This window comes from Phragmites australis, chromosome 4, assembly GCF_958298935.1.
Source record: "Phragmites australis chromosome 4, lpPhrAust1.1, whole genome shotgun sequence".
In the NCBI taxonomy this organism is placed as follows: domain Eukaryota; kingdom Viridiplantae; phylum Streptophyta; class Magnoliopsida; order Poales; family Poaceae; genus Phragmites; species Phragmites australis.
In genome coordinates, this window is record NC_084924.1 from 4,139,281 (window position 1) to 4,279,143 (window position 139,863).

Consider the following 139,863-nt stretch of genomic DNA (forward strand, 5'->3'; position numbering starts at 1 on the left):
CAAACCGACAGTGATAATATTTATCAATGCCGGTTCAATATTAAACCGATAGAGCAATAATTGACAAAGATAGATCAACAGTGGTAGTCAAATTATCACTGATAGTTCAAAAAAGATGTGCCTAAAAAGACATACCTCTAATAATTAACAATGATAAATATTTAGCTCAATTGGTTTATATTTGGAACCCCCACCTCATTAATCAAACTATCTCGTCTCCCTCAAACTGGTTCATTAATCAAATCGACATTGATCACTAATTGAGAAAAGAACATAGGTGATGAGTGGGTGACGGTCTCTGTCACCCGAAATGCATCACTGATGTATAAGTGACGGGTAAGAACTCATCACCAATAATATCATAAGTGATGGATCGTAACTATGATCTATCACTGAAGTGCGTCTCACATGTGCTAGTGAGGAAGACATAAGTGACAGGTAAAGAGGTTGCCTGTCAGTTATATTAAGACACAAGTGACGGTTAACCTCTTCACACATCACTTATAACAATACATAAGTGACGGTTAACCTCTTTACCCGGTACCCGCCACTTATGTGTAGCTTACCCTGCAGGATTGTCATATTTTCTAGGTGCATCTTGTAGCATAGTCAGAATTTGACAGTCGTTTTCTCCCTGCAAACAACATCAATGTATCCAAATCTATATTGACAAACATACCTATATAAGAACTCACTTCATCATATAATTACAAATATTACAAAGTTCGAATCAATTCATCACAGAATAACAAATGTTACAAAGTTCCAATCAATTTATATTACATAAGACCTCAGAGCCTAGGGTTTTTATAGTGTAACTCGCCATGTGGGTTAATGACTTCAGATATTATGAACTCGATGATCCGTTGTCGAATCTTGAGGAGTGCATTGTCGTCGAAAAAATAAGCTAAAAAATTATGTATAATTTGACGCATAACGAATCTCATATTATCATGGAATTAAACTAATTACTGAAATTAGTTACGAATAATTTTGTATTGAACTTACATCGAAGGATTTTATATCGTTTGCTCGGATCATGAGGAGCATGTTTCACGTAACATAGAATCTGTAGGCGTTGACCGATGGTTGTTGGTGACACTATTGATAAGAAAATTTACTGTTAGATCAAAAGAAAAAATAATAACAGAGAGTATTTGGTAATATATTTGGTAGAATTTATTGTGAACTTCATCTTGTGTGTCAGTCTGCAGTCGTCTTTCACATTGTAGTTAGGATAAGCTTGAATGTACTTACCAAAAGCCTTGCATAAAAAGAGATAGATTAGAGAATATTTGAATGTTAGAAAAGTTAAATATGTAAACTAAGTCAGATAAAACTAATATTTGAATGTTAAAAGTTAGATTATTATAATTCTTTTATAAATAGAACCCATCTCCCTTAGCTACCCCATCTCATTTCGCTATCCCGAAGCTGCTCCTGAGGGGTAATGGCGGTCAAAATAGAGCGGTGGTCGCCGTCTTCACTGCGACCGCCTCTACCCCTTGTGTCTAGCTTTAACGTGTCTCCTCATCTCCTCTCTCCGTCTCCCATTTGTTGAGCCCGCTGTTTGTCGAGCTCTGAGCTCCCGTAGCTAGCTCGCGTTCGTCGAGCCTGCCATCGCTTGAGCCAATGCGCGGCCGCATGCCTTGCCCTGTATCCTCATCTCCTCTTCCTGTCTCCACTACACGCGAATATTGTGTGAAAATGATTGTGTCAATAGGTAGATAAAAAGGAATGACAAAAGACACATTCGCTTCAAGCTAAATTTGAGTGTTAAAGATGGTGCTTTTGCCATTTCTTTAGATCTATCTATTGTCACTTGGCTAGCGTAAGATAACGGATGGCACAGTGCTCTTGTGTGAGGAGTTATTTGACTTGGAATATCAGAAGAGCTCCTGGTATAGTAGCTTCATAACATCCATTCTTATTTGTAGATTTAGATATAAAATACTCTGCCTCGAACATTTCAGTATGGGGATTTCTGTCTTAAGTTTTAGATCAAATTTAAGATAGATCTCAATGCTAAATAGTTCACGATAGAGCATTTTTGTACATATAAAATGATTATCATTGCCAGTTTAAGGTATGAACCAGTAATAATAACTGAGTTATACTGTCGGTTCATTTTATGAGCCGACAGTGATACTTACTATCACTCCCGGTTCATAAACCGATAGTAATAATCATGGATTATCACTGCTACTAATTCACTACTGGTTTAAAAACTGATAGTGATGTCAATTTTGAACCGACAGTGCTGACCTTTTCTATAATAGTGTCAGCCCAGCGGTGGTGGTGGACGCAGGGGCCGAACAGCAAGGATGCCACCAACCACGGGTGGTGGTGGACGCAGGGGTCGAATAGCAGGGATGCCACCAACCACAGGTGGTGGAGGAACACTGAATTGAAAGTGTTGTGCGAGGGTGATCATAGACGGGCTGGCAATATGGGGTTACTGTGTCGGTGTGGTGCTGGATGCAAGGGCGGGACAATAGGGATGTCGCCGACCGCGCGTGGTGGAGGAACACCAAATTGAAAGGGTCGGCGTGAAGATGATCATAGACGGGCTGGCAACATAAGGAAACTGTGGCGGGGGTGGTGGGCACAAATCGGTTGCGAGAGCACCGTCGAAGGAGGAGAGGCCGATGGGGCGAGGGAGTGAGTTGCCGGCACAAGAAGGAAAAAGAGTAGCAATGAGCATATTGGAGGAAGAAGAAAGGAGGAGGACAATCGACTCAAGCTTTGCTAACTTACATAATATTGTGTAAAATATGTGAATGTAGTTATGTGAGCTTGCTTGCCTCACATTCCTAATATATTGTTGATAGGCCCGGTCCTGATATTTTGGTGGCTCGAGGTGAAACTAAAAACGGGATCCTTATTGAATTGAAACATCAAAAAATTAATTACTATATAAATTATAAAGATAATTTTTGGTATATTAAAAACTATTTTTTGATAAACACTTTAAATACATAAAAAAACAATGCTCACCTCAAGTATTTTCTATAGATCATCTTTAACAATTTTTTTTCTAATATTTTTAGATGTGAGTCATTGATGATGGTATTAACATCAATTTCATCTAGTAATTTCTTTTCAATGCATAAAGTTACCAAACCATTTAACCAATGTGCTTTGGATAAACTAAACATTTTTTATCATGTATCTCTTTGTTGCTCAATTTTCTAGAATAATAAGCATACAAAAATATCTTAAGTTACCATATAAAGGGAATTCAATATTTTATTCTCTGATAGGTCCCATACTGCAAATCATGTCGAACGAAGCAGACATGACTATTAAAAAAATTAGTGTTCAAAAATCAAATAACATATTACTTCAATGTTTTCTACAATTCTACCATAAAATAGAGTAACAGATCTAGCTTTTTAGAAGCAATGACTGACTGAGGAGAGTCTGTAACTATGCCTTCCTAGAACATCACTTTTATCCAGAGAAAAAAAGGATCATCCTGCTAATCGTTTTTTCTACAAGAATCATCATATTTCTTTTCACTTGCTGATTCAGTTCTCTGGTGAAGCTAATACTTTTTCTGTAGTTTAATTAGCTCATTTCCCTAAAGGTTCTCCGAGTCTAAAACAATCATAATATCAGCATAAAGAAGATCAAATTGCTTGGTAATTAGTGATACATCTATCTTCTTTTTATTGGAGAGCTATATAACAGTATGTAGATTAAAACTTCTAGTACAACAGTGTACTGGTAATGTATTATAGATGATCTAAATTATTGAAACATGCACGCATCTAAGAAATTGTATGTATTAGTTAGGGACACTTGTAATTTATTTTTGGATTCCCAGATAAAGCCGTTGTAAAACCCTGGAGCATAAAGGAGGTGAGGGCCGTAGCTGAGAGCGTGTCAAGAAAGTCGAGCAGATGCTCCACATAGATGGTATAGAGCTATGCATATACACTTGTATGAGAGGGGCCATAGGTTTTAGATACCCAAGGTGGCTGCCCCGCTTACCCCCTCCAGGATCGACCTTGATTGTTGACAATGGGTACTAGTCTTAAGAGTGGATGGGGCACCATCTTTTCAAACCAGGTAGTGAACGATCACTCAGCAATGGTACCGTTGACCAAAAATAAGTACTTATCTATTATGAAAATAGAACCCGTGTCTTCAACATGATAAAACGATGCCCTCCCCCTAAACATTTCTCATAGCTCGAAGGACGTCAAAGAAAAAGGTCCACTGGTTTAAAACGTCCCTTATCCTTTTCTGTAGATCCTATTCATTCCGAGCAACCTCCCCCCTAAGTATAAGAAATGCGAGCAATATTGTTAAGTTAAAAATATCCCCCGTGAACTAAATAGCTCGATCAAGTGGTCATTCAACAGCAGGGGCACCATATGCGCAGCACGTGACGAACGGAAACCGATAGACATGCGTATGTCCCGACGTATCGATCGTCGGAGGCCGATGGGGGCTGCGGCCGCGGGCGTTTTGCGCCCGTCGTCCCCGGCCAGCCATCACCCCATCCCCCACCCGTACGCGCGCCTGCCCGGGCGCCGTGCCGTGTTACACGTCGCGAGCGACGACGACAGGCAGCGCGATCGTGGACGTCGCGGGCGGGCACGCCGGCGAATCACCGATCGAACCGGCAGGGGAGGAGAGGGACCATGCATGCGTGCTGCATCAAGCCGAGCGGTAGCAGCTAGCCGCGCGACGCGGGCAAGCTAAATTATTACGGCCGCGTTGGCGTTTGCGTTTGCGTTTGCGTTTGCTATATGCGCCTGCGCGCATGCATGCATGCACGCAAGCCGCTTTCGGGGAGATTCGCGGTGGTGGCTATCCAACAAACGCCCGCAACGGCAAGGCCCGCGCGGCCGCGCCGTTTTGCCCATGTCCCCCTCTGCTTGCCGGTTTCCCCTCCGCTTCTCGACGTACTCCCTCTTCTGTGTTCCTCTGCCGTTGGTGTCAGCAACGCAACACAGGTTTTGCTTGTGCTAACTAGCTGTGTGGCAGCCTTGCTGACCCGCCGATGAATTACTCAGGTGTGTTTAGTTGGAGAATAAGTTTAAATGAGATAGAATTATTCATGTTTTGTTGATAGAATGATTTAATTTTATTTGGTAGTATGGGTAGAGTGATTTAGTTTTTTTAGTTGAATGGATAGAACTTGGATGTGGTTAGCCAAACTTTTATATAACCCGACTATCATATATTTAGTTTTTTATAAAATAATCACGCGATATCTTATTTTCTTGATTTAATTACAATAAATACAATGGTACAATTAGATCACAAATCAGATAAATTATTTAGAAGGTAACATCATTTAAAGCATGCTAACAAAAAATATATTTACTATAACCGACCAGAATATACCATATCAGCACAAATAAAACTCATCTAAAACAAGGTTAACTCTGTTTAGCAATTTTTCGCGAATAGATTCGTCCAACCTATAAGAGAATATTTCTCGAGGGTAACCACTCTATTCATGTCTACTCTTGAATCAAACAACTTTAAAAACTTGATCGACATATCTCATCTAGAGATATCCCTCGAAATAAACACAACGTTAATCATCATTTTGATTCAAAGTTGGCCAGCGATTTCTATAATTATATCTTGAAAGGCTGGTCACGCTACCACTGATTTTGTTTTATACTTTGGCATTCAAGCGATTCTCCTGTAGTCCACTAGAACATGTCCCCTTGCACCTGAAAAATTACTAGGGATAGGGGTGAACATTAGATATATCTACACATGAGATATTTTGAAAATTTCTACAATTATATCCCTACATAGGGATAGGGAATGAACATGAGATATCTCCACCGATTTCTATAATTATATCTTGAAAATCCCGATGAATTAACATGAGATATCTCACATTCTCTTAGCCATGAATTGAATTATTGAATTCGATCCAAACCCCCCTCCCCCTCTATATTTTGGTATGAAAGAAAAAGAAAAGGAAAAATAAGAAGAGAGAACCCATACTTGATAGTCCTGCATCTGCCACTGCGCCAGTTGATAAGCAAGAGGTCTTGGGATCCATTCCCAGCCGAGCATGTGAAATAATTAATAAATGAGATCAAGAACTGCCCATTATATATATTTTTTCCTGGAGTGATATGAGAGAGATGAATGAAACCGTGCTATTTGTTGCACCATTGCTTAATTTAGAGCCACATATGGAATCACTCGATCGAATCGGAGCAACCACACGAGCGAAGAACAAGCCACTGCCACTCGGCAGATGACCTGCATGCATTCGTATCGTACGTACGTCGGTACGTGCCGGGGACCGGAGGACGACCCGGGATCGAAGGCCAATAGCTCGCTCGTACAGCAAGCTGCGTCTCGAGCATGAAAAAATGCAGGCAGAATCCTCCGGAAGCTGGATGATGAACAGACTATGGAACAGGAATGCAGACGGCGAGTGAGATTATAGGACCGAGAAGGGTCTGGAGGACGAGTGAATAGACGATTTAATAAAAAAATTTAATAACTTTATTTTTTTATCACCTAATATACTTAAAAATTAATAACGAAAATAAAATCAGAGAAAATTAAGTTGTTAAAAAATATTAAAAACACATGCTCTTGTGGATGTATATAAACCATAAGTTCCATTAAAACTCAACTTAGGTAAGAAACCATTGAAGCAAAGAAAAAATCATTTGTTAAAGAAATTCTTCAAGCTGATGATCTAAAGACAGATGAATTTAAGATTTACTTGTATATATATGTATATAAATTTTATGCATGTAGCAATAAGAAGAACAACTTTACAAGCATATAGTATACCAATACGCTTTCATAAGTATATACAAAGCATTTACAAATGCTAAAGACATCAAATGGATATAAATAGTAAAATATAGAGCTTACAAGCGTACAAAGGCTCAAAAAGATATAATATCACAAGAACATAAAGCTAGACAAGCTAAATAAAAGAATTATTAACACATTTAAATTCACATAGTTGAATCATATTAAAAGTGACCACCACATAAATATCCACTCGTGCCAAGGCAATAGAGCATTAAAAACTAGCTAACTTTAATCTCAAACTATACAAACAAGAAAAGATATAATATTAAGATATATTTCTTTATTTTTCTTTTTATCCTCAAGTTTCCTTTTATCCAAGTCGAACAACCCAACCCTTCGAACCATCTACAGCTCCAGGTTCGCGTGACTGTGTACGGTAAATACCTAAGTCTTCAAGACAACCGTATTAGATTATATTTTAGCACAAGAAACTTGATTTCTCAATATTATTCAAATCTGCACAAATTATCAAGTTTTCATATGATCAAGTAAAGTAGTGCCTTTGCGACACAAGGAACATATGTTCTCCTAAGGTTCTATCATGAACTGAACATTTGAAAAAGACAGAAAATATAGTATAATGTTCCCAATCCACTATCTTAAACTAAGAAGACTGAACAAGATATTTATTAAACTAGCCTTAACATAAGCATTAACTAAGCCAAAATATTTGCGAACATGGTGATAAAAAATGTAACATTTCATAGTCTACATTATTCATAAACTGTTAAATTTTATCTTTAGAAAAGCTAGATTACTTAAAATATTTTTTGTCAAAGCATCAAGATGAGCCTAAGATTAAAAACTTGCTCTGCACAGCTACTTAACTTAGTCCAAATTCAAGTCTAGAAACAGAAAAAACTAAAATCATACAAATTAAGCTCAACTACTATGATTACCTTACAAGATGATATGCAACACAAATGTAACAAAAGTAAGATAAAATAGGTATAAGTGTAACTCCACATCACACAATGTCATAGGGATGGCACACTCTAAGCTCTCTCCTCAAATAGACAAATCTTGTTACATCTAGAGGCTTAGTGAAAATATCGGCAAGCTGGTGTTGGATATCAATGTATCTTACGTCAATGTCTTTCTTCTCATTGTGGTCTCTTAAGAAGTGGAATCTCACATCTATACATTTGGTTTTGGAGTTTTGGATTGAGTTATTTGCTAAGCTGATGACACTAATATTGTCACATAAAAGTGACACTCTTGAAATCTAACCAAAATTTCTCAAGGTAGCAACCATCTATAAAATATGAGAACAATAGATAACTGCAGCAACATATTCAGCTTCAACAGTTGACTGCGTAACACTAGACTGTTTGCGAGAAGACTAACACACAAGAGAGGTACCCAAGAAATGATAAGTACCGGAGGTACACTTCCTATCAATTCTGCAACCAGCAAATCCACATCCGAAATACAACGAAGAGAGAGAGAGAGAGAGAGAGAGAGAGAGAGAGAGAGAGAGAGAGAGAGAGAGAGAGACCTGGAGGTTCCGACTTCTCCTTTGGGTGACCTCTCTCGGTTTATTTTATATCTCAACTTGGAGTCTCCGGGTCTACCTAGATACTCCAAGTTATCTTGTCTTTTTCCCCCAACCCGAAGAGTTACCCCTTCACTGCATCTATTCATCTCTTCTCTCATCCTCTCACCTTGGAAGAGCCAACTCCGGTGGTTTCAAGGATTCACCATGGGATTTCCAAGTTTTTCATCAAGTGATCTCTTCTTGTGGTCGTATTCTCTGGCCCTCCCTCCGAATCGACTTTGGGATCGTTGTTGGAACTCAAGATATACCTAATGACCATTCATCCTGATTTCTCAATGCTTACCTTAAGAGTCAATTCCCTTCGGTGAATGTGTACATTATCCCTCCTAGAATCATATATCTTAAGGGTTTGCAAGTGCATTGGATAAATCCCTAAAACCCTAAGTTTTTGCCTGGGATCGGGCAACCTGGATAGTCCGGGTTGTCCAAAACCTATCCATCTACTTTTGTTCTTCCTTTTCAATTCTTTCTCAATCTTTCTCGTATCTCAAGAATATCATCCTTGTCCATCTCAGGGTAGTTCAAGATGAATTGTGAGATGGATTTTGGTCAAGCTTATCAAAGGAGGACAAATGCTCATTTTGATCCTTAAGCACAAAGCGACGTACCATCACAGCTATCTGCTTCAGAGGGTAGCAGGAGCGGGAGTGGCAGTGGTGGTGGCTATGATCATGTCCGCAGGGTCGCTAGAAAGGTGTGGGCTTCACATTCAAGTAGCATTCGCATTGATGATACAGTTCAAACCGCAAACGTGCCTCGTGGTTCCGCTTTGCCACCAAGAGGAGGAAGGGAAGCAACAGGGAGAGACAAAGAAAAGGCAGTTGCACCGAGTTCAAAGGCACAAGATGATGACATAGAAGAGGATGAAGAACAAGAAGAAGAAGAAAGAAATATTTTAGCACCGTTAAAGCTTCACAGACCCTACCATGCATCTGTGCATTCAAGTTAGTTGGGCAGAAAAGTGGTAGACTATATGAAAAAGTCCGGCAAGTGCAAGAAGGAAAGATCTGAAGATCCTTTTGAGTATGAGAAAAAATGTGGCGGATCATCAGTTTTGGAATGATTTCCAAGCTGGTTTCTATGAAACCGTGATTCTCAAGAAGAAGAAAATGGTCACTCCTATGCAATAGATCAATTGGGACTATATGACTAACAAAAATGATCCTACCTTCAATGAGGTTATAGCATCTTGTGAGGACAAAAGAATCAAGAATATCATGGGTTTGAAATGCGATTGGAGTGATGAGGTTATAGTCCAATTTTATGCCACACTCTACTATGATCATAAAGAAAATCAAACAATGCATTGGATGATCGAAGGAGAAAGGTACAAGATCAACTATCGGTCTTTTGCTCGCTTGTTTGGATCTGATATCCGTGACACTAGGAAGACCAAGATCCATGTTGAGAAACGACCCTCCTTTGAAGAAATAGACTTCATGTATGATGATCATGGTGAAGTGACGTATGAAACAACTAAAGGCACGAGGCCATTTTACAAGTATCTCAATTCTTTGTTCTGCGACACTCTAGCTCCCAAAAGTGGTGATTCCACAAATGTTCAAGGGAACTCAAGAAATTTTCTTGCTATGATGTCTAATGAGAGTGATACTTTTAGTGTCGTGGATTTTCTTTGGGAAGAGATACATACTACATCCCACACACCTAGCAAAAATTGTGCCTACGCTCCCTATATTATGTTTATGATCGAGAAAATCATAAAGAAGGATTTCTTCAAAGAAGTAAAGCATGCGCCTTATAGGGTAAGCTTAGTAAGCTCAAGATCAACTTCTTCTATGCCACCTTCCCCTCCAAGGACAACACCTAGCGTAGCACAAAGAGCAGCACCGAGGTGAAGTTCTTCCTCTCGTGACTCACATTCCTTTATCAAGAGTGCTCTTAAGGCTGTTTTCAATATTTGTACCCATAATGCCGTGAAGATAAAGGAGCACAAAGATAAGACCAACTTGAGATTGAGAAAGATTGAGAAGAGGCAAAAAGCAATTCATACTCATTTGCGAATTGAGCCTCCATTTTCTTTGGTTGCCTCCGAAGAAGAAGTGAGTGAGCCCGAAGCTTTTGAGAACCTTTGGGCTTGGTATGATGATGCTCAAACTACTGTAAGGGGTGTCGAAACATCTCATGCTTAAGACATTGAGGAGGAAGAGACCGAGGAAGAAGAGAATTTGGGTGGTGCCGAGGAAAGCTCTCAAGATGATGATGATGATGCTAGCGACAATGGAGATGGAGATGAGGAATACGTGGGCAGTGACTAGATCTCTCTCTTTTAGCTTCTCTTTTTTTTTTGATGACTTGATGCCAAAGGGGGAGAGAATGTATCGTTTCTTTCTAGCTGTCTGTTCTGCCTGAATCCGGAGTCTCCGAGTTCACCTGGATTATCCGGGTTCTGGGCGATGCCCTATCTCCTTCACCAGTTCAAAATCTTTATCTTTTGATATTGGACATGTAAGACTTAATGTAATATATGATGAAGTATGTGTGATGTGCTTGATGTCGATTTTTAAATTTGCAAGAACTTAAGTATGTTAGTGTGAGATCTTCATGATATTCTATGATGTAATGTTTGCTTATCTCTTTCTTTATGTGATATATTATGTCATATGCATCACGTTTATCATGTTCATTCACACTCTCTACACATCATAGATACTAAGATATATAGAGAGAGCTCTCACAAAAAATTCTTTTAAATATGCGCATTTGATGTCAAAATCACACTTCAATCAATGCACATATTTAAGAGGAGCTCACCATATATCTTAGAATTCAGAATCTTTAACTCAATTATCTTTTGTAAGCATTAATCGTGTTATCATCAATTACCAAAAAGAGAGAGATTGAAAATGCATCTAGGTCCCTATGTTGATTTTGGATAATTGATGATAAATGATTAAGAGACTAATGAGTTTAATAAGATTATGAACAAGTATTAGTCCCACTGAAGATGTTAAAAAGTGTTGGCATCCTAAAAAAGAAAAGAGAAGCGGCATGTAGTTACTCAATAGATTTAAATTCATTTTATTTTTGAATTTGAGTTTAGGTGTGTCATACTATTAAGAGGGATACATGTAGATAGACTTAAATATGACTCAGTGCTCAAAGTACCCTTGTTGAGTTAAGAGACATAATCACCCACGAACACTGGAAAGTTCTAAGTGTTGTTTGTACCCGGATGTTTCGGGCTGACCCGGATACTCTGGGTTGCCGCGAGTATCCGAGTTTAGCTCCAGCTTGGGGTGCTTGGTTTTGGTTTTTATGAGAACCCAGATGCTCCAGGTTGACCTAGATGTTTCGGGTTACCGGAGTCTCCGGACTTTGCTTTGAGCAGTGGTGCTCGGTTAATGCTTAAATGTTTTATCCGGAGTCTTCGGGTTAAACCCGGATACTCTGGGTCAGTACAAAAAATACTATAACGGCTAATTTTTGGAGGGGAGGGTATAAATACTCCCTCACCCCTCCATTTATTTGCTGTTGTTGCTGAACCAACTCGAGACACATTCATAGTCATTCAATAGCCTCTCCCACTCCTCTAGTGCATCAAATCTTGCAAACTTTTTTAGAGTTGGATTGGAAAAGTAAGATTGAGTGCTAGTGAGCATAACTCCATCATTTGAGCACTTAAGTTCATCATCAAGCCGTCGATTCACGTTTGTTACTCTTAGAGCTTGAAGCTCCTAGATGGCTAGGCATTACCCAAAGAGCACCCAAGCTTGTAGAGTGCTTTGAAAAGTTTGTAAAGGTCATTCTCGCCTCCGCAAGGGAAGATGAAGCTTTGAGTAAGCTCAAGCTTGACTTTCATGGTTGCTTGGTGAGGATAATGGTTGAAAGAGACCGGATTCTTTGTGAGCACCTCAACGGAGACATAGGATCTGAACTTCAGAAAATAAATTCTTGGCTCATTTGTGTTCTTGTTTCTATTCTTGTTCTAGTTGATTTTTAGGGAAATTTATCCAATCTTTGTGTTTGAGAGTTTGTGACTGCAAGTGGTTGGTGGAAAAATCTTTAGACAACCTTTGGAACATGTGGTAACCCTTAGAATCAACTAAACTTGCATAGGGTTACTTAGATTTTAATTTCGAGTTCCAGCCGGACTATCCGGGTTTAGCTCGGAACCTCCGTACCCCAGAAGTTCCAGATTGACCCCGAGTATTCAGATTCTATTAATCCACTATGGAGTTTTATTTTTTGGGTATCGCCTATTCACTGCCTGCCCCTCTAGGTGTCATCGAGTATATTCAATTGGTATCAGAGCCTAATTTCCTACAAGATTTCACTGTTTGGAGAATTGAAGATGTCGACATCCGAGAAGAAGCGTCCAAAAGGTCTGGGAAGCCCAAAGAGTCCAAAAGATGATGCTTCGAAGTCGTGCGGCAGTAAAGGCATGGGTGTTGTAATCGAATTCAATTATAATAAATTGAATGCTTCTAACTCTTATATTTCCGTGTCATCCGTGCGTGCGCCATATTTTGATGGCACGCATTATGCCGCTTGGAAGATTGTATGTACAGGTTGTGAGCTACCGAATGAAGAAAAAGAGTTCACTCCCGGACAAAAGCAAAACCTCTACCGCAATGCACAAGCCGCAAGTGTATTAATTTGGTTCTCTCTGGTTTGTCAATATTCATGATGTCTTTCTTTGAAATTCCACAAGACATTCTCAAAAGACTAGATTATTTACGATCCAGATTCTTTTGGTAATACGATAGTAACAAAAGAAAATATAGACTTGTCAAGTGGAAAATCTTATGTCAACCTAGATCCTCAGCAAATGGTTATTTAAGCTTCTGAGAGAGGATGGGGTATTGCAACAGTTGCTTAAAAACAAATAGCTTGTGAGTAAACCTCTCACATAGGTCGAAGTAAAGCTCTCACATAGGGATAATGAAAGTTAAACAGGAATTTCTTAAAAGGGGCACATTCAATATACAGGATGACCACCCAGATAAGATTTTGGGAAGATAGGTGGCTAGGTAATACATCTCTTAGCCAACAATATCTATGGCTCTTTGGCATTGTGAGGCATAGAAATGCTATGGTGGCAAAGGTGATGAGTACTATACCTCTTAATATATCATTCCCTAGACCAATTATTGAAGATAGATTAACAGCTTCGCATAATTTAGGGCTCGAGCTAGTTAACATACAATTGACACAAAAAAAAGAGATACTTTTAGATGGAACCTTGATAAAAGTAGATATTTTACTGTCCAGTCCATGTATAGGCATATGGCAAATAGAGACATTTCTTTCTCCAATAATTTTTTATGGCGACTACCTTTTAAGATAAAGATCTTCATGTGGTATGTATGACGCTGGATCATATTGACTAAAGATAATTTAACAAAACACAACTAGAATGGAAATCTTAAGTGTAGCTTTTGTAATCAAAATAAAAGTTTACATCACTTGTTCTTTGGTTGTCACTTTGCTAAATCAATTTGGCATATTACTAAAATTGCCCTTGGGATTGACACATCAAGAAACATCAGCCAGATGCTGGACGGATGGGTTAGAGGTGTTGGGCAAATTAATAAGAACAAGAACTTTGTCAGTGTAGCAGTCTTATGTTGGGATATTTGGCTATGTCGTAATGAGATTACGTTTGAGAAAAAAAAAACCAATCACAACTTTTATGCAGCGTTTTTCAGGGCACATATTGACTAAGGCACTAGAGTCTGTTGCAGAAGGAGGAGGACAGGGGTGTCATCTATAAGGCATGCGAAGTTTTGGAGATCATAACAATGGATATCTTCGCTAAGAATATGTGACGCTTTAGTAATAGACTTGTTGATAGTTGATTGGTTTTTATAGAGTTTGTGAACTATATTTTGATCACAATCCGAATGTTTAAAGTCTACAACACTTCTATAATAAGGAATCAGACTATGTGCACCAAGTAATACATAAGCTAGAAACTCTTTTCCATTATTAAAAAATCTGCTCATCATGTCAGCATTTTCAGTGAGTGCCAGAAAGAAGCCCTTTTGCAAGTCGACAAATGCAAGAAAAAGATTGTTAAACCACTAGTTCTGAAGTTATTTACCTCTTTGCGAATATGTACTGAAGAAATGGATCCCACCGTTAAAATTCACGGACAAATGTCAAAACCAGATAGATAGGCGAAAACAAGTACTACAGTTGGCTTCCAAGAACCTGCTGGATACTGCAAAAGCTTAAGCTGAAAGAGGACATCTTCATATAGTTCCCATCCATTCAACTTGAATACTACCGCTTAACGGTACGCAGCTCTGAGTACATATGGTACCTAAACGAGTTTCCTGTGTTACATATGTAGACTCCTAGTTACTACAGAAGTTTAGATGTCAAAGAATGACTGCATACACTACTGACACTTATATACAGATATGCAGTAATATACAACTCAAGTTATATGTACATCATCAGTTTTATCAGTACAACTCCTTAGAAGATTTTGGTAATTCTAAACTCCATCATAAGTAGGCGGTTGTCCTGCCCTAGAAGTTGGCACAAGAGTACTAGCTGGCACTTCTGGTATCCTATTGTGCTGTGCAGCTTGTGCTATTTGAGGTCCATAAGCATGGGGTCCTGGTACCTGCAAAACGTTTTGACATTTTAGCTATGAACAGATGAAAGAAGGTCTAAAATTCGGAACATCTTAGATATCATAGTATGATAATACCTGTGGTGCCGCTGTTTGCCCACCATCTGGGTGAAGGAAGTGATTGCTTGCCTCGCTGAGGTGAATATTTTGCATCCGGTTCGCAGCATTCAGTGGATTCATAGCTGGAGACGGGTTCAAAGGGATGTGATTTGGCTGGGGATGGTTCATGTGTGGTACTCTTGGCATCTGACTTAGGCCTTGTGCTGCCGGGATGCAAGCTGAATTCATGCCCAGAGCCATTGGTGGCATGAATTGGTGAGCACCAGGAAACATCATTGGCGCCATCCCGGAAGTCATCCACATGATCTGAGGTATAATTCCTAGTCTCAGTTGGTACCAGCAAATGATCTCATATCAGGTCATGTAAGTTCAGGTAAGAGTAATTGCAAACCTGAATCTGCATTTGGAGAGACTTCAGATACTCTATTGTCTCATCTAATATCGATGCTTTGTCAGTCTGAAAAAATTATTAGAGTAAACCAAAAGGATTGAAGAAAATCAAGGGAAACATACTGACAACGATCAGTTAAATGCGACTTCATTCAACAGAATTTTTCAGTCCAGGGACTTGTGCCTTCTCAGAAAAGAGGCATGATGTTGTTTCTTACCTTGTTGCAGTGCGGTATCAGCTCCTGCAACGCGCGCATCTTTTCATTGATCCGGTCCCTTCTTCTCTATATCAGCAACAATCAATAATGCTGTAAGAACAGTTTACCCACAATCTGTCTTTCTGAAAATAGGCTTAGCTAGTGTAATCTGATCTCACCCTCTCTGAGAGATTATGAACTTCAGCTGTGCGAGTCCTGCGCTTCGACCCATATCTCCTCGATGATTTGGTCTCCTCTGTTGCTTCACACTCAGCATCCTGCAATTTCCTCATCAATTCCATTCCACTCAAGCATCCCTTTTTCCTAGTTCTTACCCATTACAAGTTACAGCCAAAGAACATGAACAAATTAGACCAAGAAACACCTCACTCTGACTACCCGAGTCGTCTCTGCACCTCCCTTTCCTCTTGTGGACATGGACGCTGTCACTCGGCAACCCGGATCCCCCAAAGTTGCTCCCGGACCTGCCGGACGACGACGTGCCGGTGCCGGTGCCGGTGCCAGCCCCGCGCGGCGCCTCCGACGGCAATGCCGCGTCCTCCCCACTGCCCCCCACTGGCATTCTGGTCACCTGGTTGCTGCCGCAGAAGGTCGAGCAGATATCGCCGGCCCAGCTCGACTCGACGCCGCTCCCCATCGGCGGCCTCGCCAGGTGCGCCAACGCCGTCGGGGGCTGTGAGCTAGGGCCTGGGAACGTGTCCCCGTGGTGCGGGCTGGGGTTGGCGATGCTGCTGTACCACAGCTGCGTGTACAGGTTCTTCTCCAGCGCGTCGTCAAGGGTGTCCGGGAACCACGCGGCGGTCTCCTCGCCGGTGAGGCCGCTGCTGCTCGGGCGGTCGGAGGGCGCCGGCCTCTGGTGCGCCTGGGGCTGCGCGACGATACTCCCGTTGTGCCATAGCAGCTCCACGAGATCGTCGTCCGTGCTGCGGACGCCATTGGAGCATGCGCAAATCAGTATCCAGAAATCAACGGAACGAAGAAGGATTTTTTTTTGGGTGAAATGGAATCTTTACACGATGGGCTTCTTTTGATTCGCCGCCGATCTCCCATTGCCGTCCATGTCCTCACGACTCTTGGTCCTGGAGAAAGAAGATGAACATCTCACAGTCCATCCATCAATCATCATCTGTAGGAGTAAAAGAAATGAAGCGGGGAAAAACAAAAAGAAGACGCGACCGAAAGCGTACTTCCTAATCGAAAGTTGCCGGGGAGGATCAAGAACGGCGAGAACAGCAAACGTCAGCAAACTTAACCAAAACTGGAAACTTCGCCATCGCAGCAGAGCGCCAACAGAAGAAGAAAGAAAAGAGACAAGAAAGGGGAGGAGAAGTTGAGCTAGGCTAAGCTACCTTTCTCTACCTAGCTTAGAATCTCAGATTGCAACAGGCAAAGGAGAGAATCCTTTACTAGTACTACTGATGAGTAATGAGTACCGACTACTGGGCTGGTGAACTGACCTCTTACCTGAATACTACTACTGCACTCGATGACTCGAGCAACCCTGCGAGAACTGCAAAGCGTTCGTTCTCTCCGGGCAAACAGCAGCAAACGCAGAAACCTCCAACACCGAAGCACAGCAATACAGCATGAGCATCACGAGGATAAAGCTAGCTGCGCAGCCGCAGCTGTCCCGTACAAGTCTAGTTCCTTCAGAAAGAACAGACTACAGAGCCCGTGGGCAATTTTATCCTGGATTTTTCCCGGGAAATATTGGGGGAATGGAAGGGGAGGCCAAATAAATTTGCGATTTTTGCAGCGGTGGTTTCGATGGAGGAAAAGGATAAGGGTTGGCATCGTTGTCGGATCCCCTTGGCATGGGATAAATGTCGGCCCTCGAAATTGGCAGCTTGGAGGAATGGATGCATCGCTCGCTCTGCTGCAGCTGCTAGCTGCTTCGGATCGCGTAAACTAATCATTCTTCTCTGCAACCGATGCTTTATGCATGCACAGGGATTTTTTTCTTTTCGAAACCAAGATTGCACTGGGAATTAAGTGAAGCTTCTCTGTTAATATCTTTTCACGTAAATATAAGAGTGATTTCATGAAGTGGAAGAGCTGACTGGAGAGGAGTGAAGACTGAAGTGATCTGCATGGAGCGAGTAGGATGTAGGTGTGCTCTTTTCTTTCAGGGAAGCATTAGAGTAATCTTTTTGGATGGCTCATTAGTGATATGAGCGACTCTGCAATAAGTTTTCTAGGGTGATTGGGTCGTTCTTCGAATTCTTAGAAGAATCAAAGAAGAATATTTTCTTTGAAAAAAAGTAGGATGTGGCATTTAGTGCCTGATGGGTACCTTGCCCAAGGGGAATTTCCCAGAGCTAATTCTTCCATCTGCAATTCAGAATATCTTATCACATTAAACTGAATTGTTAACAGTGACTCTGATAGTTGCAATGATTAGCGAACAAAAAACGTGTGATCCAACTTAATTAGACTTATCCGTGAGTTTCTTGGAGCTGTTTAAATCAAGAAACTCTTCACGATCATGCATACTGGTTTGTGAGGACATAAAAACATTGCAAAACATCCCAATAGCATAGCCTAATTACAGAAACAACTAAATCGATGAATTAATAGTTTTCTACTCAACCATGCAATTTACTCCTTTCACTAGAGCAACATAAATATCTCTTTCAAACGGGCCAAAATGTTTTTTTCTTCTAAAAATAAAATGCCATGTGCGCTACTTGCAGCTGAGAGAATAAATTGAAAGGGAAATGTTCCATCCGACATCCAAACTGCCGAAATCGACTGCGGAACCTGGGTGAGAGCTAGCTACCCATCCAGTTTATCTCGATCATTCTATTCTGACGTTTTCCTCTCTTTTTCCTTTCCGCTGTCGTCTTATGATAAAAAAAACGTTTTTGCAGCTAGTTGTGATCTTGTGCCAGGTGAGCCTGAGCCAATGAGAGCTTGGATTTGGATTACAGATGCATATGGGGCCGGGTCCTCTCATCCTCAAAGAAGATTGTGCTTTGCCCTCCCCTTGTCTGGACAAAGAACTACTTGCCGACAGCAACGGGCAACGGCGCTTTTTTTTTTTTTTTTTTTTTTTGCAAAGGGATGGAATTATATATTAGCAAAGTAGCACAGTACATCCCAGTTTGCACCAAAGACCTAAAAAAGAAAAATTATATTGAAGTCCTTGAGGGTCATTTTCAACCACAAGCTATGTTTCTCCGATCGCCGCCGCCGTAGACAAACGCCGATATCAAAGCCAGATCCACTGTCGCCTGGATAAAAGGCTTCAAATCTTGGAAACTACCGCATCATCCAACACCCCAGCTCCACTAGCACGGCTAATTGGTGGCTGAAAAAAAATGGCCTCATCCCAGGATTCTTCCTCCCCACCCGATTTTTATCATTGGATCAGTGCCCAGATTTGTGCTGGTGGTTAGGCTTTTTCAAAATGCAGTTGTTAGAGTCTAAAAAACACCCGAGTTTTTTAATACTACCAACACATGCAAATTCTATATGGATTACAGTTAGTTTATATTAAAGTTATAGTTAGTTTATATAAAAGTTACCGTCATCCCTTTGGTGTAAATTTCAAGTAACGTGGGTGTAAATCAAAATCTAATAACTACAACTATTTTAATATATGTTACAGAAAACTATAGCTCTTGGTGCTCTTTAAAAAACTTACAACTATTTTAACAAATATTGAAAAAAAAACTATAACTTTCTCATCATAGTATCACATATCATACTCTATAGCATGTAATATGAGAATTAACCGCGAGTTCAACTGTTGACAAATGATGATATGTGAGCACATTGTGAGAAAGTTATAGTTTTTTACTCATTAATTTTTATTACTATTATCGTCACATGTAAGTCCAAGCCGTAGATCCTAGATCTAGTGGTGAGAGAGTTCCGGTGAGATCCACCCCTAAAACATCCTAGTGAGATATAGACTGTCACAGCCTAATTTATGCATTTCATGGCATTCCACATGTACAAGCGTCAGGAACATTATATTTAAATTTTTGAGCAATTGTTTGAATGCATTTGAATTTGGATTCAAAATGTTGAATTAAAAGGCAACTGATGCACTATGAATTAAAAGACAAAAGTTACTGTACAATTTAGGTTTGAAAATAATTTAAGAAATTATTCCATTAATTAATTTGAATATTAGTAAAATTTTCTAGGGAATTAACTTGAAGCCAAAAAATTCAAGCAATGTTTTAAAGCTGTAAATTTAGAATAATTTTATTTCAAAATTGAATCTAGATTTTTGAGTTAAACCAATTAAAATAGATTCATTATGAATTCTAGTATCACCAGAAAAATCGGCATAGTTGTTTAAGCATTCTAGATGGTCCCAATTAAACAGAGAAAGTGAGAGAGGAGAGATTGAAGTCTGGTCACTATTCTCACGGGACCCACTGTCGGTCTCTCTCATTTTTCTCTTTCTTCCTCCTCCCGACCGAGCGCAGGACAGCGCCGCCATGCGGTCGAGCTCACCTGCGCACGCCCCGATGCCGTCCAACACCATCTGACGCCGTGAGCCGCTCCTCCCTCTGCCTAGCGCCGTGGCCGTCGATTCCGTCGCCTCCCTCCGTCTCTCTGCTCTCTCTCTCTCTCTCAACCAAACAGAGCGACAACTCTCCCTCCTCCTTGCTTGTTGCCGCCTTGATCCACCGGAGAAGGTCGCCGTGACCTCCATCCGCCGCTCCCATCCTCCATTCCCCTTCTCGTGGTCGAGATCGACCGCGGGCGCCGCCTTCTTCCTCTACTCCGCCGGCCACCACCCCGCCATCGATTTCTCGGTTCCGACGCCTCCCCGAGCTAGCTAAGCCTCTGGTGAGCACCTCCGCAAACCGGTGAGCCCCGTGCGCCCCTTCTCTCTCTCTCTCTCTCTCTCTCTCTCACAGCCGCCTTCGTCGTCACCGACGGAGCAGTCGCGCCACCGCTGCACAAGCTTGCCGCCGGCGTAGCTCCGGTGGTCTCCATTGTGTGTGTAACACCCTGGATGAACCCCTATTTCGCACTGGTGCTAGTGGTGCTGGCCGTTTGGTCGAGGCGTCGCAGGACTTACCGCCGGTGAGCTGGCCGACCGCCAATTTAGAGCTGGGACTTTAGGGCGTGTTTTTTCAGCTCAAGCACGGTACGGTTCGGTCTAGCCTAATCATGGCATGGCCCGAGAACAGATGGACCGGATCAGTCCAGCACGATTATTGGGTCGGGTCGGGCATTGGTATAAAACACGATGAGCGGCCCGACCGACAAAAAAAATGGATCATGCTTGAGTTAGTCCGGCACGAAAAAATAGACCGTGCTTGAGCCGGTCCGACACGAAAGTAGCCCGACTACTAAATTTGCGCTCCTGAACCGTTTTACTCAACCCAGCCTCAGTCACAGCCCTTCCGACCTCACCCGTCCTCCTCCTTATCCTCATTCCTTCCTCACCCACCGCGACATAAAAAAAAAGTTATTTTTAAGGGGACACAAAAAGAGAGTCGTTGTGATTTTAATAGCCTTATAATTTACACTAAGTGAAACATCTGGAAAGAGAAAAACAAGAAGAGTTTTTTAAGGGAAAACAAAATCAAGTGTGATGTGGCGAACATGTAATTGAATATACCAATCAAAGAAGACCAGCCTTGCTCTTGGTGAGTTAGATTAAGCAGTCACTCTCTCTCTCTCTCTTTTTAGGTAGTAGCTTTTTTTCTTTGTTGTAGCGTGAATGCTTTACCCTCGGGCAGTTGTTTAGTAAAACTTTTTATTCTCCTCCTAATCGATCGATAGAGCTCCTACCTCTTTAAGAAGGGAAAAAAACAACTCTCTGATTTTACGCTAATGTTTTTTTTCGACGAGTACGCTAATACTTTTCTGGAGAGATTGTGCCATCTCTTTTTCCAAGGTTCTCTTTTGCGGGATTTTACCAAGGTTAATTGGTGGTACCATACTGTGGTATATTAGCTGTTGGCTATTGGAGAGAGTATCGTAGAAAATTTTGGCATTAGGGATGGTGATAGGTCAGGTCAGGTATGAGTGAAATAAAACCATATCTGATCCAAAATCCGTTAGCATTAGCCTGATTTGAATCCGAGATGGTAAACGGTCAAAAACTGACATCCGAACCCGCACTCGTCGAACATTCTTGCAACCGATTACTCAAACTAGAATGAAATGAACAGGAACAATACAGATATGTTGATTAGTATGAGAATACTAATGTGCCTTTTGTTGTTGTTCCAACAAAAATCAAAGGTTCAGTGCCGTCACTAATTTTCTCATACTAATTTCAGCATACTAATTACAGCAATAACAAATGAACAACAACATAAAGCTGGTAACCAGCTATGTTCCAACACAAATAGACAGTAACAATACTGATATGTTCCAACCGCTGAACAACAACATCTCCAGATATTCCAAATTCGAACACAAATCATGAGCAATCTCTGATGAAAAAGCTGGTGTTGTATCTTCTGTTCAAGCTACTCAAAATTTTGTTTCTCTATCAAATAAACCTGATCTGGGATCTTGTGATACTACAGTAGATAATTTCTATGTAAGTAAAGAAAACTTTAAAATGTTAACCTCAAATCTGGATGATAGATGATTTAGAACAAGCAGATTATTTGCCTTAGTTATTTTGTCCCTCAGTTGCTTGGGCATATTGTCTTACAGCAAACCATTGACCAAAACTATCGAGACGATGGACAAAAAGATAGAGTAGATCAATACAGACCTATCCACTTAAGCTTCCTCTTGGAAACAAGATGGAAGCAGACCTACCCCTTTTATTGATCTAATAAACAAACGGTAAGACTTAAACCAGAATGATACGCAAGTACTAGCAAATGAAATTATAAAATTATGCGTAAGTACTAGCAGAATGATGCTTATGAGAAAACGAGTTGAAATGTTACATGGTTTATATGTGACGAGTAATTGATAAGGTTATGGATTTAGTTTGTTGATTTATATGATTGCATAAGTATGTTTATGTACTGTAATTATGATTATGACTAACTAAAATTGTAGAGAAGATAGAGTTGGTGTTTTTATCTCCGAGTCCATCAAAATTGTACACACCAGATAATTCGGCGCTGAAAATTTTATACACGCCAGATGATCCGACACCTAGAAAGACTACATGATGGAGTATTTCAACTCAAAAGCAAAAAATAAAGTACACGCCGAATGATCTGACGATGGGCATAGTGAACACCAGAGCATTTCTTGCAGAGAGGTTGCAAATCGGCTCTAGTGGACCTACATGTGTCCGATGGTCCGATGATGAAAGATGCGAACGCCGGAGAATACACCGGATCATTTGTTGTAGATAGATTGGAAAAAGATTGCCTGGTGGAGATGAACACACCGGATGGTCCGACGTTGAGCAGTTGTGTACGCCAGACTATTTCTTACAGAGAGGATTCCAGATAGCCAGTCTGGCGAGTTGAACACGTCGAATGGTCCGATGCTTAGGGGGTATGGACGATGGATCATCTGGCGTTCACGGTTTCTCTGAGATGTGCATTGATTGAGAATTTTGATTATGGACTAATCTATAATGGAGTTGGAGATATGTGTTTGTTTATCTCGTGTTGTGCATGTGACAGATGCAACTCGCGACCGATGATGGGATGATCGGGCCAAGCAGGGTGCTTGGTGCCGATCAATCAAGGAGGTTGGATGGATCCTAGGTGTACACATAGAGGTCAAGCAAAGCATATGAAGATAGATGAAAATAGAGAGTTAACAAAATCAAACGAAGGGGATGCCGGTGCAAGTGACAAGGTGGTCTAAGGGATCGAGAATGTGAGAGACTTGTGGGCAGTTAAGATCGCATGACGGAGTACACGTATCAATATCGGGATACTTGCTTGGGGTTAGAACAAGTGGTAGTAGTCACTCTTTGAGAAGCGTGCAAGATGGTTTCGCGGTTTAGCCTCAAAACTATGGAAGAATAGAGTGCACGTGGCATCATAGTGAAGCTTACGTTGAGGTGAAACTAAGTCGTGAAGGCGCCACAACCGTTCGATAAATGAAGCGAAAAATTGACTAAAATGTCCTGATGGTAGGTAGAAAGTCATTATATGAAATGAGTATTATGAAAATAAGGAAGCTTAAGGGTTAATTAACCTATCTAGATCTATAAATAGATGGGTAGGACTGTGTGGAAGGTTTGAGCCAGCTATTTGAGTCTTGAGAGATAGATTTTAGAGGAGAGTAGCCTTTGTCATATGTGAGAGATTTTTTTAAGAAAAATATCTTGTAATCTACTAAAATAAAGGTTGTTCTTCGCAAGAAATGAAGAGATTGTTTCTTTTGATGCTTGTGTTTATCTCCATCTAGCTTCTTTCTATTGGCTCTTTTATTTTGTTGCGAGTTATTATCTTTTCTCTTGAGTTTTTGTTTCGGTTGTTGAACTAAAAGATTTTCATATTAGGAACTGTTCTTCTTGTTGCTAGAAGCATAAAATTCGTATACATTGATATATAATTATGTCTTGAATTCTCTTGTCTCTGAATCATCAACTTGAAGAATCTCTTCTACCAGTGATCTTATCTTTAATTTGAAGATTTATTTTCTCAAGTTACAATATTTTTATGGTGATGACTAATGGATTGAGTTATATTAGAACCTGGGATTCAAATACAACCATGAGAGCTATGATTTTCTTTATATTCTTTATTGTAACTTGTTTTTTCTTCAGATTTTGCTTTCGTTTAAATTTTTAAGATGAGTTGGATGAAACGAAAGAGAAAACTATCCAATTCGAAAGAATTTGGTAAGATCATCGTCTATCTACCCTTTCTAATCATCATTTTTGGTCCTACAGCTTATATGGATATTCCTGGTTTCTCCAAAAGAAGAATCAAGGGTGGTACCTAGTACATGGCTGCATGCTAAAAAATCATATGAAAGCTCACACATCTGAAGTGAAGAAGCTCAGATCTGGGGTTGGAAGAGGTTGCGCATGCGCTCACCGGTGAGAGTGCGAGAGGTGGGGGCGGCGCGGACGGCGAGGCTAGACCCCGTCTTGCGTGTGTGACTGTGGCGGCGAACGGGAGAGGAGAACCGGAGTCAGGACTCGGGACGAGTTTGGTTTCCTGCGCGAGTCCATGCGCTGCGTCGACGGCCTCTGAACCGTGACCGGACCATGCGCTGCGTCGGGGGCTCCATCAGGTTCGTCTGCATCGACCGCTCCACTGGGCGTAGACAGCATGGCGACGTGAAGGGTGACCGTGTGGACTCTGGACCTGTCTAACAAGCAGTGGACGAAAGACAAGGAGTTACGAGCGAGAGAACTCCGGAGGCGGAGTGCCCCGTCCTGATGTCGGATGGTACCCTCTGCCTCCTGCTGCCTAACCTGCGCAAGAGGAGGGAAGGAGTCCATGGAGGATTACATCTGCTACCTTGACGTGCACAGCATGAGCCTCTGGTGGTCCGCACGACTCGATGACTGCAGTTACACTGAGCCTGCAATCTTGCCTTCAATTTCTTCACGATGCTCGTTCTTACCTGCAACATGACGCAGGAAGTGAAATCCTACGGCTGGTCAGGTTGTTATATAGTTCTATTACTACACTGCTTCATCAAACTATCCGGTTTATGTATACTTCCTGAATTTGTGAATTACTACTACTCTTGTCTTGTTTACAGGTCTCTAGCAGCAGAGGAGGAGTCAGGGCCCGGCGACCCTGGGTTGTAGCTTCAGAAAGTCAGCACTCCACGCAACATGGGCCTTCAGCAAGTCAGCACTCCCGATTCATTGGTGGCTTCTACTGGGCCGTTTGCGTTGTTGCTAGAGATATAAATAGTTGAATGAGTGGACAGAAATTCAGAGTTATTTTATTTTATATTTTCTAATATAAATAATTAAATAAAGATTTGTAAAAATAGATGTCTATTCTCTTCTCGTGGGATGTTTAGCCCTTATCACCCACTGAGAGGGTGATAAACAATCCGTCTATGCCAGCATGACAGCACTGACCCTTTTACCACTCTCTTATGAGACGGGTAGACCCTTATAATCCTCTCAAAGTGCTCGGTGGCTCTAATTTCCCTCCTATCTTCTCTTTCTATCTTCTTTGTTCAAAATAGTAGTCTTCTATTTATTTCAAAAATTCTAAACATTTTGGTACAGGTTTAATAATCCATGTGCAATTCAATTTAATTAGATTCACCTAAAAATACTATGTAAAATTTTAACTAAAATTCTCAAGAAAGCTACTTTTATAACTTCTAATAATTATTAGGGTCTCAAATAAATTTTCAAAAATATGGTTAAAATTAATAATATTCTTCTTATATTATGGAATAATTTCTAAAATTATTTTCAGCCCTAGACTATATAGTGAAAAAGTGATTTTATTAGTAATGCTCTATTTATATGTATTTTTTATTGATGGTGAAAAATATAGCATTACAAAGAAACTCACTTTTTCAGTATATAACCTAGGACTAGAAATAACTTTAGAAATGGGTCAATCACATATAAGAATATTAGTGATTTTTTCTAGATTTTTAGAAATTTATTTGAGACCTTAACAATTGTTAGAAGTTATAAAAATAACTATTTATTTGGAGAATTTTAGTTTAAATTTTACATAGTTTTTTTATGAATCCAATTAAATGGATTAAGCATGGATTATGAAACACTTAAAAAAATTCTAAGATCTTTTAGATAACATAAGACCACTATTTTAAACAGAGAAGATACGAGAAAAACTGGAGCCGTCAAGCACTATTCACAGAGAGCTAACTAGGGCTAACTGCCCTTTGAGGGGTTGTAAGGGTTTATGAGAGTACGGTAAGGGTCAGAATTGCCATGGTGGCATAGGCGGACTACTTACCGTCCTCTCTGGATGGTAAGAGCCTAACCACCAGAGGGCAATAGACTCCTATTTTTGTAAATCTTTCAATTCGATGTGTATTTATTTAATTATTTATGTTAGAAAATATAAAAAAAACTCTAGATATTCATACAACATGGGCCTGCAGCGATGTGACCATTGGACTCGATGTCTTGCTCGGCCTCCATATCAGCAAACACCAACTAGATGAAGGTGTATAGGGCAGATAGTGACCAGGGCGTATATCATAGCTTTGAGGGTCATGAGGTCCCGATCGAGGCCTCTAGGGGGTGAGGGCGACATGTTGAGGGGATCGAGGGGCCACGCGGCCTAGTCGTCTTGTGCCATCCCTGTAGCTGGCCCTCACCGTTGATCCGCTGTTTGCCCGTGCTGGTGCTCCCAGTCTACGAGGTGGGCCCATGCCATTGTGCGGAGAGACGGCGTCGGCTCTTCTACGGTGAGCCGACAACCGAGGTGGCTCACCAATAGTAAGGCTTATGGTGGATGTGGTGGAGGATCAAGGCGTTGCATCCAACGCTATCGCAGATGCTGGGGTAAAATTGCATAAGCAAAGCGGGTGCGCCATTGCAAGCTACTGCAGCGCAGAGGTGAGGATTTTTAGATTTCCTCCTCTCTGTTTTGTCCTCAACAAAAATACTGTAAAAATGATGAACTCAACCAAGGGGATAAAAAAAATATAAACATCTACTAGTAGTCAACATTTTGTCCAGGCTATTGAAATTTTCTGGCTTCGCATTGCTCTAGCTAAACATCATATAACTGAAACTATCATGTGCTGCTACAACAGGAGTGGACGATCGTCGAGTGCCTAAATAGGAAGGCATATGGTTGCAGGGAGCACGGCTAGAAGGTGCTGGACGGCCTCACTGGATCTCACCTCCGCCTTATAGGTACATCCAAGCAAACAACAACGAGCTTCGAGGCATCCAAGCGGAGTTTGACAAGGACATCGACGAACCACTCATCATCGTTGGCATCAAAATTACCTTCACAGCTGGTTTTAGAGCTGTTAGTGGATAATAAGCATTGATAATCAGGGACTATCACTATCGGCGTGGAGAACCAGCAATAACAGATGTTTTCACTGCCAGCAGTGTTTTGCCTCTTTGGCCTCCCTCCCCTCTCCTCCCTCTCTCTCTCCTCGATCTCTCCATCTTTGTCCCTCTTAATACATGCATACAATGAGATATATATTTAATGTGAATTAATAATAAAGATGCATTCATTAATACATAATAATTCATATCATACAATAAAGATGCTGGGCATCGATAAACACATATATACATAATAGTTCTTACAGGTCACCCCACAAAAAGTCGATTGAGTTGAGCATATCCCTCTACCTTTCCAACGATGAGGATCGTGTCTCCACACAGACGGCTGATGGCGTGTGTATGTCTGGGGACACCGAGGGGCCGATGGTGGTGGAGTGAAGTACCCGACCACACCTGATCAACCACAACATCGACTATGCTCCAGGTTCGCGTGACATGTCAAAGACATCGAAGTCGGACGCCTGAACGCTACTATGGTTTGAGCCGGCCTCCTCCGCAACGCATTGATGGGCCACCCTCTCATGCTCAACCACAACACATTGACAGGCCACCCTCTCATCCTCCTCCTCCTAGGCATGCTTACGGGGCACTGCTTCCTGCTCCTCCGCAATGTACAGCTGACGGGCCAATCTCTCATCCTCCTCCTCCTAGGCACGCTTATGGGACGCTGCTTCTTTCTCTTCCTTCGCATTATCGTTGAAAGGCCTTATCCAATGGTACAAACTCCAAAAAATGGTCGAAGGCCACAATAAGATCCTCTGGACAAGGTGCACTGACAGTAGGTGCACTTATACCACGGCTTCTTCGAGACAATGGCTGCAGAGGTGGACTTCTTCTAAGAGATGGCTGAGGAGAGGGAGATCTTCGAGACGATGGTGGTCCGGGGTGTCACGAAGAGTAAAGGTTCTCGGTATATGTCCCTGGTGAAAACACTATGTAGGGCTTCTCTCATGTGATGAATATGTGCTCGTTCTATCCTATAGTGCTCACCCCCTACTTTGCGGGGTAGTCCATCTCAACATGATGGTACTAGTCAACTACCTCATCTACTTCGACCATGACGTAGCCCTCCGGTATCGGACATCAATGAAAATGTTTATGGGAGCCGCAGGGATAAGCCACGCCAGAAGTCACCTTGATGGTAATGTTTCTAGCACCAATGTGTAGTTTACAGGGTCTAGCACCGATATGTAGTTTATTCAATTTTCTAATTCAATAAAAACTTAAAATAAATATGTTCGTACCTAAGTTTCTATATCGGGGCTGGCTCTTAATTTCATCAATAAATATTTTAAATCATTAAAATTTAAAAAAAATACGCTCATAACTATAACTAATATAAATAATGTAATATGAAAATAGCAATATGCTAGTGCTATTGCTAATTCATAAAAAAATCAAAAATAGTAATACATAGAAATAGTGCTTGTGCTATTGCTAATTAATTAAAAATAAAAAATCAATATGCTCAATAATAAAGACATCTTCCACCATAAGCTACCAATTGAAGCTTCCATAACATAAGTAAGGTATAATTGCATCTAAAATAAATTCATATATAGTAATTAATACAATTTAGCTACTTTGTCTTAACAATTCGCCTTTCATTATGATCACGACGTGTATATGGAGGTTCGTTGGTGTCTTCTATGGGACTTAGGTCGATATCCTCTCTGAAAGGAGGTAGCGTATCAAATTGATTATAGTCTTCCTCGTCAACGATATTCTCCAATCTGATAATCTTTCTTTTTCCTTGAAAAATCATGTGGCGCTCCTCCTTGTTAGCCATATCTGATGAGTTTTTGTTGGTGTCATCCTAGAAATTTTCTTTATTATTCAACCCTTATATATATGATATATATATAGTAATAACTTATCAAAATTAAACAGCACATTCACTCTCAATATCAACCTCATGACACCTCGTGGCATCGTTCTCTAAAGAGCGATAAAGTGCATTAAAATGAGAAGAATAAAATGTCATGAGATGTGATCCAAACAATATGAAATATGGTAGATATGTAGTGCATGAGGTTATGAATGCAGTAGAGGAAGAATAATATGAATTGGAGTTCATTTACCCACTTAATTAACCAAATTACATGCTTGTTGTTTTTAAATCCAAAATCATATGAGGTAGTTCAAACAAACTCACATGAGGAAAGTACTCAACATGACAAAAGATATTTTACTGTGTAAGGTATATATAGAGAAGACCTAAAAAAATTAGTTCCACATTTTATGATTTTTATTAATTTATGTAGAAATTAATCAAGTTTAAAAGGCTTAATCAAGATTAACAAAGAATTAGTTCTAAACAAGCATTTCATGCTTGAAATATTTTTTTCATATACAGAGCATGACAAAATAAGATTAATAAAGTTGGATTGACCAATTTTGGATATTTCAAGATTTAATTATGGATTAACAAGTTATAGCATATTTAATGAAATAGATGTATTTCAGTGGATATTTCATGCATGCATGTATTTTGACCATGTAGATCATGATAAAACAAAACTAGCAAACTTGGGTTCATATTTTTTTGAGCTCTAGATTTTTTTTATACAAATTATAGATTATTTTAGCCAATTTATCAATACAACTAATATTTCTTTTGGTGTTTTCTAGATTTTCCAACTTTGACCGGTTGTCGGCAGCAAACGGTGGTGGAGCTTGGTCTGGGAGGGGTACCAAAATGCTCAATGCACTGTGGTGAACTCATTTGAGGGGTCAGCGGCGGCATGTACTGTGGCAAGCACGGCCGACAGTGAGCATAACGGGCGGTGGAGCTAGGCCGACGGTGGTGGCGCGCTGCAGAGGGAGAGAGTGGAAGGGAAGGGAGCGGCGAGGTTCCCTGCACCGCAGTGAAGCTCATTGTGCGTTCGTCTCGGGCAGAGGCAGCTCATGGTCCGAAGCTCGTTGGCGAGGTGGGCGATCTTACGGTGGCGACCGGCGGAGCACTGGACCGATGACGGGCTACGATCAAACTAGCACACGCAAAAGATTCGGTATGGTACTGTGAAGCTCACTAAGTAATGGAATTGGACGGAGAGGTATCAGAAGCAGTGATGCGTTCGTGAGGGCGACGAAGTTCGCCGAGGACGGTACTATTCTTGGGCTTGGGGGAGGGCCACTGTTTTATACTGTACACATCATTGCTCACTCATCCCACCAGCTCGCGGTGATGTCTAGCTATCACTGCGAGTCGATAGCTTAAGGCGGTAGTGATTAGGCGACTGGGCATCACTGCCAGCTCAAGCCATTGGCTGGTAGTGATTCCCCTTATCACTGCCGGTTCATAAGCTACGATGACTGGTTCTTCCCGCGTGGCTTACGAACCGGCAGTGATGTCCCATCACTGTTGGCCCATAAGGAACTGACAGTGGTGAGCCGGCATATAAGCCCAGTTCTGTAGTAGTGCATCCAGATCGACAAGGACCAAGGGTTCTATGCCGAGGCCTACGTCGAGGCCACGAACGGGCACTTCATCTTCCTCACTGTGCTCTTCTGCCTCAGGAACCATCGCGAGTTCCAATACTACCTGGTCTATGATGCCATCGCTGCGTCGCTCTCCATGATCCCCTATCTTCCAAAGGAGTTCTCGGTCACTTACACGCTTAGGCCTCTCCACGTGCCCTATGGTGGCGGCGGCTACGAACTGGTCCTCTTGGCTTGCAAGTCGGTGCCCCTGCCGCCGAAACGAGGGTACCTGTGCTACGATGATGCTCTCTATGTGTGGACACTGGCTGCAACCGTAGAGGAGCTGGGCAACATCGATTCGTGGTAGATGCTAATATATTACAATATATGGGCTTTGTCCATTATATTTTAGAATAATTCCAAATAACTTTTAAAGTTCCAACATATGAAGAGATGGTGTAGTGTGTTGCCCACTAACATATATAGAGCAAAGAAGATTATTTATCCATTAGGATTAGATGTGTAAAGAATACACGCAACTTCAAACCATTGTATCCTCTATAATAAGAATAGGTAGACATGGTGGTATGCTCAGTGTGCAAAGCATCTCAATACAAGAAAAATGATGAATCTAATGATTGTGTGGTGCTAAAGAAAAGAACTCCCACTAAGGTGATGTGGTATATGCTCGTAATTCCTCACTTGCAACATTTGTTCATGAACCCAAGGGACTCTGAATTGTTGTGGTGGTATTCCGATAAGTACAGGAAAGATGGAATGTTGTGACACTCTGCCAATGGTATCCAGTAGAGAAAAGCTCAATAGGATCTATGAAGGCTTTGGTATCCACAGCGGCTACCTCTATTCCTTGTGCCCGGCTTCAACACGTCCTCGTTGTTTGCCCAACCATAGCCACCTCGTTGTCCCCTGAGCTTCGAGCCATAGCCATATCGTTTCGCTCTCCACATCGAGCTTCAACTCGTCCTCCGCGCCGAACTTCAAGCTACCGCACTGTCTCCCGAGCAACCCGTGTGGCCATGTGTCATCCCCGTCTCCTCATCTCTTCTCCCATGGTCACCTCATCTCCGCTCCCCATCTCTTGAGAAACCAAGTGGAGAAGTGTCTTGGTTTGCATGTGATGAGGTATTGACAATAGTTGATGTGTCTTGAACTTGGTTAGCATGTGTTTGTTGATGCTTGTTCTTATTCATGTCTAACTCGAGTTAGCGGTGTGTGAAATTGACGAATTCTTCTCTGTATGCACAAAAGTTACACACACCAGAAGTTCAGTGTTCACTGGAAGTTCTGGTGTGAGCAGTGTATACTCGCCGGACTATTTCTTGCAGAGAGCAATTTTTTGGGTGAAATTGAAGATTAATGCACCGGAAGGTCCTGTGAGTGTGGTGGCTACATCGGAGGGTATCACCGAAGCATTTTCAGTGCTGAAGCAAAAATGAAAGCAAACACCGGATGGTCCGGTGATGGATTTTGAGAACGTCGGAGTATTTTCTGCAGAGAGGAGATTTTTGGCGCCAAGTTTGATTATGTACGCTGGATAGTCCGGTACTGAGATTGTGAACAATGGAGAATGCACCAGACCTTTTATTACAGAGAGGTTGCAGAAGGGTGGTTCGGTGGATTAGCACACACCGGATTATCCGATGATGGACATGAGATCACCGAAAGCTTTCACCGAACCTTTTCTTGGAGAGAGCAAATTTTCCTAGAACAAATAGTGTTACACTCACCGGATGGTCTGGTGCTCGGGAGCATAACACACCGGAATATCCGGTGTTTATATTTTTTGCAGGATGTACTCTGAGTTGAAGTTTTTAGTTTAATGCTAACCTGTAGATGTTTTGGATTGTGAGAAATGTGTTTGCTTGTTTCAAGGTGTGCAGGTGATGGATGCAACTTGACAATTGATGACAAGTGATCGAGGCTAAGCGGGTGCTTGGTGCCGGATGATCAAAGAGGGCCGGACGGAATCAAGGGTGACTCTAACTGTACATATGAAGGTCAAGCAAAACATGAAACAGAGGATGAAGATGGCGTGTTGATAAAGTCAAGCGAAGGGGATGCCGTTACAAGTGACAAGATGGCCTGAGGGATCAGAAGCGTGAGAGACTTGCCGGTGGTCAAGATCGCAAGACGGAGGACACACGTCATCATCGGAGTGCTAGCTTCAGGTGAAAGTAAGTGACGGCTAGTTACGCTTTGAGAAGCGTACTAGGGTTTCACGATTTGGCCTCAAAACTATGGTAAGACTAGAGGAGTACGTGACACCATCGTGAATCTTGCGTTGAGGTGAAGCTAAGTCGGAAGGATGCCATAACCATCGGATGAATGGAGAAGAAAATAGACTAAAATACCCTCGATGGTAGGTAGAAGTGTACTACATGAGATGAGTATTTTAGAAAAAGCTAGGAGGCCTATAAATAGAAAGGTAGGGCTATAGTAGATGGTAAACTAGCCATTTGAGCCCATTATGCCACCCATATGAGAGCATTGTACTAGGGTTTTAGTGGAGAGGAGGACAAGTGCTTAGCTTATGTAATAGGTGATAGTTTTGAGACAAAAATCTTTGTAATCCGCCTAAAATAGAGCTGATCTCTTTGAGTAATGAAGTTTATTTTTTTCATATTCTTGAATTTCCTTCCTTCTAGTTTCGCTCTCTTGGTTCCCTTGCCTTGTGTGCAAGTTTTTCCTTTCCGATTTTGATTTTTGTTTTTGTTTTTAGGCTGAAATTTTATCACCTTGTGAGATTATTCTTCTAGTTGCTAGAGGCATAAAATTCATATACACACACTTATGTGATGGGGTCTTTAATTACTTTGCCTCTAGACAATCAATTTAAAGAGTTTTGTTGCTTGGTGTTCATCTTTTCTTGTTTCTTTGCTAGTTGTGATATTTTGAGTGCTAAGACACATAAATTGATCTTAAATGGTACCTATGGTTCATATACCATCCGTGGTGTTGTATTGCCTCAATTTTCTCTTGTTAAAACTTCTCTTGATTTTTTTCTTTCGCCTGAGTTTTGAGGTGCGTTGGGTGATCCAAATAGGAGAAGGCCATCGATTTTGCAAGAAATTTATTGAGGCGTCTATTCACCCCCTCTAGTCATCAATCTCATTCCTACAATTGGTATCAGAGCCGGTTTAATCACTTATTGAGCTTAACCAGCTTTATGATCTGTAAGCGACATAGAGAGAAGTGGGAAGATTTTGATGTTTGATGGTCGCGATTTTTCGTATTGAAAGGTGTGTATGGAGGCTTATCTTCTAAGCCAAGGAAGTGCAATATAGGAAGTAGTTGATTCCAACTACGAGATCCCTGCTGCTCGCATAACTCAGGTTCAAATCAAACAGTATGAGACCAACAATAAGGTCAGAAATATTTTGTTCACTAGCCTGAGTCTGGAATGAGTTTGACAGGGTCCAGCACCTCCGTACTACCTGAGAGATCTGAAATACTCTGAGTGTCTTTCATAAATGTACTAATCAGATTAAGGCCAAATGACAAAGCACATACAACTAAGAATACCAAATATTTGTTGTAAAGCTCCGAAGAGTCTTTGGATGCGATGTTTGCTTGTTTTGATGGGATTGTTAGCAATCTTCGATCAACTGGTGTTTTGCCCTATTATAACCACGACATAACGATCAAGCTTCTTTATGCTCTTGACCGTAGCATATGGGAAATGAAGATCTCGAGCATTGAAGAGTCTCCAAGTTACGACACGTTGACTTATGATGAGCTCTTCAGTAAGCTCAAATCCACCGAGATAGCCAAGGCGGCTCAGATTGGTCTCAAAAATCCACTGTCTCAGAACATAGCATTAGTTTCTGAACCTGGTGGTAGCAATCAGTCTGCAGCTGGCTTTTCTTGTCCTAACACTTCATCGAGTGGATTTGCTTTGTCTTCCTTGGTTTCAGTCACAGAGGAGCAGGTGAACACGCTGGATAATGAGGACCTCGCGCTGATCGTTAAGAAGTTAACCCGCTTCTATAGCAATCATCTAGACCAGAGGAGGGGTGGTTCTCATGCCTATTTTGAGTGTGGTGACACTACCCACTTCAAGGCAGACTGCCCCAAGCTCAAGAAGAAGAAGGACGACGACCGTGACTACAACAAGCACACGAAGAAAAACAAGAAGCCCTTCTTCAAGAAGAACCGCAATAAGATGGCTAAGAAGACGGCCAAGACAACTTCTAGGGCATTAGTGGCTGCTCTCAGTGACACTGACACTTCTTCAAGCGATGAGGAGAGCTCGAAGGAGGATGAATCACAAGCAAAGAACAAGAAGAAGGCCAAATAATTCACTGGCCTCTACTTCATGACGGACGACAACAATGACCCCAAGCTAGATCCTTTCGAGGTATTGCCTTCCTACAAATTTGTGTTTTTACCATTCATTTAGATATACCTATTGCTACAGTCATCTTCACATAAGATTCGCGCACGCAGTAGAGACGTCTATCTAAATCTACATTAATTTAGGTTTACTATTGTCACTATGAATGTAGATTTAGATAAAGGTATAAAATACTCTACCAGAAATATTTTGGCATGAGGTCTTCTGTCTCAAATTTGAGTTTCTCGAACTTGAGAAAGATCCCCATGCTGAAGAGTTCCTGGTAGAGTATTTTTGCAAATGCGAAAGGATTATCACTGTCGATTCAAGATTTGAACAGACAATAATAATTGGGTTATCACTGCCGGTTGAAGACATAAACCGACGGTGATCATTGGGTTATCACTGCCGGTTGAAGACATGAACCGATAGTCAGGGTCGTCTCTAGGAATTTGAGGCCCCAGTGCGAAATGCAAAATAGGGTCCTAAAATTAGAAAATTCATATAACCAAAGCATATTTTCACTTAATTATATAACTTCAAGACATGTTATTTGTTACAATACTTAGTAATGTATCAAATATTAATGCTAAACAGTAAACTGACCTTATGTTCTACTGAAAAGCATAATCCTTTTAGTATTTCTTGAAATAAAATCTTCAATTATATCTTCATACTTAATCTTCTCCAAGATATCATTTTCAAGTACTATTGTCGCTAATTCATTGAGTCTTTCTTGTGTCATAGTAGAACGTAAGTAGGACTTCAACAACTTGAGTTTAGAAAAGCTCTTTTCCGCAAATGCAACAGTCACGGGAATGGTTAACAAAATTCTATATGCAATAACGGCATTAGGGAAACAACCTAGATGTTTCAAATACTTCACAATATCAAGAGGGCCCATAGATTCCTTAATAAGATCCTGGATGAACTTTAACTCCACTTACAATTCTTTTCCGTCAATATCTGAATGTTCTCCACTCTTAAGTGCAACCTCAAGATTAACAGAAGAAGAAAACAAACTCTTATCATCCAAGGAGCGCAACTTATCTGAATTAAACAAGAAACCAAAAGTATTTTCGTACCCCTGATATTGCTTAAATCTCCTAGTAAGTAAAGCTATAGCTTCATCAACAACAGCTATAAAATAATTGACCCTAAATGACTCCTATGCAGATTGTGAAGCAATAGATGCATCATTAGTGCTCTCATCAAATTGTATTTTTCTTTTGATTTTACGCTTGGTGCGGAATTCTGGAGCAATATCCATCTCAAGTGCAATTTCTTTTGCAGCTTCTAATGTATTTGAAAAGCCAGTTTCTCTATACTTATTGAAAAAGGAAATCAGCCCCTGTACTTTCGCAATTGCAATATCAATAAGCATATCCTTTTCTTGTAGTTGCTTACTGACCAAATTAATAGCAGATATTATTTCATACCAGATAATTATTGCCACTAAAAATTCAAAGTCACCAAGTTCATTATCCGCCAAGGATTTAGCTTCACTACTTGTCAATGGATCATTATCACTTTCAGCCACTTGTAGTAAAGCCTCCCTTATTTCCTGAATCTGAAACCTTATAGCCTTAACACTATCAACACGACTCTCCCAACGAGTAGATGATAATGACTTGAGAGTCAATCATGTTATGTTATCTTTAAGAATTTACCATTTCTTAGTAGAATTAGCAAATGTTGTATAGATACGTTGTATAACTCCAAAAAAATCTTTTGCATTACCACAAGACTTTGCCATATCACATAATGTTAAATTCAGACTATGACAACCACAAGCTGAATAAAAAGCTCTAGGATTTATATCCAATAGTTTCTTTTGTACCCCTTAATGTTTTCCTTTCATATTTGACCCATTATCATATCCCTGTCCTCTCACATTGTCTACATCAAGGTCAAGATTCTTCAATTCATTTTGTAGAACATCAAACAATCATTGCCCAGCTGTATCATTTACATCAAAAAAAAAAGGATTCTTCAATGCAAATAGAACCTGAAGATGCATCAACATACCTTATGATCAAAGACATCTGTTCTTAGTGGCTTGCATCAGGAGTACAGTAAAGGATAACTGAGAAGTACTTTGCTTCTTTCACCTTTCCAATGATTTCAGACCTGATTGCTGCAACTATCAAATTTATTAACTCATTCTGGATGCCAGGACCAAGATAATGAATATGAATTTTATCATTCGTGATGCGTTGAACATGCTATTGGATAACTGGATAAAATTCAGCCAACATTTGAACCAATCCTAAGAAATTACCATTGCTGTCTTGGTACAACCTGCTATTACTGCCACGAAATGCTAGATTATGTTCTGCAAGAAATTTTACAATCAAGATAATTCTAAACAAAACTTTTCTCCGATGGTCCCTTTCTTTTTGAAGTTTTCACTGAGCAACTTTATCAATTGTTTGATTCTTTTGCAACCTGAGACGCAAGTCATACCAAGTAGCCATATTCATAACATGTTCTGCACTAGTTTCATGCACTTTAAGTCTAGTGCCAAGATGATGCCAGTCATTGAAACCCTCATTTGCTAACTGACATTTCCCATGCCCCTTTCTCAATAATTTTCAACAAAAACAAAATACTCTGTCAAGCTCTTTGCTGTATACAAGCCATTCTCTGTCACACTTTTCTCCATTTGAGAGAACTCTAGTGTATGATACTACAGAAAACCTTTTAGAGAATTTGTCTTTAGGACCTTTTTCAATAGACAAGTCTCTTTTAGGACCCTTTTGCACCAAAATATCAATCATTTTAGGATCAAGTGCATCCCAAGTTCTTGGATCAAATATATCAGGCTGAAAAGAAGTATTGATGTCATTGTTAGTTTCAGTACTTGGTGATCTATCTAAGCTGAGATCAACTCCATCAGTATGTCCACTAACTTCATCGGCAATATTAGCATCATCACCTTGACCAATTTCTGCAGTGTGAGTCTCAACTTCTACTGCAATGTTAGCATCATCACTATGACCCCCATCAACATTAGCAGCTGGAGTTTGATTTTCAGAATTAAATTGAGATTCTTTCACAACAAATATATCAAGAGCACCCTTTTGAGATTGAGCTGCTGCTTCTAGTCTTTGTTTCTTCTTACGCTTTTCATAACCAGAATCATACTTCCTATTTCTAGAAGACATGATGAGGATTGAGGAAATAAACGTCTTCCTGTTTTATAAATCAAAACAACACTAATGATTTAAACAGTACATGAATTCTACGCTTAGCAAGATAAGAAAAATATCAAAAGAAAAGAAGATCGAACCTACGTGGAACGTGCCGTCCAGCACTAGTTCGTCCGCCGGCGCACCGAAGTGGACAGTGGTCGCTGCCGTTCTCGTCTGTGAATCCAAGGGAATTTTTTAAACATGCATTGATGCATACCAATTGCACAGCCAAGATCGAATTTATTTAAACATGCAAAGATGCATTCCAATTATGTGAATCCAACAGACGTCTCGATTGTGCATGTGATTCCGTGAATCCAAGGGATCTGGGCATCTAGCGATCTGCGTCGCGTACTCGGCTACTCGCGTTACGTACTCGCGTCGGTGACTCGGCGTCGGCACTCGGCAGACGGCAGGTGCGGCTGCGGCACTACGGCGACAAGGCACTAGGGCCTCGACGGCTCGACCTGGGAGACAGACGAATATGAACAGCCGAACAGACGAGAAAAACACGATGGAAATTAACACGGTTACACGAAGTCACGAACAACCGAACAGGCCACAAGCGCCAGTCGGAAGTGGATAGGCTTTTCTTTTTTCTCATCTGTACGACAACCCAATTATTTGGGGATGCGCCAGTCGGAAGCAGATGCGCCGGCCGAATAGGATTTGGGGGCCCTGTGCGACAGCCCACCTTGCCCCTGCTACTCAACGGGCCTACCGATAGTGATATTGGGTATCACTGCCGGTTCCTAAGCCGACAGTGATAATACTTGATTATCACTACCGGTTCAAAAACAGGTAATGATATCAATTTTGAACCAGTAGTGATGAGGTTTTCTGTAGTGACAGTGTTCTGTGAGTGCTATGTTTACCATCATATGCGTGTAATGAAGGTTAAACTCAAAGAACTCATTGAGATTTGTCACTCTACAAATATGATACTAGTTTTACCTTTTCATGTTCATTTGATTGTTACATATATTTTTTTCCTTCTATGGTGCAAGACCATTCCTGATCAAAGAGCGCTTCGCGAGTCTGAGCTCTAAAAAATCGGAGGCAAGTCGTGCTACTTCTTAACGAGGGAGGTCATCAACCCGATATAAGAGTTTTATGATAAGGATAAGTAGATCAACGACTTGTGGCACGATTCTTTTTTTACTTGTGATAAACTTGTGACTTTATTCAATTTTTTTTGTTGAAGTTGTTCCTCGTACTTGTGATGACTTGTGGTTAAATGTGACAGTGGATAAATGTGTGGTTAAATATCATGGACTTATAGTTGTATGGTAGCTAGTTAACTTGTGATTGTATGCCTTATACGTGACTTGCGGTTATATTATCATGTCAATGTGGTGCCTGTGATGAATGTGTGTGTTTCAGAGGGCATGTTTAGCAATTCCCGAGACTAGCCTAAATTGCAAATAGTAATGGTTGCTGCTTAAAATAATACAATATGTTTTATACACATAACTGGCTGTAAAAATAAGCCATAAAGCAGTTGGTTCTAGATTAGAATCAAATGTGATAATATCATTACTACAATACTCAACTGTGATAATAGTGGATTATCACAACCACTTGGTTACGGACAGATAAAAAATCAAGTGTGATAGCGGATCCGAACCGACTGTAACAGCCCTCAGTGTACTGGTGCTAGATTATCTTCTTTGGTATTTTTTTGCTCATATATTGCCCATAGTCGTCTATATAGTTCCTTCTTTTAGTTAATTTGTTTTTCTTGGTTGTTTCATTGTCCCGGTAGCCTCTTTCTGGTTTGGCCTTTTTTGGATTTCATGGCCATGCTAGGTTATTTGTTTTCTCACGCCAACATATGTGCCCGATTTTTGTACCTTGCTCTGCTACATGCTAGTTTCCTAATGTTTTCTTGTGTGCAAGGTTCAAACTGATTGCTTCGTTCGGAAGTTTCGCTGTATGAGAAGAATTTCTGTAAGCTGTAAGCACATTTACATCTCATGACATGGCAGAAGTTTCGCTTAAGGAGAAAACGTACACGATGGCATAAATGAATACACATCACGTTAGCATATAACTAGTAATAATAACAATATATAGTACCATACATGTATTACATTGGAGCGGCAGCCCTTGTATCCATAATAAAGAATTACTCACACTGGCATACATCGAACAGTCGAACACCGCCTACACGTACCCTACAGCATACACACATATATATAGAGAGAGAGAGAGAGCGGACATGTAATAATGCCTCTATGAAATACAACACACACACATATATAAAATGGACAGGACGTCTCAGCGACCAGCCATGTCGGTATTTGCACGTCTAGGCCGATGGAGGCGGTGCAAGGAATGACGGCACAGGCTCGTTTACGCTGGGAACGAACGGCAACGGTGGCAGTGGCATCTAATTAAGGCACCGCGGACGGCAACGGCGGCAGCGGCACCTTCGGCACGCCTGGCACTTCAGGCACCGGCGGCTGCGGCACCTTCGGCACTTCAGGCACCTTCGGCACGCCAGGCACTTCAGGCACTGGCGGCAGCGGCACCTTCGGCACTTCAGGCAGCGGCACGCCAGGCACTTCAGGCAGCGGCGGCAGCGGCACGCCAGGCACACCTGGCACTTCAGGCACTGGCAGTTCGGCGAGGAGGCGCGCCGCGTGGCACGTATTGCCGCCTCCGAGGAGCATGGCGGCCATGACGAGCGCCAGGGTCAGGAAGCTCGAGGTGGAAGCCATGTCGGCGAGTGCGCGAGAAGCTAAGCTGCTAGTGGCTGCGGTAACGCTTCTATCGTGAGGCAAAGAGGGGAGGCGTGCATGGCAATTTATAGCACGCCGTGTGAGTTGCACACCACGGGGCAATGGCATTGTTTGCTGGCCACCCGATGCCAGCATGGGTCGGATTTGTCGCATGTAGCAATATTGGTGAACGAGAGACAATAGCATGTACGACTCGCTTTTTTTCGTAACCCCTGCACACACTGCAGGGTTGATTAGATTGAAAAATTTATGCACCGGTGCTGTAGACATCACTCCTATAGCATTATTTAGATGATCACTATATATATTTTCCAATGTAAATTTTAAAACAGTATATATTATCTAAATAAAAAATTATCTTATGTATTTATTATTTAACATATATAATTAACGTTAAGTAGATAGTGACTATATAGCTCGCCTTGTCGTACGTTTGAGAGATTTTGATGGCTCGTTTCCCTCCTTGAGGCTGCACCCTCTCCGTCGTGTAGAGGAGCCTGCACTTTTTCTCATTTTTTTTCGTGTCCATCCATCCGAGACACGGGGATTTTGTGGTGGGTGGGTGGGCAGTCGGTGCCTCGGCGAGGCCGGCTGTGGGTGGATCGAATAGCGAGCGATTCGGGCCTTGTCTTGCCTCCGGATAGGCTTTCCAAAGGCTTCGTTGGGCCACGTCAGAACGTGGTGTTTTGTTTAGATTAGAGCTCCTTTACGGTGGAAAGTAATACCCACAGCTGAAAGTATCATAGATAAAATCTAAGCGTATGTTAGATTGGGTATTTTGGTAATTATTTTCTTAAATGATTAAATTACGATGCACTACCCTTTAGGCTAATCTTGTTATTTTGGTAACCCGGAATCACCGATCGATTTATTTCCCTCTCCACCTCTCGATCCTACGCGCCTTCATTTGCCTGCAGCCGCCGTGATCGAGCTCCGCTGTCCCCTCCCTGTCTTGAGGCGCGACCGAGGAAGTTTGCCGGCGCAACTGCACGGATTCCGTTCCCCTTGCACACGCACGGCCATCGCCCGGCCGTGGGAGACGAGTGATGAGCCATCCACCCGCTGGAGATGGGCGCCATCACAAAGCCCCTCCGCTCATCTGCTTCAAATGGCCATGGAACTCTAGCCCTAACCCATTGCCAAATCCCAGCCCTAGCCCCTGCGGCGACCTCAAGCTCCCCTGGCTCTTCAAGTCCGTCCGCACCCTCGCACAGGCCTCCTCATCGTCGGCGATCTCCCCGCTCCCCCCTCTGTCGGAGGTGGAGAAAGGGGACGGAAGCGGCACACCGACGGCGCGACGGTGGAGGTAGACTGAGGGGACGCGGAGCAGCGGGCCCTGGCAGCAGCGCTGTTGAGCGGGAGGCCCGCCACGGTGCTGGAGTTCTACTCGCTGTGGTGCCGCTTGTGCGCATCGCTGCAGGGCCTCGTGCGGGAGCTTGAGGACGGCACTGGTGGTTTGGCCAGCTTCGTGCTCGCCGACGCTGAGGACGACCGGCGGCTCCCCGAGGGCCTCCTATTGCCGATTGTTTTGTTTAGCCAATTCTGTAGAATTTATACTGTGGATTTGGATGCTATGTTTCAGCACAGGAATAGCTTTACATTTGTAGATTAATCTCATTAGTCTCTTCTATTTAACTTAAGCTGTTCTTATTTATTGTACCTTGATTTGTGCAAAATAAGTAGATTCTATGATAAATAAGTGTAATCTTTCACTAGAGGATTGCAATTCAGGTTCGGTAGCCTTGAAAAATTATGTAGGTTATTACCATTTGGGCAAAAAGTTTCATTCATCTGACTTTGCCTGTTGAAAATCGCTGCTTTAGGGCCGATGTCATCACAGCCATAGTAGTAGACATACTCTATCATGATTTTATCAGGATCTGGAAATGAAGGTGAGAAATAATTTGAATTCACAAAAATACCCTCAGGCAAAAAGATAAAGACTGTAGAAAACGCTACCCGATCCGCTGCACAAAACCGAAAAGGAGAACATATCATGAACTTGATTCTGATTACATGGGGTATTAAACTATTAATTATCAGGACCATGACATGAAAGCCAATAATCAACGGAGCCGAAACAATAGAAAAAAGAAAGGAAGAAAAAACACCAAAGAAGCCCGATCCTGTTCCAAAATCGTTTAAATTCTAGCTTCGCCCCCTGTCTGCATAGTATCCTCGTGACGACTGAACAAAATTCAGAATGCACAACCGCGACACTTTATTCAATATTCAATTTGTTGATATCACCAAACAAAACCGGCAGATACAAATGTCGCAGAAAAGCAGGTAATCGGAAGCATAACATCTCTCATCTCTGGCCGAGCACCTGCTGCTTGTTGAGCTTGACGAGCTCGAGCACCTTGTCGGGCGCGTACACGTTGGTGGCCACGCTCTCCCAGGCTCCCAGCGAGCGCACCGTGCCGCCCACGCTGCCAGCCTCAGGCACTCCTCCCCCACGCTTGATCCAGCACGCGGAGCACGCCCACCATCTCCGCCCGCGCCTCTGCTTCCACCTCCTCGCCGTCCCGCCGCATCCACAGCCGCTTCGCGCAGACATGGACCCGGTCTGCATACTCCGCCCAGAACCGCGCCCGGCCCCGCGCGTAGGGGTCGGCGGGGAGGAGGCACGGCGCCTGGCCCTGGAAGGCGTCGTCGAGGCACTGCACGATGGCGAGGGACTCGCAGAAGGGGCGGCCGGCGTGGAGGAGGACGGAGACCTTACCGTGGACGGGGTTGGAACGGAGAAGGAGGTCGCTCTTGGCGGCGAGGTCCTGCTCGGCGCGCTCGTAGGCGAGGCCCTTCTCCGCCAGCGCGATGCGCATGCGTTGCGCGAACGGGCTGCCGAACACGTCCAGCAGCACCAGGTCGCTGTCGCTGCCGCTACCAGTGGCCGTGCCGTCATCGTTGACTCAGGCCATGGATATGTGCATGGTGGTGCTCCGGTACTGGACCAAACGTGGAGAGGAGAGGCCAGGGCTTGTTGTTTTGTTGGGGAGGGGAGACCGGAGAGGCCGAGGGAGCTGGCTGGCGGCGGGAAGCAAAACGCCACAGTCGTACGAGCTTCCACGCACAACGAAGAACCACGATCAAGAACCCTACCGCACAATAAACCAATCTATGAATAAAAAAATAATTTAAAATTACGATTATTACTTCGGCCTATTTAAATTCAATTATTTATAAATTTATCACTCATTCTATTTCTAATAATAATCACGTGATACCCATGATACCTATAGATGATACCATGATACAGGAGACGATGAGAAGTATCATTAGATTGATCTAAACCGTCAGATAAGAAATTAGATGATCCATATTAATTGTTATCCACCGTAAAAATTCTCTTAGATTAAGGAACCTAAAGTTTTATAATAGAATTTAGGTCTATTTTGATCTTTAAAGATCTAGTCTCTTTAAAATAGGTCTTTCTCTCTTGGAAATTGATTCTATCTTTAGAGATTTTTAACATTATATATACGGGGCAACACCCATAATTGTAAATACAGATGAATAAAGAATAAGCAGTTTTCTCTTACATTGTGTCTCCTTTTATAATTATTTTCTCAAAGGATCGCTGAACTACACATGATAGCAGCGATTTCTCAACACGTTATCAGCACAAAACTCTATCGGAGACCACGAATCTATTCATAAGGATCGAAAGGTACGATACCGTCCGTGTTTTCTCGATGCTACTGTTTTCACGACTAAAATAAATATGTGAATTGTATTGCACGTATCACATGAACAATACGCATGAACAGTAGCCCCGTATCAATGAACACTAGCAAACCAGATCTATAACATCATGTAACAGTCATGGGGGGGCCTACAGCCGCACCTCACCGCTAGTCTAGAACCGATGACCACCCCTCCAACTCGTCACCGCCTGGGAAACCGATGGTCGCCTTTCTCAGTAAAGATCCAAAAGAAGAAAACAAAAAGGGAAGTAGGGCACGACACCTCGCCAACATGAAAGCTGGGGGTTCTTTTCCCGACCTAGGCTCGTCGCATAGTCCCACACCGCCAGCCAAATTCGGCGGCCAAGCACGGTATTTGATAGCTCAAAGGTCACCGCCACACATCGAGAAAAAAAAGGGGGAGAAGTGTCGCGCCGGTCGCCTGCTTGATGCGTGCCCGATCGCGCCAGAAGCACATTCACACCGGAACCACAAGATGACGCATCGCCTTCGAGAACGAGCTGCCCAATGCGGCACCGGTGAGCCACCACTCCGCTGCCTTGAAGTCACCGCGCAGCCGAACCGCCGCCTGCACGTATACACCATCCGAAACAGTGTTACAACACCACTGCGCTCTAGATCCGGTGACCCCCCGCACTGCCAGTCATCGCACTGCCTGAAGCGGTCACCACCTCGCTGCCGTGCCCAGCCACCCGCTCTAGCCACCACCATGTGCCACTACCCGAAGCAGCTCTGCATCGTGCACCACCCGCCGTACGCGCCATCTGAAGTGCGCTGTCACTATCGCTTGAAGCCAACCACCACCTGTCGCTGCCCAGACCATGCACCACTGCAGCCCTGTGATCTACACCAGTGCCGCCCCGCACTGGCCCTCGCAAGCGCCTCCTCGCACCGACCACCGGTGCCACCTCGCACCGACCACCATGCTGCCCCGCACCGTGCGTCGCCGGCCGTCGTTTGGACTGCATCGGGGGCAGCTAGGGTTTCCAAACCCTAGCTACCCCATATAAGCTGGGTGCATGGGCCAGGCCGGCCCAGATGTAAGAAGGTCACCCCATGGGTGAAAAACCGGGGAAATAAAAGGAAAAAGAAAAGAAAAATCCAAAATTTTGCATTTAGCACTCTGGTTTCCTTTTAATTGAACAGTCCCTGTCTTTTGTATTTAGCTCTAATTTTTGCATATTAGACCCTATGGTTTTTTGGAAATTACACAAATCCTGGAATTTTGCGTATAAACCCTCTGATTGTATGGAAAATCCCAAGAATACTTTTTCTTGCAGAAAAGCACCTCTTGAATTTGAATTTGTATCTGTTTTAGCAATTATGCAATATTCATTTCTTTATTATTGTTACTGTTTAAATATGTTATTAAATATGTAGATGGCTGGCATCACGAACAAGGAATTCGTTGAGTTGAGTGTTATGGCCGTAACTATCTCACTTGAGCATCGGATGTCCGGATTATACTGGGAGCGAGAAGATTCCGCGCTGCAATTGACCTAGGAACAAGTAGTGTAATGGTTCTCATGGAGGATGAGAATGATCGGGTACTTTATTTTCTCTACCACCATATCTCTCCCACTTTGAAGGATGAGTACATGACAATGACCAGCGCTAAGGCACTATGGGATGAACTGCAGGAGTGTTTTAAGTGTCTTAAATACACCATCAAGCTTCTCGCAGAGCAAGAATGGGTCCAGCTCCGTTTCTGTGACTTCAAGCATATAAGAGATTACAACTCTGTGCTGCACCGCATTTACACATAACTGTGTCTCTGTGGGAAAGAAATCACAAAAGAGGAGAAAATTGAGAAGACTCTCTCCACTTTCCACCCGAATGCAGCAGAATCCGCACACAATCACCGTCAATCAAATTACAAGAAGTATTCTGAATTGATTGATGTGTTGCAACTCCATAAAGTTTATGACGAAGTCATAAACAAGAACTTCTTATCCCAGCCGCAAGGAAAGAGTAGTGGCCTAGAAGTCAATCACAACTCTTTTAAAGCATGCAAGAATCACAATAAAAAATGGGGGAATGGAGGAAAAAAGTGGTGGCAGACAAAGTCAAACCTGGTGATGATAATGGCAACACAAAGAAATAAGTCAAGTCATGTGGTGAGCAGAACCAGACATTCTATAAGTGCGGTATTTAGGGCCATTGATCCGAATCTGCAAAACAACAAAGCATGTTGTGGAAGCATAAAAAAAGAAAAATGAGCAGCCAAAAGGACGCCTCAGTATTGCAATGGGGATGGAACTGGACAAAGCAACAATATTTGAGAGGGAAGTATCTCACATGGAAGTTGATGACGCTCCCACATTGGCAGTGAAAGATCTCCCAATGAAGCATGTGGAGGCCACTACTTTGCCCTCCCTCACTGCTATAAAATATGCCATGAAGGATGAAGCAGAAAAGCCATTGAATATGAAGTGGTTGGATATTTTGCAGACTCTATCTAGAATTAGAGCAATTAGTCACTTACTTAGTTGCTAAATTTAGGAGGATTGGATGAATAAATGTAAGCTCTAAAAGAGCAATCCTAGCTGTAAACAATATTTTTTTTATAGTTAATGAAGTATTTAGTTTTGTTGCTACTTCCTCGCATGTGAATGATTGAATGCTTTATTTATAGAATATGTGTAGCGCTCTCATGAACGAAGTGTGTGTAACACCCTAAAATTTTGGGAAAAGTTGGAAGTCGTCGTTTCTGGTTTCCGGTGTTGAATCGCTCTCACTAGAAAAGAAAAGAGAAGGAATTGAAGAAAAATAGCAGCAGTAAATTTCATTTAAAAAAATATAACCTGGGAGTGGGCTGAGCCAACTTGGGCTTGCGTTGAAAACATGTGATTACTGTTCATCCAAGGAGTTTTTGAGTCTTGGCACGCGACTACTCTATGTACTGTAGCAAAAATATTAAAAACTATTTTCGCATCTTGGGCCCATGAAAATTGAGCAAAAAATATTAACAAAATAGTTTTCAGGTCCTGATCCTACGAAAATTAGTTTTCGCATCATGGTCCCGCGAAAATTACTATTTTCGCATCCTGGTGGAGCGAAAACCCCTTTTTCGCGGGATCAGGATGTGAATATGTATTATTTTTGTAATTTTGTGATTTTATGTAATATTTTTGGAATTACTGTAGACAACTATAATATTTTAAAAAAATCAAAAGTTACCCATTGACTCCATTATCAAATAGCAAGGGTGGCAGCGAAGGAAGGTGAATTAGTGTAGCCAAAATGGTCCTATTAGATTATAATTGTGATTTTAGTGATTAATAACAATTTGGGGCTAACATGTTTATTAAGAATATATGTTAGTAGTTCTCATGGTTGCAGTACATCAAGAAGCCACCGAAATCGGAACAAAGTTTGATTAAATTGGAAAAGTCTCAGGGAATTTGTTCTCACTGGAAGGTCTTGCGCACATGAGTTCAACATGCCAAAGCATTTTGTCTAGATGCAGTTTTGCCTCACCGGATGGTCCGACGTTCAAATGGGCAGAAGCACAAAAAGCTTTTCCAGACGAAGGCGGAGGAAGATGACCTCACCAGATGGTTCGGTGCTCAAGTTGTACTCACCGGAGTATTGCGCCGAAGTATTTCCTGCAGAGAAGGTTGCAGCCGGTTGAAGAATGAAGATCAACTCACCGGATAGTTTGTTGATCATAAAGATAGTTACACCGGAGTATTTCTAGCGAAAAGAAGAGAAGGTTCAACTCCATTCACATCGGATGAATGCACTAGAGCATTTTACATACAAAGCCTGCAAATGCTCGGATAGCTAAAAATAACTCACTGAAAGGTCCGGTGTTGGATTTGAAGGTATGCCGGATAGTTCGGTGTTCATAATGGATTTGAGTAGATTCCAAGGGCTAGTTTCTGAGGATGTACTCACCGGATGATCCAGTGTTAGTACTCCTGTTGTCACCGGATCATTCAGTGTTAACAACTTTTCTGAGACGTTAGGTTAACAATTAGTGTGCGAGTTTGAGGTTATAAATACACCTCCACTCAGTTATTTGAAGGAGTGGTATGCTGTTGGAGTCTACATGAAGCTTATACACACCTGAGAAGGCATCCAAGCCACCAAAGTACTTAGAGTGATCATCCAAGGTGATTAAGCACAAATTTAGATAGTGTTTAGTACTTATAGGCCTAGAATGAGTTGTAGCTTGGTGTTGCAGCTTGAAGAAGGAATAAAGAAGTGATCCTAACTTGTACCAAGAGGTATACCGACACCTTAGAGTCTTTGTGACTCGTCGGTAAGCTTATTGACCCTCCAACTTGGTGTCGAGTAGCGGCAAGACGACTGTGCAGGGATGTGGAGAACCTTACCTTTGTGGCTCAACTTTGAAGTGATCATGACGGCAAATGATTGGAATAGAGGCTAGCGGTGAGACATTGCCTTCGCAGCTTGGTGGCTCATTTGGCTTCAAACCTTGCCTTGGTGGCTTGATAGCTCAAGAGTCATGATCAGGTGTCGATCAGGAGCATATCCTTAGTGGAGCTCCAACATGGACTAAGGGTGGTGTTTATGCCATCTATACCATAAGATAAAAAATCCCTTGTGCCGAGTTTGCTCACTCTATCTTATTTATGTTTCCGTATTTACATACTTGAAATCTACCTTTGTGCATTTATTTTACTAGAGTAGTTTGCTAGGATTAGTTATAAATTGCAAAAATCTTTTGAGCGGTAGAGTAGACACACTAGATAAATCTAAAACACATTTAGATAGAATTTGATATGAGTTTATCTTGTGAAGCTTTTGGAGCCAATTAGGTTTTAAGTATCCTAATTCACCCTCACCTCCCTCATAGGACGTCACCAATCCTCTCTACAAGTGGTATCAGAGTCCGGGCTCATACCTTTCACAAGGACACATCATTCAAGTAGCATTTAAGACTCCGTCTCATTTTGATCGGTTTGGCTTCACCGCCTAGTGATTTGTGACATTTGGGGTTGGGATGGATACCCATAGTGCCCTACTTTTTTATGGTACAAATTTCTCCTGTTGGAAAATTTTGATGTCTTTTTATTTACAAGCAAGGGTCTGGATGTTTGGAGAGTCACTGAGGAAGGGATGAGATAATGCATCGCCAATAAGGAGAGAAAATTAGATGCATTGGGGAAATATATCCTTTCATGATCTTTAAATATTGATGTATTTAATTATGTTTATTCTCTCACCAATGCACATGATATTTGGACTAGTCTCATTGAAATTTATGAAGGCACAAAAGATGTGCACAATGAGAAATATCATGTGCTAGTTACTAAGCTCAATGACATCAAATAACTACCCCATAAAAATACTAATAACATATACTCACGTTTGAATATTCTTGTCAACAAGATCAATGAATTAGGTTTGACGTAAATTGAAGATGATCAAGTGGTGAGAAAAATATTTCAAGCTCTTCTTCCAAAGTACAAGTTGATAGTCTCCATCATTTACGACAACAACGACATCAAGAAGATAACTTTAAATCAAGTGTTCGACAAGATTACTATCCAAGAGATGACCATGAACATGGGCATAGAAGTTTCTTCTTCAGTCGAAGCCAAAAATCTTGCTCTCACAAGCAAGCAAGTATCATGCCAACACATAAAGGCAAAAATGATGAGGCAAGAGTAAGAGTCAAGCTCAAGCGAAGATTATTGAAATGAAGATGAAGATGAAGAAGGCAATAAAGAGGATGAGTAAAACACCTCGAGCCATGAAAAGATGGATCCCGAAGTTACCAAACTCATCTCTCAAGTGGAGAAGAACATAAAAAAGATCAATATCAAGATTGATCACCAAATCTCTATAAAATACTTGATCAAAACAATTGATCACATCAAGAAAGAGAAGAAGACCAAGAGCAAGAGAGAGATAAGGGAAAGAGTCAAAGCATTTGCAAGCATGAAAACATGAGTGAGTGAAGATAAAGATTCAAGCTCAAGTGATGAGAGCTTCACCACCCACTTCTTCAAGAGAATCTATTTCTCTAGGTCGTCATCACACAAATCATCATTTCATAAGTATCTTATAACCAAAGATATGGGTAATGATATAAGTGATGATGAATTCGATAAGGATTTTCCATCTTAAGAAGAACTCATTCATTTGATCAATGAGCAACAAAGGGCCCTTAAGAAACAATCAAAGGAGCTTAAGAAATTAAATGCATATAATGACATTCATGCTATCTTTGTTTCTAATTATAAATAATCATTGAGCAAATTTAATTTGCTAAACAAGAAGCATGATGAGCTTAAGGCTAAATTTGAGCGCAATGAATCTCAAACTAAGATCCATTTTAAGCAATCTACCTTTCTATTTAATTTTAATCATAAGGTAGATGCTTCTACTTCTTATGATAATTTAATTGATATATCGTGTTACCCCTTTGCAATGAGAAATACATTGAAAATATTTTTGTAGAACAATCTAATGACCTTATTGCATAAGAAAATAATAAGCTCAAGTAAGAAGTGGAGAAGTTCAAGAAGGACTTGGTAAGTCTAAAGGGCAAAGAACATGTCCAACATCCTCAAGATATATGTGCAACTATTGTGGACAAGTTTGCAGAGGGATTCACCGTGATATGCTTCAAATACCATCAAGAAAGTCACAAGTCCTTCCAATGTAAGTAAATCAAGAAGAAGACCAAGGAGAAGAAGAAGGTAACGAACATATCCAACAAGACCTTCAACTTCTACACTAAGCCCAACTACAAAATCAAGACCAAGATCAACCACTACAAGTTCAAGAAGAAGGACAATGACAAGGTGGTTACACATATAGTTGGAAGAAAGGACCGGGGTAGAACCAATCCATTTGGGTGTCCAAGAAATTCATCACTAATATAAAGGGGCTCAAATCGGTTTGGGTTCCAAAGAAGACTTGAAACCCGAGACAGCTATTGAGATTTGGAGACTTAGCTCATAAGTTGAAGTAAAGATTGAAGCAAAAGTAGCCAAGTATACAAGATTAGACGCTTCAATGAAGATTATGATAATCATATACTTAAATCTCTATCCAAATGTAAAAGAGGTAAATGTTAGCTAGATCTTTGTTCATGCATTTTGTTTTGTATCTAGATTATTTTTCTTGACTAGGATTGCATATGCATATTTTAATTTGTTGTAATGCCTAGTATATATCCTTTTTTATATGGTAGGTTGATTGTGTTTCTCTTATTCTTATGAGCAACCTACATGGTTAATTAGTTGTAGGTTCCTTTCATGATACCAGTTTTACAATTGGTATTTTTCATGTGTTATGATCCAATCTATAGGGTACCCTTCCTATCGTTATTAATAATAATTGCATATGTCTCGCAAGTATTTAATACTTATATGTACACATTTAGAGAGAATATATTATATGGATTGTGATTATGAGACTAACATGTATTGCTAGATGTATCTTTTGTAGTCTTATAGAGAAAGAAACAAGTCCACAGAGGTATGCAATGCTTAAAGGCTTCAGTTAGTATATTATCAATTCATTTCTATATTTAAGCTACTTCCATGCATTATATGACTTAAATTTCCTACCTCTATTATCTAGATGTGCATATATTGCTACATTACTACAAGTGAAATTCACAAGTGAGTCTCATCATATGTATGTACACATATAGAGGGAGTTTAAATTATATTATATGAGCTTTATAAATTATGATCCGCATGCTTTCATTTCAATTGGTACCATAGTCTTTTAATTGTATCATCACAAGTGGTATCTTTTCAATTGGTATTATTTCTATGAATCATAATTTATGATACTCTCTCACATGTACTCTACCGCTCTTCCTCAAGTTCAACATGTGTTTGTAGCTCTTATTGAGATTGTTGATAAAAGGGAAGGAGTTTGATGACCAAAGCAAGAGGCATGTCTAGTAGAGAATAAGCAAGATGCCAATGTTGATAAAGGGGGACTCATCTACAATTGGTATAAAAAACATGTAATGAAGAAGCTCTTACATGAGTCGATTAAGAGAGATAGTGGCAATAGAGAAAAGAGAGCCACAACAAAAGGGGAACTGAGTGGCAAGAACATGCATCCAAGTAATGTGGTAAAGCTTCATTCTCTTTACAATTAGTATCATTTATTATTTTTCACTTACTTTGTTTGTGTTCTTATCAATCACAAAAAAGAGTGAGATTGTAGCGAAAATGACCTTATTAGGCTATTATTGTGATTTTGATGATTAATGAAAATATAATCATTGTGACTAACATGTTCGTCAAGAATATATGTTAGTAGATCTCACAGATGCAGTACTTCAAGAAGCCACCGAAACTGTTACAAAGTTTGATTGAATTGAAAAAGTCTCAAGGAATTTGTTCTCACCAAAGGTTCGGCGCAGAGGAGTTCAACATGCGGAGCATTTTCTCCAGAAGCAGTTTTGCCTCACCAAATGGTCCGGTGTTCAAATGGGTAGAAGCACTGGAGCATTTCCAGACAAAGGTGGATGAAGATGACATCACCGGATGGTCCAGTGCTCGAGTTGTACTCACCAGAGTATTTCTTTCAGAGAATGTTGCAGTCAGTTAAAGAATGAAGATTAACTAACCGAATAGTTCGGTAATCACAGAGATAGTTGCACCAGAGTATTTTCAGGGAAAAAGAAGAGAAGGTTCAACTCACCGGATAGTTCGGTGTGAATGAAATGAACACCGAATGAATGCACCAGAGTATTTTACACAGAGAGGCTGCAAAGGCTCTGATGGCTAAAGATAACTCACCGGAAGGTCCGGTGTTGGATTTGAAGGTATGCTAGATAGTCCGGTGTTCACAATGGATTTAAGTGGGTTCAAGCGGCTAGTTTCTGATGATGTACTTACCGGATGATCCAATGTTAGTATTTCTTTTGTCACTGGACCATCTGGTGTTAACAGTATTTCTGAGCCGTTGGGTTAACGGCTAGTGCGTGAGTTTGATGCTATAAATACCACTTTACTCAGTCATTTGAATGGGTGGCATGTTGCTGGAGTCTAGAGGAATCTTATACGCACTTGAGAAGATATTCAAGCCACGAAAGTGCTTAAAGTGATCATCCAAGATAATTAAGCACAAGATTAGAGAGTGTTTAGTATTTATAGGCCTAGAGTGGGTTGTAGTTAGGTGTTACAGTTTGAAGAAGGGATTAAGGAGTGATCCTAACTTGTACCAAGAGGTACGCTGATACCTTGGAGTTTTGGTGATTCGTCGGCAAATTTATTGACCCTCCAACTTGATATGAAGCGATGGCAAGGCAATTGTGCAGGGACGTGAAGACCCTTGCCTTTGTGGCTCAAACTCCGAAGTGATCACAATAGCAAGTGACTGAAAGAGAGGCTAGTGGTAAGATCTTGCCTTGGTGGCTCAAGAGTCGTGACCGGGTACCGATCGGGAATATATCCTTGATGGAGCTCAAACGGGAGCATATCCGCATTTATACCATCGATACTACAAGATAAAAATTTCTTGTGCCGAGTTTACTCTCTCTATCTTATTTACATTTTTGTATTTATATATTTACAATCTATCTTTACGCATTTATCTTACTAGATTGGTTTGTTAAAATTAGCTATAGATTGCAAAACTCTTTTGAGTGGTAAAGTAGACACACTAGATAAACCTAGATCGTATTTAGATAAAATTTAATTTAGCTTTATCTTGTGAAGCTTTTAAAACCAATTAGATTTTAAATATCCTAATTCATCTCACTCTTAGGATGTCACTGATAACCTCTACAACTAGCTAGCACGAATATTAGAGAGATTTAAACCTAAAAGTATCAACTTTTTTTTTAAAAAAGTTAGACAGCTTGCAATTAGACGCCCTTACTCAATATGATTTCCATCTTGTTTTCGACCTGGCGATCGGTAAACTTAGATTTAGTTGGAGCATCAACTTTGTTCAAGTATACAATTTGGTACGTTAGCCACCATAAGATATTAATAAAAGAGAATCAAGCCTTGATTTTGATGATTAGTGGAGACGGGCGCACCTCGCATTCACCATGGATTAAACCAAATTTGCCTTTTGTGTATTTTGTTAAAATGGAATTTTTTAAGTGGTAGATAGTATATCTGTTGATAACAAGACATCCGTGATGATTTTATTAATCTTTAAATTCTACATCTTTAATCTTTAGTAGACAATATGTAAATACTATATTTTATAGTAAGAATGTGTGCGTGTGTCAATATATTTGAATAGACCACACTTCTCTCTTGTCATGCTTAGTACCAACACTTATTTTTTTCAAAGAAAATAATATGAGTGATGTAGATATTTCCTTACAAGCTGACCCATCCACTAGGAATGTGTTTGATTAAAAAGAGATGGTACATTGTATACCATAGCTAAGTAGAAGTAGATTGAGAAGTCGTATAATTCTTTAAAAAATAATATTTAGTTAACTGTATGAGTAAATATAATAGTAGATACAATAAACATGTGAAGTTGTTTAGTTGTCTATATGAGCGTATGTAATAACTATATGATTTGAGATTGAAGAGTAAATCATACTGACACTGTAACTCATATAGCTTGTATCTATCTAATTTAAATAATTTTTATAGACTGTAGTATTTAACATACAGACAACTAAATAGACTTTTATATAAAAATGCATGAGTAGATATAGGTTTATCTGACGAGGCGCACACGTCGATTCGATTCGCGGAGCAGTGGGCCCCACCTTCCCAGTGGCTCACGTACGGGGGGCAGCAGCACAACGGCAGCATTGGTATTTGGTAGCAACATCAAGCGGGGTCGTGGTGTGGGCGCACCGAGTCAGTGAGCGACCAGTCGAATCACATGCCCCTCCCCTCCACCATCTCCCCGAATCAATTGCTAGTACGATTTCTTCCCCCAAACTAACCACCAGCGTTTTTCATTTCACACTGCTCGAGCTCGCTCTCGCGATCGTCTCCAGGGCGCCGGCCTTCGTGCCCCGCTGCTCTATCCCCGGTATACTCTCTTCTCTTAGCGCGACTCTTAGGCTCCTCAACTTTGCCGGCCTGTTAGTTTTGTGTGACGATGTGGAATCTTAACGCTTTTGGTTATTGGTCTTCTTTTCTTCAAAGATACTTAGGAGTTGGGGCGTTGCTGTATGATGAAAAGGAAGACCATTTTTTAGGTCACAGAACCGTGGATATGGGATGGTTTGCTTCTGCGACATTTTCTTGTCGCTCTTTTTGGGGGGGCATTTCAGGTTGTTTTAGGAATGATGCGATGAATATTTGGGGTTGGGGTTCTTGAAGCAAGGGAGGGAGATGTTAGCAGAGGACTTCTGGGTATGATTCTCTCCTGTTTGGAGAGATAGATCTGTCTAGTTTCTTGGTGAAAAACCAAATCGGTCAGTGTGGGGTCTTGAAGTGCTCTGATGATTGAAGGACGCAGTTTCGGTCAATGTTTGTCTAGTGGGGTTTTACTGTTAGAGATTCTTGTACTTTTGGAGTTTGGAGGTTATATTGCAGGAATTTCCTAAATTTTGCGGTGAGAAGCATTGGTAGACGCCCGCACACATCATCCCTACTCTTCAAGTTTGACATCACCAAAGCTTTCGACTTAGTCTGTTGGGAGTACCTCCTTTCTTTGCTACAACACCACGGATTCCCTGCTCGTTGGATTACTTTGCTACTTACAATCTCCTCCTCTAGGATCCTGATAAATGGAATTCCCAATGCTCCAATTCGGCATGGACGGGGCCTCAAGCAGGGTGACCCCCTCTCTCCACTGCTCTTCGTCCTGGCAATAGACCCACTAAGGTGTGAGGTTTCAGCTCTAGCCGCAATTCTCAACCATTCCGGCGATGCAACTGGTCCGAACAAATTTCCAAAAATCGGTGGTCGTACGGATCAAATGCACAGGCTTCGAATTAGATGAAATCTTAACAGAGCTACCAGCTATGCGCTCAAGCTTCCCCATCAAGTACCTCGGCCTACCGCTCAATGCCTGGCGTTTGCAGAGGCCCAATTTCCAACCGTTAATAGACAAAGCACTTGCCACCTTTGCAGGGTAGAAAGGGAAGAACATTGCTCCCAGTGGACGGCTCACCTTAGTGAAATTTGTACTTACAGCCCAACCGATCTACTTCCTCACCACCCTAAAAGCTCCAAAATACACCCTCAAAGTCATTGACTGTAAGCGAATGCAATTCCCATGGTCAGAAACCGAGGCCCTAACAGGAGGAAAGTGCAAAGTAAATTTTTTTAGCGGAAGATAAGTGCAAGGTAAATTGGAGGCAAGTTTACAAGCCAACAAATAAAAGGGGATTAGGCATCCTTAACCTTGAAAGCTTTGCGAGAGCCATTAGACTACGGTGGTTGTGGCAAGAATGGAAGACACATCACATGCCTTGGGAACGGTCTAACATGCCGTGTAATGACATATCGTGTAATGAAATGGATAGGCTACTATTTGTAGCGTGCACCAAGATCATTGTTGGCAACGGAGAAGATATATCTTTCTGGCATTCTGTCTGGCTACAGAGACGTCCGAAGGACCTGGCTCCACATGTCTTTTAAACATCCTCTTCGATGTGTCGAACACTACGTGAGGCCATCACAGGCGGCTCTTGGATGCAGGATCTTGCGTATGTGCCAAGCATCACAACACAATGGATTGTCAAATTCATACAGCTTTGGACCACAATCCAAGAGGTGCAGTTACAACATGACACAAGAGATGAGATCACCTGGAAATCGATAAGAGTACGGTGAGTCTGTGACTACTCAACATCTTTGGCATACAAAGCACAATTCCTGGGTTCTTTGGATACAAATTTTCAATCCATAATCTGGAAAACCCTGGGCTCCATTAGAATGCAAATTATTTGCCTGGTTTGCAAACCAAAATAGATTATGGATGTCAGATAGGCTGGCAGCAAGAACTTGGCCACACAATCTGCATTGCCTGTTGTGCAGAAAGGAGCCTGAGACTGGTCATCACCTGTTCATATAATGTATTCACCAAGAGGGTATGGTCGTTTATTGCGGTCTGGGTGTCACAGCCATCACTGAAGCCAGTTAGTTGGCCACAAATGCACTCCATTCATCAATGGTGGACGGTCTTGGCAAACAGCCCAAACACCCCAAGAAGGGGGTTGAAGTCACTCATCATTCTCGCCTGCTGGGAGATTTGGAAGGAGCGCAGTGCCATGACTTTCAATAAAGTGGAACAACCAACACAACTCGTTGCCAAACGCATCCAAGACGAGGTGAGCTGTTGGGATCTTGTAGAAGCACGGCACTTAGGTCGCCTTATGCAGGGAGAATAGAGCTTGTAGTGCCCTTTTCTTTTTTTTCGTTCTGTTCTGTAAACCTTCTACCCATCGGGTACTCCTTATTAATATAATTCGGTGGCTCTCCTGCCAATTCGTTCAATATATTGCTCGAAAGGAATTTGCTAAATTACGTGCTTCAGTGGATGATCCAGGTGTATGGATGTACATTTAGAATTCAGAAAGGAGGATAACTGTTCCAATTGATCATTTGTGATTTATGGGAACTGCTAGCCAGAAATGTCCAAATATCTAGTTCCAATTAATTCTGCCAACCAAACACATTGGTTTAACTTTTCCTGAAATTCAAATATTTGATCGTGTTTCACTGGTCTTTATTCCCATATGCATTGTACGGCTATAGTCTGCTTTCTCTTTTTCATTCATGTTTAGGATACGATGGATGATATTGTGTAACTTACCTTATCCTCTCCAGTGAGCTCAAAATTCATAGAAGATGTCGGAACGTTCTGAGAATGTTACTGAAAAGCTAATGGGGAGCATCATTGATACCATTGCTGAGAACCTTCCTAAGCAGAAGTCTGGGAAATTTGATCCAGGTTCAGTCTCTGACAAAGTGAGGAACAAGCTGTTTGGTCGTCAGAATTCCATGCATCGAGTTTTGGGTGGTGGAAAATGTAAGTGATCTGCTTATCCGTATATTTCAGTTTGACTGCGTGGGCATGTGTGAAGTTTTCTGTTTGTGATTGTAGCTGCTGATGTGCTGTTATGGAGGAATAAGAAGATATCATCGAGCGTTCTGGCTCTTGCAACAACTATTTGGGTTTTCTTTGAGTGGATTGACTACCACTTTCTGACAATTGTTTCATTTGCCCTTGTTCTTGGAATGGTTGTCCAGTTTGTTTGGTCCAACTTCTCGAGCATGTTAAGCGGGTATGGAATTTATAAAGCATCTGAACAGTGTGTTCTTTAACAAAACAATGAAAATGCCTTTTCTACTTGCAGATCTCCTTCTAAAGTGCCCCGTGTTGAGTTGCCGGATGAACTATTTGTGAACATTGCTGTGGCAATTGGAGCCCAAGTAAACAAGTTCCTGAGTTTCCTTCAAGATTTGTCATGTGAAAGAAACTTGAAGCATTTTGTAGTGGTATGTGGAACTTTTCTGGGTTCATGTATTCAAATAAATATGAGCAATACATTATAATATTAAAGAATTCCAGTCTTCCATATGTAAGCATCACTATTCTATTTGTCCATTTCAAACAGACATTTTAATGCCACTCTATGTTCTCTTCAGGCAATTGCTGGATTGTGGGCTGTTGCGGTGATTGGGAGCTGGTGCAATTTCCTGACTGTCATTTACATTGGTAAGAGGATGCATTCTTCTCAGCCATAGTCTCGCATTTTTGCCACTTAGAAACAACACCCTGTTGGTATTTTCTGAATACATGTATTTCATCTTATGTAGTACTGACAAAGATATTTGATTAACTGGAACAGGATTTGTTTGTGCCCACACACTTCCTGTGCTCTATGAGAAGTATGAAGATCAAGTCGACGATTTCCTCTACAGCCTTCTTGGTCTCCTGCGAGATCAGTATCAGAAACTCGACCAAGGTGTCTTAAGCAAGATACCGAAAGGGAACATGAAGGCTAAGAAGAGCGAGTAGTTTAGCAACTGGATTCTCATGAATAGTCGGTGAACTATTGTTGTGCCCTGTTGTGCATTGTTGACTTGTAGTTTCAATTGTTACCTGAAAACTATTTGCCTTTCTGAACGCGGCCGCTAGTTCATTGTCCACCAGGTTCGAACTTTTAAGCTGCAATGCATGTCGTCTATTGTTCATATTGACTCATTTACTTTCTTGCTCCATTTACTTGTGGGATACTGGCATACTGGTCAACTAATGAAGTCTGTCCATGCTTCTCTCTCTCTCTCTCTCTCTCTCTCTCTCTCTCTCTCTCTCTCTCTCTCTCTGCAAGGATAAGTTATGACATATAACTGATATAATATCACAATTGATTTGATCTCAACAAATCCACCCTATGTTTTCACAAAGGAAAAGCCTTGCTTCTGTGGCCATCAAGAACTACTGACTGCAACATGTCCAGACCAATGCTGTGAGGTGAAAAAAAAAACTGGTAGAAAAATGCAGATTAAGAACCAATGGTAGGTTTGGATGTCAAGCTACTAGGCATGAATCAGTTTCATCTTTCTGAGAGTTGATCTGCATAATTCAGATTTCTAAATGTTCAACCAAGTAGTTTAAACTTAGGTAATAGATACAACACGCCTACAACATGCATCATCAGGAGCAGCAGAACTTGTAGTGTCAGTCATTACTTGAAACTGCAATGCTTGCAGTCTATTGTTCATACTCTAAGACTCAGAATAGTATCTTGCTCAATTTGCTAACTGGATACTGTTAAATGTCTCAAGTGCGAACATAAAACATTTTCGAAAGCTGGAAGTTTGCTAGAGCTATTTCTTTTCAAGAAACTGTACCTTTTCAACTTCAGTCCGCAAGGATTAGTTCTGACATATAACCGAAGCTTCACATTTCACTACCGATTTGAACTCAACAATCCACGTCCACCCTATATTTTCAGGAGGAAAAAATATTGCTCCTGTGACTGATGGGAACTACGGACTGCAAGTCTGCAAGCATGTCCAGACCAATGCTCCATACACTGAAACTTGTCATAGTTTCTGAAAGAAAATCTGGTAGAAAAATGCAGGTAATTGATAAACCGATAACTGATCAGCTTCATACTTGTTTGCTGCTAAATGGTAAACCCAAGTTGTTGAAGTCTAGGTGATAGATAAAGTAAGTATTACACGCCTCCCACATGCAGCTGAAATGATCAGATCATTCAGAAATCAGAATGCAGGTCACCTTGATCCAACCTAACTCCACTGCAACCAAGCTATAATTCTTGCATTGCTCGTGCGTCTCCTCACCAGCTACATCACCTCCACGGCTCCACAGCCAAGAAGACAAGAATAAGCACTGCACGAAGCAACAAGGCCATGGAGCAGAAGCTGTCCGTCGTCCTCGCCCTCCTGGCCCTCTTCCTTTGCGCCGGCCCCGGCCACGCCATGCGCCTTCACGACGTCAACGGCGGTCGGGAGTTCGCCTTCGGCGCCAAGGCGGCCGCAGAGACCGAGCCGCTGGACCCGTCCTTCGGCAACGACTACGAGAACGAGATCAGCCACGTCGAGTTCGAGCCGGACCTCGGCAGCACGCCGTACGCCGTGGCCGCGGCGCCCCTCGCCTCCGCCGCCACGGCCACCGCAACCGCCGCAGGGGAGACGGCCCCGGAGCCAGTGACGGCGCGGAACGCCGCAGCCGGCAGCCGCAGAATGAAGTGGTGGCTGCCGCCGTCGACGATGCCGTCGTTCCCGCTGTTCCCGAACCCCGTTGGCATGCCTGGCATCCCGGGGCTCCCGCTGCCCGGCACGGCGTTCCACCCCATCGGCGGCTGGGGCACGCCGGCGCCGCCTGGCCAGGCACAGCCGTCCCCTCCTGCCTCCACCGCCGGCGTCGGCGCCAACGACCCGAACACGAACGGAGGCATCAACTGACCGCGCGGGAGGATGTGAGACTTGCGACCTTGCATGCATGCTACCGTGTCAGACTTTACTTTGCCTTCTACTCCTTTTCTTTTTTTATGAACTTTATGTTGCGTGTTCACTAAAAAAGTTTGGTTTGGAACGTGATATATTGCATTGTTACATGGTTTCCTAAGCACGAGTTTTACGCACGATTAAAATTTCGTTGAAATTTGCTGAAATTTCATGAATTTCGGAGATGAACAAAATATCTAATTTTGAAAATTTCTTTTACTGATATGTGAGACTTGGATAGTAGATGACGAAAAAGGACTAAAATTTTAATAAAGTTTTATGAATTTCGATCTTTTCACCGTGAAAAAAATATAAACGAAATTGAAATCGCTTGCAGAACTCGAGCACCTGACATACTTTTGCTGCTACGTAAATATAGTTTCAAACTCTAATGCACTTATGGTATGGACAAAGAAACAACTACTTTCCTGATGCAGTTGGTATGCACAGTTTTTGTATGCTACTAGATTTTAGAGATTAATCACTGATCAAGATTGGCGAAGCTGAGCGAGTGGATTTTGTAACAGGGAAAAAAACGAAGAGGGTAGAAAGTAGAACCCATCAGATAAGTTTGGGCCCGGTCTCTACCCTAGGCCCATGGAGCCCACACGAAACCGCCCCTCGGATTAGGGTTTCGGCCCAGTCCTTTTCCAGATCGGAGACCTCTAACCAGAGCCCTAATCCGCATCAAACTTCGCGTACCAGCAGATCTCAGCCGTCCATCCTCGCATACGGGTTAGGGTTTTCTCTATGACCTAGGAGCATAGCTCTATAAATAAGAAGCGAGAGCCGTCGCCGCCACCCACCCGCCCGACCTCGAATAGACAAGTCCGCCGCCGCAAAGCCGAGACCGAGAGCGCAAGTTCCATCTCCGCCGCCGCGATGAGGGCCAAGGTTTGTCTCGATCGCCTCTCCTCGCCTCCGTGACGATCCAGCTGCGCGATTGACCTGTGGTTACGTGATGCTATGTAGTAGAGCTGCAGATCTGAGTAGTTTTCGACGCGTCGATTAGAGTACTCGTGATTGCGATTCTTGATATTTTTTAAGGCAACTTGTTGAGCTTTTTTGTTCTCTGTGACGACGAAACACAGATGACGAGTCCGATCCAATCCATTCCATTAAACCATGGGGACAATCGAGGCATTTGTCTGAGAGAACACGAATTAGTTTTTTCTTTTTTCGTTTAGTTGCCCTGAGATAATATGATTTCATGTAGTAGAACTGCAGAACTAGCACTGTGCCAACTTTTTGGTAGTGTTCGGGGCTCTGATTTGAGTATTCGTGATTGCAATTCTTGGGGTTTTTTGTGGCGACTGGTTGTGCTTTGTTGTTCTCCGTGATGACGAAACACAGATGACGAGTCCGATCTAATCCATTCCTTTAACCATGGGGACAATCGAGGCATTTGTCTGAGAGAACACGAAATATTATTTCTTCGTTTTGTGTTTGTCCACTTCCAATTTTTTTGGTGGGATTGTTTCGATGTTACTGGCATAATGAGGAAAACCTAGTTTTTTCCGATCCATGTGATGAGAAATACCTCCTACTCATTCTGAATGCCAAAACACTGCATATTATCCCTGTTCCGTACATAGCTTAAATGTGTCTATTTCTTTGATGGTTCGTTAGTGAGTTTCTTTACATGATATGGGCTGAGATCACGTCCTGTTTACCCCATTGGTATCTGATTATTTGACAAGTCTGGAAGGTTGGGATATGACGAACTTGTGGTCCGTGTTTCTGATTATCATGATGAACGAAACACACTAACAATTCTGATCCCAAACAATCCGCAGAGATTTTGCTCATTGTTCCGTTTGATGTTTATTTGATGAAACTGTTTAATGATTGTGAAACCTGAATGCATCTTGTTTATGATACTTGCAGTGGAAGAAGAAGAGAATGAGGAGGCTCAAGAGGAAGCGCCGAAAGATGAGGCAGAGATCCAAGTAGGTGGCCTATGAGGAAGGGAATCATGTTCTGTTCTGCATCATGGCGTAGGCACTTCGGGATGATTTCTGATGTGCTTGACTTGATCTGTAGGATATGTGAACCTTCTTGAGTTTAATTGAATTTTAGCTCTTAAGATTTACGCAGTTATATGAGATTTCTGGTACTGTGTTTCTTCTCGCTTGCGGATTGATGATTGTTGATCTTGCTTGTTGATTTATGATGTTGATCGTGGTAATTGTGTTTTGATGTGCGGTCGAACTGATTGCTTGATGCGGGTTGAATCTTAGAATCTACCGGCTGATCTAGCTATGGTGTGATGATGGCCAAGACCAGAATTGAATGTGGACTGTTAATTGTGTTGTGCTTCATCATTCAGTGAGCTAATGGTAGCCATGGGCACTGATGAATGAAATAAAACCTGTGTCGATCTCACTGTGCTTGTTTAGAAGCAGAAGGTTCGTAATAACCATGAGAGCTAATAGTAGGTCGCGAGCAACCAGAATGACAAGGTTCATAGCTAAAACGCTCCATGCAAAAGACAGCAAGCGCAGAATTGCGCCCCTGCCGCGCTAAATAGGCCGATGCTCTTCTTGAGGCGTTGGCGCTTGGTTCCGGTGCGCGGCGACCGGGCCAGCGCTCCACCACAGCCGTGCTGTTGCCCAGGAGCTCGTTCTCCACGAGCAGCGGAGGACGTGCAGCGCTAGCCAGTCAACGAGCCTAACTGCCTGAGCATTATGCTCGGATCTGCGGCATGCATCCTCAGATGTGACCCGTCCATCTCGCCAAAACATTTCAGTGTCATGTCGGTCCATGTCTTCATGTAGTCTGTGCACGCCGTGTCGTCCGCCACCTGCTCCATTTCTCTCTGCTGCTTGACGTGTTGCGCGGAGCGCGCCCGCCTCTGTCCATCAGGCTCTGGATCGCGCGACGGCAGGACGAGTGCACCTTGTCAATCTTTGAGAGCAAAGGGTGATTTTTGAACAGCCCACTCCTCAACGCGCGCTTCGTCGTACGCCTCCTTGCCGATGCTGTACTCGAGCTGGAGCTTTGGCGAATCGGCGGAGGGATCGTCCTGGAGTCGTTGTACGAGGCCGCGATGGCTGTGCCCTTGGCATCGGTGTCGTCGGCCGCGTTGGTCCCTGATCGAAGCCTCTTGGGCATGTTTGAAGCTATGGCGGGGTGGTGGAGTGTGCCACGCCGTGTGGCTGCTCGTCCGTGCTGTGAGCGTGAGAAGCTTGAACCGGCCGCTTGTTAGACGAGGCGCGAGGCGGGTAAGTATTTCTGCGCGGAGGCGAAGCGGAATTGTGCGCGTGGGGCAGTGGCGGATCCAGAAGAATTGGAAAGGATACGTCTATTCTAGCCCCAGTGGGTTGGGGCGGGCCGACGGCCGGCAGAGGCACAGAGCACAGGTCACGTGGCGACATAGCCTCATGGGAGGAGCAGCGCGGGTGGCAGGGCGCAAGCACTGGGGAGCCGAGAGCAGCCCGGCGCCTCGGTTACTGAACAATGAATGAAGGAGGCCAAGTTCCCCGACGCGCTCGACCTCGCGCCGGGCGTCACTGACGCCAAGGGCCCGCGGCGATGCGGGTGTGCCTGCAGACCTACTGCTCCCTCAACGGCCACGCGCATGCACCGGCAGTGCCACTCTTGTGCTTCTTGCGTTGCAACGGCGGCTCATCAAGACGTAGCAGACGTGGTGGCTAGGGCGACCAGGGACTCAGCCAATTGGCCGTGAGGCGAGGGGCTTGGAGTTAGGTGTGTCCCGCTCTATCAAGTAGTGAACTTAGAACAAAAATAAACGTGTATCTTACTTAATATGCTAGGAGTCTGAGTGTTTCATTTATTAGATTAAGAATATCATATAGGTTGGTACATATGATAGATCAGTGAAAAACAAAAATTTAGCTGATACGCTATACATTCTATTATCATGATGTGTGGGTCTGACTCTGGACTCACATAATGACTACTAGATCCGTACTGATATGGAGAGTCGTAACAGTGATGCTAAGTAAGGATAGGCGTAGAGGATTTATGAATTTAATCAACTAAATAGTTATTTTAATTAGATACTTACGAATTGTTGCATGCCCATCCCTAGTGCTGGAGATTTGTGTGTGAGGCAGCTCGTTCCGTCTCGCGACGCAGTATTTGGGATTGGCCAATTCACACGGTGTAAAAAGAAAGAAAAAAAAGTTGTCAAAGGATGTCGTTTGATGAAAATATGTACACGCAGCATTACAAACCACGGCCATTTCATGAAAAGATCTCTTAGGAATTGTGTCACCTGCCCAATTGGAGCGATGGTTTGGTTTCTATCACAGCTTGAACTAGTGGCGCATCCTGAGCTGAAACAGATGAGGTGTCCACGGGGGGACAAAAGGCTGGTGTCGCACCTCCACCACTCCCTTATCCGCTGGGCCATGCATGCTTTTGTTCGCAACCGTGTAGCCGCGCAGGAGAAACAAGCTGAGCCAGCCTCCGTCCATCCATGGAGTCAATGGCCAGGGCAGGCGTAAGCTCGTCGGCGCAGCTCCGCCCGTGCTGCCCACGCCTGCGCCGCAGCCGCAACCGAAGCATCCCGCGCCACCCCTCGAGCCGTCATGGACGACGGGCAGTCGCATGCTCGGCGGCTGGCGCCGACGTGGTCGACCTCTTCGACGCCGCCAAGCTCACGGTAACGAAACCTCGTCGGCTCAACGTACGTTGGTTCGTGAAACGGTGTGTGTTTCTCACGAGTTTTTTTCGTTGCCTGGCTTCAGGTGGACAGGTTCGTGAAGAGCGGCATGGTGGTCGGGCTAGGCTCCGGCCCGGCGTCCGGCCTGGCGATCCAGTACCTCGGCACGCGCCTTCGCCGAGGGTCTCTGACCGGCATCGTCGGAATAACCTCGTAAGTTCCGAATTCTGATGACTCCAAGTTCAGTTCAATGGATCACATGTTCATGTGCAGTCTTCTCTCCTTCGTCTCCGATGGCGCACTAGCTAGTTAACTGTCACTACTCACTACTTTTGGATTTCGTTTCTATCTATGAATTTCGTTACTCATCAGACACTTGAATCACTTGCATCTAATCGGTTCTTGGGGTTGACCAGCCAGGTCCGTGTTCAGTGCAAGTGAGGCAGACAAAGCAGGGATACCGGTTAGCAGCTACCAGGAAGGCACACAAGTTAGTATGCACAATGCTGTAACCGTCAATTGTACACCTCGTAGGCAGGACGAACAATTGCTGAAACCGTGCTCACTGACGTATAGATTGACGTTGCTTTCACTGATGCTGATGTAATTGAAGAGGGCACGCTGGCTGCAGTCATCGGCCGGCGAAAGATCGAGAGCGGAGAGCCCTCTTTCATGGAGGAGAAGGTAAGCAAAGAAGAACTGGACGCGGTGTGCACATGAATTGGATGTGTAAATACAAATTCATAGCCAGCCATCATGACATCGTTTGCATTTTCTTATTGAGCATCATTCGTACATTTAGATCAGCAACCCTGTTTTCACCTGTTTATATAGGCAATGGCTAAATCAGCTGACAAACTTGCCTTCATCACCGGGAATGACAAATATGTGAAAGGTGTCGAGGGTTCCATTCCAGTCCTGGTTAAAAGTGTAAGCAATCTTCTGTTGCTTCAGAGCAGATCGTTTTATTCAATGTTCATAAAGAGAGGAACAGATCATTTCAGGGAAACTGGATAGACACCGCTGAAGAGATCGATGATTTGTTCCTAGGGGATGCAGAGGTGCGCTCGTCGATACTTACTTCCTGTTAAATTTTGATAACTTGAACAGCTGTTGAATCTCTGAATCTGGATCCTTCATGTTAACCACCACTATGTGTAATTTTTGTGATGAAGGTTTGGAGGAGGCCATCGTTTGGAACTGCCGGTCCACTGGGGGGTGACCACCCATTGGTTACAAAGGAGGGCCATCACATACTCGATGTTATTTTCACAACTCCGATCCCGAATCTCGGTACGCCGATAGAAGATTATTGCAATAGGGAAGCTGAACTCAACTTGGTCATCCAGTTACCATTTCTTGTGTAAAACTTTAGCTGGTTGGTTTGCTATTTCACAGGTCAGGTAGCAGAGGGCCTGGACAAAATTGCTGGCGTTGTGGATCATGGGATTATTGCTGGCATTAGGTAATTTGTCAACATAAGCAGACACTTTAAAGTTTCTTTTTGGACCAAGGAAGCAAACATCTGACGTCCAAATTATTCAGATATTCGTATAATAAATTGTTACATGCTACCGTGCAGATCATATGCTGTCATTTCATCAAAGGGGGAGGTGCAGGTCTTGGACGAGGAATCCTCGGTGATACTGTAGTGGATAAATCCTTTGATTTGCTGCGCAGCGGCACCGTTTTAATTTTCTCCGCATCTCGAAACATAAATCTACAGCAATTTGTCTGAAAATGTCATGAGTTCATCGTGTGATAGTATGTTCTGTTTTTTCCTTTTTTTGAACCACCGGACATTCCAGTCAGACATGAATGCATGACAATATCTTTCAGTTCAAATTATCGACATGAATGCATGACAACCAAAACGCATAGTTAAAAAAAAAAATTCAAATTATCGTCAGTTTTGATGAAACAAAGATGGGGAGTGCCATACAATTTTCATTCACCATGAAGGCAGGGATTGTAAGAACGCCCAGATCAACCGCAGGACATCACTTCCGGCCAGTCAGTGTTCTTCCACGCGGATGCTCGACGACTCGCTCTTGCTTGGAATGAGAGTGTTGGAATATCTAGGGGATGTTTGGGTTGAAGCCTCACCATGCCACACTTCCAGTTAGCCATGTCACACTAGTTTAGTCTACCATTTATTTTACTTCCAAACTTTAAGATGCCCCAAGAAGTTAGGCACCTGTTAAAGAAATTTTTGCCGTAGTTGCGGTGCTGAAATCTGGCACCACCGATTGGCCACGTACGAGCACGGAGGGAAGAAACACGCTAGCATCACCATCCTGAAAAATATTGATGTGAAGCGGAGCAGAGTAGCGGGAAATATACAGCATCCACTCACACTCTCCCCCAAATCCAGCTCTAGATCTGCTCCTCTATCAGCACCATGCTCGGATAGTGCTCGTAGTGCATAGCCATCCGCCCCTGTCCCCCCAACCAAGTAATGTGCATACATTCTCTTTGATGATTCTTTCTCCATTTCCCCTTCTAATCACCATGGCCATGTGGACATGGGTTTTTCCATGTGATCGTCGTCATTATTCCATCTAATTTCTATCTCGTGCTCTCCAAATCGTTGTGGATCTAAGGTAAAATCCATTCTGTTACTTAGATGGACCAAAGGAGGTACATACACTTGTAATATTTCTTCAATTACTATTACCACTACTACATGTCGAGGAAAAGTTTGCTTTGATGTTGTTGTTTTATGTCTAGCTAGTTACTCGTATTTGATTAATATGCGAAAGAGAAAGCGAAAAGGTTTAGCATATGGTCCCTTGCTGGATAGAGGTGTGTCATGAGAGACACGGCTAAATCGTATGTATAATTGTACTGAAGCCCATTGCATTTCCGAGCTACGCATGCGGAAAGCCGTTTTTCAAAGGCATTGTGGTCATCTTAGATCATGGGGTCTTTTGAGTGACACTTTGCATGTTACAGTGGAAGAAAAAATTGCAATGTTCATGTATGTAGTGAGATAAAAATGGTCTAATAGAGCTGTTGGTTTTGAGTTTATTCGATTGGGTGAGACTGTTAGTAGATATATCAGTGATGTTCTAGCTGCACTCGGTATACTGGCTAAAGAACTCATATACATCAAAACCACTGAAACACATGTAAAGATCACAAGCAGCACTAGAAGATTCCACCCTTACTTTGAGGTAAACTCACCATATTCCTTGTGCTAGGCTTTCAAGCATATGCGTGGATGCATGCTCATCTAATTGAAACAACATTTATGTTCTCTTAGGAATGCATAGGAACCTTGGGTGGTACTTATATACCAGCATATGTCCCTGTACATATGCAAGACAGGTTTATGGGTAGAAAATTCATTCCAACTCAAAATGTTCTTGCAGCTATTGATTTTGACTTGCGATTCATATACGTCCTTGTTAAGTGGGAGGGATCAGACCATGATTCACATGTGCTCCAAGACGCCTTAAGTCGTCCCAATAGTCTAAAAATACTAGAAGGTATGACCTCAAGTTGTTGTGATAACAATAAACATCACATTAGTTGACCACTAATCTTAGGGGGCATGTTCATATTGTAGGAAATTTTTTCCTAGCTCATGCTAGATATGTAGCAAGACCTAGGATACTACTACTATACCACGTTGTTTGTTATCACCTTAAAGAATATAAAGATGCTAGAGAACCAAAATATTACAATGAGTTGTTCAATCATCGACACTCCTCACTTAGGACAACAGTTGAACGAGCATTTGGCACCCTGAAGAATAGGTTTAATATCCTAACAAGTCAACCAAATTTCCCTTTGAAAATACAAGTGAAGATTGTAGTTGCATGCTGTGCGCTTCACAATTGGATATTAGAGAATGGTGATGATGAGTATGTCTATGATGATTCATCTTGGTATAGAGACCTGCTAAGGAGTAATAGGGTCTATCGTGACATACCGCATGAGAACCAGGCCTGGATACTTAAAAGAGACCAGCTAGCACAAACTATGTGGGAAAATAAAGTTAGAGCATGTACGTCAGAGACTAATCAAGAATGGGGAATGCCAACATTGTTAGTTAGTCAATACATTTTGCTTATGTACTTATGTGGTAAAATTGGGTCTTGCCCTCGTGACATTATGGGATCGATCTATATAAAACATTTTATTTAATTGGTGTTGTTTGCTCATGCCATTGATGTCTATTTTTCCCGTAAATTACTCTAATTATGTGACATTCTAATGTTTCTTTCACTTCTCTTTAACTGAACTAGTAATGAGAAAGTATAGTGAAAATGGTCCTATTATGTCATGATTATGATTTTGATGATTAATAACAATATAGTTAATAAGACTAACATGTTTATCAAGAATATATATTAGTAGGTCTCATGGATGTAATACATGAAGAAGCCACCGCAACCGGGACAAAGTTTGATCAAATTGAAGAAGTCCCAGGAAGATTTGCCTCACTGGATGGCCCGGTGCTATGGATATTGAGCTCACCAGAGTATATTTGACAAAGGGGGAGAGAGACCTGAAGACCTCACCGGAAGGTCCGGTGATTAGCAAGTGTGCTCACCAGAGCAATTCTTCCAGAGAAGGGTGTCATGTTGAAGAATAAAGGCTAAGCCTCATCGGATAGTCTGATGATCAAAACATGGCAACACCTGAGTGTTTCTGTCTAGAAAGCAGAATGAAACAACCCACCGGATAGTCCGGTGCTCAGAGGAAGATACATAACGGAACATTTCCACCAGAGAAGGTTGCAGCCGTGGAAGATCGAAGATCAACATACCGGAAGGTCTGGTGATGAAGCAAGGCTACACCAGAAATACAATGAACAGTGGACAGTGCAAAGAGGCAGAACGAAGTTCAAGACATCGGATAGTCCGGTGATGAAGTGATGTGCATCGGACGCTTTCACCGGAGAAATTTACACAGAGAAGAAGGAAAGGCTCAGATGGCTCAGGATAACTCACCGGATAGTCTGATGATGGAGATGAAGTATACACTAGAGTGTCTGGTGTTCACAGAGGCTTGAGTGGAGGTTCCAATGGCTAGTTTGTGAGAGTGTACTCATTAGATGATCCGGTGTTAGTACTATTATTCTCACCAGATCATCCGGTGTTAACAACTTTTCTAAGCCGTTGGGTTAACGGCTAGTGCGCGGGTTTAAGGCTATAAATACCCCCCACTCAGTCATTTGAAGGTGTGGCATGCTGCTGAAGTCTAGAAGAAGCTCATACACACTTGAGAAGACATCCAAGGCACCAAAGTGCTTATAAGCCTAGAGTGAGTTGTAACCAAGTGCTGCAGCTTGAAGAAGGGATCAAGGAGTGTCCTAGCTTGTACCGAGTAGTACGTCGGTGTCTTGGAGTCTTGGTGATTCGTCGGCATCTTGGACCTTGATGGCTCAAGCTTGTTGACCCTCCGACTTGGTGTGGAGCGGCAACGAGAAGCGTGTACAGGGACGTGGAGACCCTTGCCTTGGTGGCTCAAGCTCCGAAGTGATCATGGTGGCAAGAAATCGAAAGAGAGGCTAGTTGTGAGACCTTGCCTTGGTGGCTTGGTGGCTCATCCGGGTGGAGACCTTGTCTTTATAACTTGATGGCTCAAGAGCCGTGATCGAGTGCTGACTAGAAGCATATTCTTTGTGAAGCTCCAACGTGGATTAGGGATGGCATTCATGCCATCGATACCATGAAATAAAAATCTTTTGTGCCGAGTTTGCTCTCTCTACCTTATTTACGTTTTCGCATTTACATTCTTATAATTTACCTTCTTAGATAGGTTGTAAGCATTTTGATTGGTAGAGTAGACATACTAGATAAACCTAAAGTACATTTAGAGAGAAATTGATATATGTTCATCTTGTGTAGTTTTTGGAACCGAATAGATTCTAAGTGTCCTAATTCACCCCGCTCTTAGAACATCACCGATCCCTTCAGAAAGGTAAAAGAAAAGGTGGAAGGTGAGGGGTCTACTCGTGAGAGATCCATCACTTGGGAGGATGAACAAACTAAGTTCATGCTTGACTGGTATATTGAGTACAAGAATGATCAGCATGCAGGTTTTGTTTGGAAAAAGCAATACCATATGAAGTGTGGTGAAACCTTAAACAAAGAGTTTGCTATGGGGTAATACTTATCCAAGGTTGCCGTCACTACAGGCACTATAAAGAGAACTGGAAAATAGTTGAGACGGCTTTAAACAAGAGTGTTAATGGTTTTGATGCCATTAAGTGCAAGCTAACTATATTTGAGTTAAAAAAGCCCAACTCAAAATATGTATATACAATTTTTGTTTATAAAGCAGTAAGTACATATGGAGACCTAACTCATTGGTATATTTGCATGCAGGACAGGGATATACGTTTGCTTGGTAAGCCCATAAAATTCTTCCATGAGATGTCAGGTGCTTGCTTGGTAAGCTCGTAAAATTCTTCCATGAGATGTCAGAGCTTTTCTCAGGCAACAATGCTGATGATTCCCTTGCTATGAACCAAAATACATGCTTGGATAATGGTAGTAAATCTGAAGATAATGACTCAGAAGATATGAATGACATGCCTAGATATATACCATCTATCAACCTCTTTGGTAATGACTCTAACGCATTAGCATCACCTACAACTTCTAAAATAACACCCAATACTATAGGAAGTGCAAATAATAGTTTTGTTAGCATACCTCAATCTGGCATGAACCGTCGGAGAGGTAAAAAGTCTCCAACTAAGATGCAACCAAAGCCTAAGAGCTGTTTCACTGATGCCACTAAAGAAATCTGCACCACAATAAAGTAAATTGTGAAGGCTCTTGTTACCGCTCCTCCTGCACCCTAAATGTTGCAACCTGGTGATACTTATGCACCATTCTAAAAGAGGATAGAGGCACTGAACATGGCCACCAATGATAAGATCAATATTGATCATTACTTAACGTTTCCTGTGAATGAAGGTTTGCACGGTTTCCTAGCTGCAGCTAGTGACATAACTTTGGAGACCTAGGTGTACTAATTCTTATGTGGCTGGGATGACAGCCATTGATAAGTTGCGTTGCATGCTCTTAGGTATTTTGCTGACCTTCTTTTGCTATTCACAAAGTGGATATACTAATTAGCTTATGCCAGAACCTTGTAAATTTATAATCTCGATAGCAAACAATCTAGTACTAATATGTCCACATCCACTCTTATGATCAATGTAAGAGCAGCTAGCTACATCATGCTACTGCTATGTAAAGTATCCTAATGGCTATCAAGCTCTCGTTATCATGCTATCGATATATATATAATGTGTTTTTTATTGAGTGAACCTGATTACTTGCAACTGTATCTACACATATGTTGATTATTATTTTGTAAAGAGAAATCATTGTTACACATATTGAATTGATGGAGATTGATATGTTTGAGGTTCAGTTTGGTAACCTCACTACTTAATACCTAGGGGTGATTGTATCTAAGTTTGATCACAAACCAAAAAATGGCCTTAAACTTTTACCAAACATGTGGCAAGTCTTGTGGTAATAATCCAAACACTGGTCTTATTCAATTTGCCACAAGTTAGATAATTCTTGGTAACCAATCAAACAACCTAAATTCTCCAGCAAGTTAGGCATGCCACCATTGTGGCTCATGCCTAACCTTAACTTTGGCATGCTTAGTTACTCAGTTGATCTCATGCACCCGTGTTGAACTGAGTTCTCTGATGATATCACACATACTGTTCCCAATCCGGCAACAGATAACGCGGTCCTGATTTGGCACTGCTCCTCCTAATTTGGCGTCGATTCTTTCCATCTGTCAACTACCTTAGTTAGGCAAATCTCTACTACATAAAACACAAGTTATTCCTGCGTCAGCTTTTCCGCTGCTCTCCTCCCATCTAATAAACCCCTAATTCTAATAATTTACCTACTTTTGCCATCCACCCTCGTTCTTCAACCTCTCTACCTTGTTACTAGCTACGGATATGAGATATATTTTACTAATAAAAAATGAAAAAATTAGGAAGAAAATTAGCGGATAATCTTCTCTTTTTTGATCCCATCTAAAATCACACTATGACATCGCTCTCAATGTATTCGTTTAACAGTGCTCCCATGACGTATCCACATCTCCTACCTTGAATTTATGATTAATGTTACCACGCCTAATATTTATATTTTCGTTGCAACGTACGGACACTTAGCTAGTTTTATAATCTAATTATTGGTTACCATGTATAGCTCGCAGGTTACCATGTATAGCTCGCAGCTGATCTCCCTGCACATGCCCCTGTAACTATATAAGCACCAAGTGTGCGATGAAATAGATCATGCCGTGATCTACCAAATTCTCCTACTCTTTCAGAGAGGACAGAGCTTCTTGAAGAAATTTGAAGGCAAGATGGCAGGCTCAGTGCAACTGCAGTCATCGAGGCTCATGCTGTGCACGTCAAGGTAGCAGATGTAATCCTCCATGGGATCCTGCCTCCTCTTGCGCAGGTTAGGCAGCAGGAGGCAGAGGGTACCATCCGGCATCAGGACGGGGCACTTGGGCGCCGTCGGCGGCAACCCGGCCCTCTTGAAGCCATTCCCTCCTTGTCTTTCGTCCACTGCTTGTTAGACAGGTCCAGAGTGCACACGGTCACCTTCACCTCGCCATGTTGCCCTTGCCCAGAGGAGCGATCGATGCAGACGAACCTGATGGAGAACCCGACGCAGCGCATGGTCCGGTCACGGTTCAGAGCCCCCATGCCCTCTAGGTTGGCCTTCCCCCACCTCAATTCAGACGGGATCCCTGGGGGCAGAGGGATGAACTCGAAATCCACGACGGAGCCATCGGCGGTGGGCAGGTCGCAGTACACGAGTCCTTGTGAGAGATCGACGAAGAAAGTCTTGCCATGGAAGAAGAACATCACTTCCGCTGAGAAGGGCTCTTGGATCCGTTCCGGGAAGCACCGCCCCTGCACCCGCCACGGGTCGTCACACACCGGCGCCTCCGACCTCGCCGCCGGTGTCCACACGTAGAGAATGTCCTCGTAGGTGCGGTCGCCTCGTCCAGGCGGCTGGGGCACAAACTTACGCTCCAGGACGACCAGTCCGTAGCCGCCGCCGCACGGTGAGGGGCGCCTGCGAACAAGAGGACGGGTAGAAGTCTGTTGGTCGTGGGCAGGGGATCATGGCGAGCGACGTGTCGATGGCGTCGTAGACAATGTAGTAAACGAGCTCGTGGAAGTGCCGGAGGATGAGGTTCTCGTCCGTGGTCTCGACGGCGCCCTTGGCGTACGAAACTCGTCGCCGTCGATCTGGATGGGGGCTCCGGCGTCGCCCTCGCCGAACTCCGCCTGGATGCCGCGAACCGCCTGGTCGCTCGCGCGGATGTAAACGGCGGAGGTGAAATCATACGGGTGGGCGGCGAGGCGGACGTAGGGCGTGAGGCCGTCGACCACCGGCTGTTCGTGCTCCCCGCAGCCGTAGGCGTTCTTGCTCGCGCTCGACGGGAGACTCGCGCACGTCTACGCGGTCGCCCAGCACGACCCAGGGAGGCAGAGGCTTGCCGGCGGCCATGGATGAGGTACGCGCGCGCGGTGGTGGCGGAGACGTCGGAGGGGAATGGAGAAGGGGCGCGCGAGATCGGTTGGTGTGCCCTGCGTGGAGGCTGGAGGGGATACACGGCAGATCAAGAGTCGGGTAGGTTTCAAGTTCCGATCTCCGGGTGACCTACATATGCTCGGTGGAGAGGAAAGGTAGAGGAGGGAAGAACCAACCAAACCTCCAGCTTCAGCAAACATGGCGTTGAAGATGATGCTCGGAAGAATCCAGTCGGTCGGTGGCCTTTCCGGCAGGCTATTGAGCCGCGGCGAGGGGCTCCGCCACCGTCCTCTTTCACCGGCGAGCAATCGATGGCTCTGCAGCAACGCGATCATCAAAACAGACACCGGAGTCAAGGTTCGATGCCTACCTCTTCCTAGTATACAAAGTTTGTGTTTTGAACAAATAGAGGGGTGTTATTCAGGTTACCATGCACAAATCAAGTCAATTCCAGAATCATAAAAATGGCTTTAGTTACATGTACCAGAGCTAACTAGTTCATTAACGGAGTGCAGCTTTATACTAGTTGTGCATACCTCTGCACAATAAATGCATTCAAATATTTTCCAGTGGATGATTTCTTTCGTGCTGAGTTCAATCAATCATGTACTCATGTATCTTTTCTTTCCTCCTCACATTGAGAAAGCATGTAGTCATGAATCTTTTCAATGGCTTCTGCTGAAGAGTTCTCTGTTTTTTGATGGACGCTGCATGCAATGGACGTGCAGGACCAGGAGCCACATCTCGACAGGTTTTCAGATCCCCGGGTTGCTCATGAAGATCGCCAGTTCCTTCAGTTCTTGGATAGGATGCTGGATGCCACAAGGAATCCTCAAAGTCTTGCAGAGATGCAGCGTGGGCGGCTTCCAAATGGGCTGAAAATTTTGGACGATGACATATGAGTCAAATTCTCTCCACGGAAATACAGGAGTTAAATAAACGTGACAGTATATGTTGTATAAAGTGACCTCATGTGTCATGTGATTAACAATTTACAGCTTGAGTGTGTGAGACTGCTATTGTTTAGGTTCATATTATGGATCAGAACATCGGCTATTATTAGATATATTACTTGACGTGCTTTCAAATATCAATGGTGATCATCTAACACTACATACAAATTGATTAATAAAGTGCAGACTTACATTAGCTCAAATGATCTAACCGACTCAATAGCTCGTAGAAGCACAAGAAAGGAATATTATCTGCCTCCATCGTTGTACCCACACTTACGTCTTTGCAACATGCTTGCAAGTTGCAACTGAAGCAGTCAATACCATAATCACAGCCTCACAGGACGACATCTGAACATGTCAAGCTTCTCCTTGAAAATTTCAATATCAAACAACGATTTTCCACAGATTTCCCCTTGGTTTTCTACGTCTTGCCATACTTGAGAGTCGGCATGTATCCCTACAGGCTGCAGTATGTATGTTGCTTCAGATAACGAGGAAGAGTTGAGTGGAGGAAAAAAAATTGTGCAATAGAAAATAAAGTACTGTAAAAGTTCAAGAAAAGAAAGCATACAAGCTAAACTGGCAGAACTTACACAGAAAGTTGTCACCATTGAAAAGAATCAGGAGCAGCATTGCTGTTGAAAGGTAAGAATATGATTTTGAGATTAGCAAAGCAGAAGCACCTTATTCAAGAGAAGACTAAGTATTTTCATAAGGTTAAACAAAGAAGGAAGGAGCATAACGAATCGAACAATTTTTGGAGTTATCAAAGCTGACCTGTATGCTGTTGTCTGGGTGCATGGGGTGACAAAGATCTGGTCTCGGAATGTAGCCTTCCTCTCTTAGTTCTTGAAGAAGGCTCTTCAAGGACATGTAGATATCTTCAGATTCAGGGTGGCTTTTATCTGCTGCAACAAATAAATGGCTGCTGTTATTTACATCTACCCAGCTGTATCCAGGTATCTTCTGGACTTTATTATCCTTCATCAATCTTCTAACTTTTGATACACTATCCCATCGTCCAGCAACTGCATTGATATTGGACATGAGGACATAATAACCAGAATTATCGGGATCTAACTTGAATAATTCTTGGGAAGCAATGTCCGCAAGTTCAACATTGCGATGCACATGGCAAGCATGGAGAAGGGCACCCCAAATGCCAGCATCCGGTTTGAAAGGCATATCAGCAATAAATTGTACAGCTTTATCTAACTTCCCTGAACGACTGTATAGGCCAACCATACAAGCAAAATGCTCTATTCGTGGTGCAATCTGATATTCCTTAGTCATGCATTGAAAAAGTTGGAGTCCTTCTTCAACCTGCCCAGCATGAGCACGAGCAGATATCAAAGCAAGGAATGTTACATGATCTGGCTTGAATCCTTCCTCCTGCATACGACGTAACAAGCTCACCGATTCTTTAACAAGACCATGAGCCCCATAGGCAGAAATTATACTATTCCATGACACTTCATTCTTATCAGGCATGAATTTGAAAACACGAAGAGCCAACTCCAAGTTCCCACATTTTCCGTACATGTCTATCAGACCACTTTCAGTGAATATGTCTGCCCTTATAGGACCCTTTATGATAACACCATGAATCTCCTTTCCATAATATATAGCTGGTAAACTCGCGCATGCTGATAGGGCAGAAGATATGGTTACACTATTGTACTTTATTCCTTCCATACTCATTTGACGGAAAAGGTCTAGAGCTTCTTCTGGTTCTCCATTCTGTGAAAAGCTTGAAATCATTGAGTTCCACGTCACCTCATCCTTTGCAGACATCTTGGAAAAGATATAATGGCTCAGGTCAAGTCTGCCACATTTTGCATACATGTCCATTAGTGCACTCTCCACATAACATTTTCCTTCATAAGCATTTCTTAGAACATAACCATGGATCTCCTGACCAAGCTTCATAGCGGCCATGCTAGCACATACAGGCAACATGCTAGCTACAGTAACAGCATTTGGTTTGATGCACTGTTCTAACAAGTACTGAAACATTTGCACTGCCTCTTCACTCATCATATTAAGGACGTAACCTGATATCATTGTACTGCCAATAACCACATCAATGGCCCTAGCAGCATCATACACATTCTGTGCCATCCTCACATCCCTGCACTTGAAATATATGTCCACCAAAGCACTCACCAAGAATACATCCATGTGCACACAGTTCCTGACAATATAACCATGTATCTCCTTCCCCTGCTTGAAACCATTCAAGTCAGTCAAAGCTGGTAACAAGCTCACCAGTGTAACTGAATCTGGTCGAACACCACTCCTTTGCATATCACAGAACAACCCCAATGCCTCGTCGAGAAGCCCATTCTGAACACAACCTGAGATCATCCCATTCCAGGTTACCAAGTCATCTCGTGGCATCAGGTCGAACAACCTCCATGCATCATCCAAGCATCGGCATTTGGCATACATTGACAGCAATGTGTTAGCCACTGCCACCTCTGGCTCTAACCCACACTTCATCGCCAGAGAGTGGAGCTGCAACCCAGACAGTAAGTCAGCCTCCGCAGCACAAACCGATAGAAAGCATGCCAGTGTTGCGAAATTGGGCTTGCAACCGGACGCCCTCATGTCGCGGAACAGCCCCACCGCGCTGGCTACGTCTCCGCCCTTAATGCACCCGTCCATCATCACGTTCCACAGGACGCAGTCCCGCTCTGCCATTCCGTCGAACATTTCCCGGGCGTTCCTCAGGAGGCTAGCGTCAGCGTACATCTTGATGAGCGCGCTCCCAACGTACACGTCGCGGCCGAGCCCGATCCCCCGCGCCGCGCTGTGCGATGCACGAGGCGGCCGAGGGCGACCGCGCCGAGCGCGGCGCAGGACTTGACCACGTAGGGGAGGGTGTGCCCGTCCGGGCGCGGCGCGGCGGGGTGGCTCCACATCTTGAGGTAGAAGAGGACGGCGAGGCCGTGGTGTCCAGCCGCGGTGAACCCGCGGATGAGCCAGTTCCAGGGCAGCGCGGAGGCGGCGGCGCCGCGAGGGAGCGAGGAGAACACGGAGACAGCGTCGCGGAACCGGCGCGCGAGGACGTACATGCCGAGGAGCCGGGTCTGGAGCGCTGGGTGGGCGGCGAGGAGGCCGGAGGCGACGGCTCGCGCGTGGATTTGGAGGCCCAGAGAGAGGTGGGACGCAGAGATGCAGCCGCGGAGGATCGCGAGCAGGCGATCCGCGGTGGGGGCGCTCGTTACGGCGGCCGCGGTGGAGAACATCGTTGAGACGCATGGCCGCGGCGGAGGTTTGAGGCGGCAGTGAGCGAGGCGCATGGCGAAGCCGAGGCGGTGAACTGCTCGAGAGCCGTCGAGCGTGCGCGCCGTGCGGCGGTCTGATTTCGAGGCTCCAATTCTCGCACGTGCGTTTTAAAACCCCTCACGCGCCGCTCACGTGTCATCCATCTATCTACTCCATCTCGCCGCGCTCCCTCCCTCGTCTCTGACAACCGTACGCCCCCGCCGTCTTCTTCCCGCGCCACTCGTGGCTCGCCCACCCGCTCCACCACCTCGCGCCCATGGTGACGGTGTCACGCGCGCTCGGCTCCGCGTTCACCGGCTTCACGCGGACCCCCGCCGCGGCGCCGACCGGGACGACCTTGCCCTCCCCGTGTGGCTCGTCGGCGCTCCTCTGGCACTGGCGTTGGAGCCAGGGTAGCCGCGCCCGGCGCTTCTCGTCCGGCCGCGCCGCGCGGATTAGCATGAGCCTCCGCGCCGGCATCGTCGGCCTGCCGAACGTCGGCAAGTCCACCCTCTTCAACGCCATTGTGAGTAACTAAGCTTGTTCGTTTCGTTGCTTCCTGCGAAGTTCGTTTTGTCAACAGCTCGTATTAGCCGGAAACAGATCGAGGGGAGAGAAAGGGGTGCCGATTCTTTCTATTTATATATGTTCTTCCGGATTCATGCATTGGTTTTGTAGAGGACGAAGCCTGTATGTTGCGTATATGTGGGCACATGCCAAATGTTCGACGTTTTGCCCCATAGATATGCCTTTGTCAAAAGGCTGATACAGGGTTTTTTTTACCAGTAAGGCCTCGTTTGGAAACCTCAATCCCCGTCGGGATCCCCGCCAGTTCCCCGTGGTGCAAACCCGTGCGGCATTTTTCCACAGGCCATTCGAGCGCACCGTTTGAAAGCCAAGCAGGAGGGGAATTCACGCCCCAGACCTCCTCATTTCCACAGGAAATCTCCCACGCCAGCCTACGTCGGGAAACTTTCCCCTTCCCACGCCTTCGTCTTCCCTGCTCGCAACGTAAGTCATGACTCACGACGACTGCACCTCCCTCCCCTCATAGTGGCGGGCTTCCCCACTTCCTTTGCGAGCTCCGCTCCTGTGCTCTCTGCAAAAAGAGCTACAGCGCCCGTGCCCTACGCGAAGAGAGCCACACCGCCCGTGCCCTCCTCCACCGTGCAGTGTCCTCAAATCTAGCTAGCTCCACCGCTGTCTCGTTGTTCCCGAAGCGAGTGCGGCCCTTGTCCCTTCCAGATTGGGCTGCAGTTTGGAGAAGGGTGAGTCAAGCACCGCCCCGGGGACACTCGGCCCCTACCGCACGGCGTCGTGCCTAATGACAACGTGCTCACGTGCAGTGCCCTGACGGCACGCAATGGCAGAGCGCTGCTACAGATGTGCAGGAGGAGATGGTGACGCCGCTGATGGGCACGACCGGATGTGTCCTAATGCTGCCGCAACGAATGAGACGATGCCAGTGGAGGTGCCTAATGCGTCCGAGCAAGCCTCGACGGCGACCTTTGGTGATGCTCCACACGTTGGTGTCGACGCATGCGCGGCAGACCTCCGCGGAGGAGTCGCCGATGCAGACACCGCGAACGAAGGCGCTGCCACGGGACATGGCCAAGAAGCTCTTCGGCGCGGCGACGGAGTGGAGCAAGCCGAGGAGCTCACAACTTAGTCTGCACTGCTGTTCTTGGACACCACCACGGTCGAACAGAAAGAAACAGCGGCTCATTACTCGAATTGCTCCCAAATGAACAAAGGGATTACCTTCTCTGGTGATTAATTTTCCAGGGATTCATGGTGGCCACTGAAAATCCCGGCAGGGGATGCTCCCCTGTGGATTTCTGCTGGTAGCTTGCAAAGAAGGCCTAAATAAAATTTACTGGATGTCACCGGTAAACATGATTTATCAGATATACCAGATAAAATTCAAATAAATTTAAACAAAATTTAAATAAAATTCAAACAAAATACCGGTAAACATGGTAATTTTTTTCTACTGGGGTCCACCGGTAAACCGGATATATCGGATATACCGGGCTGAAATTTTTTCCCCTGATATAGTAGGCATCTTTAATTAGTACGAGTGAAGAGGCTTCATGAAATTTGCCCTTTTTTCGTGTTGTTTTGCTGGCTGTACAAGTTTTGTTCTTGACTTCTTGCAGTAAAATGTTTCGTATGGAGAAATACTTTGTGATATACATAGGACAGGTTATTCCCTGTAATAATGGAATGTTAATTATGTTCTGAATGTTTTTAGGTTGAAAATGGGAAGGCACAAGCTGCAAATTTTCCCTTTTGCACCATAAACCCGAATGTTGGCATTGTGGCTATCCCTGATCTTCGCTTGCATGTGCTCTCAAAATTAAGCAAGTCACAGCAGACGGTCCCAACATCCATAGAGCTAGTGGACATTGCTGGTCTCGTCAAAGGAGCAAGCAAAGGAGAGGTACTGCTTTCATTATTGTCTTCGATACTGGCCTAATTTGATATGTTTTCCGACTAGTTTATACATGAAGGTATTAATTTCATTGTTGGCATCAGGGACTAGGAAACCAATTTCTTTCAAACATCCGTGAAGTAGATTCCATACTTCAGGTCAGTCTCTTGTTGTCCTTTTATACGGTTATGCCCTCATATATTTGACAAGTTCGGTAAATGATATTTTTGGCCTTCCTGATTCCAGTGTTTATCAATTATTGCATGCAGTTCTATTTTACAGAGAATAAACTAGTAAAATTATCTGGCAGATGCTTTTTTTCGTCCAATTTGGCTGATGTATGATGTGTGAACATCTCATTGCAGCCACTTTATTTCCGAGCAGCAGCTTACTGCTGGCACTCATCCATATTTTTTCTCCCTACTTTTTTTGTTTGTTGAGATTGCAAAATGTAATAGAGTTGTACTCATACATGTTCATTTTGACTGGATTCTCAGGTTGTGCGATGCTTCGAGGATGATGATATTGTTCATGTGAATGGTAAGGTTGATCCCAAGTCAGACATTGATGTCATTAACCTAGAGCTGATATTTTCTGATCTTGAACAGGTAATTTTGGTGACACAATCTCCATTTACTTGCTTAGTAAGGCTAATCTATAATATGAACAGTTGCTGACAATTTTGTTATAACTACAGATAGAGAAGAGGTTAGATAAGCTCAAGAAGAGCAAAACTAAAGATGCACAAGTAAAAGTGAAGGTAAGGTAAACAAAGTCATTCATTTTGATGACATTCTCATACTATGTTCTAATTGTTTGCATTACTTAGGAGCAAGCAGAGAGGTCAGGATTGGAAAAAATTCAGCAGGTGCTTATGGATGGAAAGCCTGCAAGATCTGTTGATTTGGCTGACCATGAGAAAGAAGCTATACAGCATCTTTATCTGCTAACAATGAAACCTGTCATTTACGTTGCTAATGTAACAGAATCTGATCTTGCTGAACCAGATAGCAATCCTCATGTCAAAGAGGTGGCTAAAGCAGCATCAGACTTGCAGTCTGGTATGGTTATAATATCAGCTCAGGTTTGTTGTATGTATCTGAACTAATCAAAGGTTTTGGAGATATGCATGTGAAATACTTCATCTTCACCTAAAGGATATTGCCTGTCTATATCTGTGCTAACGAAATTATGGATGCATAACAGGTTGAAGCTGAACTCGCTGAGCTACCATTGGAAGAGAGAGTAGAATACTTGAAATCTCTTGGTGTTACTGAAAGTGGACTTGGCAATTTGGTAAAAGCAACATATAACCTTTTGGGATTGAGAACTTATTTCACGACTGGAGACAAGGTGAATCTTTTGCGGTGCTAAATGTTATTTACTTCAGCTGTTAATACAAACTTCTAATTGCGTCTTGTTTTATCAGGAAACAAAAGCTTGGACTATTCTTTCAGGTTTCATTCTTCTTCCTCTCAGTGCTTTCTCGTAATAATTTCTATTAATGTATGTATTATTCTAACAATGTCATCTTACATTTAGGCATGACTGCACCTCAAGCGGCGGGAGTTATTCATAGTGACTTTCAAAAAGGATTCATTAGAGCTGAAACTGTAAGTTGTATACATAATTATAAAGGTTCAATAACTGAATTTCGTTTTGCACGTTTGGATCTATTGCAGTTAGAGTTGGAGATACTTTACTTCTTTGGAATTTGGATATATTTTTGCCTGCATTTTTCATGTTAATATTTACTAATTTTACCATGATTGCTACCGTACTTCAGGTTTCCTATGATAATTTTGTTGCCGCTGGTTCTCTTGGAGCAGCAAGGGAGAAAGGACTGGTAAACATATTTGCATAGCTATTCATCTGTTTTTTTATTCATCGAAAAAAAAGAGTCCAGTTGAACATATGTTTGTTACTTGTTATCTCTGTCACTGCAGCTGAGGTTGGAAGGGAAGGATTATATTGTGCAGGAAGGAGATGTCATGCTTTTCAGATTCAACGTGTGAGAACTGAGAACAATATTAGCACAAAACTTCAATATACCGGAAATTATTGTACAAGGCAAAGTAAAACTTGTCTAGAGTTTGAGATTTTTTGTCCTCGTGCTACCAACTGTTCATGTACTCGGCATTATTCCTTTCCAAGGGAAATACCATGATTCAATGTCCAAGTTACATTATTCAAAAAAAAATCAAGAATACCATGCAAGAGTTTCTCGATGCAACTTTTCATAGAATCTTATATGTTTTATTACTAAATTTCTCAATACGCTGAGGTCGAATGTTGTAAAGTTCAGGATAACATTATTTTGTTCAAATTATGCTTGTAATTATGGGGCAGTATATACCACCTTACATGAGATGACAATATATTCATGGGATTAGATTGTAGAAACGTTTTTTCTTTGTGAAATCGTGTATCTTCAAGGCCTTTCATGAAAATAGTCATGCCAAAAGAGGCGAACGCCGCAAACCCTATATATGGGCAAAGGTGTTAGGTGTCAGGTGTTGCACCCCCCCCCCCCCGGCTCGCGCGCAAGCAGCTCGTACTTCGCCGCCGTCGCCGGAGAGATGGATTCCCGTGGCTTCGATTCCGCCGGCCGCGTCTTCTCCAGCGCCATCGAGATGTGGGCGGAAGAGCTAGGCCCCACCGCCACCGCCACCGCCTCCTCCGCCGCGGAAGCGGAAGCCGCCCCGGCCGCCGCAGACAACGGGGGCGCCGGCGAGGAGGCGGGCGGAGACGGGAAGCGCAAGGAGTGGTACTCCAAGGCAATCGCCTACTGGCAAGTAAAGAGCGTTCACTCGGCCCCTCTCCCCTGCTAAACCCTAAAACCCCAATCCGAATGCGCACTCCTCGCTTCGAATTTAGCTTAGAGGTTTCTCGAATGGGTGCCGTAGGGTGTGGAGGCGTCGACCGAGGGAGTCCTGGGAGGGTACGGGTGCGTGAACGACGCGGACGTCAAGGGCAGCGACGCCTTCCTGCGCCCTCTCCTCGCCGAGCGGTTCGGCACCGGAAAGCGCCGTCTCGTTGCGCTTGGTGAGTTGATTACTGCCAGGAGCTTTTAGCTAGTTCATTAGAGCTTATTTCTGTATGCCTGTGTGGATTTTCTCGTGGCACTTTCTCTTCCTTCTTTTGTGCTTCATAGTGTTCAAATTATGGTATCGTTCTGTGCTATGTGCGATGTTCTAAAGCATTGTTTCTGAAATTGTGGCAGACTGTGGTTCGGGCATTGGGCGGGTTACGAAGAATCTTCTTCTCAGGCATTTCAACGAGGTATGCAACTAATGCTCTTCCACATGAGCTTATGCTTTAATCCTGAATATGACTCCATACCCATGCACTACAGTTTCTAATAGTTATAAGCATACTATGATGCCGGCAGGAAATGACATACTTTCATTCTTCTACTGTATACACCGTTTAATTTGTTGTGATTTCATGTTTTATCTGTGATACTTGTGTTGTGTCTTATTCGTATGTTTCACTCCTTAGTTTTGAAACCTGAAATTTGGTTATTCAGGTTGATCTTGTTGAGCCAGTATCTCATTTTCTAGAAGCGGCACGGGAAAATCTTACTGGATGTATGGACCAAGGAGAAGATTCGCACAAGGCTACCAACTTTTACTGTGTGCCTCTTCAGGTTGGTAGCCATAGATCATTATCTCTGGTCCAATATTCTCTGAACAATTTTTTTTCCACTTCTTGCATATTATTTAGTTCACTTCTTGCTTCAGGACTTCGCTCCCGAGGAAGGAAGGTATGATGTGATATGGGTCCAGTGGTGCATAGGACAACTTCCTGATGATGATTTCATTTCATTTTTTAATCGTGCCAAGGTGACTTTCTTAATTTATATTCAATCTTATGCTGATTTTTTGTTGGGTAATATTGAAATATTTGTTTGGGTAATATTTGTTTGTGAAAATTCTAACACTTGCATTGGCATGCTAATACTATCATTTTAGTTTTTAGTGAATGGAAAATAATCTCTTTTCTTTTCCATGGAAATAATTGCTTGCAGATGAACTTCTTATGCACTAGTAGAAAGATCGTCATTGTGTATCTTTAAGCAATTACCTGTCCAAATGTTGTATCGATAGTTGGATATCAGTCTTTGTTCTAAGACAACCCCGTTTGCCTATATAAGCCATGTTATTCAAACCATGCTATTTTACTAAAGGCCTAATTGCAGTTCCATTGAATGAAGCCTTCAAAATGTTCATGTTTATGCGCTTATTAGTAGAGCTAACATCTGAATCATTTCATGTATATCAATGGCCTAGTATCAATTCAGTCTAAATTTCTAATCAGACATACACTTGTAATGTTGGTTCCAGGTTGGTCTCAAACCTGATGGATTTTTTGTTCTGAAAGAGAACATTGCAAAAAACGGTGAGTCTGCTGTGTCAAATGGTCTGTCTGATTACTGCAGTATACTTCTCTAGAGAAAATTGCTATGGTTTACTCATTTGGAAATTGCTATAACGCACTTGTCTCAAATGTGACACTTGTTTTGAGAAGAGGACCATATGCTTGATGTTGCTCTGACAAAATGCCATGTGTGGTTCTTCAGGATTTGTGTTAGACAAGGAGGATAACAGTGTCACTAGATCCGATCCATACTTCAGGGAGCTATTTAAAAAGTGTGGATTATATATATACAGTGTCAAGGTAAACGCTCGAAATTACAAATGTTATCTAGTTACAATCTTTACCTTTCCCATCACCCATTTAATCTTGCAATTGAAACAGGACCAGAAGGAACTCCCAAAAGAACTATTTGCTGTCAAAATGTATGCTTTGGTGAGCAGTCAACCAAAAATTCCCAATAATGGGAAGAGAAGGCGGCCTAAAAATTCGCCTCGTGTTATCCGCACTTGAAAAATTCCTGTATTAGGTGGGCTGTTGGGCCAACTTATTTGTCTGGTCATTATTATTACTGGCTTGTATCAAGTTCCTAGGACAGCCTTTTGTAACCTCAGTTTAGTTTCATGTACATTTTATCTTGAGATGTCGCAGAGGGCATCTGGTGATAAGAAAACACCCATTAACAGCTGAGATTGGTATCTACAGTGTTACTGGATTACTGCAAACTGCACACGAGCTGCTTCTTCAGGTTTTCTAGGTTCCAATTGTCCAAATTTTATACTATGCAAATCTTGATCTTGCCTTGTTCTTATGGTCTTGAGGAGTTGGTATTGACAGGTTGCAAAACTTGAAGCAGGCATAGGTAGTAGCGTAGTAATGGTTTTGGTTGCAAATCTGGTATTTAACCTGTTGTAAAATTTGTGATTTTCACGATTTGGGACAGCATTGAAGCACCTGTAAAAATGTAGTATGATCAGTTAATAGAATGCCAAACAACCTGATGTTTGCTACATGGAAATGATTGGGTTTTTATTTGTTCTCAGATGCTGCCTATTAAGCTGTGCAAGTTTATCACATGCACAGCTAATAGAAGCACCTATTTGAAGATTGAAGCGAAGTTTATGGGCACTCTTCTAAGTCCGTAGACTGGCCAGACACCCAGAATATCCATCAGATATGTCCCCATTCCCCCAACTGTAATGCTTCTTTATCATTTCTCTTATGATTTCATCACATCTTGCTGTCAGACAACTCATGATGGGGACCCAGAGAAAAACAAGAGAATCTGGCATCTGCAAGTATCTGATGCTCCAATTTGAGAATCACAGTATCACGAATAACTCATTGGCTGGAGACAGAATGTCAAGGCAATGAAAGATCTCCACATCAGAATAGACATCAGTACACCACAGGGACTCGAATGGAATGGACAGAACCAGCATTGCGCCTAACCTCAATATATTACAAATCCACTAGAACCAAACGGAACCTAAAACTATTCATGCAAAGAAAATGTTATGTTCGTCAGTTCTTTCCGGTTGTTGACGGAGGCAATGTCCCGAAAACAATGTCCCAGAATGATGAGGTGATGCCAAAGCCCTTGTCTTGGATTCTGAAGTGGTGGTTGAGGTGATATCGCTGCATAACGGGAAGAGTTGCGCGGAATCAAAACCATGGTCATTTGCATGGAACAGCTAGGTTATTATAACTTTGTAAGTGTGATTTAGTCTTCACCTTGAGATGCTTCGCTGGGTCTTTGGATGGTTGTCCATGGTGCAGGTAGTAGTGAGTGCAATCATACATCACATATCCCAACAGGCCACCGCTAAATAATGCAGGAGTGGTAGATGGAGTTGCAAAGAGCGCCACCAGGTTCCAGAACTGAAAAGTGAAACAAACAGCCACTTAAATTAAATTGGTTGTGTTTCTTCTGAACGGTCAGAAGTTACATTCTCATCAAATTATTCTAAGTTTAGTGTTACTACTTCTGTTGCATGAATGACAGTTTTGGAGCTATACCGGGAAACACAAAATAGCTGTTGCAGCAGGAGGAAATACAAGCCTGAGCGAGTCCATAGGATGCTTATGGTGGCATCCGTGAAGAAGGTAATGTGCGGTGTTTGACCTACAAAATTGCATCAATAACAATTAAATGAGCAAAAGAAAGACCTAATGAGACATTTCCAACTTAAGGTTGAAATGTTCTCACCAGTAGGTTTTAGTCTCAATGTGGAATAGGAAGCGGTGCAAAGTATATTCAAGCAGTGTCCAAATAAATATTCCAAATAGAGCCATCAGAGCTACTTCTTGAATGGTATGACCCATCAAAATAGACTTCACGAACAACCAGCAAACAACAGGCAGCCAAATGGTTGGCACAGCCCACCACTTTGTGCGTGTCAAGAACTGAAGATAGAAAATGTTTGTTCACACAGTTCATTTTCCAAAATCCTCAGTATATCAATATGATGGAATGCATTACCTCCAAAATGTCATTTCCAAAAAAACGTGCACCCTCCTTGCTCACGATAGGTTTGTGAACCCATTCCTGATAACGTTCCTCGAGATGACCAACCTTTATCCACAAAATAAAGAACAAAACCACAAGAAGGCTACTTTAGCAGTGAAGCAACTGGACCAGTTCTAGTCTCCGAATTTTACAACATCAGATTCTTTCATAAGTTACAGCAAAAGAATGCCGACCACAACTATTGGGGAAAAAAAGAGACACAGAACAATTCAACATTTGAGCTGGTTGCCAGAAACTCAGAATTGTACTAAACAATCTCAAAAGCAACGAAAAATTGTAAACTGCGCATGACAATTTCACGAGTTACTTAGCGAAGCTATGATTTCCAAGAACACCACCCAGAACAATTATCACAAAGAACCAAATGGTAGCAAATGATACCTGGAAAACAAGCGGCTTGTTCAGATCAACGGTGAACTCCTGGACAACCATCTTCCCCAGTCAGAGCTGAACCAAAGAATTACACAATACATGCGAAAATGAACAATCAAAAAGCAAAGACAGGATTCAAAAGCTACAATTTCCTACAAGGCTACAACGCAAATGCAAGCCTAACATGTCAAGACAGGTGGTTACCGAAACCAATTAAGAATGACAATGGAAAGTCGTGCCACTAGTAAGCATCAGGCCTAAACACCAAAGAGGATATCATAAGTACCACCTTTTCCCCTTTCCCACGACAACGTTTATCTGCCTGAGCAATCACCAACATGTGACTCCAGCACACAGCAGGCAATCTTTATCTCCCTACTTATCAGTACACAGTGATTGCTCATACGAATTCAGCAACCAGCACTGCGGTGTCACATGAGTGCCTACCTTGTTTACACGAATCTGACAAGAATCACACCGCCGTAACAAATGCGGCCCGGCAATTTCACCCTAGATACAACGTTCTCGTCTCAACAAGGATTGAATCCTGAAGAAACCATGGGCCAATCCTTACGATCCCAAATCTCCCCTAATATCATACATAAACTGAACAGCGTGTACCTAGAACCAATGCACCCACCAAGGGCTACCAAGAAAGAGCGCGAAACAGCACGAGACCAGATGTGATCCGGAGAAGGGACCGAATGGAGTCCGTGTAACTCACCAGTGAGCCAATGGCGGCCTCTTCCCCGGAGCCGGAGCCCTCGCCCCGGGCGGCGAGAGCCGAGAGAGAAAGGAAGAAGGGACGAGCCGGATGACGCGAGGGGTGGGGACGGAATAAGAGAGGAAGGTGGGGGCTATCTCGTAAAAATGTTTCCGCCTCCTCCCTCTCGCACTCTCCCCACGGGATCCCACACCTGTGTGCTGAGCTGTGAGGGTTTGCAAATAGCGAACTATTGCGGGGGGTGCTTCTATAATTGGCGATGCGCCAAGGGCTCTCGCTCTCTCAAATAGGGGGCGCTTTGATGGGGTGGGGCCCGCGTGCCAGCTTGGCGATGGCCTGTACCGTGCTGTGAATTTGTGACGCATGGGACAGTGCATAGCGAGCTATTGCATATGCAAACAAAACAAAACACGGAGAGTGCGCGAAGTCTTCCACCGTTTGTATATAGCATTGACACGTCTAAGTTTTTTTTTTCTGGCAAAGCTGATGTAGCATCACCAAACAGCAAATAGGCATCTAACTTCTATTTTATTGACATCAATTATTTACGGAGAATTTTCAAAGGAATTGATAGTATTTATATTGATTAATATGAAATTCCTACGATCCGGACAGCCCTGGGATGATACGATTCAGTAGACCTTTTCGAGCTGCTTTTCTGTTCTGTTTTCGCTTCACTGTATGTTTGTTTCTCTTTTGTATTTGTTTTTTTTTTTCGAAGAAGCAGCTCTCCTACCAGGTCGTCAAAAGATTTTTTCGAGCGGCTTGCTATTGACAAGGTGAATGTGCGACACACGTGGATCGGCACGTGAACAGGCATAAGAAATCCGTTGTCCATCGTCAGCTACCCAAAGCCTCAGGCCCCGTTTGGATTGGATTATTTTCAAAGGAATACTTCCTGTGTTTTGCTGACGTCGTAGCCGTTTGGAACGCAGGAAACGGCGAGAAAAATTCCTCATGAAAGGTAGGATTGCATGTACCTCATTTCTGTTTCCTACAAAAGTATAGGCAATTCTACCGTTCCTGAGGAATTTTTCTCGCCGTTTCTTGCGTTCCAAACGGCTGCGACGTCAGTAAAACATAGGAAGGTCATTCCTTTAAAATTCCTTGAAAATACTCCAATCCAAACGAGTCTCCAAGGCTGCTTGATGGGTAGGCCGCATGAGCGCTTGACCGGCAGATCCGATCTGGTCTGACCTGCTCAGGTTCTTGAGGAATGGATGCAACAAACCTACCAGAGTTTGCGCTGCACTGCTGACTGCTGCTGCAGCACAAGCGAGACCTGTATGCATCAGCCTGCAGCCCTACATGGAACGATCTGTGAAGGCTTGCGGGCATCAACCAAATGCAACACCAGCTCCTGGAATGGTGGGCATTCTTGAGCCGGCCACACACAGGAAACACGACAGAAGCCATTGACAAAGCTTCACAAAGATGAAAAATCACTGCAACCGATACTCATCAGAACTTACAGGTGACCAGCTCAAGGAGAGCACCCAACAGAGCAAAGCCATATGCTACTGGACCAAGGATGCGAAACAAAACGGACGTCAGCCTACTAGGCAGCAAATTACAGGGACTGGCCGCAGACGCACAGACGCAACCTCAACAATGACAATGTAACCCATCCATCATCAGGCAAGCCACGGAAAGCACAGCGACACAAACTCATTCACAGGGACACAGCCTGGGCGGCCTTGGAAAGGGAACGAGGGGGTGCTCATCGCTATTCGGCCACGGCCTCCTCTTCCTCGTCGTACTCGTCTTCGTCTTCGGCGGTTGCGTCCTGGTATTGCTGGTACTCCGCGACCAGGTCGTTCATGTTGCTCTCGGCCTCGGTGAACTCCATCTCGTCCATACCTTCCCCGGTGTACCAGTGCAAGAAAGCCTTTCGCCTGAACATGGCGGTGAACTGCTCGCTGACCCTGCGGAACATCTCCTGGATGGAGGTGGAGTTCCCGACGAAGGTCCCCGCCATCTTCAGCCCCTTGGGTGGGATGTCACACACGCTGGACTTGACGTTGTTGGGGATCCACTCGACGAAGTACGAGGAGTTCTTGTTCTGGACGTTGAGCATCTGCTCGTCCACTTCCTTGGTGCTCATCTTCCCACGGAACATGGCTGAAGCTGTAAGGTAGCGGCCGTGGCGGGGGTCAGCAGCACACATCATGTTCTTGGCATCCCACATCTGCTGAGTCAGCTCAGGGACAGTGAGGGCACGGTACTGCTGCGATCCACGTGAGGTCAGCGGCGCAAAGCCAACCATGAAGAAATGGAGACGAGGGAACGGGATGAGATTCACAGCAAGCTTGCGCAGATCAGAGTTGAGCTGACCAGGGAACCTCAGGCAGCATGTGACACCACTCATGGTAGCAGAGATGAGATGGTTCAAATCACCAACTGCATTGTAAGAACCGACCTAATCAGTGCCTACTTCTAACTGACAAATTACAGCATATTAAAATTCAGAAGTACCATGGATAATGAATAAAGAATTAGTGAGGATTAACTTACAGGTAGGGGTAGCAAGCTTTAGTGTGCGGAAGCATATGTCATACAGAGCTTCATTGTCAAGCACCATACATTCATCAGCATTCTCAACAAGCTGGTGAACAGAAAGTGTAGCATTGTACGGCTCCACAACAGTATCTGAAACTTTTGGTGATGGGAAGACAGAGAAGGTCAACATCATTCTATCAGGGTACTCCTCCCTAATCTTAGAAATAAGAAGGGTTCCCATGCCAGATCCAGTGCCTCCTCCCAAAGAATGGCAAACTTGGAATCCTGTATGTAAAGCAAATGAGTCATTCTATTATCCACAAACACAAACAGTATTGCAGCATGCAAATGTAAAAAGCAGCCTTGGAGTAAAAAGGTTCAAAAGATGCAGCAGCACTTGAAGGTCTCAAAGAGCTAGAAGTAATCATCAATCATGTTACAACAATTGAGTGATACTTGAACTAATACAACTTCGATAACATTCTGCCACCATGCTTTGGTAGCCCATGAACCCATCTTGGCATGCTACCAAAATATTTCACTAGGGCAAGCCATATTTTGTAGTATAACAAACAAAAATCATAGGGATAATAAAAGACATTTAAGTTAAGCACTTCTTTATTCACCATGAAGACAAGGAATCCATTCTGTCCGGTGTTGACCAAGGAATCCAGTCCAGCTATGACACAATATTTAATTTAGTTTTTAATAGAAAACAGGTCACTAACAGTTGCAGAGTGCCAGAGTGGATCTCCATGCTAACACATCCGACACTGTGGTTACAGTAATAAAATATCCATCCTGCCGACCGTTGATGTTGGTCCAGCTACTTAGCCCAGAAAAGGCTATAGGAGTTTAACCACAACATGCATCAACAGGAAGTCAAGAACATCTCATGGAGCTTAACATTTTGACAAGCACACTTCTAAAATGTTCCATCGAGAAAGTGCCAATATAGTCGCAAATAGACCATACAAGAACACATTAACTTCTATAGCTATGATTCCCGTTCAAACGATCTGAGCCAAACTGTACGAACGCTTGTTGAGTAACAGAAATGACCAATCATCAATTCATCATGCTAGGTAGAAAACTAACCGTATCCACAACAACCAGCAGTTAATTTCAATTCATGCACCGCTATAACGACCTCCCTAGAGACTACAGGCTTTACAATAACACAACACCACTGAGCGAATCGATCAGATCATTCGATCAGCGCATCAACACTCGGGGCAGAAATTACCACATATGACCAACTATGCAAAAAAACGCACCTCCCTGAGATGCGAAATCGAGGTCGATTTTAATTTCATTGTCACCACCAACAACCCCAGATCTAGACTGGATCTAACTCCCCCATGGGCGGTCGCACCCGGATTTAACCCTAACTCCTTAACCCCTAAGGAAAAATCCAACAAAACGATACAGCGCGAGAGATGGGACGAGATGAAATACCCTGGAGACAGTCGCAGTTCTCGGCCTCCTTGCGGACGACGTCGAGGACGGAGTCGATGAGCTCGGCGCCCTCGGTGTAGTGTCCCTTGGCCCAGTTGTTTCCTGCGCCGGACTGGCCGAAGACGAAGTTGTCTGGGCGGAAGATCTGGCCGAATGGCCCCGACCGCACGGAGTCCATGGTCCCGGGCTCGAGGTCCATGAGCACGGCGCGCGGAACGAACCGGCCGCCGCTGGCCTCGTTGTAGTAGACGTTGATGCGCTCGAGCTGGAGGTCGGAGTCCCCCGCGTACCGCCCCGTGGCGTCGATGCCGTGCTCGTCGCAGATCACCTCCCAGAACTTGGCCCCGATCTGGTTCCCGCACTGCCCGCCCTGGATGTGGAGGATCTCCCTCATTGCTGACGCTGCCTCGCCGGAGCAGCTGGGGTCGGAGACGGGGGGGGGGGGGAGCGGACGGGTCGGGTGCGTGCGCTGGCCTGTGCTGTGGGTGAGGGCTGGATTTGAAATAGTGCTTTATGCTGTTGGCGTTGGGGTCCGAGGGGGGGTGGTCCCACCCGGTCGGTGGAAATGGGTGTGACTGCGGTGGGGGATGCGGCGAGGGGCCAAGGGGCGGAGGGTGGGGAGCAGACGTGTGGTGGCGGTGGGGTTGCCTTACGGTTGATCTCCACCGTGATTCTATGATCGGACGGCTGGTAGGTCTTTTTCGCCCGTTTGTTGATGTTCTTTTTACGGAAGTTTCTGGATGTCGTTTCGCCCGTTTATTGATGTTGCTACTGATGGCGATATGGGGGTCCAGGCTGGCCTAACAGGAAGTGGGAGATGGGCGTGGGCTCATGTGGCAGTCTGGCGTCACCGAACGTCGGGCCCACTCGCAGTGAGATAAGCTTGCCTGAGCTGCGTCTGTGCGGCGCTGGGACTGGACTAAACCACTGGTGTCCGCTTTATTGCAAGTAGAAAGTACCCTAGATAGAAAATAGAGAATGATTGTTTTCTTAATTTAATTTAATAAATTATCTATATATATGATGGATATAATAAAAGGGTCTGAAATCCCTTAACTAAAAGATATATCTCTTAGGTGAAGATATCTATTTGCTAATTGATCACTAGCTGTAATTAAATTTTAACACCCCCTCTTGATTAATTGTCTTTTGTAATCATCATGTGATTATCGTATGGAAAACTCCTTATGGGAAAAATCTTAGGAGAAACTAAAGTATTAATATACCATTAAAAATCTTTTAAAATCTAATGAAAAAAATGTAAGGAGAAAATGATATGACATATATTGATAATTGTCTTATTGTAAGCTTATATGAGAAACTTAGGTAGTAAAAACTCATTAGTTAGCTTAGAGAATAATAATTATAAACAATAATTCCTTGAATACTTTTTTTTGAATGCGGAAGTTGGTAAGGACTTAGTGAATAAATATAAGAGATTATCACATGATTTAGTTTGCAAGATTTCTATCTCATTATTTTACAATTCATAAGGATATAACAATTTATGGACAATATGTTTGGTTATATTATTCTTTATGTAATATGTTTGTATTTAAGCAATGAATGAAGAATTATCTTCATAGATAATGGTTGGTGATTCAATAGAATCAATATCACATAATTATTGTATGCGGTTTATTATTCTTGAAGTCATACACATGTATATGATGTTTTAGAATGATAGGTGCAATTAGTCACTGGAATCTGTTTCGATGACTCTTGTGAGAATGTTACATCACCATAAAATCAGTCTATGATATGATGTTATGGGGATCTGCTATATAGTCAGTATGAATATCCCAATATCTTGTTTTTCTGATAGAAAAATCAAGATTTTTGATGCTATAAAGATATCTTTGGATATCTTCTTTGACTCCCTCCTAATAGTGTTGTTAGAGATACGCTATTTAAGCTAGTAAGTTATATGCAAATGCAATATCATGTCTATTGCAGTTTGCAAGATATATGAGCGCTTTGATGATACTAAGATATAGAATTTTATGTTCAATATCTTTTCATCGTCAACCTAATGTATGAATTGATCTTGATTTATATTTAGGGATTAAATGATCATAAGTATTTTGATGGATATGATTGTTTAATATTATTTGGATATTAGTAGACTGATGGATAAATATTCCTAAAGAAACATGCTCAAGTTGTAGACTTAAGCGAAATTTGGTTTTAACCAAATCATTCATCTCAAATTCCGTGATAAGATGATTACATATTTTGTCATGTGTGGTTTAAAGATGATATAAAATTCAATTGGGATTTCATTATGAATACATATATGCAATTGTTATAGTTAGAGTAACCCTTTTATAGAAGGAACTCATTTAGTCAGATGTACTATAATCAACTTAATTGTTTGAAGTTATAGAGTGACTCTAAGTTGTACACAATATATATTGTGATTTATATTTAGATTTAGAATACGAAGTCCATTAGGGACTTGTATGTCCAAATCTATCAAATTCATTTGATTTGCCAATGCTATTGAATATGAGAACATAAACTTTACACATACCATAGGTATGTAGCATCGTAATTGATGCTGGATCTCTGCGTGAACTCTTGTGCTACAAGTCTTGCTATTTCAACACCTTATGGAATAAAAATACATTTTGCTTCCGTAGGGAAGACATTGTATTGTTGAGCGAAAGCAATTCTCCTTAATTACCACCTTTGGTTTGATCAAGTTGAGTGATGAAGCACTCTGCCTAGGACTTTTAGTTTGAATCCAATCGAAGGTGTATGGCTGTCGGAGGGTGAACTCCTGTCGCAGGGATCCTGTGGACCCCTTTTTAGAGATTCAGCCGGGGGGATGATCCTGAATATGTTCGCCTGAGAAATAAATAGGTATGAATGCGATGGCCGACGATGCGGAATGATCTAATGCGGAAAGGAGTAAATGCATTGGAGTTTAGACAGGTTCGGGCCGCACGTGGACGTAACACCCTACTCCTGTATGGATACTATAAATGCCCTGAGGAAGTCCCTCAAGGATGTTGCTGGTTACAAGAATGTTGGTCTATCTTAGAGCCTGGGGATCTTTGTTCTTCGTTCTGTCTCGTGTTGCTCACTTCTCAGCCGTGGTTTCTCTTGTGCTGTGTTCTTGTCTGTGTTTATGTGTCCTCTCTTTTTTCCACCCTTTCTTCCTTCTGTGCCGCCGGCTGCTTTAAATACCCGCCGGCAGCAACGTGCCTCGAACGGAAGGGGGGCACGAGTTCTGAGACACCATAAATGGAAAGGGCGTCATCATTTCCTCTGGACGAAGTGACCGGGGGTGGAAAATGCGTCGCACGCCCGGTCATCCGTCACCATAAATGCCCTGGCAACAGGCGCCGTGGAGAGGGCCCACCGGGCAGCCGCAGAGCGACCCGGCGTGCCCGCCCTGTCTTGTTCCCCTGCCACAGCAGCGTGGCAGACGGAACGCCTCGGCCCTTACGACGTTATCCCAAGACGGGCCGGATGGCACGGGACGAGATCCGTGCAATTAATAACCCCACGTCTCTCTGCCAGAACGTGGCAGGAACTGACGCTGAGCGCGGCGGGAGCAGTTGGAGGTGACAGGCCACGCACGCTCTTTAAATGCGGCCTTGGGCCTTTGACTGGCTAACACCTCATCGGTGGGCCCCTCGGGGGCCACTGACAGGGGCTCCCTGGGTCGTCGGGGTACCGAGTGGTCGGGGGTACTGTTCACCTTCCCGAGCACTCTCTCCCGAGAATGCCCTTTCTTGTCCTCGGGGAACCGAGTGCTCGGGGGTACTGTTCACCTCCCCGAGCACCCTCTCCCGGGCACACTTGTACGGATCCTCGGGGAACCGAGAGCTCGGGGGCTGCCACACGCGGCCCCGAGCACTCTCTCCCGGAACTTCCTTCAGTGGGTCCTCGGGATACTTACGTGCCCAGGGGCTACCGCTAGCGGCCCCGGGCACGTTTCTCCCGGTACTTAGCTCTCCTGATCGTCGGGGGACTAGGGTGCTCGGAGGTCACCGTACACCTTCCCGAGCACTTTCTTCCCGGTACTTAGATTTCGTGGATTATCGGGGAACTGGGGTACTCGGGGGCCACCGACTGTGGCCCTGAGCGCCCTCTCCCGGGACTCGATCTTTTTCACCTTGCGGGAGAGACTCCGCGGAATGGCGCCATGTGGCGGATTGCTGGCCTGGCCTCGGGATTCGGGGACCCCCGGTTCCTGATACATCGACAATGGCTATTTTGAGGATAAATATATGTTGACAATTTGTAGTCTTTGGTATTGATTGATTCTATGAAATCAATATAGTTTGTGAAAATATTATCCTGTTTGACTCCGTGTATTTTCCAAAACAAAAGAGTTAGGGTGTTCCCATGACTCAGCACCTGAATTTGTGTACACATTTATGCTAGGTGTTTAGATAGTGAATATACATAAGGTGTCTATCAACTTGATGTTGATTTGTATTTACTATCTTAGAGGATGTTTTCCCCCTATTTTCGAAAATGCTTACAAGATGTTGTATCCCTTGTGACCATACCCCCTTTCCTTATTTTGGTTTGAGAGTTGAGTGATTTTGTTGGGTACATCTACTCTTTTTGGTATATTAATAGTGGGAATCAGATTTGATGATATCTTTATGATGAGTAAATGCATTTGGCATATTATTTACAAGATTTTGCAAATACTAGATATTTTGAATAAGGATTCAGATCTAAGGTACGTGGATATGAGGACGGAATATGAATGTGTGTGACATTCTCTTTTGATTCCTAGCATTTTTTTTGGTATTAATCTCCCCCTAATGTTGTAAATTATCCTTAAAAAAATTATGAGCATACGGGTAATAAAATATGTTCCCTGTGAGGGACTCAAGGTATTATATAATTGGCTGATAATTATATCTCATATGGATCCCCAATGTCATTTGATGTATGTTATATATGGTGATATTGATACGTGCAGAATGTAACCGATTCACAGATGAAAAATACTTGGCTGAGGCTAAATTTTCGCATATTAACTGCAACGGAGGGAGCTATATGATTGCAGTTAGATGAATTTGGTTTAATAACATGGTGTGTAAAGCCGCATGTCACCAACAAGATGTTAGCAAATTACAATTCTATGGTTAATCATGGAAATAATTTGATTCTCTATATGAGAGATTTAGCTAGACCATTATGAATGTGCACATATGATATTTAATTTAGTAATGCTCAAAGCCAAATAATAACTGAATGCACGTTAAGGAACGGCATTATCCATGTGAATGGATTTGATCCTGCATCCAAAATAATTTGCTCTAATTTTAATTATTTGAGCAATAAGTCTAATAAAAGTGTGATGCCTTATATATAAGGGACATATATGAGATTGTTTAAGATGCATCAATCAATATTATGAGTAACAAGATGGTCTATAAAATTGCTGAATAGAGTCGCGTGTATGTTCTTAAATGTGTTCAAGAAAATTGGTGGCACATTATGAATTTTAAGGTAAGAGAGTCTTAAAATTAAATTCCTTATGACATATACGGTGCATACAAATATGAAGATTTTGGAAATTGATATAGTGACCAATAGAATTGTTAATATTTTTTCTTATCATCTCTAAGGTAGAGTGACCAAGGCAATCATGCCAAGTCTTGATTTGATCAAGATAGAAAATTATTTTGTACGTAATATGTGATATGGGTTTAATGTATGTGTAGTACAATCTAGATAGTGTATAGGAAAGCTTGCCATATCTGTTGATTAAGAGGAGAAATTTCTCTTTTGTTGTTATAACAAGGCTTGATATGGAAACCATTTTGACGGATATCTCTATAACTTAATAGGGTACAGATTGAATCATGATACAATAGAGAATCATCGATTATGACTTGAGTACCTATAGGGAGAGTAATTATGGCCTAACCAGAGACAACAATCAGCATCGTGTCCAGTGATTGTCAAAATATTTCTTATCTCTTAGTAAGAGTATGGAAATATTTTTGGTTCGCTGTAATATAGAGTTTGTGATGCAATTGTCAACAAGTCACATTTCCTCCTCTATCAGATTGATTCATGTAAAAATCTATATATAGAAATGAAGAATTTAATATAAAATTCTTTATTAGATATATAGAATACATACAAACTTTATTTAGTATCATAAGTATTATTACAATATTTAATCGACATAGATAACATGATATATAAGGAATTGAGAGGCAAGTTAAGACCTCCAAACATGTCATGCAAAGCAAATTTGACAAACATATTTTTCATGTTCATAGGATCTTCTGGTGTTGTAGAAGAGTCTCGTTGTTACTTGGTTCTTGTAAACTTGTTGTGAACAACTAGCCTCCTTGGTGAAGTCAGTTTAAAGATTGAAGTGTGCTTCAAATCTTTGCACTTGAGCATGTCGGTTATGTCCCACAGATTGTAAATACATATTAATTAAATATCTCGAGGTGCGGCAGTTCTTTATGATGTGCTTATAGCATCCATACTTTCGGCAAATAATAGATTGTCACGTTTGGGTTTAGGAATGCCTCTGTCCTGATCCGGTGCATAGGGCTTCTGCTTTTTGTTGCATTTGTGTTTACCATTGAAGTTCTTTAGATGGCATCTAAAAAGGGTTATCAAACTTGTTGTTATTCTGAATATTAGCATGTACTTTAGGTGAAGGAGCGGTTGCTGACTGGACATTGATGATGATTCCTTAGAAGGAGTTCATCATGCTTTTCAATCTGAAGTAATACATAAATTAAGTCAGAATAAACATGGTATTATCTTATATGGTATTGTTGCTGTAAGATCCTATTTCCGAAAAACATAGTAGATAAATTGTTCTCTATCTTTTTTCCGCATCTGAAGGTTCCTTTCGCAAAAAATATAATTTTGAACATATTTTATGAACAATATGGTTGTAATCTCTGATGGATTCGAAATCCTGGAGTCAGAGGTGTGACCATTCATAACTTACATTAGGCATAATGACCACCTTCTGCTATCTATATTTTGAGAGGTAGTCATAAAGTGCTCGGATTCTCTCCATCAGATACTCAGATTTGATATATGAATGGATATGATGTCTTATTATGTATAAAGCTTCATATTTTACTTGATCTAGTAGCGTTGGATCTCCCTCATAGGGAGGTTGGAGTGCCGCTACTATTCTGCGGGACACAAGACTGACCTTAACATCCATTACCCATGTTGGATAATTGTGACCATCAAGCGCGAGTTCATCGAACTCTTTGCCGATTATTGTATCCTATATGAATTTGACCATAGATTTGATTACTTTACTATAGATAAATAAAAAAATCATCATAGTAATATTGTAATAATAATAATGCAAAATATGTAAAGTCAAGTTAAGACTTGAATTACATAGTGTAGACCTCAAATTATGTAGCTAACACGTTGAAGATAATCACCAAATATGGTGTAGATCTCGTAGTAGTAGGAGACATAATTTGACATTTGTCAATAGATGCCTATGTTCCTATTACCTTATGTAATGCTAAGTGTAATATTTAGAAGAACACGTTGAAGGTAATCTGTCAATATCTAACTATGGGTATACACGCATAAGGAGTATACCATATATGGACGGGGTATGCCGTGTGCATACTTGACAACTCCGGATATTACGGAACTGAATCTGTGGTACCTGATATTCCCGATATCTAGAAAGTATATACTAGAAAGGTCTCGATTGCTTACCCAACCTAAGCAGACTAGTATCCATAACAGATTTATCTACTTAGACGACAAGGACTCCATATCAATTACGGATAGATACGAGGCGGTACATCACCCCTATATAAGGCAGGGACCCAGATTCCCCAGGGGTTATCTTTTTCTGGCTACTCAAGGAAAGCATCAGGACCTTGACACTGAAGGAACTCGGTGACTATAGCCCTAGGTTAGACTAGATCCGATCTACACCTTGTAATAGGTTAGCCACATTATTTGTACTCGAGTGAATACATATACATAATCATCCACATAGGACGTAGGGTATTACACCAGCCGGAGGCCCGAACCTGTATACATCAGGTGTGCCTCGCTTCATGTTCGATCTCTGATTTGTGAAGGTAACCCTGTTATTTTTTGGATACATTGTCAGGAACTAATTCTCGACAGTTGGCACGCCAGGTAGGGGTCTTCTATTTTTTAGCATCGACTATGTCTCGAGTACACATCGACACCAAATTCTTCGACGACGACTTCTACGACCACTTCAGGTCAACAACGATCACCCTCAAATAGCCCCTAGCCAGATTAGAGATCACATTCGGAACTATGATCTTTCGCTAGGAACATAAAGGTGGACTGATTTGCACAAGTATTATCGAGTCCAGACTATTGGACGCATACCGCGAGGTGGGATGTCTCGAGTGGGATCCCAAGGAGCCCAATGTTCTCCTGTGTATGGACACCAACAACGATGAGGGTGGTGACGATGACTCTGCCGCCAGCTACAGCGGTCGAATAGATCAATTCGTGTTCATGGCCAAGGGAGCTGATATTCCACTTTGCTGACCCAATAGCGGTAGTCCAAATGTCGTGATAAACAATGGCACAAAAATTCCCAAGGATCCAGCTACGGTAGTTGCCTCTCATGGTACCAACGTTGCTAGCGATATGCTACTAGAGACATTTGCAGCTGGAGCCTTACGTGTCCTTGAAACAACTCTCCATCGATGGACCGCATGAGGTCAGGTACCTCCTGGTCTTCAACGATGACTTCCGGTAGGCACACCTCCACTGCCATCGGCTCAAACATCGAGGGACGAGCTCCCTTAGAATAGCAACCGTGGACCAGCATCATCTCGATCACAGCCAAGTCTAGGCAATGATGTTTTTAGCACTCTGGATGCTAATGTCTAGGGAGCTCATCCGATTCTGAGATCTCTTCCGGAGTTGAATCTAGCGAATCCTTTGACCCATATGGTTAACTAGGTCAGGACCCTACCCGACGCGGACTAGATCCAAGCTGCTTAAGTGAGCAATCCTAGCAACTCTAGGCGCCCCAGCCGGCTAGGTACCAGCTCAAGGAGCCATAGACACGAGTATCCCCAAGTCGAGGGATCCTAGGCAGGAAGCTCAGGTGATCGAGAGCGAGCATCGCTTTGCAGGTCAAACAGTAATTGCCATATCCATAGGCGCAGGAACCAGGGAGACATGAGGAATCACATTCCCCACAATCGGTATGATCTATGTATAGTGATAGACAACCACCATGAGGAACACCGTGAGGATAACCGCCATCATTACGATCGCAGATCTCCAAGATGAGATGGTTGACGTGACTCCCCTACTCGAAGTGAAAGTCCTCCCTCACCCCCTCCTGAAGAATTCGATGAAGGATGCAAAGCTTTTGTACGCGAGATTAGGTTGATACGGTGGCCCGAGAAGTTCAAGGCGAGCCCAATCCAGAATTTTGATCGGAAGATCAACCCCAACGAGTGGTTATAAATCTATACCATGATTATTCGAGCAGCGGGCGGTGACAACAAGGTAATGTCTAATTATCTACTGGCCGCGCTCGATGGACCTATCAGATCCTAGTTATGGAACCTACCTCCTAACTCGATCCGATCGTGGGCTGAGTTGAAGGCTCAATTAATAGCCAACTTCCCAGGCACATTTGAGCTACCAGGAACAAAGAACGACCTCCATCAGTTGAACTGGGGTGAGGATGAATCACTCTGAGATTTCATTTGCCGGTTCAGAGACAAGCATAATACGATCCCAGATATATCCAACGAGCTAGTCATCATCGCCTTCAAGCAAGGCGTCCGAACATGGGTTTGCTCGGGAAGATGGTTACTCGAAAGATTCACATAGTTAAAGAGCTCTTTGAGTTGGCCGATAAGTGTGCAAAGCGAGCGAAGCCTAGGTACGCACTAAAAATCTTCAATCTAGCAAGGACAAATCTGAGTCCTCGAATAATGAGGGGAAAGAAGAACAAACCCAACGACAAGAACAAGGGTCCAGATACAACTATAGTTGCGGTCAACAGGAGCATGTCACGCAAACTAGGGACAACAAAGGCCTGAGTCGAGGTGGTGGGAAGTGGTGTCTCATCCATCGGACTAGCCAACACGACTTTGATGAATGCCATATTATAAAAAAGATGGTCGATGAAAAGCTCAAGGACGTTGTTGCTGAGCATAACAGCAAACAGGCCAAGCAGAACATTAACGGTGACGAGCACAAATTCCACAAGGTCGACCAAACTCTAGCACACATCTTTGGAGGAATGAGATGAATCTAAAAGGTAGTACAAGACGGTCGAACGAGATGTCAATTTGGTTCTGACTCGGCCTACTCGATACCTCAAGTGGTTAGAGGTTCGGATCACCTTCAATCAAATTGATCATCCAGCTGCAGTTTCACACCCTGGTCGATACCCAGTTGTGGTCCAACCGACTATCCTCAACATCAATGTCTCCCGAACTTTGATCGATGAGGGTAGTTCGCTTAACCTCATCTTTGCCAAGACCCTAGACAAGATGTTAGTTCAAAGGTCGAAGCTTAAGGCTGGACTCAAGCCTTTTCATGGCATAACCCCCAACTTATCGACCATGCCCCTGGGCCAGATCGAGTTGCTAGTCACGTTTGGCATGCCTGACAACTTTCGTACAGAGATGCTTACATTCTATGTCGTGGACTTTGAGACGGCATATTACATGATCCTTGGTCGCCTAATGCTGGGCAAGTTTATGGCAGTGGTGCACTATTCATACCAGATGCTCAAGATCCTGGGTCTCAAAGGGGTCATAATTGTCAGGGGAGATCAACGTGCAATGGTCAAATGTGATAAGCAGAGCTTGGACATAGTCGAACACCTCAGTTGAGTGGCAACCATTTCTAAAGGCACGGATTCCAAGCGTCAGAAGCATCAAGCCACCGTTGGGATCAAGGATTCCAAGCTTGTAAGTCTTGCTGGTACCTCCAAGTCTAACAATGCCGCCAAGTGCACGTTCGACATTCCGTTCAGTAAGCTTCTCATCTTCTTGGTGTAGAGTTGAGGCATTGCGGCCAATCCACGGAAAATTGAGGCTCTTGATCAGATGCGGTCACCTCGAACACTGAAGGAGGTTCAAAACTTAACAAGATGCATTGCATCTCTGAGTCGATTTATTTTCAGGATGGGCGAGCGAGGGATGCCTTTCTTCAAGTTGCTAAAGAAGCATGATCGGTTCAAGTGGATGGAAGAAGCGGAGTGAGCCTTCCAGGACTTAAAAATGTATTTATAGTCTTCGTTAATTCTTACACCACCTAATGAAAAAGAGAAACTCTTTTTTTTTACATTGCAACTACCCCACAAGTTGTACGTAAGGACCTGGAGGTCGAATGGGAATGTCCCGAGAAAAAGACCAAGGTCCAGAAACCTATTTACTACTTGAGCGAAGTCCTACACGACGCTAAGCTATGATACATGCAAGTGCAGAAGTTGATATATGCAGTCTTGATGTCTTCCCGGAAGCCGCGATACTATTTCCAAGCGTACAGGATCACCGTCATGACGACGTACCCGCTGAAGGATGTCATACGCAATAGGGAGGTTGCTAGACGAATAGCGCAATGGGCAGTCGAGCTCAATGAAGTCGATGTCAGATATATACCACGCATAAGCGTAAAGTCAGAGTACTGGTGGAATTCATCGCTGAATGGACAAGTGTTGAAGAAACAAGGCCAAGTGTTGTCGAGGACCACTAGACACTTTTCTTTGGTGGATTGCTCATGTTTCAGGGCTATGCTCAAATCTCCAACGAGCAAAGAACTCAGGCACGTTGTTCAATTAGATTTTAAAGCTTTCAACAATTTTGCAGAATACAAAGGACTGGTAAACGGGCTCTGCATAGTTGCATCACTTGGAATCAGATGACTTCTCATGAAAGGGGACTCACAATTAGTTGTAAACTAAGTTCATAAAGATTACAACATGACAACTTACTTGAATGGGTGGAAAAGTCGAGGAAAAGTTTGAAGGGCTAGAAGTAACGCACATCAGGAGGAGTGACAACTCTATTGTGGATGAACTTGCAAGACTCGCTTCTTCTCGAGCTTCGGTACCCGTAGGAGTCTTCATCGAGAAACTCCTCAAACCATTTGTCCCAATAGTTAGGCAAATGGATACTGCCCAACTCGACCAGCAGTCTGGTCCAATCAGTGAGGCAAAACTCGCAGACATGGATGTTGCACTACTTGAACGCGAACTGACCTGGATGACTCCGTACCAAGGCTATTTCGAAGGTCGAGACATCCCTAATGAAGATACGTCTGCAGAGAAAATTGCTCGTAAGTCTAAGATCTACGCTTTGGTAAACGGCAAGCTCTACCGAAAGGGGAGTTACATAATATTGATGAAGTGCATCACGCGGGAAGAGGGCAATAAAATATTGCTCAATGTCTATAGAGGCATTTGTGGTAATCATGAGTCTTGCTGCACCTTGGTCAGAAAACCATTCCACTAAGGATTTTATTGGTCGACTATCCACCAAGATGCTTCCGACCTAGTCAAAAGTGTGAGACCTGCCAATTTTTCAGAAGGCAAACCACTCGACTAGTCTAAGCTCTGCAAATAATTTCTCTTTCTTGACCTTTCAGCATCTGGGGCTTGTATATCCAAGGATCATTCCTAGGGGCCCAAGGTGGTTATAAATTCCTATTCGTGGCTATAGACACATTCACTAAGTGGATCGAGGCTGAACCCGTGGGAAAGATAACCGCAGAAGCGACTAAGAAGTTCATGAGGAGCATAATTATTCGATTCAGTATTCTGCATCAGATAATTACAGGCAATGGTAGCTAGTTCAGAAGCGGGGCCTTTTTTTTTTTTGAAGGGCAAACTGTGGGGGAGTTCCCCACAGCACTTCATTTTTCATTTATAAAGAGGATATTTACAAGCATTGGGGGGAGAGGGGGAGGGGGAGAGAGCAGGGGCCTTCATTGTGTTCTGTGAAGAATTTGACATCAAAACATGTTTCGTCTCAGTAGCTCACCCACAAAGTAACGGTCAAGTTAAACGTGCTAATGGTATAGTCTTGCAGGGCATTAACTCGGGTCTTCGATAGGCTAAAGGCTTACTCAAAACGCTGGGTGAAAGAACTTACTTTAGTACTATGGTATGTTCGTATTTCGACTAACAGGGCCACCGGTGGAACTCTGTTCTTCTTAGTTTGTGGAGCAGAGGCAATGCTCCTGATCGAGTTGCAGTTTAGATCACCGTGAGTGGAAAGTTACTCAAAGGAGGGGTAAGAGCAGTTACGAGCAGATGACATCAACTTACTCGAGGAGTATCGTGATCGAGAATTCATTCGAGTGGCTAAGTATCAACAAGCGTTGTGTAGATACCATCGTCAAAAAATCTAGTCCAGGAAACTCGCTGTTAGGGATCTTATCCTACAAAAGGTGCAGAAACAGGCCTGACGCCATAAATTATAACCTAAGTGGGAAGGACCCTACATAGTAGTCCAAGTTACTCGACCAGGATCAATATAACTATCTACTCCAAACAGCGACATACTTGAGTACTCATGGAATATTGACCAACTTTGAAAGTTTCATTCATAAAAAAGATAAATTATAGGTTAGTCAATTACATTTGATTTGATTAACTACTTGATTACATCTGACATGCGTGGCTATTGAAAAGTTGACAGAAAGTATTCGCCTAGCTCTTGCAAAGAGTGTAGGTTCTACTTCCCATTGAATGAGTCAAGGAACCTTCTATACTCTTCCCTCGGACTGTAGCTGATCACGCCAGGGATTGGACGTCGGCCAGCATAAGGGCCAGGGAGAGCGGCCAAGATGAAGACCCTGCCAGAGCTGTTGACCGGTGCTAACGATGACGAGTGGTCATTGTGCAGGATGCAAAGGTGATCTGGCGGTTATTGACGGAGAAGACAGCCGCACTCTATCTACCACTGGAGGTTCGGGGGCTTCATCACCGAAGGCCTTGTTGGCGACTTGGTCGGTGATTTCATCAAGATCACCACCATCTTCATCTACCTCTTACACGACTCATGTCACTGGCTCTTGTGTTGATTGTTCTGTGGCGTCGACGTCAAGGAGATGCTAGAGATGGCGGGTGAAGGGTCGGTGACCTCCGATAGACATTCTGTTCTTTCTCCTCTTAGGTCTCGTTCGATTCCTCCTCATCGGAAGAAACAACGATGACTCCTAGAGAAACCATGGCGAGGGTCCTTGGGGTGAGAAATCATATCTCTTCACTTTCTATACTGGGCTTGGGAGATGATGGTGGAGTAGAGGCCATGGCTTCAAGCTCCATAAGTTATACTGGCGTATAGGGAGAAAGAAGGAAAACAGGGTGAAAAACAAACGGCCTCGAGTCCCCTCTATTTATAGCAGCAGGAATGGGTCGCACTGTACACATGGAGCTGTCAAGATCTGATATCGCTGGATGTGATAATGAGGCTGCGTCGATCACGCATCATGTCTGGCGAAAGTTGAGGCGTCATTGCATTATTATGACCTGTTTAATCTCAGTAAAGAGGAGTGCATAGTGGTGATGACGCGTCAAATAAAGGGTTGTGATGAAAATGAGCACGAGAGGGAGTGAGTTTTGAATGCTCACCTACCCACCTATTCGACTTTACTCGATGATCATGGAATAGTCACAGCCATGAGCACGAGCGTGTGGTCGAGAGTAATGTGTTGATGCTTACGCTCTTTCTTTTTATCTTGATTATCATATCGACCAGAAAGCTGAAGGCTACCTCGCGCGTTTTTTTATGCTTATGTTCTACTCTCCACTAGATTCTTTCATCGAGTAGAGACCCGGGGGCTACATAATATAATTTTCATTTGATGCTTTCGCTTCACTCTTCGTCTCTGGTTATCGCACCATTCAAAGAGCCAGAAGCCACGTTGTGTGAATACTTATGCTCCATTGTATACTCGAATTCAGTCATTGAGCGAAGAGACAGGGGCCACGTTAGGTATAATTTGATGCATATACTCTACTCTTTGCCTTGATTATCACATCAAGCAGAGAGTCGGGGGCTACATCGCTTTACTTTCGATGTTACGACTTTACTCTTCACTCGATTCCGTCATCGAGTCGTTAGTCGAGAGCTATATCAACACATATCTTCAATGGTACATGTATGTCTTTTTCCTACTCTTAGATTGAGTAATCTTCTCGTCGACTATAGAGTCGGGGGCTATATAATAATACCATACTTTTTATAAATTATGTATATGTCTTTTGCAAAAGTTTATCTAGCTTTGCATCGACTGCTTTGGATAAGAGTCAGTAGAGACATATGTTAGGTTGATGATAGAAAACTACACCTAATAAAGCATAATGACACAAGAGATTGTCAGACATCTCAAGCCTAACGGCTAAAAAAGGTTCTGAAGTTCTAGTCGATATCGTGTGTGTTCTCTGTCGAGTTCGTGTTTGTATGTTGGTCAAACACGTAAGTTAGTGAAAGTTTGCAAAAGGTCATCATTGTTTTTTATTTTTAGTTTTACACTAAATCTTTTAGTCCTGGAAACCTCGTCATGATAGGAAACTTCAAGCACGTCATAAATTGTCTCGGTGGTAAGCTGAGTTCATTCGGCGAAAACTAAGAATTCGACCAGGGTTGGTAACTCTGTGTACTGATGGTACGGCTTTGGAGGTCATGCCTAGTAGAATTGATCTTTCTTTCGCCCAAGGAACAATCTCCCATTCTAGTGGCTCCCAAATGCCATCATCGAATGCGTGAAGGGAAACCGGCGTCAATGCATTATGCTCGACTGGATCATCAATTTTCACGCCAATCTTCAGGAAAAACGCGTGAGACTCGACAAGGAGTAGTCGAGAACTACTCAGACTAGGTTTCCAGATGTCAAACTCGGTCATCGATTGTTCCAACATCGCCACAACTCCCAATGGGTCTCCCAAAGCCACTTCATCCAGGAAATCCAAAATATGCTAGCAAAACTTGCTACTAGAGATCTAAAACCACCGTGGTGGTCCATTGATAAGATAAACATGCACTCCTTTCATCATCTAAAGATGAAAGCATGGCGTCCTTAGAATAGTGATGATGAATAATTTCCCATCCATTCGCAATGCGAACCCCTCCAGGTTCACCCAGAATGCATCATATGAAAGCGATGGAAGATTATAGAACCATCTAGTCACCATGTTAATTACCCTACCTTTGATCTAACGCCCTCGCTTGACGATGATCAATAGCTCGTTTGAGGCCCCAATCATCTCTCAACTGTCACTAACTAAACCTTAAAGACGAATGTTGATACCGCTTCACTTCCTAGGCGTGGACCTCCACCAAGCCATCCTCGTGCACGAACAGTTCCTTCAGTGCGAGGAACCATCCAAATAATATTCTAATTAATCATTAAATTGATAATTTACATAATCATGACTACAATGATTAATCGGAATATCACCCCGATAGTCCCGGTACATGTTTTGTGCCTAAGATCAGAACATATGCCTTTCCAACATATAAAATCACAACAAAACTTAAGAAAGAGCGAGTAATTAAATTTATATTACAAGCATTAGAGTATCATCAATTTCAACAATTTACATAAAAGAATAGAGAAACTAAACAGCGGAATGGTAACATCTACTAACACCAAAAGCTAGGTGAAACCATATACCCTTAGGTTCTACTCAAAAGCACGTCACACGAGTAGCTTACACTACTCATTCATGCCACTTACATCGACGGGCGTGAAATAGCCAAACACGATCTCCTCCTCACCTGTGGAACCTAAAAGAGCAACATGAGTATAAAGGTACTCGCAAGACTTAATTCATAATAGGTACATATATATAAATAACCCGACTCCAAGGATTATGCATTTAAGTCATTAGCAAGGAGTAGGTCACAATGTTAAGTACATTCATATGCGTAAGCAACCTAGACTTCTATGTGTGAGCATCTATACTTAATTCAAGTCACATCTACTCTGCAACATCAACATGCACATAACTGTAAAAGAAACCATCTCATGTAATCAATAATCCTTAACAACTAAACCCAACATACCATGTCATATCCCTAAATTTGGAAACTCTATGACCGATGCGGATAGACAGAAGAATGCTCATGACCGTGAGCGCCACAATTCAAATTATTCTTACACCTTGTAGGGGATACAACTTTACCCACACGACCCGTGTCCATCCTCTTGTCCACTGAGACAACCTTTCTCATACCTAGAACTACCAACTTGCACATGCCCCCATGACACCAGGGTTACCGCGAGCGTATCCTAGACACATCTGGCTCCCCACCACCTTGCTTCTCCTTTATTTTTCTTACGTGTCATAGGGACACATGGTAAGCATCAGCACGACGTATGATACTCGACTCGTTCATCCATTATCCGAATATGTGGTTATACGGACAGTGCTAAAGCCAACGGCACCGACAGACGGTGCTTAACCGATGCAAGCGGTCTATGACATCCGGGTTCTACTCCCGACCTACTCCTAGCACCGCCCACATCTCGTCTCATTCTCACAACTCATAGATCCCACATCATTATCATTGTAATTGTGACAATAAGTATGCCTTAAGCTCACGAACAATAGTTGAACCATTGCTCGTCTTCTACCTACGATCTATGCATTACTAAGCATTTCGGATAACTTTTAAGTTAGACATCAACAATGTTATCAAAGCTACAAGGATATAGACAATCAAGAACTAAGGTAAAGGCAATACAATCAATATAGGTTCTACCCATGTAAGCCCAACAACGACTCGCTAAACATGTAAGCATACCTAAGTAATGACTTATCAATTTAGACTCTATTCAATTCAACAAAAAAGGACCAATATACTTAGATGCTTACCTCGCTACTCTGATAGTTGCTTTAGATACTCACGGCGCAACACTCACAGAACTCAGGTAGGTTGGCGTCGCTTTCACTCGCTTGGACCGTCGGTGTAACGTTCTCTAAACGAATCAAGAATGCATGCATAAACAAATGAATGATAGAAAAATATGTAAATGATGCATGCTTGGATAATAATAGAGTGTCGTGTTTTGAAAATATTTGCAAAAGACCGCCAAAAGATTAGCGTTTCAAAGTTTGAAACCCCAGATAAGGCATCCTAAATGCATATAACTTTAAGTGCTGACAGTCAGACCGACATTGAAGTGGCGATCAGGCCACTAGCATGCAGAAGGTTTTGGCCTTTGGTGGTCAAACCACAGTCATGGTGATGATCAGACCGCTGACCAACGATCAGACCGCCCTAGTGGCGGTCAAACCTTGGCCATGAGGCTAACTGATATTTTTGAATCGTCGTACTACGGTCAGAGTGGCCCTAGTGGCGGTCAGAGTGGCCCTAGTGGTGGTCGGACCGCCAGACCTTGCCGGTAGCACCTTTGTGGGGTCGCCGGTGAGGACTCCGATGAAACCTTTGATGACGAATGGCACCAAAATACTCCACAAGACTAGGGGAATATTTTATGTGGTCGTTCGGACGACATGCATGGCCCGAACACGTAAAACCCCCTAAAACAAGATCTATATATAGTGCCACTAGGGTTTTCTGGTATAAATCAAAACGTCGATCACCGAGGGCTAGAAAACGACGAGAAAATGGTAGGGGGATGTTTACCTCGATGTATATGAACTTTCTATTGGATCAAAATCCTTCGGGGGAGCTCCGATCCGTCGATTGGACTCCGGAGAGGGGAAATGAGCTCGTGGTGGGAGAACAACGGCGAAGAACTCCTTCGGCGGCGGGAGAAAGAAGGAAAGACTTGGTGAAGCCCTTCGGGAAGCTTGGGGAAGTTCCCACCTCGATCTCCAGCCTTCAAACGTGATGAACGACAAGCTCTCTCTCTCTCTCTCTCTCTCTCTCTTCTAGGGTTTAGGAGGAGTGAGAGAGTGAGAGAGAAAATGTGTGAGAGATCGATTGCCTTAAGTTGATCCTCTTCTGAGTTCTGGCTGTCAGATTATGAGTGGTGCCAGTCAAACCGTTGTAACCCATGTGGCAAATCCACGTGGCTGCCACCTGGCGGTTAGACCGCGGGTGAGCCCCGGTTAGATCACGAGAGGGATTCTTTGCTAAATTTTCCTAAGCCTCCCATCTTTGCATACCTCTCCAACTCCAAGGCACTTAATGTTTTTCTAACGAGCTCTAAACTATGTTCACATACTTTTGAAACATGTTTAACTCAACTTAATATTCAAATGCGTAAAAACCCAACGTGATGATGAATAAGAATGCTTAAGTACGTGATTAACTTTTCGGGACGTGACATTCAGGATATAAGGAGCAAATTCCGTCGTCCTACGCACTTCACGCCATGAGGTGCAGGCACAAAGGAAGAAGGCAAAATCTTTTGGATGCTGCAATTTGTTGGAGATAGTGTCGAGCATCCCCAAAGGCAAAGTCGCCCAATCAGCAGTTTTCGCCATAAGATCCAAAATGAAAGATGAAGTCTTTGAGTAGAAGGTGGATGAACTCGAAGTGCGAGACTGCAGAAGAGGTGATGAGGCTAAGACAATGACGGTGAAGTGCCCCCCTTAGGTAGTTAAATAAGCCTTGCCTCAAGATGAGACTCATAAATTGTTTTCGCTTCGGATAAAAATTGTGGCGCTTTGATCGATGTGAAAGGTGGGATGATGGCGTCATGCAAATCTTTGCACACCTGTTTGAAAGCATTTAATGCTCCTATACCCGTTATTTCACATTTTGAAAGGTTTTTTTTTAACTCTACTCAGATACAGATGTCGCAAAGTCGATATTACTGGCCCTTATTGAGTCTTGAGTGCAGATAACAGCAGGGCACTCGACCCAAAAGTGTTTCCACTCAATACTCGGAACAAAACCTTTTCTTATTCAATTATTTCGACTATAAGTTCGATCTACCTTACTTGACCATGCTTAGACTTGGCGGTACTCGAGTAGGCACTTGCAGAAATCCTCTATGTTGAGTAGAGTTAGAGGGCTACTGTCAAGTATCCAACTATGTGGTATATACACATAAGGAGTATACCATATATGGATGGAGTATGCCGTGTGCATACTTGATAACTCCGGATATTACAGAACCGAATTTGTGGTACCTGATACTCCCGGAATCTAGAATGTGTATATTAAGAAGGTCTCAATTGCTTACCCAACTTAAGAAGACTAGTATACATAACAGATTTATCTACTTGGACGATAAGAAGTACTCCCTATCGATTACGGATAGATAGAAGGTGGTACATCACCCCTATACAAAGCAAAGACCCAGATCCCCCAGGGTTATCTTTTTCCGGCTACTCGAGGCAAGCATCAGGACATTGACACAGAAGGAACTCGACGATTTTAGCCCCAGGTTAAATAAGATCCAATCTACTCCTTTATAATAGGTTAGCCACATTGCTTGTACTCAAGTGAATACATATATAATTATCCACGCAAGACATAGGGTATTACTCCAACCAAAGGCCTGAACCTGTATACATCGCGTGTGCCTCGCTTCATGTTCGATCTCTGATTCACGAAGGTAACCCTGTTATTTTAAGGACACATTGTCAGGAACAAATCATCAACATAATCATTAAGTCAAGGTGACAAAATATAGACATCAGAATAATAGTGGATAATCTGCAAATATGCAGTAGATGTCATTGTTTCATTTCCTTGTGTTTCGTAAATATTAAATGTGGGTACTCACTAAAGTTCTGCATTAAAGTTCGCTTTTAATTAAACGTTTTGTGCTTTTATGAAGCAATTTTGGGCTTACATCAAAATATGAGTGCGGAGAGTAATAAGTTGCAATATAAAAGTAAATTGCAAGAATTTAAAAGTATGGAAAGGTAAACATGTTGTTATGAATGCAATGATGCAAATACATTGAATATGTTGTAAATCTAGCACTCATTAGGTCTAGAAATGCTTATTCATAAAAGTACATAAACTGATACAATTATAAATAATTACATGGGCTATAATAGAAATAATACACATAATACTATTTATGTGGGCTATTTATTAGGACTCAAAGGGCCTAAATAGAAATAGCCAGCCCAATGTGTTAAATTTAAGGCGAAAGTGAGTCTAGGCCGAAGCCCATTTACTATTTAGCCCAAGAACAGTGGCAGAGGGGATTTTCTTTTTTTCGCGTGGGCTAAGAAAATCTGGGCTGCAGCGTAGATGACCTTTTGACCCAAGGCCCAGGCGCACTCCTCCCCACGCCGTAATAGGGAGGTTCGGCGGTTAGGGTTAACCCTAATCGTCCGCTCCCAGTGCAGCCACCGCGCGCTGCACCACCATGAAGCATCTGGGCATCGTCGCGCTAACGCGCCATCGCGTGGAGGCCGCTAGGCAGGAGTAGGAGCAGATGCTGCACGTAGGGTTGCCACTGCTAGGACGGAGGTCGTGCGCCGCTGCCTTGAATTCAATGGTGGCGACCAGATGTCACGTGAAGCAGCTGCGTCCGCCGGGATGGAGGCCGCGCCGTCGTGGTGAGTGGTTTTGATGCGGGTGCGTCATCACGCCGCGATGTGGGCCGCCGCCGAAGAGCTGTCGTCTACCTGTCGTCATTGAAGCATTTGCTGTTAAGTGCAGAGTAGTTTGCGATTGCTATTCGGGAGAACACAGGCGCGTCGCCATGTCACGATGTGGGCTGCCTTCATGACGTGGCGAACACCGAGAAGTCGTCCCGGAGCTGTCGCACCATACAGCTAAGGTCATGTCGCGGCCATGGGCATGCGGTGCCGAAGCAGGCACGTCGCTGCGCGCTTTGAGCGCTGCCACCATAGATGGGGCGACTATCATGAAGCCATGCCAGATTCACGTCGCTATGGTGTGCGGCGTCGCTTGCGGATGGAGGCTGCGCTGTGATGTGCGCTGATGCAGGTGTATCACCGCGCCACGAGGAGCACCGTCACTAGATGTCACCGACAGTGGGGGGTGTGCCACCACTCCCCCTCTTGTGCATGATAGGCGACGAAGGCACGTGCAAAGATGCGTGTTGTTTGTTGAAGTTGCGTGAGGAAGCACGTGGTGGTCACGGAAAGGCGTGAAGATGCCCACGTGGTGGCCGTTGGAGGAGTGTGCAGTGGCGCTCGTGGTGGCCGCGGAAGTGCACACGGAGGTCCACGTGGTAGCCATTAGAGGTGCGTGCAGAGGCCCATGTGGTGGCCTTCGGCAAGTACTTCCATTGGGGATGGACGCCATCAACGCTGCCTTGGGCATCAGAGAAGACCTAGTGCTTTTGTTCTTACCGTGGTGGATCGGTTGATGCTCGCAGAGGATGTCCACAACAGCGATGAAGTCCGGCTGCCGCCGTCGTCTTGATACTTCTAGGAGATCGAGGCCTTTGTGCCTCATACATTGCTTCTTGTCTGGTCGATTAGCGGTAGAACTAAGTATCTAATAATGTATTACAAGTAGAAAGTAACAGAGATAGAAAGTAGAAAATGATTGATTGTTTCATTGATTCAATAAATTGTTTACATAAATATACATAATAAAGAGATGCCATTAGAGAGACACATCTCTCTTCAATTGACATAATAAAAAGATATAGTCTCTTCATAAAAAACATATCCCTTCAAAAAAAATACCTATTTGCTAACTGATCACTAACTATAATCAAATTCTAACACTCTTTGCAGCAATACTCTATTGTTTTTTATTCTGATTATAGATTCAATCCTAAAAAGAAAAGGTAAAAACAAATTATCACAATCTAAAAACTAATTCTTACAATTCAAAATTCACGTTCTACTTATCTCATAATCCACAATAAGAAACAAAAAAGGTTCTCCACAATCTAGATTATAACAACCCCCGGCAAAATCAAACGTAACAATGACGACAAGTCCGATTATAAAGGCTACTTAGACAGCGGATAGCGATGCTTGACCAGAAATGCAAGCAAAGCCTGGATGTCAACACGAGTAGTTGTTGCTTAGAAGAATGACAAGGACTAATTGCCAGCACCCACTATATCCTTGCTTCCCCATGTCAGCTCAGAAACGGGCCTGGCTGATTACGACTCGGGTTGGATTGGGACCCTGAGTAGGGAAACAAAAAGGTGCGGCTAATGGGTGCGATGAAGTAGCTGAAAGTACAAGCTAAACATTTTATCATGAAGAAGCTCTATTATTTGCTACTACAACAGGATAATAATTTGAACAGGGCAGGAAAAGAGTACATCGATCAGCAGATCCAATCATTGAAATAGGAGTCTTCCTCGTAACAAAACCAAAACTGGGGGGGTGGGGGAGTCAAGTTCATATGACCGTTCCAATGCTGAAGGATTATTACGCTAGGTAGATGGTACACTTGCTGCTCAGGTTGAAAATTCAACTAACACCACTCTGTCCCGATTGTTGAATGATTATGCAACTAGAATGCCTTCTTCTCGTACGAGACTAGCCCATGGATTCCTCCTTCAACCTGGGCAGCGCCAGTCCTCACCTGGTAAGGGCGATCAGTAAATATCAAAGCAATTCTACTGTACGAATTCAAGTATCTTTCAGAAAATGCCGGTTTCATTTCGCAACCTCTTGCACAGATGCACAACTTTCAGCTTGGTTTTAAACATTAAGAGAATAACAAGATGGATATGAAGCTACCGAAATATGCATTTTATGGAAATAGCTAAACTAGTCTGTGTGCTTTCTCGAACTAAACATCCATGAGCAATCTTGAGACTTGGGAAGGAGTATTCATCAGCTATCGTTCATACTATTTCTTCATGTCCAACCTAATATCCAAACTGCTCCAAAATTTTGACATTTCTACAATTCATATGGGTTAATGACTATTCAACAATCTATTAAAAGTTGGTGCCAGTTCCAAAATTAAACCAACTAGTAGAAGAGATTCACTTTGGTTGTTTAAAGATCTTTTTAAACGAACAGGATGCAATTTCTCCAATCTTAGACGATTGATATTAAAGTCTAGATGATGTTAAAAGCTAACTATTGTGCAGCACGAAAATACCTCTAATCTAAGAGTCTCTGATCGCAGAAGATCATGAGCAGACTGCAGAGAGGATGCACCAAGATCTTGGAATCCTTGCTTAACTGCTTGCATTGTATAAGGAATAAACCTCAGCACAGAACCTTTGTCAGCTACTGCTCCAACAACTCCCTGCGCGACTTTGAGCTTGAGAGTATCACCAAGGTACCTTGCATCACTCCCCTTTGTCATTGCTTCGAGAGAGCCCATGCCTCTGTATTTTTTTACTCGACGGCCATCCTAAAAGAAACATTTCAAGAGTTATAGTCAAACATTTTAACAAAAGAGCAAGTGAAAGTGCACATGTCAGAAATAGAATAACACAAATAATATATAATATCTGACCAACATTGGTTAACAATAAGAAACTACTTCTGCAATCAAGAAAAAAGTGACAGAATTGACACAGAAAAATGAAAATGAGTTCTAAGTGATGTTAACTCAAATTATTATTGAGGGATAAGTCAATGGTCTTTGCAACCACATGCATCACATTGCCAAACTCAGTTAGAATAACAACAGCCACATGGAGACGGCTTTTTAACCATTTTTACCAATGTTTTGCACCACTCCTGGCTCAGGCCAAATTAACCAAAACTTCCAACAATGGAGTGAATAAGTGATAAAGTGTGGCTCCACCCAAAAGCATCATTGAAGAGTGAACTTGGTTATCTAAAATTGTGGTGTTTATATACGCCATATATGACCTCAGAACAATCAACTACAAAGATCTAGGCAGCTAGACATGCCACCAGATGCAACAGTTCAAAAAATAGTCAAACAAAACTAACATGGCTAGTTGGTTACTTTGCCAGCACAGATTATAATGGGCAAAATGACATGAAAGACAAATAAATACAACCATATCTATATTGAGTATGGACTGAATTGGTTCATGATAATCTCATCTGAAGCCCAGAAGGTAAAATGCCATTGATGTTTTCCTCTCATAGTTTATCAAATGGATTCCTTTTTATGCTTTGCCGTGTTAAATATCTGATATCTTCAGCAGTGAGGTTACCCATGCACAAGGCAAAAATTTAGAAGCGATGCATTCAAGTGCCACTCAATCATCTTATACACCAAACTTTTCTTAAACTCTCTTGTTAGCTTTCGTGCCATCTAACTAGACTGATCTGCTTGTTGTTTATACATTGAGGAATTGTTTCATTGCAGTGGTCACATGGGGTTAACATTTGCTTCATAGTTATCAAGGCGTCGCCTAATCAACGCCTAGACGTCGAAGCGCTCGCCAGCGGTCGCTGCAGCTGTTGACTCGCCTAATTGAGGTATGGTGTTGCCTAATGGCGATGCGACGCCGTATTGCCAAAGGCAGATGCCACAAGGTCGAAGCAATGCGCGCGGGGCGAAAAAACTGGGAGCGTGCACAGGTTAAGAGTAGAGCATGTGCAGGGGAAAAATAAACAACGAGAGGAGTACAGGACACTGAGACCAGACCTAAGAACAGAGCAGAGCATGCCGCCATCTCTCAAACCCGTAATCAGATCCGCCGCTGTCCGCCTCCTGTCGCATCCGCTGCTCCAGTCCAGCTCCAGCACACACGCCGCTGTCACCGCTTGCCCACCTCCCCAGTGACCAGTCCCCATCCCCACCTCCGCCGCTGCTGCCGCTGCCTCCTGACATCCACCAGCCCCCCGTCCACTCCGCCGGATCTCTGCTCCCCTGCAACAACGCGTGGAGCTGTGGACTCCTCTGCAGGCCGCAGCGGCGTCGACACAGCTCCTCTTCCACTGTCAATTGGACTCCTCTGCAGGTACTTGCTCTGCTCCTCCAACCTCCATGCATCCTGGTTGCTTTGCTTGTGTAGTTGTGTGCTGAATGCTGATACTGCTCTGTACCTACTACCTAATGCTAGTGCTTTGCTAGTTCCTCTGTTTCTGCTTGCAATCTGTTCAATTGTTCATATTATGAATTTATGAGTCTGCTGTGCTGCTTGCTAAGTTGCAATCTGTTACAATTTGAATTGTCCTCAGTTCAGTAGTTATTATGAGTACTGCTTGCAAACTGCTTTGAATTGTTCCTACAAACTGCTTGCTAGGCATTTATAACAGAGTGCTATTTATTTTATAGGAACAGGAACGATGACTGATAGAGCAGTAAGTGCAAGTGCCATGGCTGGAGCAGCTGAGCAGTGTGATCCAAAGAATGATCCTAAAAGGAAGGCAAAGTCTAAAGACCCGGGATGGAAGTATGCATTTTGGCCAGATATTGGTAACAGAGATTCGGTGCAATGTTCACTTTGTGACAGGAAATTTATTAGGAGAAATCAAGAGACTGAAGCAACATCTTGTGGGTGGATATGGAGATTTGCAAAAATGTGGAAAGACTACATAAGCAATCAGGAAAGAAATACAAGAATATCTGAACAAGAACAGAAGGAGCCCGCCACTCAACTTAGATGATGAGGATGAAGATTTTATTCTTCATGATGATGATCATGTTGACAAAAATGTTGGTTGTTGGTGTTTGTGTTTAACTATGATGTTGCTGTTTGTGTTTTAAAACTATGATGTTGTCATGTTGAACTATTGATGTTATTGCTATGAACTTGTGGTGCATTTGTCATTTTATTTGCTGCTGCTGTTGTGAGCCAAATTATGAAATAATGATGCTTACTTGCTGTTGGTAACATACTAACATTATTATTTTTAATTGCAGATTGGGACAAGAGCAAAGAAAGGCAAAGGACAATGTCATCAAACTCATCATGCATCAAGATATGCTACTCAGTACTCAATTGTGCTTGACTGCGTGCTTGTATCCTTGTACATTTTTGTGAAGTGAGCAGTAGCATTATACATTCATGTGAAGGGAGTATAGCGTCGCCTCACCACACGCCATACTCGCCTAAAAGGTGTGAAGGTAGTCAGGTGCCTTGCCTTGCCTTACCGCCGTAATAACTATGATTTGCATGTGCATAGCATGTGGCCTTCATGCTAAGTATGAATCAAGTCTCTATAGGGCTGTAGGGACTTTGACAATCATCAACAAAGTCCAGAGGGCATTCAAACATTCCGTTTATGGTAAACATACTAAAGAAAAGCAAGACCTAAACTTAACCGTGTTCCAGAATGACAAAACTATCAAAATATATACCTTGTACTCATAAGTACCAGGAGCTTCATGACTGCCAGCTAAAAAGCTGCCCATCATAACAGTGGACGCTCCCAGTGACAGAGCTTTCACAATATGTCCAGAATTTGAAATTCCCCCGTCCGCAATAACTGGTACATTGTGATCCTTGGCATAAGATGAAACCTTATACACTGCTGTAGCCTGTTGCAACAATATATAGAAGCATCAAACACAAGCAGAAGTATTGAAATTCTTTGCTGTCTATATATCATATGCAGACATGCCCCTGGAACCATTCATTTGCATCCATCACATGATAACCAAAAATACAAAGCTCCTTATCAAGTTTAAATTATCAAGACTACATTAGAAAATATGGAGCAACATTTCCAACTACGTCAAAGTGTCAAACTGTACTAACAAAAACAAGACAAGAAAGCACTGCAGCAGGTCTCAACAGTAAGACCCCGATATCCTATAAACATGTACTCATTATTCAAGTTGAACGGATATGAATGGAAGACTATGGCACCTAGTACCGATTTCCAGTGCTTTTCAATATCCCAATAGTTTATAAAAGCTTCAAAAGTAAAGTTTGACCTACCAAAATGCTCAAAAATAAGCATGAGAAACCTAGTACTTGCCCATTCTTCTAATCATACGAAACAAGGAATACATATCCCTTGCCTAGCTGAGAAAGGCGAAGAAAGCAGATGCTCTGATACCGTCCTATCAGAATTGCTTCTGATGAATATAGCAAGATTTCAAAATGTTTACAATATCTAGCGAAATAAGAATTTATTTTCACACTGGTCTCAGCCTTGAGAACAAGGTAAGAGCATTCGACGGCTCCGAGAGCGACAAAAAAGTGCCTGTGTGCTGATCCAATGGCAGATATCCAAGACAACTAACTAATTGGAAAGCAAGCTAAAAGAAGCAAACTAACTACTTTGGGAGCAAAAGATTGTGAGGATTTTAACGGTTGTATACCTGTCCTCTGCCTACAGCACAAACCTCCTGGGTAGTGCAGATTGAGCCAGAGCCCATTCCAACACGCAACCCATCTGCTCCAGCTTGGACCAAATTCTGCGCCTGCGCAATTGTCACCACATTGCCTCCGACCAAATCCACCTCGGGATACATCTTCTTTGCATACTTAATCATATCAAGCTGATAGATGGAGTTCCCCTGCGAGCTATCGATCACGATGGCATTTGCCCCCGCCTTAACTAGCTGCTCCAGCCTTCGCTTGTCATCCTCACGGGTTCCAATGGAGGCGGCAACTACGAACTTCCCATCCGCTCCGAGAGATGGCTTGCCTAGCTTAGGATAGCTCCGGATGCGCTCCACGTCCTTGGCGGTGATGAGGTCGATGACCTCACCGTCCGCGGATACGAGAGGGGCGTAGTCCAAACCCTCATCGGCAAGGAAGGCGGCTGCTTGCTCGAAGTCGAAGGAGGCGGAGGCCGAGCGCGGGGCAACGCGCATGTACTCGGAGACAGGGACAGGAGCCTCGCGGGAGGCGGCATCGGCTGCCACAGCGACACCGACGAGCCTGGAGAGTGAATCCCCGCGCTCAGTGACGAGGGCGTACTCTTGGCCAGCGAATTCGTCGAGCGACGGGGCGAAGGACGTAGAGAAGATGGGCACGGAAGACACGAACGGGAGGCGGCGGGACTTGGCGGCGCGGACGATGGCGGCCTGGGCGTGGGGCTCGGTGTTGCAGTGCACGACGGCGGCGGCGCCGAGCGAGGCCATGGCCGCGGCCATGGAGGCCTCGGAGACGGTGTCCATGGGGGAGGCGACGCAGGGAATGGAGAGGGGCACGCGGCGGGAGAGGCGGGTGGAGAGGTCGACGGCGTCGGCGGGGAAGCCGATGTAGCCCGGGAGGAAGATGACGTCGTCGTAGGTGTAGGAGACGCCCTGCGAGAAGAGGCGCGGCGCCGGGAAGCCGTCGTCGGCGAGGTCTGCGCTGCTCGCCGCCATTGGTTGGTGTGGGTTTTAGGTTTTGGCTGCGGCGGCGGGTAGGGTGGAAATGGAGGGAGGCGGGTTGACACGAGCGGTTGGGATCCGTGGATGGGCGAGCCGCGAGCCCGCGACCGCGAGCGCTTGCTTGTACTCCACCGATAGGGATTTGTTTGGCGGGTAGTGACGTGCTAGATGATTCGATGACATGTGGGTCCCTGCATTCCTTGAGGCCCGTTTGTCAGAGGAGCAAATTTTGTATTACCGACAGGTGGGTCCTACTGCTTGCGGCGAGCTGACGCTGCCGGGGCTACTGGGCCCACCCACATCAGATGGCCCACTAGTATCTGGCTCGATGGAAAGTGGGCTGGCTTCCTGTGATATGAAAAATGGATCCAAACCAAAATTTTAACAATTTTGCTGATACTTGTCCACCGTTCGGTTGGTTGGTATCTGCTAATATTTTGATAAGGTGCAAAATAAACTTGGCATACTGATTTATTTTGAAGCTAAATTGGGCAGAACTTGAACGACCGAGTTGGCCACCTCAATCATAACACACTAAAGATTGACTTTGCTTTCATGTTTGATAGAACAAACAAAATGAGTACATCGTTTCAGCACGAACAAAGTTATGTTTGACTAGTATAATGTCTATGCTAACGTTATGATAACATTTGATAATACAAATAAAATAATTAAAAATGATATATATTTTGGTAATTAAGCATAGAGTGAAATAGATTTAAGATTCACTTAAAAAAACAATACAAAGAGTTATTATATTATTAAATATATAGCTACATACGTAAAATAACATCGTAACTTTTGTATCTTTTGAAACCATCTAAATACTAATGCGTTTAAGAAATTTTTATATAACTTCAGGAATGTTAGCTTTAAATTCATTCTCATTGAATTTCAATATATCGACGTGAATTTCCATCGTACGTCAATAGGCTGATCAAAAAATACCTCCTCGGTGCTTGGTCATTCTGCACATGCATCATATATATGTAAATGTAAATAGATCTCATGTGTAAAGTATATTATTGTAACTTAAAATGTACATACGACGGTGCAACAAAATAATATGCTCCTTGTACAGATTGGCGTGTGTAGCTTTTTACCATTCCATGCACACATGAATTGCAAAACGAAAAAACAGAAAAAGACCCACAATAATGAATTATAAACTTTGTGTTAGATAAACATACTTATTACTTATTGCTTCTAGTAACGTTCAAAGTAAGTTACCCGTATATGTCCGTTGGAGTAAAAGGTGAGAGTATATGTTGCCATCTATAAATATCGTTGTTCCACCCAGAGTGTGCTACTCTCATGGCAAGCATACAGTACTTAGTAATATGAATAATTTTATATGCGTGCTGTTTGTATGGCATATCTTTACACCAATCTGGAATATGATTGGAGTATGGTCAGAGTTCTATCCTCCTGGTCGAACACAAAAAGAAATAAAATACCAGTTTGTGCAAATGGCATAAGAATCTGTGAAAAGATAGGTATTGGGATAGTAAGACAAAGGGAAGCAGCCTTACAAATTTGCAACATGAGACATCATAGTTCATAAAAGGCCAGCTTTCTAATAATTTGGCCAACTCTTGAACATCGAGCTCTTTTCTATACTTTGGGCCTTGTCCAAAATCAGACAAAGTCTAGGAGAAAACAAAGATTTTTAGAAACATGAGCAAAGAGATCTTACAAGAATATAAAAACTCACACAGAACTGCATGTCCATATAGTACTTTGAAACCATTTTCTTAGCACTTTTCAACATCTTTGGGTCCGTGAGTGTTGGATGAACTGGACGCTTTGGGCCATCGGATTTGATGTCTCACGGGCCCAAAGCCCATATCTTTGAAACCATTTTCTCGGCACTTTGCAACAGGAGCCGAATATTTTCACGTTATAACATATGTCAACATAAATTCAAAATAGACAGCCACCTAGACATCTAGTCACATTGTGCTAAATATGTGAAATGGCAAAACAAAGAAGTAGGTCAACCAAAACAAAAGAAAATATATACATGAACTGTCTAAATACTATTCCAATTAATCATCCGAATGATTATTTGCTTAATCACGGCCATGATGATTAACCAGAATATCATCCCGGTAGTCTCGGAACGTGTTTTATATCCAAAATTAGAACACATACCTTTCCAACATATAGCATCACAACAAAGCTTAAGAAAGAGCGAGTAATTAAATTATATTACAAATTATTAAGCATTCCAACATTTACAACAGTTTACATCAAAAGATTAGATCAACTACACAGCAGAAACAAAATTATAGACAACAAAAGAAGAATAAAACCACATGCCCTTAGGCTCCACCCCAAAAGCTTCGCTATTCAAGAGTAGTTGGCTACTCAGACCCGCCACCAACATCGACGGACGTGAAGTAGCAAAAAATGAGCCCATTCTCACCAAAAGTACCTAAAAGAGCAGCGTGAGTACAAATGTACTCACAAGACTTAATCCATATATGGTACATATAGATAACTCAATTCCAAGGATTATGTATTGAGCCATTAGTAAGGAGAAGACCACAAGATTAAGTAAATTTATATACGTAAACAACCTAGATACATATGTGTGAGTACCTATACTTAACCAAACAGATATTTCTAAACTTGTAAACAATATGAACGTAAATATAAATGGAACCAACTCATGTAATCAATGACCATCGACAATCGTGCCCAATAAAACCATACCAATCATCCTATATTCGTGACTCTACGACCGATGCAAATGAATAGGAGCATACTCATGACCAAAAGTACAGTAATTCAAATTATTTTTACACCCTACAGAGGATACAACTTTACCCATATGGCACGAGGACAATATGGCTTGAGTGACCACACAGGTCCTTGTCAACTTTTCTCATACCCAGAATCATCCACTTGCAATGCCCCTTTAGCACTGGGATTACCGCAAGCGTGTCCCGGACACCTCCGGCTTCCCGCCACCTTACTTCCTTTTTTTCTCTTATGTGTCATAGGGCAAGGCAAGTGTCGGCATGACGTATGATATTCGGTTTACCTTACCATTAGATCAACATGTGGTTAGTACAGAAAGTACAAGAGCGAACTGCACTAACGGACGGTGTTTAAATGATGCAAACGGTCTATGGTGCCTGGGCTCCTCTCCCGAACTACCCGAGGAACTCCTGCAGAGCAGAAGACACCCCTAGCACCGCCCATATCTCATCTCAACCTCACCACTCAAACAACTCACATCATTGCCATTGTGTTTGTAAATAATAAGTAAACCCTAACTCACGAACAAATAGTTGAACCATTGCTTGTCTTCTATCAAAGACATATGCATTGCTAAACATTTTGAATAACTTGTAATTTATACTTCAACCATGTTACCAAGACTACAAGGATATGGATAATCAACAAGTCAAGGTAGAGGTAATACATCAACATAGGTTCTACCCATAAACGCCCGACATCGACTCACTATACATGCAAACTTACATAAAATATAACTTATCAATTTTAGACTCTATAATTCAATCAAAGGGCTCAATATACTTAGATGTTTGCCTTGCTGCTCTGGGGTTTGCCCCATACTTCCCGCACAACACTCGCAAAACTCCGGGAGGTTGGCGTCGTCTTTACTCACTTGGATCGTAGGTGCAATGCTCTCTAAATGTAATAAGAATGCATTGCATAAATAATAAACGATGGAAAAATGTGCACATGGTACATACTTGAATAATGCTAGAGCGTCGTGCTTCAAAAACATTTGCAAAAGATTGCTAAGTGATTATGGTTTGAAAGTTTGAAACCTCAGACAAGCTAACCTAAATGCATATAGCCTTGCCTGGCTGGCTTTCAAGACGTAGAGTTGGTGGTCAAACCGTCAGTTTGCAGAGATTTTTGGCCTCTGGCTGCCAGACCGTAGGCATGCTAGCGTTAGACCATTGTATTGCGGTCAGATCGCCATGCCTTTCCAGCGGCACCTTTGCGGGGTCGCCGGCGAAGACTCCAGCGAAACATTCGACGACAAAGGCTACCAAATTGCTCTATGGAGCTATTGGAGTCCTTCCAAAGTGATTTGGACATATTTACTAAGCTAAACTCAAAATACCCTATGGATTGGATCTAGGTGAGGTTGAACTTAGGATTAAACGACATAAGGGTTGAATCGATCTTGGAAACAACAGGAAAACGATAGGGGATGCCTCATCTTAGTGTATGACAACTTCCTAACGGATCAATCTACTCCAGAGAAGCTCTGATTTGGAGATCGGGCTCTGGGGTGGCATGCGGGCTTAAGGTTGGATGAACATGCCTTCAGTGAGGGAGAAGATGGGAGGAGCTTGGGAAAGTCCTCTGAAAGCTTGGGGAGGTTCCCACCGTCTATCTCCGATCGTCGTGAACGTTGAGGTGGAGCTCTCCTTCTCTCTCTAAGGTGAAGTAGGGAAGAGAGTGAGGGAGTGAGTGTTAGAGAGAACAAGAGAGAGTGATCAATTCACTTAAGTCGAGCCTATGTGCTCTGGCAATCAGACTACCAATGCTCCCAATCAGATTGCGGTAAGTCCACGCGGTAAGCCCACGTGGCTGCATACCTGGCGATCAGACTGCGAGGGTGGTTTTTGCTGAGTGTCCCCTTATCTTCACTATAAACCTTTTTCTAAGTATCTGAGGTTTCTCCAAAGTGCTCTAAACCATATCTAAAGTACTTGAAACATATTTCTACTCAACCCGGTAAACAAATACGTATAATTACATACGATGATAATCATGCATGATTAATTACGTAATTAGCATTTTAGGACGTGACAAAATATCAGCCGACCCCAACAAAAAGCGCACTGATTTGAACTTCAAAAAAAGTTTACCCAGCACTACAACATGTTATGCAATATTAATGAGCATGTAAAAAATATAGATTTCTGAAACATACCTTAATGTTAAAACCAGCTTTAGCATTGGTTTCCATGAACATCACACTGAGGTCCTTTGCCTTGGCTTCCGCTTCCTCTATCGAGACTTGCCTGTTCCATGAGAAGCAACAGAACTTCAGGTGACGAGCAGGTAGATGTTGTCTTTTGGTTTTACATCTTTTTATATTTTTCTTATTTACTTGACAAACATAGCAGCAAAATGAGGTTGATTTGGAGCTGCTCACTTTATGTATCTTTTGCACTGCAGGACTTATCTATCCTCCACATCTAGAATTCTAAATAAAGATGTCTATTGGGCATTCAGATCATGTCAAATAAACAGAAATCTGAAAGAAAGCAAGAGGAGACAAACAAAAAGGAAGAAATTCTCCAAAATTAATAGGGCCTTTATGCTAATTTGTCATGCTCATAGCACATGAGATTCTTCTGAATCACAAACTTTGAATTGGCATCCAACGGAAAATTTGGAAGTAAAACATTCAGAATGGTGTTAACCATTTTTGCTTGATATGATTATTCTGAGTTAACAGAGTCCCAGTGGTGCAAGTATATAACATGACCAAAATGGCAACTTTAGTACACATTAACAACACAAAAGACATTTGGAGAATTCTATCTGATATCACACAAAACAAAAAGGTTTCAAATGGAACTACTGTAACTAAACTACTAAAGTGTACTCATCAACGTCCAACAGATATACAAAATTACCAGTAAAACTTATAGAATACAGGAAACAATGTAAAAGCTACCCACCTCTTGTCGACAAGGTCAGTTTTGTTCTCGACAAGCACAATGATAACATCACTGCTCATCTCAGTGCGGACTTCCTCTATCCACTTTGAAGTATTTAGGAAAGACTTATTGCCTAGAACATGAAATAAATGAAGTTAAGGAATAATACAATGAAACTTTATGTTCTAATAAACAAAAAAAAGCTAAGATGAAGCTCCTAGTCAACATTGCAACTTTTGCACATCTGATATCAAAATTTTCTTAAGAAAATCACTATGCGCAGCATCCATGTGGGTTTACAAACAGCTGCGAAGACAACATGGAGAGAGACGGGGAGAAGGAGAGATAACTTGCAACATATACAATGACAACAATTGAAGAGTCCCTGATATAGCTTGGAATTAAACTCCTGGATCTTTCCTGACCAGCTGTATCCCTGCAAAGAAAAGAAAAAAGAATTGCATATGGCCATCAGTAAATAGATCTCAAAGGGCATACCCACCAATTGATGCAACAGTAAAATATGTTAGTGTACCAGAGCTGGAGTCTCACGGTTCTATCTTCAAGGTACATTGTCTTTGATAGGGAGTCAATACCAATGGTAGCCTGCATGCAAAAGAATAAAACTTGAGCACCCCCCCCCCCCCCAATTAACTAACAAGAATATTATAACAAACCAAGCACTTCGCTTCCATAAAATGAGTTACATGAATGAACATCAGTAGAAAGTTCTTACAACAAGATCACTCCATAAGTCAATAACTAATTAACCATGCAACACAGGGTAACAACCTACATCAAGAACAACATTGCGATTGGTGATGCATATGAAGAAGCCGTCAACGTTGGTTCAGACTCTGATTCTACATTGTCTTGAAGGCCTGAAGACTAAAGTCATAATGATTTGGTGAAAGCAAGGCTCACGACAGGCTCATGCAAGGTGCGAAGCCCTCTAGTATAGCAGAAGTCTCATACCAAACTGCCATCCCATGACATCACTTTGCCAGGACAAGAATTTACCGGTAGGCTATACACATCGCGATCGCTCTGCCAATACACACACAAGCTTTGGCCTCAGGCATCCTGGAATATCACACAGAACAATGCCGTGAGCATGAGAACCCAATCGTACCATCACCGGTGAAACAATTTCTCACACTTAAAGGCTAACAGAGCCTAAATTACACCTTAGATATAATTGGTAGAGTTATGCACGGTCTGCATTTAGGGATCATGAACAATCCATCGTTACGTAATATATCACAGACAGGAAAAAATACAGATAACAACCGCTGCCCCGATCCAATCCGACCGAGATCCGATCGCCCGTCCTTCAGATCAGATCAACACAACTGCCCGCTAGCCTGCTGACCCACACCGGATATAGCCCGATATGATCCAACCCATTAACATAGGCCCGTGTCGCTGAAACCAAACGAACAGCACGCAAGCGATCGGCGAGGGGGAGGAAGGAAACATGGTAGGTGTTGTCGAACTTGTCGTATATGAAGTGGGTGATGATGCTAGTCTTACTGATGGACTGATCGTTGAGGAAGACCAGCTTGTACTTGGCAAGCGCTGACACAGGAGTCATCTCTCTATCTTCCTGTTCTCCCTTCTCCAGTAGGCAACGGTGGGGTCAGGTCAAATCGGATCTGGTGTGGGGAGAGGGGGGATCTCGCTCACACGGTGGGCGCGCGCATGTCTGGACCTTGTCTCTCTCGCTCGTGACTGATGCATCTCCCCCTTCCTCTCCCCTTTTTAGATTGGCTTGGGTTAGTGAGCCCATGCGATGACGGAGGCCGGTCCAATAGACGGTGTCGGCGGTAGCTAACCAAGTGGAGGCGAGGGGGTGGACGGCTGGGGGAGGGAGGCTGGGGGAGAGAGGCTGGGGGAGAGGACCCAGGGTATGGTTGGGGGACGGGGGAGGCAGGTAGGATGGCATCGGTGAGGAAATCACGGGGCCCGTGAGTGTTGGTTCAACCGAGCATTTTGAGCTATCAGATTTGATGAAGTCATAATAGAAAATGTCTGAGTTTTTCATTTTAAGGAATCAAGATTCTTGCATGTATAGATTAGGTGGATACAGAAAAGATTATCTGTGTGAGATAGAAGGTTATGTAGACTTAAGAAAGAGTTAAATTGATACATATATAAATAAATGTATAGATATAGATATAAACACTACACGTCCCAACAAATTCAAACTCTTTTCTATTTTTCACTCAAATTTATTCTCTTTTATTCCTCTCAAAAGAGTCCAGCCCTATCAAATCCATCGTCATCCAGCCCCACCTCCCCGCTAGCCTCCAGACACCCACTAGCCTCCTCCCATCCCACCCCCACCCACCACACCAAACCTCTCACCAACATCTCGACCCCACACAACTCTCGACCCCACATGTCACTGACCCACTCAACCCACGCGTCGTGTACGCCACACACCCACACCAACGGCGCGCACCTCGTCCAAGAATTTCCCAACCACAGCAAAACCCGCAGCCCAGCCTCGCATAAAAGAAAAGAAAAACAAAATAAAATAAAACCCCCACAGCAACGGAAGGAGAATAATCCTTCCTCGCCTCTCGTCTCCCTCTTGCTTGCGCCCCCCGTCTGCGTGCGATCGAAGCGGAGGCGCGGGCTCTCCCCCGACTCTGATCCGATGGCCTTCATGCGCACCCGCGTGAGTCGCTCCCTCTCCTTCCTCTCGCCGATCCGCTCCTGCTCTTGGCGGTTTCGTTGGATTCGCGCCTTAGATCCGTGTTGGGGTGGGATTGATTCGCGCGCGATCTGGGCGCGGGAGTTCGTGGTTGGTTGCCGGTTCAGATCTGGTTGGGAGGGTTTGATCTGATCTCACAGCGAGGTCCGCTGGCGTAGTAGGAGCGTGGAGCGGTGGGTTTGGTACTTGTCGCGGTGGATTGTTAGGTGCTGCTTTGGTTTCTGTTTCGAGTAGCAGATGGGCCGGTAAGTTAGGCGTTCGCTTAGTTGAGAGCTTCGTAGTCGTGAGCTCTTGCGATCGATGGGTAGACGATGGTTGGGTATGATCTCAACAAGTTTATAAGTGTATTTGAAGCATCTTGTTGGATTCAGTACCGATTATGTAGTTTATCTGGTTGGTCATTTGTTCTTATTGCAATTATGTGTATGGTCCATGTATTTGCAAAATCAGATAGATATATATGCCGCAATCGACTACATCACATGGATGCTGAGTTGAGGGTGCTCACTGGTTTTTATGCCAGATTGCTCAAGTTGTGATAAATTGGGGGTGAAAATAGCACTACATTTGAGGAACTATATATAGTCCAGAGGATAACTTTCGGTTTGAGTTAGGGACGTTCTTTTTAGCTCATTCTTGCAAGGCAAAAAATAGTTCCTTCTAGGATGAAATGCCATCAGTCTTGTTAGTTTTCTTATATCAATAGGTGTGGTAAGTGTCCCAGTTTCTCTTGTTAAATCACTTGGATCAATATATGGGTGCACTATAACCCATTCATTTATTTAAATGGGCTATTCTGGCACGTTAGTTAGGACTTCTGTTCCCCACTGAGGGATGGCCATGTTGGAAGCAGTCATATTCCTGTTTCCACTAAGTGGAGATATTTGGAGGATGCCTCCTCCCCCAGAGAATTTCTGTGATATCTTTACTTCTTTGCTGCCTTTAGGTTACTTGGGGACGAAATGGACTCGCCATGCACAATATAACCACACAGTTTACCTTTTGTTAGATTGGATGCAATTGATAAATCGAAGTTAGCATGTATGAGTGAGTGTCTTGTTAGGTGCCAGGTCTAATACGGTCCATCAGTGTCCAATCACTGGATTGGAGGAGTGTTCATCCATGCATGTGATTGTACATGGTTACGAAGCACAATATCAGTTGCGTGGAGTATTCACATAATTTTCCATAAACAAGCTTGTTTCAGTAGCCTGTGGCTGTTGTAGTGTTACTCTAAACCATGGGCAAAATGCATACACTGTCTTGTATGTGGAGGTTTGCAATTTTATGGAATTGTGGCTACTTAGAGGCAGTTTATATGACTGGCCTTCTGATTGTTATTGAACTGCCATTTACTGGTTTACCTTGATGAATTTTGTTTTCTAATATTGAGAGTATCGGAAATTGAGCTTTTCATTTTGTATTAAAGTATTTGTTGTCCTTGATTTTATTCTGAATATACCCATAATTCTCTGTAGTCAAATGCCTCTTCTGGCATGGGAGTTGCTCCTAACATCAGGGAGACATTCCTCGAACTTCAGATGAAGAAGGCGTTCCGATATGTTATCTTCAAAATCGAAGAAAAGCAAAAGCAGGTGGTTGTGGAGAAGACCGGGGCTACTACTGAAAGTTATGATGATTTTCTGGCTTCTCTCCCAGAAAATGACTGTAGATATGCCATCTATGATTTTGACTTTGTTACTGGGGAGAATGTGCAGAAAAGCAAGATTTTTTTCATTGCTTGGTGAGTTTCATAATCACAGATCCATATCTTTATTCTGTTTAGCAGTTACATTTACTGGGGTGGTACTGCCAATGAATCTCAACTAGATCTGCAAAAATAGTTAAACAATTGTTATAAGTTGATGAGTAAACATTCATGAGAATAGTTCCTGTTAGGATTCTATATTCTTCTAGTAAGTACTTGGGTGTTTGTCATGCACCAAACAAGGCAGCAGCCTCAACATGCTCCAAGCAACGCGGCACATGCCAACTATTTAAGTAGTTTCTTTCTCCTTTTAAACTGAAGTTAGTACTAAATTATGAACTTGGATTGGATCTTGTGATGTGAGCTTGCTAGAGGAATCTGGCAACTATGATAGCTTTCGCCTTCTCTAATTTATATTTGCTGGCAACCCATGCTACTTTAGCAACTTAGTAGCTAACCAAAAGGAACAATAATGCATGTGGTGCAACAGTTACGAATATTTTTTGACAATAATTGTTAATTTATTTTTGAAATTTTGAAGTTGACTTTTTGATAGTACTATCTGTACCCTGTGATGCCTTCTATTCTTACATGTTCAATGCATCCATTCTGGGCTCTCTTTTGATTTCACTTCACCAAACCTTTACTAATGCACAATTGTTCCAGGTCTCCATCAACATCCAGGATTCGTGCTAAGATGCTCTACTCCACCTCCAAGGACCGCATCAAACATGAACTTGATGGGTTCCACTACGAGATCCAGGCAACCGACCCATCCGAGGTGGAGCTTGAAGTCCTTCGAGAGCGGGCTCACTGAATCTGATTGACCTCGAAGGACCTTGAGGCCTTGAGACTTCAGTCAGATGCAAATTCTATTACCAATGATCATCCTGCCATGGTATTGTTAATAAGAAAAATGTCCATGTTTCCTGTAAGCCTATGGTTTAGCTGTGATGCATGACTCTCTAGCTGGTGAAGCGTTATCGAAGATCTATCCCTATGAGGTCGTGGGCCTGCAAACGAAGCAGCATTTGCAAACTCATATATTGTGGTATTGATACTGGATTACTGGTTGTTGATTGTTCCGAAATGAAACGGCCTGTTTGGTCACTACTTAGCTGCTTATGCTGATGCTGATGATGCTTGTACTTCGGCCTTTCGGGGCCAACTGTGCCCCTTGTTGATGCCTGATCTGTATTTGTTGGAGTTTGCTTAGTCGCGTACTGCATTTTGTTCGGTGACTTTTGGAACCGAAGCATGTTTGGTCCATTCATCGTGTAATGTCGCATGACTTCATTCTCACATGTTGCTCTTCGTCAGTTGCATCAGAATGCGCTTGTGCATTTGTTATGCTTGAGGCTGCGACACGGTGTGCTAAGGGCTGAGGCAGACAGGAGTGCAACTGCAACCCCTGCCCTTGCCAAGCCGAGGATCTAGTGACCTTCGCCGTGATTTCTTGTCGTGGTGACCTGCATGACTCGGTCGCTCGGCGTTACCATCGACCGCTTGAGGCAACCAGACCAGGCGCAGCACAACGGTCACCAGCCACCGCCCCTCGCGGACCAGTCCCACCTGCGCAACGATCTATCCCTCGGCATCGAGATTAGAGAGGAGCGCGGAACAAAGGCGTTGCCGATGGAGTGCCGTATGTGAAGGTTGGGGAAAAGGTACGGTGGGACAATCAAGTACAGTGCAGGTATGTTTTCGTTTCATGGTGTTGCTCACGGTTAATTCCACGTTAAGTTGTTCGATTCGATGAGGCACAGTTCTTATTGGTCATTGCTACGGCAAATTCTTGCTGTAGCGGTATTGGTTCATCAATTGTGTTAGAAATCGAATGATCAACTGTCGTCATGATGGTTTACTTGCACATTGGCATCAGACGCCACTTCAGGAGGGATGTCTCCTGAACGGGCACCTTTTACTCTATATATATTCAATATCAATTAATAAGAAGAAAATGATTTTGAATCGGTGTTTGTCTACTATTACTCTTTGTAATCCAATCGTTCTCAACATGTTATCACGCACGTGATCTCCACTGAGTGATCAACAAAGAAACACAGGAAGCACGAAGGCCTTCATCACAGGTGAGAGCAATGACAAGATGGACTTTATCTTCAGTTGCTTCTGCACTTCTTCGTGTCCTGTGCCAGGATCGTCATCGCTGACCCTACTTTGGTCGTTGCCGTCGTGGCCCTCACACGGGTGGTTGATGGCGCCGCCACCGCGCTCATATGGATTGCAGCCATCATGGCCGACGCTCCCATGGACAAGGTCACTGAGGCCTGCACCCGTCTGATTGCACTTTGGTTGACTGACATCGCGTCGGCCCAAGCCACTAGTCTTTGACTCCTCCACGCGCTTATGGCTTATGCCTAATACACGACCTTGCGTCGTTCTTCTTCAAGCACCTGCGTCGACCGCTCTGACGGCGCCTGGATCGGGTCGCCCTGGTCGACTTGCCGCCACAGTGTTTCGCTGCATTAGCATCGACGCACCCACTCTGACACGAGTCCCACCGGCGACTCGCGAAGTCACACTGACGTCCTCAGTTAACCCGGGTGGGGTGGCACTATGGCGGCTCATCGTGGGTTACCCCCCTTCTTCAACGACCCGACTGCTGGATCCACCTCGGGCGGCTCCTCTCCTCCACGTGGTGCAGGCCCTATCCTCACCACTCCAGCAGGCAAAGGGACCTCAACGATGCCCTCTACTCTGGCTGGCCGCGTCCTCCATTTCTTCGCGACCGCGGTGGTGAACCGCCAGTCTGGCCTTCGCCCGGGATCTTGGACCCTGCCATCCTCTGGCTTCCGTTTTAGGGCCCACATCGACGACAACATAGGTGACACGACCTCCTCCTCTAATGGGGAGTACACCTCGTGCTAAACGGCGAGGCGACATGACAGCATGATGTTAGAGCAGAGGAGGTGGTGCGGCGGCGTGACAAGCAAGGTGTGACAGGGTGAAACCCTAACCGCCAAGCCGCGCCACCCTTATACACCGTGTGTGCGCCCCTCCTCCAGGCCGGCTGAAAGGCCATGCCAGCCCAGGCCCATGCTGAGGCTTGCCTCCCTCCCTGCGCCCGGCCACACGGGCTGAAAGGTCGCCTGGGCTTCGACCCAGGTTGCCTGGCCCCCATGCGCCAGGGATAGAAAAGGGGAAAGACATCTCTAAACCAAAATTTGATAAATCTAATGTTTGTAGCAGGTGTTGCTGCTGCAAGTACACTACTAAGAAATGTCGAACACAGAGACATTTAATTGATCTCTACTTACAATCTTTGGGACGTAACCGATCTGCTCAAGGACAAAGATTTGAAGCACACTTCAATCTTCAAACTGACACTGCAAAGAAGGCTAGTTGTTCACAACAAGTTCCACAAGAACTAAGTAACAACCAGACTCTTCAGCAGTCAGAAGATCCGATGAGCACGAAAAACATGATCATCGAATTTGCTTCATATGACATGTCTGGAGACCTTATTTAGTCTCCTAATTCCAAAGATACTATCTTATCTACGTCTATTAGTTGTTGTAATAATAAGTTTTCATCATTATGTATTCTATGTCACAATATTATATCAGCGCTTATGATACTAAATAAAGTTTGTATGTATTTTTCTATATATTTGATAAACAATTTCATATTGAATTCTTCAATTCTATATATAGATTTCTACGGGAATCAATCCGATGGAGGAATAAATGTGCCTTGTGGATAGTTGCACCATAAATTTTATACTTAGGGAAATAAAATATTTCTAAACTCTTACTAAGAGGCAAGGAAATATTTTGACAATCGTTGGACGCGATGCAGTGATTGTTGGCTCATGTCGTGCCATAATTTCTCTCCCTATGGGTACTCATGTTATAATCGAGGATGCTTTATTATATCTTGATTTAACTCGTACCTTACTAAGTTATAGAGATATCCGTCATAATGGTTTTCATATTGAAACCCATGATGATAACAAAGAGGAATGTCTCCTTTTAATGAAAAACAACGGATATGACATATAAGTATTTGAGAAAATTCCCTCTTTATCGTCCAGATTGTGCTAGACATGCATCAAATCCGTAACAAATGTTACGTACAAGGTAATTTTTCATAATGTCAATGCACTCCAAACTTGGCATGATTGCCTTGGTCATCCTGACATAGGGATGATGCAAAGAATTATCAGCAATTCAATTGGTCATGATTTAAGTGATGCTAAATTTCCATAATCTTCGGATCTTATGTGCACTGCATGTGCCACATGGAAGCTAATTTTAAGTCTATCTTACCTTAAAATTCAAGCAAAATCACTCAAATTCCTTAGACGCATTCAAGGCACTATCCAACTATTAACTAGACCATTTAGATATTTCACAGTTCTAATAGATGCATCTACACGATAGTCTCACGTGTGTCTTTTGTCCACACGAAACCATGCATTTGCCAAAATAATAGCTCAAATTATTAAATTACAAACACATTATCCTGAACATCGAATTCAATCAATTCGAATGGACAATGCTGCAGAATTCTCCTCACATGCCTTCAATGACTATTGTATGGCCTTAGGAATTCAAGTTTAGCATTATGTCCCACATATCCATACTCAAAATGGTATGGCAGAATCACTTATCAAAATAATTAAGTTCATTGCACGACCCTTATTACAGAATTACAGCTTACCAACTTCTTGTTGGGGTCATGCAGTTTTACACGCTGCTGACTTAATTTAATTGCGACCTACTGCATATTATAGTACTTTCCCTCTACAATTAGTGTGTGGGAATCCACCAAATATTTCTCATCTGTGTAAATTCGGTTGTGCTACATATGTACCGATCTCACCACCACATCGTACATCCATGGGCCCACATAAAAAAATTAGGGATCTATGTGGGGTATCAATCTCCATCGATCATTAAATACCTCAAGCCCCTTACAGGGGACCTATTCACAGCTCGATATGTTGTCTGTATATTCAATGAGGACCATTTCCTGACATTAGGGAGAGATTTTAAGTTCCAGAAAGAATGCTAGAAAATCGATTGGAATGGCCAAGGCATTTCCACCTCAGATCCACATACTCAAGATTCTGAACTCTAAGTTCAGAAAACCATCAATTTGCAATACATTGCAAATAACCTGTCAGACGCATTTACTGACTATAAAGGTATCACCAAATCCTACAATCCTGCCAAAAATGTGCCCAAAAAAGTGTAGGTACTAATAAAAACCACTCAACTCCCTATTCAAAATAAGAGGGGAAGAAATACGGCTACAAAGGAGGATACAACTTCTTGTAAGCACCAAAAGAAACAGAGGAAGAAACCCTCTGAAATAGTAAGTGCAAGTCAACCTTAAGTTGATAGGCACCCAATGGGTAATATACACCTAATGGATGGGCAACCTCCACAATCCAACTCAATAATGCACTCAATTCATGATGTTGGGATATCATAATATTCCAACTCAATCATATTGGGAAATCACGAACAAGGGTACAAGAGATTTTCACCAACTATCTAAATTCTGTAGAATCATATAACTGAAAGACTACAATTGTTGACACATACTTTTCCACCACTATTGCAAACAACCTCCAAAATGATCCGGATCCTAAGACCATGGCAGAGTGTAAACAACGCTTGGACTGTACTCAATGGAAGTATGCAATCCAAGAAGAGATAGCCTCGCTTGCAAAAAGAGAGGTATTCACAAAAGTAATACCTACATCTCTAAATATCTTCCTTGTGGGATTCAAATGGGTTTTCGTCTGAAAACGGAATGAGAAGAACATGGTGGTGAGATACAAAGAAAGGCTTGTAGCACAAGGGTTCATGCAGAGACCCGGCATTGATTTCAATGAAACTTATTCTTCAATTATGAGTGGAATCATATTCTGATATCTTATCTCATTGGCAGTTCAAAATCATCTATCTATGCAGCTGATGCATGTAGTGATTGCATATCTATATGAGTCACTTGATTCGGACATATACATGAAGGTTCCCAAGAATCCAAATTTCGAATCCAAACATAAATCACAACATATATTGTGTAAAGCTTAATAA

General features: G+C 43.1%; 13 protein-coding genes, 1 long non-coding RNA gene, 3 other non-coding genes and 3 pseudogenes across 21 annotated transcripts; 11 read left to right on the forward strand and 9 right to left on the reverse strand.

Annotated features, from left to right (window-relative positions):
• Positions 1-14,571: 14,571 nt before the first annotated feature.
• LOC133915309 (transcription factor PHYTOCHROME INTERACTING FACTOR-LIKE 13-like) lies at positions 14,572-17,549 on the reverse strand. Of its 4 annotated transcripts, none has more exons than XM_062358426.1 (8): positions 17,114-17,549; positions 16,663-16,775; positions 16,014-16,572; positions 15,808-15,906; positions 15,650-15,715; positions 15,433-15,498; positions 15,060-15,347; positions 14,572-14,972 (listed from the first exon to the last, which is right to left on the reverse strand). In XM_062358426.1, exons 2-8 carry the CDS (start codon positions 16,773-16,775, stop codon positions 14,841-14,843), a joined length of 1,323 nt encoding a protein of 440 aa, XP_062214410.1. In that variant the 5' UTR covers positions 17,114-17,549; the 3' UTR covers positions 14,572-14,840. The 4 variants fall into 4 exon arrangements, with proteins under 4 accessions (XP_062214410.1, XP_062214412.1, XP_062214411.1 ...); XM_062358428.1 differs by having other exon boundaries at positions 16,663-16,728; positions 17,107-17,549; XM_062358427.1 differs by having other exon boundaries at positions 16,663-16,728; positions 17,114-17,547.
• An 18,383-nt stretch (positions 17,550-35,932) lies between these two features.
• Positions 35,933-38,492, reverse strand: LOC133914023 (uncharacterized; annotated as a pseudogene).
• Positions 38,493-40,542: 2,050 nt separating this feature from the next.
• LOC133915310 (protein PELPK1-like) lies at positions 40,543-41,322 on the reverse strand. The gene is made up of 2 exons (XM_062358430.1): positions 40,952-41,322; positions 40,543-40,911 (listed from the first exon to the last, which is right to left on the reverse strand). Exons 1-2 carry the CDS (start codon positions 41,240-41,242, stop codon positions 40,831-40,833), a joined length of 372 nt encoding a protein of 123 aa, XP_062214414.1. The 5' UTR covers positions 41,243-41,322; the 3' UTR covers positions 40,543-40,830.
• Positions 41,323-42,118: 796 nt separating this feature from the next.
• LOC133914094 (uncharacterized) lies at positions 42,119-42,978 on the forward strand (annotated as a pseudogene).
• Positions 42,979-43,465: 487 nt separating this feature from the next.
• Positions 43,466-45,938, reverse strand: LOC133914025 (probable glutathione S-transferase GSTU1; annotated as a pseudogene).
• Positions 45,939-55,753: 9,815 nt separating this feature from the next.
• LOC133915311 (reticulon-like protein B8) lies at positions 55,754-60,055 on the forward strand. Of its 2 annotated transcripts, XM_062358432.1 has the most exons (7): positions 55,754-55,932; positions 56,049-58,183; positions 58,683-58,884; positions 58,960-59,140; positions 59,213-59,354; positions 59,505-59,574; positions 59,708-60,055. In XM_062358432.1, the coding sequence occupies exons 3-7, from the start codon at positions 58,704-58,706 to the stop codon at positions 59,875-59,877; spliced, it is 744 nt and encodes a 247-aa protein (XP_062214416.1). In that variant the 5' UTR covers positions 55,754-55,932; positions 56,049-58,183; positions 58,683-58,703; the 3' UTR covers positions 59,878-60,055. The 2 variants fall into 2 exon arrangements, with proteins under 2 accessions (XP_062214416.1, XP_062214415.1); XM_062358431.1 differs by lacking the exon at positions 56,049-58,183 and having other exon boundaries at positions 55,757-55,932.
• A 1,183-nt stretch (positions 60,056-61,238) lies between these two features.
• Positions 61,239-61,793, forward strand: LOC133914026 (uncharacterized). The gene has a single exon (XM_062357186.1). The coding sequence runs from the start codon at positions 61,239-61,241 to the stop codon at positions 61,791-61,793; it is 555 nt and encodes a 184-aa protein (XP_062213170.1).
• A 773-nt stretch (positions 61,794-62,566) lies between these two features.
• Positions 62,567-63,965, forward strand: LOC133915313 (uncharacterized). Its single transcript, XR_009909316.1, has 2 exons — positions 62,567-62,729; positions 63,723-63,965. It is a non-coding gene; the product is annotated as an uncharacterized LOC133915313 (long non-coding RNA).
• On the forward strand, positions 62,905-62,992 carry LOC133917199 (small nucleolar RNA SNOR75). Its single transcript, XR_009909608.1, has one exon. It is a non-coding gene; the product is annotated as a small nucleolar RNA SNOR75 (small nucleolar RNA).
• On the forward strand, positions 63,167-63,253 carry LOC133917200 (small nucleolar RNA SNOR75). Its single transcript, XR_009909609.1, has one exon. It is a non-coding gene; the product is annotated as a small nucleolar RNA SNOR75 (small nucleolar RNA).
• LOC133917211 (small nucleolar RNA Z105) lies at positions 63,324-63,391 on the forward strand. The gene has a single exon (XR_009909618.1). It is a non-coding gene; the product is annotated as a small nucleolar RNA Z105 (small nucleolar RNA).
• A 2,206-nt stretch (positions 63,966-66,171) lies between the features above and the next one.
• Positions 66,172-68,229, forward strand: LOC133915314 (probable ribose-5-phosphate isomerase 4, chloroplastic). The gene is made up of 9 exons (XM_062358433.1): positions 66,172-66,465; positions 66,551-66,678; positions 66,886-66,955; positions 67,042-67,149; positions 67,300-67,395; positions 67,470-67,526; positions 67,641-67,758; positions 67,864-67,930; positions 68,048-68,229. The coding sequence occupies exons 1-9, from the start codon at positions 66,280-66,282 to the stop codon at positions 68,115-68,117; spliced, it is 900 nt and encodes a 299-aa protein (XP_062214417.1). The 5' UTR covers positions 66,172-66,279; the 3' UTR covers positions 68,118-68,229.
• Positions 68,230-77,305: 9,076 nt separating this feature from the next.
• Positions 77,306-80,285, reverse strand: LOC133915315 (pentatricopeptide repeat-containing protein At4g21300-like). The gene is given in 4 exon segments (XM_062358434.1): positions 77,306-77,442; positions 77,572-77,613; positions 77,756-79,777; positions 79,780-80,285. Coding segments are annotated over 3 exon segments (2,541 nt in total). The 5' UTR covers positions 80,284-80,285; the 3' UTR covers positions 77,306-77,442; positions 77,572-77,598.
• A 127-nt stretch (positions 80,286-80,412) lies between these two features.
• LOC133915317 (uncharacterized) lies at positions 80,413-84,915 on the forward strand. The gene is made up of 11 exons (XM_062358436.1): positions 80,413-80,774; positions 82,503-82,691; positions 82,787-82,840; positions 83,180-83,290; positions 83,380-83,442; positions 83,512-83,766; positions 83,889-84,035; positions 84,112-84,139; positions 84,225-84,295; positions 84,469-84,528; positions 84,629-84,915. Exons 1-11 carry the CDS (start codon positions 80,526-80,528, stop codon positions 84,695-84,697), a joined length of 1,296 nt encoding a protein of 431 aa, XP_062214420.1. The 5' UTR covers positions 80,413-80,525; the 3' UTR covers positions 84,698-84,915.
• A 278-nt stretch (positions 84,916-85,193) lies between these two features.
• On the forward strand, positions 85,194-88,042 carry LOC133915318 (alpha N-terminal protein methyltransferase 1-like). Its single transcript, XM_062358437.1, has 8 exons — positions 85,194-85,477; positions 85,589-85,727; positions 85,906-85,964; positions 86,212-86,331; positions 86,426-86,527; positions 87,029-87,083; positions 87,265-87,362; positions 87,444-88,042. The coding sequence occupies exons 1-8, from the start codon at positions 85,262-85,264 to the stop codon at positions 87,570-87,572; spliced, it is 918 nt and encodes a 305-aa protein (XP_062214421.1). The 5' UTR covers positions 85,194-85,261; the 3' UTR covers positions 87,573-88,042.
• A 377-nt stretch (positions 88,043-88,419) lies between these two features.
• On the reverse strand, positions 88,420-90,823 carry LOC133915319 (dihydroceramide fatty acyl 2-hydroxylase FAH1-like). The gene is made up of 7 exons (XM_062358438.1): positions 90,686-90,823; positions 89,971-90,036; positions 89,542-89,634; positions 89,269-89,465; positions 89,079-89,184; positions 88,794-88,940; positions 88,420-88,697 (listed from the first exon to the last, which is right to left on the reverse strand). The coding sequence occupies exons 2-7, from the start codon at positions 90,019-90,021 to the stop codon at positions 88,584-88,586; spliced, it is 708 nt and encodes a 235-aa protein (XP_062214422.1). The 5' UTR covers positions 90,022-90,036; positions 90,686-90,823; the 3' UTR covers positions 88,420-88,583.
• A 1,270-nt stretch (positions 90,824-92,093) lies between these two features.
• On the reverse strand, positions 92,094-95,124 carry LOC133915320 (tubulin beta chain-like). Its single transcript, XM_062358439.1, has 3 exons — positions 94,643-95,124; positions 93,200-93,469; positions 92,094-93,085 (listed from the first exon to the last, which is right to left on the reverse strand). The coding sequence occupies exons 1-3, from the start codon at positions 95,034-95,036 to the stop codon at positions 92,412-92,414; spliced, it is 1,338 nt and encodes a 445-aa protein (XP_062214423.1). The 5' UTR covers positions 95,037-95,124; the 3' UTR covers positions 92,094-92,411.
• Positions 95,125-117,451: 22,327 nt separating this feature from the next.
• Positions 117,452-123,800, reverse strand: LOC133915321 (inosine-5'-monophosphate dehydrogenase-like). Its single transcript, XM_062358440.1, has 4 exons — positions 122,701-123,800; positions 121,732-121,911; positions 118,597-118,854; positions 117,452-118,068 (listed from the first exon to the last, which is right to left on the reverse strand). Exons 1-4 carry the CDS (start codon positions 123,694-123,696, stop codon positions 117,997-117,999), a joined length of 1,506 nt encoding a protein of 501 aa, XP_062214424.1. The 5' UTR covers positions 123,697-123,800; the 3' UTR covers positions 117,452-117,996.
• Positions 123,801-128,590: 4,790 nt separating this feature from the next.
• On the reverse strand, positions 128,591-130,959 carry LOC133914027 (ras-related protein RABH1b-like). Its single transcript, XM_062357187.1, has 5 exons — positions 130,843-130,959; positions 129,901-129,971; positions 129,716-129,801; positions 129,387-129,498; positions 128,591-128,720 (listed from the first exon to the last, which is right to left on the reverse strand). The coding sequence occupies exons 1-5, from the start codon at positions 130,957-130,959 to the stop codon at positions 128,591-128,593; spliced, it is 516 nt and encodes a 171-aa protein (XP_062213171.1).
• Positions 130,960-131,881: 922 nt separating this feature from the next.
• LOC133915322 (actin-depolymerizing factor 2-like) lies at positions 131,882-134,915 on the forward strand. Its single transcript, XM_062358441.1, has 3 exons — positions 131,882-132,048; positions 133,563-133,828; positions 134,459-134,915. The coding sequence occupies exons 1-3, from the start codon at positions 132,028-132,030 to the stop codon at positions 134,607-134,609; spliced, it is 438 nt and encodes a 145-aa protein (XP_062214425.1). The 5' UTR covers positions 131,882-132,027; the 3' UTR covers positions 134,610-134,915.
• The last annotated feature ends 4,948 nt before the right edge of the window (positions 134,916-139,863 follow it).

What these genes read in the sequence shown, in the direction of transcription:
- LOC133915309 (XM_062358426.1), bottom strand. Translation starts at nt 16,775, where the DNA reads ATGATGATTGATGGATGGACTGTGAGATGTTCATCTTCTTTCTCCAGG. An exon ending in TTCATAATCTCTCAGAGAGG is followed by an intron (nt 15,716 to 15,807) that starts GTGAGATCAGAT and finishes TTGCTGATATAG; the next exon opens with AGAAGAAGGGACCGGATCAA. An exon ending in TGATACCGCACTGCAACAAG is followed by an intron (nt 15,499 to 15,649) that starts GTAAGAAACAAC and finishes TAATTTTTTCAG; the next exon opens with ACTGACAAAGCATCGATATT.
- LOC133915310 (XM_062358430.1), bottom strand. Translation starts at nt 41,242, where the DNA reads ATGGCTTCCACCTCGAGCTTCCTGACCCTGGCGCTCGTCATGGCCGCC. An exon ending in AAGTGCCAGGCGTGCCGAAG is followed by an intron (nt 40,912 to 40,951) that starts GTGCCGCTGCCG and finishes TGCCTTAATTAG; the next exon opens with ATGCCACTGCCACCGTTGCC.
- LOC133915311 (XM_062358432.1), top strand. Translation starts at nt 58,704, where the DNA reads ATGTCGGAACGTTCTGAGAATGTTACTGAAAAGCTAATGGGGAGCATC. An exon ending in AGTTTTGGGTGGTGGAAAAT is followed by an intron (nt 58,885 to 58,959) that starts GTAAGTGATCTG and finishes TTGTGATTGTAG; the next exon opens with CTGCTGATGTGCTGTTATGG. An exon ending in ACTTGAAGCATTTTGTAGTG is followed by an intron (nt 59,355 to 59,504) that starts GTATGTGGAACT and finishes TGTTCTCTTCAG; the next exon opens with GCAATTGCTGGATTGTGGGC.
- LOC133914026 (XM_062357186.1), top strand. Translation starts at nt 61,239, where the DNA reads ATGGAGCAGAAGCTGTCCGTCGTCCTCGCCCTCCTGGCCCTCTTCCTT.
- LOC133915314 (XM_062358433.1), top strand. Translation starts at nt 66,280, where the DNA reads ATGGAGTCAATGGCCAGGGCAGGCGTAAGCTCGTCGGCGCAGCTCCGC. An exon ending in GGCATCGTCGGAATAACCTC is followed by an intron (nt 66,679 to 66,885) that starts GTAAGTTCCGAA and finishes TTGACCAGCCAG; the next exon opens with GTCCGTGTTCAGTGCAAGTG. An exon ending in GCTACCAGGAAGGCACACAA is followed by an intron (nt 66,956 to 67,041) that starts GTTAGTATGCAC and finishes ACTGACGTATAG; the next exon opens with ATTGACGTTGCTTTCACTGA.
- LOC133915317 (XM_062358436.1), top strand. Translation starts at nt 80,526, where the DNA reads ATGGTGACGGTGTCACGCGCGCTCGGCTCCGCGTTCACCGGCTTCACG. An exon ending in TATTTTCTGATCTTGAACAG is followed by an intron (nt 83,291 to 83,379) that starts GTAATTTTGGTG and finishes TTATAACTACAG; the next exon opens with ATAGAGAAGAGGTTAGATAA. An exon ending in TGGTTATAATATCAGCTCAG is followed by an intron (nt 83,767 to 83,888) that starts GTTTGTTGTATG and finishes GATGCATAACAG; the next exon opens with GTTGAAGCTGAACTCGCTGA.
- LOC133915318 (XM_062358437.1), top strand. Translation starts at nt 85,262, where the DNA reads ATGGATTCCCGTGGCTTCGATTCCGCCGGCCGCGTCTTCTCCAGCGCC. An exon ending in TTTACTGTGTGCCTCTTCAG is followed by an intron (nt 86,332 to 86,425) that starts GTTGGTAGCCAT and finishes TTCTTGCTTCAG; the next exon opens with GACTTCGCTCCCGAGGAAGG. An exon ending in AGAGAACATTGCAAAAAACG is followed by an intron (nt 87,084 to 87,264) that starts GTGAGTCTGCTG and finishes GTGGTTCTTCAG; the next exon opens with GATTTGTGTTAGACAAGGAG.
- LOC133915319 (XM_062358438.1), bottom strand. Translation starts at nt 90,021, where the DNA reads ATGGTTGTCCAGGAGTTCACCGTTGATCTGAACAAGCCGCTTGTTTTC. An exon ending in ACAAGCCGCTTGTTTTCCAG is followed by an intron (nt 89,635 to 89,970) that starts GTATCATTTGCT and finishes TTGTGGATAAAG; the next exon opens with GTTGGTCATCTCGAGGAACG. An exon ending in CAGCTATTTTGTGTTTCCCG is followed by an intron (nt 88,941 to 89,078) that starts GTATAGCTCCAA and finishes TTCACTTTTCAG; the next exon opens with TTCTGGAACCTGGTGGCGCT.
- LOC133915320 (XM_062358439.1), bottom strand. Translation starts at nt 95,036, where the DNA reads ATGAGGGAGATCCTCCACATCCAGGGCGGGCAGTGCGGGAACCAGATC. An exon ending in GAACTGCGACTGTCTCCAGG is followed by an intron (nt 93,470 to 94,642) that starts GTATTTCATCTC and finishes CTTTACATACAG; the next exon opens with GATTCCAAGTTTGCCATTCT. An exon ending in AAAGCTTGCTACCCCTACCT is followed by an intron (nt 93,086 to 93,199) that starts GTAAGTTAATCC and finishes CTTACAATGCAG; the next exon opens with TTGGTGATTTGAACCATCTC.
- LOC133915321 (XM_062358440.1), bottom strand. Translation starts at nt 123,696, where the DNA reads ATGGCGGCGAGCAGCGCAGACCTCGCCGACGACGGCTTCCCGGCGCCG. An exon ending in CTGGTACTTATGAGTACAAG is followed by an intron (nt 118,855 to 121,731) that starts GTATATATTTTG and finishes TGTTTCTTTTAG; the next exon opens with GATGGCCGTCGAGTAAAAAA. An exon ending in CAGAGACTCTTAGATTAGAG is followed by an intron (nt 118,069 to 118,596) that starts GTATTTTCGTGC and finishes CGCCCTTACCAG; the next exon opens with GTGAGGACTGGCGCTGCCCA.
- LOC133914027 (XM_062357187.1), bottom strand. Translation starts at nt 130,959, where the DNA reads ATGACTCCTGTGTCAGCGCTTGCCAAGTACAAGCTGGTCTTCCTCAAC. An exon ending in AGTTCGACAACACCTACCAT is followed by an intron (nt 129,972 to 130,842) that starts GTTTCCTTCCTC and finishes TTTTGCATGCAG; the next exon opens with GCTACCATTGGTATTGACTC. An exon ending in ACTGACCTTGTCGACAAGAG is followed by an intron (nt 128,721 to 129,386) that starts GTGGGTAGCTTT and finishes CTCATGGAACAG; the next exon opens with GCAAGTCTCGATAGAGGAAG.
- LOC133915322 (XM_062358441.1), top strand. Translation starts at nt 132,028, where the DNA reads ATGGCCTTCATGCGCACCCGC. An exon ending in TGGCCTTCATGCGCACCCGC is followed by an intron (nt 132,049 to 133,562) that starts GTGAGTCGCTCC and finishes AATTCTCTGTAG; the next exon opens with TCAAATGCCTCTTCTGGCAT. An exon ending in AAGATTTTTTTCATTGCTTG is followed by an intron (nt 133,829 to 134,458) that starts GTGAGTTTCATA and finishes CAATTGTTCCAG; the next exon opens with GTCTCCATCAACATCCAGGA.